This window comes from Cynocephalus volans, chromosome 18 (genome assembly GCF_027409185.1).
Source record: "Cynocephalus volans isolate mCynVol1 chromosome 18, mCynVol1.pri, whole genome shotgun sequence".
Taxonomy (NCBI): domain Eukaryota; kingdom Metazoa; phylum Chordata; class Mammalia; order Dermoptera; family Cynocephalidae; genus Cynocephalus; species Cynocephalus volans.
Genome location: NC_084477.1, coordinates 9,708,595 through 9,833,755, shown reverse-complemented (window position 1 = coordinate 9,833,755; position 125,161 = coordinate 9,708,595). Strand labels below are relative to the sequence as shown.

Genomic DNA, 125,161 nt, shown 5'->3' with positions numbered 1-125,161 from the left:
TACAAAGGCCACACTCTTGATTGCTTTTTGGAAACCACGTCTCTACAGCTGGAAAGAACCGAGTTTAAAGAATGAATCTGAGGGTAATTGGGGATATTTGAATGACTTTGACAGTTCCTCTAACTTCTTCCTTTTTTTTTTTTTTTTTTGGCAGCTGGCCATATGGGGATCTGAACCCATACCTTTGGTGTTATAAGGCTATACTCTAACCAACTGAGCTAACCAGCCAGACCCCTTTTTTTTTCTTTTACTTATTTATTTACTTTTTTTGTGGCTGGCCATAGGGATCGAACCCTGGACCTTGGTGTCATCAGCACCAACTCATCTTGATTTCTCTCCTTCTTTAGGGGCTGGGGCTGGGCTAAGCTCAGAGATGCTGGAACACACAGTGATGCGGACCCTCACAATGGAAATCAGTTCTTTACTGTCATCCTCCCTGTTGGGCTGTGAGCTTTGAAAGGCAGGGACTAGGTCTGTCTTGGTCACTGCTGGATCTCCAACATCTAAGCACAGCTCCTGGTGTTTGTGCAGTGTGGGCACTTGATTTATTCCTGCTGAGTTGAATTGAAGTGGGTCTCTTATGTTCCTTGTGGAGACAGAAAGCAAAGGTGGCATTGTCTTAGCTTCCATTGTTTTCATCTTCAGACAAAAACCATCCCACCCACCCCCCCAGAGGGTCTTTCTGCCAATTCTGCCCCCCTCTGTCTCTGCTCCCTTCTGTTCATTATGGTGCCCCTCAGCACAGACACCCCACCCCATTCTTGTCGACTGAGGATTTGGGTCCCCGGCTCATTGCCTTCTTTATCTTACCCACTTTCTTACTTACAAATGACTTTAATATTTGTGTGGAAAACCCAGCTAACAACCCAACCTCACCAGGAACTAGTGCTCCTCTGAAATGTTAAACCCCAATATCCAATCTGATTACAACTTCAGTTCCTCTATCATATTGACTTCAGATTTCCTTGAGGCCTGCTCCCTCAACCTCTCTCTTTTGACCTGAGTACCATCTATCTATCCTGGGTCCCATGATTTATCACTTCAACCACTCTCTTGCCAGTACATAGCTTTGACATTCTTGACCCTTTGTCCTTATGTACCCTACACATCCTTAACATCTGCCTTTTCCATTCTAAGACTCAGGCTTCTGGATCGTATTGGAGACAGACCCCAGTTGGGGCTATTCCCAGAGTATGATTTCCAGTTTCTGCTGGACTTTCTGCTCTGCTCAACAAACTGCTTTTGAGTCTTTGGTTGGTTTCCTTACTCACTTATCGCAACGCCTATTCCAAATCTTCTCCCCAAGGCTCCAAACCCACTTTTGCCCTCCTATCTTAGAAGATGGTCTTGCCTCTTAGGTGACAAAGAAAATTTACCTTCTTGGCCTCATATCTACATACACTCCTATACCCTCACTGACTTTTCCTCCAACCCGACCACCTCAAGGGCAATGTTGAACCTTCTGTTTTCATTCACCTGGGGCCTTTGGTCTTCCTCTTCATGTTTCTCCCGAGAACTTGCTTTCCTCTTTCTCCTGTATTTTTAATATCTCCATCTCTTAGGAGGCCTTCCCTGGAAGTTATAATCACGCACAAAATCTTTCCATCTCAAAACATAACACTCTTTACCTGCTGTCCCCTTCTGGCCATCTAATCTCTTCTTCTGTGCATGACTGAGCTCTTATAAAGAGAAGTACTGTACAAAACAGTTGCCTTTACTTTTCGACCACTTCAGCCTCTTGCAGTCAGCTCCACCCCGAACCCCAGCCTGACTAAGGGTCCTCTGGCCCAGCTCACAGTGACCTTCTAATGGCTACGGTCAGTGCACTCATGTCAGTTATCCTTGTACTTGTCCCCCATCTGTCATCTGATGCAACTGACTGCTCCTTCCTCAAAACACTTCCCCACACTCTCCAGACACTCCTGCTCTCCTTTGATCTCTCTGACAGTTTCTCCTCTGCCTGCTTTGTAGACTCCACTCTCTCTCTCTCTGTAACCATTTATACATGTGGCTGTTCCCCAGGGTTTGTCCTTAGCCTTCTCTTCTTATGCTATATCCTCTCCCTGAGAAACTCAGCTATGACCTATCTGCTGATGGCTCCTCTTTCATAGTAATCCTGGGGTTTTGGACTGAGACACCCCTGCTAAACTAGCAGACATCTCCGCCTGGGCATCCCAAAGACGCTTAATGCTCATCAAGTCCAGAACAGGACTCATTGTCCACCCTGATATCCCCTAAGCATGTTCTTCTTTTTCCCTGTGTCAGTCAATGGCACTCCCAACCCCACTGACCTGGGAGTTATCTTCTACTCTTTTCTCTCCTGCATACCCCACATCCAATCATTCACCAAATAAGTCTCAAATCTGTATCCTTCTCTCCATTCCTAAGCTACTGCAGTAATTCAGACCCATGGCTTCTCATGCCTGTATTACTGCAATAAGCATCTGAAGGGGTCTCCCTGCCTCCAGGCTTGCACCACTTCTGTTCAATCTTGGTATGCAGCCGGAGCCCTATAAAATGTGAATCTGCTTAAAGCCCCTCAATGGACAGAAAACGATTTATCTTTTGTAGCATAAAGCAGATTACTGATTGTCTGGGGTCAGGATGAGGTGGGGGGGGGATTGAATATAAACAGGCATGAGGGAACTTTTTTGGAGACAAAGAAATATTCTCTGTCTTGATTGTATTAAGTATGTGGGTATATAACTAATGAGTATGTACATTGGTCAAAATGCATCAAACTGTATGCTTAAAAATCGGTGTGTTTTATTGTACATAAAATATGCCTCAATAAAATTGATTAAGGAAAGATACCCTTCTCTGTCACCCACTGCCTGGGGACAAAGTTCAAATTTCTTATCCTGGCATAAGTGATGACAGGTTCTTCTCTTGCTTCGTCTCCTCCTGCATCCCCTAAACACCAATCTTATTAAATACACTGCAGACCTACAATGGGCCTAGACGTCCTGCCCCTGCTTGCCCACCTGGTCAGCTGCTGTCACCTCTATGAGCCTCCCTGCTGAACCGCAAGTGGTCATTCTTCCTTTGTGCTCCACTGACCTTTATCATATAGTTTTCGGTTGCGCTCTTGTGTTAGGGTCACTAGGCTGTGGGTGTGATGGCTGGACCCAGTCGCCTCCCCTCCTGTGTCTCCAGGGCTACCACAGAGCCGCTCAATCTTTGCTAAAGGGCCCTGCGTTCCCGCGCGGTGCAGCGGGACAAACGCCGCTCCTCCAGTCCTATAGGGGGCGCGGTGGTAGCCGCCGTCCGTCTCCCGGCTCTCGGCTTCTCTGGGCCAGCTCCCAGAGACCCACGCTCGGGGCTCCGCCCCCTCCCTGGTAACATCCCTGCTGCCCATTGGGCGAGCGCGATAGGGACTGTCCAATGGGGCGAGGCGTTGGTTCGCGGAGGCGCCGCCATCTTTGGGCGGCGGGGTCGCCGGCATCGGTCGGCGGCCGCGGGAGGCAGGCGGGTAGGTAGGTGGGCCGGTTCGCGCCGCCTCCGTCCCGCTGCCTTGTTTCTCTCGCCCGGGCCACGATGCCGCAGTACCAGACCTGGGAGGAGTTCAGCCGCGCGGCCGAGAAGCTCTACCTCGCCGACCCTATGAAGGTAAGTCGCTGGCGGGGTCGCTGCCTCCTTCCCCAGCCTCAGGTCAGGGTGTCTTCCCTGCCGTCCGCCCGGCCTCCGGAGCTTCCCCGGCACTACCGGGAGGTGCTTGGAGCGAACAGAGACGGATCCTGCCAAGTGTAATTGTTCCTGCTGTCTCCTCCCCTTCTTCCCTGATCCACCGGCTCAGTGAGGCTCCGAAACAGCTCTGCAGTCAGCCTCCCCCGCCCCCGATCCCTGGACTTCCCTTATGGCGTTGGTTTACGTGTCCCTAAGGCCAGGGCTCCGCCCCCTGCAGTTTGTGCTTTCTGTCCCTTAGTTGTCTTGGTGCCCTTTTTCCGCACCGCGGAGTTAGGGTATCTCATGTGTAAGTAGGTGATGATTTGCTAACACCCATTAGACGTTCTTGAAAGATCCCAGTTTGGAAGCATCTACACAGCCCGGAATAGTGATTCTTTTTTTTTTTTTTTTTTTTTTAAGATGACAGGTAAGGGGATCTTAACCCTTGACTTGGTGGTGTCAGCACCACGCTCACCCAGTGAGCAAACCGGTCATCCCTATATAGGGATCAGAGCCCGTGGCCTTGGTGTTATCAGCACCGCACTCTCCCATGAGAGCCACGGGCCGGGCCTGGAATACTGGTTCTTAATCTTTTGGGGATCAGTGGCCTTTTGAGAACACGAGAATGCTTGCACCCTTTTCTCACAAAAATGCACTTATGCATAAATGTTTGCACACAATTTTAGGGGGACTCATGGACCCCTGAAATCCATTCATGGCTCCCTCAAAAATTATAGGAAGTCTACTCCAGAAGTTGGCTCATTCTTAAAAAGCAGAGAAGTCCAAGTGATGAGAGTTTAGCATTTGGGTTCTGATTTTTCTTTTTCTCTTGAGTTTTTGATTATTTTATTGTCATGTCTAAAAATTACTTGAAGTGGTTCCTTCTTCGTTAAAATTTCTGCGTCTTTTTAAAGCTCAGCATCTTTGAAGGGATTTTATACTGGAAACCTCAGGCCTGGTTATGTACGATATCCTCGTGTTTTCTGTCTACTGTAACTCAGTCATCTTCTCCTTTGTGCTCCATTCATTACCACCCACCCCAAGTGAAATTAGGTTTTGTGGTAGACACAGAGGTGAGTAAGATTCAGCCCAACCCTCAAGAAGCTGGTATTATCGGAAGGCATTTATATATACAGTGTATCGTGAATATACTCCTTGGAGAAAAAAAGAAAATTAAAAGCAGTTAATAAGTCTCAGTAAACTGAGGTTCACGGTTTACTATGTGAGACTTTTAATGATCATTAAATAACATGAACTATGTTTTAAATGTATACAGTGGGCTAGTAACCTGTAACTCCAGTGCTACGTACTATTTACAGTGAGCATCAATTTAAACTGCACAGCAAAAAAATAAAAAAATTAAAAAAAATAAACTGCACAGCAAGATATGTTCGCATTATGATTAAAAATAGTATTAAACTCATAGAAAGACTTAGATAAATAACAAAAAGCTGTAAAACATTCTTAGTTCTATTCTTTACAATAAAATGATGCAGTAATAATGATAAGATGAATTACGTAATTTTGAAATTGAGAGCTTTGTTTATGACACTGGTGATTTCTGGCTGCTTCATTTGGTTGGCTCCCTGTTCACAGGGCCGTTTGTTTCTTCATTCAAGTAATGATCCGTGAGACCATACAGGATTTTTGTCCAGAAGTGCCCACATTGTAGACTAAAAATATTTGGAAAGACAACAAAGAATGTACAAGTTCACATCACGAGTGACTATATTTTAAGAATGTGGTGGTAGTGGTAGAGAAAATGAAAACAAAATCCTAATTACAGAGCATTGCTGTAAACAAAGCATGTTTAGAATATAGAAGAGAGGGAGAACCTTTCAGCTCTTGACCCTGTCAGAAGATCTGGTGGCCTAAATAATTCTTCGCCCTCAGGACAGCCTTCTACTGGTTTTTGACTAATTTTTTGATAGGAAAGGGGATGAGTAGGGACGGGGAGCTTCACTAACAGTTTTCTTGAGTGCCTTCTTTGTGACAGGCATTTTATGTACATTTATACATATAATTTATATGTAATAAGCATTTAACATATTTATACGTATAATTTATATGAACAGTCACAGCAACCTAAGTCCATTCTATTCGGCAAGGCTAAAGAAGAAATTTCGTCAAGACTGTTTTCCAAAATTTTGTCTTCTCTGTCCCCAACATTTAACCTGTTGATTATACCCATCATCTTTTACCTTTCCATTTGCAGTATTCTAATTGAAGATGGTATTGCGACCATATAATCACCTCTTCGTTGGTCTGTCTGCCTTTTTAGTCCCTCTTTCGCACTCTGCCACAGCTATCTAAACAAAAATTGAATTCTCTGTCTCCTATTTAAAAACTGGTTCTTTGTTGATAACTGCATGAAGTCCAGGTTGACCCTTTTTCCAGTCTTTCTGCCTTTGTCTCCCACCATTTCCACCATCCTCAGCTCAAGTCTCATGAAGCTACAGTATTCACCATGTCTTTGTTCAGAATACTTCCTCAGCCTTTCTCCTACCTTCTTCACCAAAGGGGGGGAAGCATTTTCGAAGTTGCCTCCTTTTTTATACTTTCCCTTCCCCAGTCTAAATTACTTGTTTTCTCTAACATTTTACTTGTATATGCTTTTATAGGACTAATTCATCCTGTCTTGTGTTTTGATTTTTTCGTGGGGCGTTTTGTTTGTGGTTGGCTGGGACGGGGATCCAAACCCTCGATCTTGGTGTTGTGACACCACTCCCTAACTGGCTGAGCCCAACCAGCCAGCCTTTGGTTGTTTTGGTTGCTTAAATTTACAGTTCCTAAGAAACTATAAATCAAAACTGAAATCAAGGCAAGAACCTTGATTTCTTTTCTTTCTTCATGGCATCTGACATGGTGGCTCAATAGCCCCCCCCCCAAGTTACAAAATGGACCCTCTTTTAGAACCATAGGCCTTTAACTCTCATTTCTCCTAAAGAAACCATTGAGTATGCTTTTTACTGAAAGCTGAAACTTTACATAGTTGTCATGTTTAGTGTATTCCTGTTTCAGTCTCTCTTCAGAAAAGAACTGAATTTTTTTAAAATATGTAAAACTGAATCTAGTAGATTAATAAATAGACTACAGCATTCTAAAGATAATTAACCTAGTTATTATTTATATCTACTTAAATGCTTGGTGAGTTCCCTTTTTTCCCTTACCAAGACAAATCTCAGGATCCCTGTACTGGCCAACCGCCAAAAAAAACCCTCAAAAAAAAAACAAAACAGAACTTCAGATCTCACAGAGTAGTGTAAACATGCTTTTGTTTGCATTCCCAGGAGTGCAAAGAGCATAATGGGAAAAGCGGTAGGTTACAGCTCTATTAACTCTTTTTATTTAATTCCCAGAGTTGTCTTGGGCATTGTAAAATTACGTTCCTGTTTTGGCTGTAGATATTTAGCAGTTTTCAAACCAGCTAGCTAAACAAGAATTACTAATATTGATTAGCAAACAATCTGACTGCTGCAATACACTATGCTTGCATCTATTGTTAAAAGAAAAAAAAATAATGTTCACGAAAGTTGGAAGCATTATTGAGAGATGTCGTCTTATAGGAGTATGCTAATATCTAAATGATGTCTTGGCTACTTAACTGCAGAATAGTGAACAACGAAAAAGTATTATGTAGCATGGCACTCAGTATAGAAGTTATTCTAGTTTTTGGAAAAGTTGTTGATGGAATCTTTTTTCAAGGCAGAATTCTGCTTTTATGTAGTAATGCATCATGTTGTGCCTTCATGATAAAGACGTGATTTTGCTGACTACTTTAGTCTGAATCCACCTCCTAAGAGCTGTGGAAAAGTGGAATTCTGAACTGGACTGCAGCACTGTTTCCTGAGGAATGGATTTGGACTTCTTAGCTAGTCATATCTGCTAATTTTTTTTCCATTCTTTTCCTGTCCTTCCTCTGTGGCTAGGTGTGTTGGGATATACTCTTACCTGCAAGAAATGCCAAACCACCTTTCAGGGTCACAGACATTCCCTGAATATGGATGTGTTTTGAGAATTTTCAGTACATCTGTCTTCAAACTGGCTGCAAATAAAATGTCCAACTTTTTAAAAAGTCTTTTTTAATAATTTATTAAAAAAATAAATTATTGCAATAGGATGAACTAAAATGGCTGTTTTGGAGGCTGGCCAGTTAGCTTAGTTGGTTAAAGCACATGGATCCCCATAATGGCCACCTGCCAAAAAAATAAATAAATAAAAATAGCTGTTTTTTTAACCTCATTTCAATAATGATAACGTTATAGTAAAGGTTTCTTTAAATGTTTTCAGTATTTATTCTGAAAGGATCCTTTTCAGTCCACCTGAAGACTAAATTATTTATGAAAAATGTCATCTGTCTTCACTGTTTCTAAATATGTATTTTTATTTCAGGCACGTGTGGTTCTCAAATATAGGCATTCTGATGGGAGTTTGTGTATTAAAGTAACAGATGATTTAGTTGTAAGTATACATTTTTATTTGTTGCATACTTTCAGATTTATTTGAGTTAATCGTTTGAAATTATTTACATATAATTTATGTAGATTACCCATTAGGATGCTTGTTTTGTATTTCATTTCAAAATGAAGAACCTTATTCTAGAAACTACTTTTATAGACCCTCAGAAAATAATTTAACTTGCTTTATTAATGCAATATGTCAAGTGTAGTTTAGTAATAGTTCTTAAGAGGAATGTAGGAACCAAAACTGGATGTAAGGGAGTAACCATTTCCTTTTCAGTGTGTGAGAAGTAAATGATGATATTTATTGTTGTATCTCTCTCCTACCTGATCTGCTCACTCTTGTTAATCCTCGCATGCCATTACTTCCTTAACCCTCTGTCATCTGGTTTCTGCATGCAGTGGTTCCACTGAAACTGCTCTTGGTGAGAGCTCATCAGCAGCTCCTTAATTTTCAAACCCAGAAGTGGTCTCTTATTTTACTGGACCTTCATGTTTTGCTTGACCTCCTTGCCGCTTTTGATACCAAAACTGCTTTCATATAAATTATTATTTCGGCATTTGTGGCTCCGTTTTATCTTGGCTTTCTTTTTCTGTGTTTGTTGTTTCATCCTTCCTTGCTAATTATTTCTTTGATGTGCCCCCATAAATATTTGTTTCCCCAGGATTCTGTCCTTGGTTGTCTTTTCATACCACTTCTTCTGGAGCTGTCCATTCATTCAGTCAAGTCCAGGACTGCCTGTATCCATGTCTACATTTTTGTACAGATTTGTGTGTTTGGCTCCTATTTTTCTTCTGATTTCCTGATTAAGTCAAGCATCCTTGCCTCGCATAGTCTTCAAAGTTAGCCTGTTTAGAGTGGAGCTTACCTCTTCTCAAGCTGGCTTGCTCTTCTGTTCCCACCTTTAGCTGCACTGTCATCCACCTGCTCAGAAACCTGGGGATTGTGTTTGGTCCCTTTTTCCCTCATTCTCATGTCCACTATTCCTTCATTTGAAAAACTCGTATTGATCCCTGATATACCGTGCATATACTTTGCTAGGCATTTGGTATTATCGATTCAAGCTTCATCTCATTTCCTGTCTTGAACGCTTTCTACATGTTCACTGTTACTCTCTTATGTTTAGAATTGCATCATTTGCCTGGACTGTTAGGATAGTCTCCTATGTCCCTGCTTTCAGTTCGTCCTATACTGCTGCCAGGGTGATTGCTAGAAATGTAAATTTGATTGTTACTCCCTCGCTTAAAAACCTTCACTGGCTCCTCATCACCCGTTACATGAACTCCACCTCACATCCCCGCTCCTCTCTGTCTCGCCTGCGTTATTTAAGAGCTCCTTTAATATACTGTGCTGTCTTCGGCCTCTGCTCTTTTGAACATTCTGTTTTCTCTGCAGTATTGAATCTCATCCCCACCTGCAAGGTGGTAAGACTGCTGCTTATCTTTCAAAACCCAGCTCAAGAGGGTTGCTTCATCTCTTGCTTTCTTCTTTTTGGCTCTTTTTGTTTTTGCTGTATCACAATTCTTTTATCATATGTATCTTAATAGACTGTGAGCTTTAAGATAATAGATACATCAGTAACATTCTCACCTATATTTCCAGTGTCTAGTATGATGTCTTGACCCAGAAAGAACTCAGTAACCATTTTTAAAATAGATTATTTAAAAAATTTTATAGTGTGTGACTTTAAAAATCACTTTTTGTCTTTGGTCATATATTATACTGTATTTGTGTTCAGGGTTCCATTGTGAGGTTGCATGAAGTCAGACCTTTTAAGGATAACCATGTCGCCTAAGAATAATTAAATTTGGTGAAGTAACTAAAAATGTGAAAAAGGATGAGTAAATTGGGGTGTAGTGTGCTAGACACAGACTCGAGATTTGACCACTAGTTTACCCATTTACTAGCATTTTGGCCTTGGAAGAGTTTAGGCCAAAAGTTTGTGCTTCTGGTCTCAACTTCTTCATCTGGAAAGTGCCATAGTGACTGTCTACTTATCTGATTGGGTTATTGTGAAAAGTCAGCGAAATACGTGGAAGTGCCTAGCATTAGTGCCTGCCGCTTGGTGGGTTCAGAAAATTTATTCTTGGGGCCGAGCCCATGGCGCACTCGGGAGAGTGCAGCGCTGGGAGCGCTGGGAGCGCAGCGACGCTCCCGCCGCGGGTTCGGATCCTATATAGGAATGGCCGGTGCACTCACTGCCTGAGTGCCGGTCACGAAAAAGACAAAAAAAAAAAAAAAAGAAAATTTATTCTTGTATTTTGAGCATTCCACATTGAGAAAAATTTGAAGTGTTTGTCACAGAGTGGTTAGCTATACCTGCTGCAAAGAAACAGGTATGTTTTGTTTTAAAAATAGGGGGGAAATGCAGAATTAATTTTAATACAAAGGGCTATATTTTCAAATAATGGCTTTTTGCCTCTGGTAATGATTAAACATATCTAAGGATCCATGTTAAGCAATATCAGAATTTTATTTAACATTGCTGATTCCTGTGACAAGATCTAAATATGAAAAACACAAGGGTACTTCAAAAAGTTTGTGGAAAAGTAGAATTAAAAGATAATACAAATCCTTCTATGAACTTTTTGAAGTACCTTGTACTTTTTGTTTCCTTTCTTGAAACTGCTGAGAATTAGTTTGTATCTAAAAGAGCCGAGAGATGTAATAAGATCATCTTCCTAAATAGGAAATTTATGAATCACCCCAACAGTAAAAAATCTGTGTTCTAATGGCACTTTGAAAAAGAAGTTTGTACATTTTCTTCACTAACTCATTTTAGTAGCTAATAATTCCTTCAGAAAATGCAGTCTTAGGCTTCATTTATTAATAAGCCCATGTATACATACATCATTTTTTCTAATCCCATGGCTGATTTTATAATATTGTCTTCTGTGGACCTAAAGTTTTTTTCTGTCAGAAATTGTAGTGAGAAGTTATGTACATTTTCTCCCAGCACATAAGGCTAAAATTTGAATGACAGAAATTAGTATAGCCTCTTTAGAAGATGTCACACAAATTTATACAGTATGTGGATAAAGGTTTTTAACAGGTAAGTGATATAAAGGCTTAATGAATTCAGATCAGTCGGGCATGATGAAGTTGAACTCCAAGTTATTTATGTTAATACCTGTTATTACAGGATTGTTAGTTCCTGTGTTTAAAACTCATGTGAACCTTTAAGATGGACTAAAGCTAAAGGAACCTACATTACAAAATGAGGAAAAGGGCTGCCAGCTGAAAGTTGATACTTTTGAAGATTTTAGAAGAAATGGTTTTATGGCCATAAGCAGATCTTAAGTATCTATCTAATGAAGAATTAAACTGCTAACAAGGAAGAATTTGGTTTGGTTTAAAAATTATAATAAATACCTTCAGAAAATCAAGATTAGACAGATTTACATGGTTTAATTTAGGTGTTGTCCAGCTATGGGCAGGGAATTCTGGATTTTTAAAAGAATTATCATCATTAAATCCCCAATTTCACAAGTAGAGAAAGGGATCCTAAGATTTCTATGCTGTTTTCCAGCATAATTCAATTACTTAGGACTGGGTCCCAGGGAGAAAATATGTCGTTCTAAGGCCCTAAGTTCTCATCAGACCAAAGCAGGATCTAACATGTTACTTAATTGGTCATTTTTGGGAAGCTTCTGATAGAGTTCACTTAGTTTTTCATCCACAGCAGTGTCGTTTAAAATACTGTACGTAAGGAATGCAATTGCCGGAGGCTTGGAGACTTCAGTGCGGTTTCCTTAGTGTGTCCTCCAGGAGAATAGAGCAAAGCAGCTGTGGGGGAGACAGATGTCTACCCAGTTATGTGTTTTCTATGTTGTCAATATCTAGTTTTGTATAGTTCAATGTGTACCTTTAAAATTCCTGACAGTGTTTGGTGTATAGAACAGACCAAGCGCAAGATGTAAAGAAGATCGAGAAGTTCCACAGTCAACTAATGCGACTGATGGTAGCCAAGGAAGCCCGCAGTGTTGCCATGGAAACGGACTGAAGGGTTGGAATGAAGACTGTCCTGTTGTCAGGAAGTAAATGCCTTTTGAATTTGAGACAGTATTGGGACAAAAAATACTTTATGAAACTAAGTGGGCTGTTCAAAAGCTGAGAGATCATTTGTTATACTTTCTTTTTACCGTTTACTTTAGGGAGCTAGGAATGTAAATGCTTTCATTTAGAAAGCCTTGATTTATTTTTGGAAATTGAACAAGGAATGCATCTATCTTAGAAACATTTGCAGATTATTTGATGTTGAGCAAAATATATAATTATTTCTCTGGTAAGTTTGTATCAGTAATTTGAAAACAAGCTATCGAGAAAAGCTAGTTCTTCCTTAAATTTAGTTCCTGTCTTTAAAAGAAAATTAAATGTAACCACTTTGCTGGATTGGAATATTTCTTTTAGAGCATAAAAGTTGTTCTGTGGATGTCCAATAAATATAAAATATGGTAACTGGAATTAACTATGCACAACAGTATACCTGATTACGTATAGTAGTATAGTCTCAATATCTAAAAGTAATGACAGATAACAAGTATGCTTTACCTTAAACTTTCCAGATTTAAGCTATATTTTCAAAGTAAGAGATTTGTAGTATCATCAGCTTTTTGAGCAGTGACTTACTTTGAATCCGGTTTTCAGTGACCAAAAACAATAGCGGTTATTCAGATGCATGAGTGGAATGATGATTGCTATAATGGACTAAAACCACCATATTACAGAAATATGGAGTACATATTTCCCATCATAGTTTTTCAGAAGGGCTAAGGATCATTCAAACTGTTAAATCTTCGCATACCTCTGTGACACCCTAGCCCATTTTCTCTCTTTACTTAACCAAGGTGTTAGACATGACTGTCACAAATGTCAATGTTTTCCAGTAAACCAGAAGTGTGAGATTATTTGATATTTATCTTATATTTGTAATGTCAGTTTTACCACCTAAATGTAACGTTCACATGCTAATTCCTCAAGAGTGAAATGAAGGCACTAGATTAAGATAGTTTTTGTAGAAATTTGTCATGTTGAGCAACATTTGAGCATGGGAAGTTCCACTAGCCATGTGAGTTTGTCATGTTTCAGAGAGGTCAGTGAATAAAGTGTTACATAAGCATAGTTTGCTTCTGTTGACGTCTTTGACTTCTTAAGAATTATTGATTTCTTGACTAGGATATACAGTTGTTCCTGGGTGTCTGTGGAGGATTGGTTCCAGGATCCCCCTCGGATACCAAAATTTTCAGATGCTCAAGTCCCATGGTGTAGTATTTGTATGTTGGATATGTACGTCCTCCTTTGTACTTTAAATCATGTCTAGAGGGCCGGCCCGTGGCTCACTTGGGAAAGTGCGGTGCTGATAACACCAAGGCCATGAGTTCAGATCCCATATAGGGATGGCCGCTCAGCTCACTTGGGAGAGCGTGGTGCTGACAACACCAAGTCAAGGGGTAAGATCCCCTTACCGGTCATGTTTTTAAAAATTTAAAAAAAAAAAAAAAAAAAAAAATTTTTTTTTGTTTATTTTTAATTGTGTTTATTATAAAATAAAATCATTAAGAGACCTAGTTGATGGTAAAAGTGTTGTCTCTTAAAGATTATATGCATAAAAAAACACCAAATCATAATGTATTCTGAGCAGTGCAGTGCTGAGTATTTTCTTTTATCAGGAAGTATTTCTGCACTCTATAATCGCAATTTTATGGATTGACTTTTAGCAAACTGAAATATTTGATGAAATGCTGCCGACTCCAAGGTAATCCAGTTAGACACTACAGTAATTGAGATTCTTGGTACAGTTAGGAGTTCAGATCATTTCATCTTGTTCTTCTCTTGCAAAGACCCACTGTTATTGGAGCACGGAGCCCATTAAACTTTGCTGTTAGGCTACACATGTTCTCCATTGTGAAGGGTTGGCTTTTTAGCTAACCTGTCAACTTCTTATCTTAAATATATAAAATCCTTCAGTCACAGATCCAAGTCACTGATAAGAGGCAGTGTTGGCAGCATTTTATAGTTGGTATTTTCTGTCAAGTCATAGAAAAATCTACCGTTAACTATATGATGGCAATAGGTTTGAAAGTATTTTAAAACTAATTCAAAATGAGTGAAATGTTAGAGAACTTAATCTCCCAAGAACAGTCAGTAGGAGGTACTATCCTATCTGCCTACTAAAAATGAAAAATAAAACCAAATCTCTATATGATGTCTGTTGCACCCCTATTATTTGCCTTTTTTACTAAATGCCTTGGGGCTGTAATGGCAACATGAATAGTATTTAGTGTTTTTTCTCTTAAAACACAGGGAATAAGTCCCTTTAGTCCTACAGTTAAGATTTATAAGGTGAGAAGTAAATACATTTTATTCCTCTTTCTTACACTAAAACTACTAGTTGGGCTGGTGCCAGAGAATGTGGATTAAGTGTGTTCCAGTGTAGCTTTCCACTGTGAATTCATGGAGTGGTCATTCAAGGACTCTGAAAAGAAAATACGGTAGGGGGTACCCCCTTATCCACCGATTCGCTTTTAGTGGTTTAAATTACCCACGGTCAACCATGATCCCAAAATACTAAGTTGCAAATTCTAGAAATAAACAATTCATAAGTTTTAAATTGCATAATGTCCTGAGTAGTGTGTTGAAATCTCACAGTGTCCCACTCTGTCCTGCCCAGGACATGAATCATTCCTTTGTGCACTGTGGAAACTGATAGTTCAGTCACCTGCCCGTTAGTTATTTAGTAGCCATCTCCATGATATAATAGACTGTTGTGATATGGCAGTACTTGTGTTCAAGCAACCCTTATTTTACTTAATAATGGCTCCAAGGTGCAAGTGTAATGGTGCTGACATATTGTTATAATTTTTCTGTTTTATTATTAGTTATTGTGGTTTATCTCACTGTGCCTAATTTATAAATTAAACTTTATCATAGGTATGTATATATAAGAAAAAACAGTACAGTATATATAGGGTTTGGTACTATCCATGGTTTCAGGATCCACTGGGGGTCTTTGAATGTGTCTCCTGCGAATTAGGGGGTTACCACTATAACCTGAAAAAAGTTTATTTTGGGCTCAAACTACAGCTGTGGTTGCAAAGTCCTGTTCCCACTCCAGAGTCTTTATTCCAGGATCCAGGATGAAAGAGAAGAACCTCGCAGCAGCTCTTAAAGCTTCTGCCCAGATCTCACATCAAATTCTGTTGATTAGAGCAAGTCACATGTCGAAGCCCAATGTCCTGGGGAATGGTATCCATCCCCAGGGAGGTATTGGAGGTCATGTGGCAAAGGGCAGGAATATGCAAGGGGAATTTTTAAAGTTTGTGGAAAAATAGAATTAAAAGATAAAAATATGTAAACTTTATTTGTCAATATAAGCTCTATAAAGTTAAGACACTTTTGTAGGTGATGATGCCAGCCATTTAGTTCATCCCTGAAGAACTGAGGGTCCTGGGAATTGAACCATGTCAGTGCAGTCTTTTTTACATTACTAATGGAAGAAAAATGGGTGCCCTTTAGATTTTTTAAGATGAGGCAACAAAAAGTCAGAAGGAGCCAAATCAGGACTATAAGGTGGGTGCCTAAGGATTTCCCATCAAAACTCTTATGAAATTGGGCTCACTTGGGAGAGTGTGGTGCTGATAGCACCAAGGCCACGGGTTCAGATCCCATATAGGGATGGCCGGTTAGCTCACTGGGGGGAGTGTGGTGCTGACAACACCAAGTCAAGGGTTAAGATCCTCTTACCGGTCATCTTAAAAAAAAAAAAAAAAAAAACCAAAAAACCCCCCACGAAATTGCCCTCATTTGATGAGAGGAATGAGCAGCAACATTGTGGTGGTGGAACCTCTGGTGACGCTTTTCCCCGAGCGTTTTTCTGCTAGAGCTTTGGCTAACTTTCTCAGAACACTCATAATAAGCAGATGTTATTCTTTGGCCCTCCAGAAAGTCAACAAGCAAAACGCCTTGAGCATCACCCCAAAATTGCCATGACCTTTGCTCTTGATCCTGTTCAGACATGTTATGACAAGTTAGTATGATTTTATTCTGGTGCCAAAAAATTTTGAAACCCATGCGTAGCTTTTTCGTAATAGCATTTCCTGTGAACTTTTTGAAGACCTCGTATAAGTAGTGAATCCCTGGGAACAGTAATCTACTCCACAACGTGTCAGGAAATTTACCACCCGCGTGTCCTTCAAGAAGCCACTCGGGGATGTGTTCCTCTGAAACCGAGTGAACCAAGAAGGAGGAAGACTTGGGGTATGGGAAGCAGGATACCTAGTGCTGGAGAGCAGAGGGATTCCCTGGGATAGTGGTGAGGGGAGAGCTCCCACGCACGGAGCAGTCAGACCAGACTGGAGGTGCGGCAGAAGGCTGCGACACACTGCATTAAGAACATTGCAGAAAATCGGGTGTCGGTGAATTTACTGTAAAGGGACTTAAGTAACTGCTGGAGAGGTTGGTGTTGGAGTAGTGATTGATGCATAGAGAACTAAGCAAAGTTTAAAAATATTAATTCTAGGGAAAACAAAGTGTTATACAGGAAAAGAAAATGAATCATAGTTTTACTGTGGACCATCCCCGATGCTGCCTTCGTAATGAAAACTTTGAATATTGGTATGACTAAAATGAACTATATTGAGAATATCGAGGAGGATGACAAACCCATGTAGTGAGGTCAGTTGCGGAGGGAGCTTATTTCCATATCTGTTGAGGTCTTCAGCAGATAGTGCCTAAAATGAGGTTTCAAAGAAAAGAAACTAAAAGAAATTACAAGCATGTTATTTAGGGAGGTGGGGATAAATAGCAAAAGAATCAGCTAAAAGGGTTAAGTATGGTTTTTGCTCTTCAAGAAGGGAAATGGGGGGCCTGCCCGTGGCTCACCTGGGAGAGTGGGGTGCTGATAACACCAAGTCAAGGGTTAAGATTCCCTTACCGGTCATCTTTTAAAAATAAATAAATAAATAAATAAAAATTAAAAAAGGGAAATGGGGATGGGGGAGCTGAGAATTGCTGTTGTCTTAAAAAGTGTAGAGCCAGTTGACACTTTGAACAATTGACTGAATGAAAATTCTCAAGTCATAGTCTTAGTGCAGTTCCAGTGCAGGCCCATAGAGGGCTCCAGAGGGCCTTTATTTATTGTGGCAAATTGCCACAGTTTGGTATTGTGTTTACAGGCCAGCTACTTTCTACTGTTGACCTTTGATCTTCACGCTGTCATGTTGACCATTGCCCTTGAAATCGTGGGAATGTAATAGAGTCAGAGATCTCAAGAAACCTGGGAGAAAGTGATTTGGGGAGTCAGTTTGAAGCCATTTAACAGGATTTTCAGGATTGAGTGAGTAATAATGGACCCTTCCTCCTTTCTGTGGATGTGGGAAAAGTGCTCTAAAGTTCCATGTTTTGAATCTTTCCTCTTGACTTGCATCTTTTTTATAAGATGAAATCTATATATAGAGTCTAAAATTATTTTCCATTTGTAGTGATTCAGTGCATAGGATATATTATTTTGTCATTTCTGATATATCCCAACAGATCTCTATGTAAATTATATTGCCCATTTTGCACAGGCAAGTTTCTAGATACTGGATATTCTGCTTAACTTGTGTTTTTTGTAGTTGGTGAGTTGGTAGCACCATATATGCAAACAGGTGATTGTTAAATATACTTGATTATAGAAGTGGTGAGAAGACAGACATAAGCAATTCTCCGTAATAGACCTTCTTATAAAATGCTCTCTCTTAAGGACATTTTGTAAAATAGCCATTTGGATCCCCACCCCACCCCTTTAATCTCCTAGTGGACTTTTAGGATCTTCTCTTTTTCTTTTGTATTCTGAAATTTCACAGCTTGTATTGGTGTGGATTTTCTGCCTTTGAGTGTGACTTTTCAATCTAGAGATTCCTCTTCTTTGGCTTGGGAAGTATTCTTGGATTATTTCTTTAGTAATTTCCTTCTTTCTGTATTCTTTTTCTTTCTTACAGAACTCATGTTAGTCTGGTGACTTCCTGGATTTTGATATTCTGTTTTCTTTTCCTTTTTTCTCTCCCACTGTCCATCTCTTTGACTTTTGTTTTGTTTTTCTGGGAGAATTCCTTAACTCTATCTTCTGACCTTTCTATTAAAACTTTTATTTCAGGGCCGAGCCCGTGGCGCACTTGGTAGAGTGCTGCGCTGGGAGCGCGGCGACGCTCCCGCCGCGGGTTCGGATCCTATATAAGACTGACCGGTGCACGAGTGCCGGTCACGAAAAAACGACAAAAAAAAAAAAAAAAAAAAAAAGTGCTTTATAATTCTCTGAAAATTTTTTTATTGTCTCGTTCCTGTTTCGTAGATAGAATTCATATCTTATCTCTTCAAGGATATTATAGTTTCTTTGAAGGTTTTTCAGCTTTTTGCTTTGTCTCTGTTGCCTGCAAGCACTTTTTCTCTATTTTGGGCTCTGCCGTTCATGTCAGGCTTTTTCCAAGTGTCTGGTAATCCTTAATTTTTTTAAGCGAGGCACTGAAACATCACTTGGAAGTTTCGTATGTGTAGTGGGCAGTAGCCTGATTGTCCTCGATGGAGGGTGGTCAGATGGGGAGCCAGCTGTTTCCTTATGAGGCCCCCACATGTCATTATCTGTGGATCTTTTCTCTGGGACTGCTCATTTACTCCAGAAACAGATCTCCACCTCCTGCCTGGGGATTCTTATCTGGAGGCAGCAGTTTCTGTGAACCCACAGTGGGAAGGTGCTGATGAGGAATTCAAAGTTCAGCGCGAAGACTTTCATTTGATTGCATTAAGTTGGGTGCCTCATCTTTGTACCTGGCCTGTTTGTGCCTAGTGCCCCTGGATTGGAAACTTCTACATTAAATTTCCAGAAAATAAATCCCTGGTCTGCCACGGTTAGGGAGGGCTTGTCACCAGCTTGGGGCAAGGATAAGGGACAGGGGTATAACTTCCCCTTATACAAACTTTGATTAATCCTCCTGTTCTCTTTTTCCATTTTTTAAAATTGTGGCAAAATATACATAAAATTTACCATCTAAACCTTTTTTTAAGTGTACAGTTCATAGTATTCACATTATTTTGCAGGCATGACCACTCTCCATTCGCAGAACTCTCTTCGTCTTCCCAGACTAAAACTCTGTACTCATTAAATGGTAACTCCTTTTTCTCCTCTCCCTTAGCCCCTGGCAGCCACCATTCTATTTTGTCTCTATGAATTTGAATACTCTAGGTACCGTGTATAACTGGAATCATACAGAATTTGCCTTCCTGTGTCTGGCTTATTGCATTTAGCATAATGTCTTCAAGATTCGTCCATGTTATAAGCATGTGTCGGAATTTCCTTTTTTAAGGCTGAGTAATATTTCATTGTAGGGATACATTTTGTTTATTCATTCATCCATTGATGGACATGGGTTGCGTCTTCCTTTTGGCTATGTGAATAATGCTGCTGTGAACATGGGTGTACAAATATCTCTTCGAGACCCTAGTTTCAATTCTCTTGGCTATCACCCAGAAGTGGAATTGCTGGATCTTATGGTAATTCTATGTTTAGTGTTTTTGAGGAACTGTCATGCTGTTTTCTGCATTGGCTGTACCCTTTCCCACTAAGTGCGTAAAGGTTACAGTTTCTTCACATCCTTGTCAACACTCAGTATTTTCTGTTGTTTTGATAGTAGCCATCCTAATGGGTGGGAAGTGTTATCTCATGGTGGCTTTGGTTTGCGTTTCCCTGATGATTAGTGATGTTGGGCATCTTTCTATGTGCTTATTAGCCGTTAGTATATCTTCTATGGAAAATGTCTATTCGAAGTCTTTTGCCCAGTTTTGAGTCAGGTTGTTTGTAATCCTCCTGATTTTAATTCCCTTGTCAAGAACAGTGCAGGGATTTTATTTTATTTACAAGCTAAAAGCTGGCCTGTTACTGTTTTTGAATGATGGCAGAAGACAGGAGACTCCTAGGTCAGAGACAAAGAACTTCATCACTCATGACGAAAGCAGTAGCCAAAGCTTCCTGTCCCTTTTTGTTCCCCTTGTCCCCCAAGTCCCACAGGGTAATGCCAAGGGCCCAAAATGTATACCTGCTCACACTGTAGATTGTGGTACAGGAAATGCCTACTTTTTTCAGTGGGTTGGGGGTGTCAGGCGGCATTGCCTCATTTCTTGAAGTTGCTTGCCACAAACACACCTCTAAGAAATGGCTTGGGTGAAGAGTCAGACAATGCAGGTCAGAACCTTGCATTCTTAGCATACCCAGCATGAATACGCAGGGACACTCAGGGGCCACGCAGATCACCACTTCCAACACCCCCTGCATCCTGCTTTCAGAGGCTCCTGATACCTCTAGCTTCTAAGGCTCTACAGGGCTTTAAAGCAGGGTTGGCAAACTTTTTCTGCAAAAGCCAGATAATAAATATTTACTGGCAACTACTCAACTCTGCTGTTGTAGTATAAAAGCAGCCATAGACCATATATAAATAAGTAAGTGTGACTGTGTTCAGTGAAATTTTATTTGCGAAAACAGGCTATGTGTGGGTCATATTTGGCCCAAGGGCTGTCATTTGCCAATTTTTTTTTTTTTTGTCTTTTTTGTGACCGGCACTCAGCCAGTGAGTGCACCGGCCATTCCTGTATGGGATCCGAACCCGCGGCAGGAGTGTCGCCGCGCTCCCAGCGCCGCACTCTCCCGAGTGCACCACGGGCTCAGCCCCATTTGCCAATTTTTGCAAGTGTAAGGCAAGAATCTGCTTGCTTCTGGCTATGGAAAGTTTTTAGTTTTAACTCTTCTGCCAAATGAATCACACTACCCTCCATCTTCCAAAAATTTGTTGACATCTTTCTCTACTGTTACCATTTCTCCTAATTACTTAGTAACTTGTGGAATTAATAGCGTTCCCTTCACCACGGTCTGTAGTTATTTTTATGGGGTTTTCAGTAGGGAACTGAGGTACCTATGTTTAACTTTCTTTTTATTTTATTTTTTTGGTGGCTGGCTGGTGCAGGGATCTGAAACTTTGACTTTGTGTTATCAACCAACTTTGGTGCTCTAACCAACTGAGCTAGCCAGCCAACCCTAACTTTCAATTTAAAAATAATTTCAAACTTACAGTAAAGTTGAGTTACTGATGGTTAATATTTTGCTGCATTTGCTATATAATTCTCTTTCTCTCTCTCTCTTTATATATATACTAAACAATTTCAAACATAATGCCTCTTTACTCCGTAAATACTTTGGTGTATATTTTCAGTATACAAAATCAAGGATAGTCACTTAGAAAGCAGTTCAGGTTTCAAAATCAAGATATTTAACATTAATATAACATAATACTATTATTTAATCTACAAACCTTCAAATTTCCCCAGATGTCCCAATAATAATCTTTATAGAACCTTTTTTTCTGGTCCAGGATCCAGTCTAGAATAGAGCATTGCAATTACGTTTCATGACTCTTTAGTCTCTTTTAATCAGGAATAGTTTATTTCCTTGTCTTTTATGACATTGATATTTTTTTCATATTGATATTTTTGAAGTGTAGGCCAAGGTTTTTTGTAGAATGTTACTTAATTTGGGGTTTATCTGATGCCTCCTTGTGGTTAGATTCATATTGTACATTTTTTTTTTTTTCCTTTGGTGGCTGGCTGGTGTAGGGATCAAACCCTTGACCTTGGTGTTATCAGTACCACGCTCTAACCAACTGAGCTAACCAGCTGGCCCCATATTGTGCACGTATGGAATAAAGAATGTTATTTCCTTTCTGGTGAATCAAGAATTAATCTATAGTTTTTATCCAAAATTATCGCCTATACATTATTTTTTATTCTACGTGATGTAACTGGACACTCTCCAGAAGTTTATACAGAGGAACAGCCTTTGTTCTGATTTTTTTAAATATATAATTTATTCTAGAGATCACACTATACACATTCTTTTGCTCCGTAAACCTTTCAACAGCTTTTGACCAAAAGCAGTGAAAATCTGTTTAAACTTTGCCTTCTGAGTTGGACTCTGACTTATTTGTTTATTGACTGCCTGTGGTAGATTGTACTTTGAAATACCTTGCACTGTATTAGATTTCATAATTTAATGCTAGATGGATGATTAATCAAAAAGGAATGAGGAGTGAGGTGGCCATCTCACTGCAGTGTTTTTGTTTTGTTTTGTTTTGAAATAAAATAACAGTTTTGAGATATAATTCACATACCATGAAATTCACCCTCTTAAATGTGTACAATTTAGTGTGCTTTTGTATTTTCACAGAGTTGTGGTGATGCAGGCATTGCTAGCACCTAATTTTAGAATATGTAGTTTCATCATCACTGCAGTTTCAAGAGTCACAAATTTGAGTCTTTTGGTGAAATGGCCAGAGGCAGAGCTCTTAATGATTTGGAGGGCTAGAGAGGGAACTCCCCCAGACAGCAAGTTTTGAAGGAGTATGGAGATGCCAGAGACTGCAGGTGTGAGAGAGACTTGTATAGTGACAACCTAAATAACAGAGAGGCTCTCTAAGAGGAATATTTGTCACCTCTTGCAGAGTGATGGATACAAAAGATTACTCAGAGCCCATGTATTCAGAGCAATGAGAAACCCAAAGGGACTGCACCGAGGAAAAGTCCTTCAAGAGAGGAGAGCCCAGGCACAGCCCCAAGTCAGTTTTTGCTTCAGTTTTTGCTTCAGTTTTTATTGTAAAGACAAGAAAGTTACAGAAGAAAAACAGATGGTTAATTAATCATAGTGAAAACATAAACAAACTGGCTATGTGACAATCTTCATCAAAGCAGGTATAACTTAAAATAGTTGAAGCAATTTACCATCAAAAGGAGTCATAAAACTAAGCTATGTGATGTACAGAAAGAAACAATGAGATAATCACCAAAGTGCCTAACTCCCCAAGAATCTCAAAGAAACAGCTTAGGGTGAGATGTGGAATGTCCTCCAAGCACTAACTAGCAGAATATCCTTGAAGAGTTTAGCTCATGTACTTTCCCATCATTTAGGTTTAGCTGCACCAAGGGCAATTGCCCCCAGAGCAATCACTTTTTCTGTGCTTCAATTCTCTTATCTACATCAAAGGCTTTAGTCTCGTGAAAGTTTTCTGTTCTTATTCAATCTTAGCATTTCTACATGTTTTCCTAAAGGGTTGGGCTTTGGCCCCCTAAACTAGAGGCTTTGTTTGGCCTCCTAAACTACAGGACTTTGGTCCTCTAATCTACAGGCTTTGGCCTAAACTAAGGACTTTGGTCTTCTAAACTACAGGCTTGGCCTTCTAAGCTACAGACTTCGGTCCAGTGAAATACGTGTGTTTTATTTCCATCTCATTAATGTTAATATCCTCCACAAATATATATTCAGGGATAGGGCATTGCAATGAGAATATACATGCCATAGTAAATGTGCATATTCAGGGAGATAAAGGAAGACAGAGAGTTTAAAGGAAAAGTGATGGAGGATTGCATAATCGTTTTGGGATAAATTACTCTTGGCTATAGGGATCAATAAAAAGGTTAACGCCAGTTCGAGGTTGGACAGGCATTTGCTGGGCAGATGTCCCTGCAAAAGTATTTTTTATTACAGTTGTGATGGCCTCTGTGCAAAGTAGTAGTTTTGCAGAGTCTTTTGTGATAGCTCTTGTGACTGGGTAAGAACTTGCTCCTTTCATGGCCTTTCCCTGGCTCTATTTGTCAGGGGTTTTTTTGTTTATTTGTTTTTGTTTAATACAGATGATCCATTTTGATTGTGAAAACTTCCACAGTATGAGGGTGTAGAATTAAAGGACAGGAGGATTCCATGTTTGGATAGAGGAAGGGTGTCCTGTCCAGAGGTACTACATGAGCAGAGGCTTGAAGGTGGGATTGGGTTGAGTGTGTTTTGCTGGCCAGAAACAGCCTCTCTTCAATAAAATGGAAAGTTCTTGAGCCAGGAGCAAGTATCAAGGTTGGGGGTTGGGGATGAACCTTATTCTGAAGTTGTGTTCAGGGTGACAGAAGGTTAGAACTCCTGCCACAGGCCCTGCAGGTGGCCTCCTAGCTGTGGTCCGTCAGCTGAGATCTTGAGGATGCCCATTGTTGAAACAACTACCTCTGAGCACAAAAGGGGTGTTGGCTGGAATGGAGGAGGTGCGGAGGGGTGATGACAGGGCAGGATTTCTAATGATGAGGGTCTGGGGATTAACCCTGTTGTAGAAGCCAAAAGAGCCCCCTGACAACCACTGGCTTGTGCCCTGAACACCTTCCCAGTTGGAGGGTGTATTGAGTAGTTACTCCTGACATTGTCCTCACCTTGAAGACCTCAAGGAGTGCTTTGGACCAGTGCTTCTCATGTTACGGAAAGGAGTTGCCAAGGAGACGTAGTCACTCAGAAAGAAGGAGAAGTCAGATTTATTATGCCGGCAGACCCAGATGGACTTGCATTCCAAATACTTGGGCCCAGAATGCAGGGTGAACTAAACTTAAATAGCAAAGCAAGCAAGCGTTTCTCTTGACTCTTCTGCCTGTATCCAGACAGAGTCTCCTAAATTGGGGGTCTTTAGCGGGTGGTTTGACTTTGGGTAGTGGGCTTCACAGAGACGATGGTTACTGCAATGCCAGCTAGAAAGCAAGTTAGTCTCTCACCTGTACAGGAAACTATTGGCAGGCTGTGGTTTTAGCTAAGTCCCTTCACTCACACAGGAAGACTGAGTGCTGAGCGCAGAGCTACAGACCTCAGAAGCTGCATTTTAAAACACAACTCTAGGTACTCTTTGCATACAGGCAAGTATTAACTGAGAAATTAAAATAAAAATTAAAACAAGGGAAGGACAGGGAATTCAACTTCACTCAGATTCTGCATTAAAACACAAATTTGTCTGTTTTTAAATTTCCCAGTCTGTCAAGGACCCATACGTTTATAAACTGCAATAACAGCAAATTGCTAGAAAGATGCAATTAAAAAGACATACACCATGCAAGCTTGGGATCTGGTTTTCAGATTGAGCTGACAAAGTTACGGGATCAGATGGCCGTGGGAGTCTCTAACCGCTTATCTCCACTCCCCGACTCCTTTGAGTAGCCAGTTTTTCCCCAAGGGGAGGAGGAGCCTTAGGGCAGTGGAGAGACGGAGAGACGTTCCCGGGTCGCCCAGGTAACGGAGGGGGGCCGGGGAACGCCCCCGTTGGAGGCTGGGCCTGGGCGGGGACAGCGCGGGGCGGCCAGAGCCAGTCCGAGCCGAGCCGAGGACGAGCGGGGGAGCCGAGGGGACCGCGCCGCCGGAGCCTGCGAGCCGAGACCGTGAGCCCCGGGGCCGGCCGCGCCGCGCTCCCTTCACGCAGGTGCGGATCGGGCTCCGCGGGGTGGGGGCCGCGCCGACCCGCCCGGGGGGCAGCAGGACCTCCGGGCAGGCCACCTCCAGCTGCGTCCCCTGCCGAGGGGCCTCTAGGGCTGCGTCTCGCTCCTGCGGTGAAATGCACTTGTCCATCCCCCAAGTCCTAGCGCTGATCGCGTCTTTTAGCTGAAATGCGCGTTCTTGGCTCCGACCGCTGCCCCTGTCCCGTCCCTCCCCCCGTCCCCTGTCGTCCTTCTCTCGGGCAAGGCCAGCCCGCTCAGCGTAGAGAAAGTTGGAAGCCTGGGCCCGGGCTTAAGAGTTCACTGTGGCAGAAGCCAGGGACTGGGACCAGTGTGCACGTGGCGTCCCGCCGCCCTCCCTGGCGGAGGCGGGTGCGCCCAGCAGCTGCCCCAGAGACCCTGCAGGCGGTGGGGTGTCTAGCAAAGTTGTAATCCTACCTTTTACTTCTTTTTCTTAAAGTTGCTCCCCACCCCTCGCCATGGCCACTCCCCACCTCCCATTGTTTAAGCTTCAAGCTCTGCAAAGTCAGGACCCCACCCCTGGTGCCTGGATAGGCGGGCACCCTCTCCCTGCGCAGCAGCTGTCTCGGGCTGGCATGGGGGTGGACATGGGGGCGGGGGGCAAGGAAGACCCCTGCATTTGGCAGGCCAGCTCCCAGTGCAGCGACTTGGCTGGGATTTATGCGCTGCTGCGGGAAGTTGTTGAGGACTTTGGGATTTATGCCCATTTCTCTGCCACTCTGCAACCTCCTCCGAATTCAGCATCATTGAAAATCAACATTTTCAGGAAACCACACTGCTCCAGAAAGTTAACATTGTGTTCTGCTGTGATGTTTCCTTCCTTCAGGGAGTTGAGCTTGGGGTGTTGTGGGGGCCTTTCATGGCCCCACTTGGTCTGATTCAGCAGCAAAAACTGGGAGTGTTCAGCAAACAGTTTTTCTTTCCCGAGTTTCCACACCCAGGAGGGCCATGTGGCGACTTGCTCATATCTCACCGAGGAAGTGCGGGCAGTGCTGAGGGACTGCCCGCTCCATGCAGGCTCTGCCACCCTGCCCTAGGCCCTGGGGCCCAGCAGCAACGCCTCATGGAGTTTGCATTGTGGAGGGGCAGGTGGACAATAAAATAAATTTGAAACAGGTAAAGTACGTTAGAAGGTGAAGTGTGCTATGGAGAAACATGGAGGCATTATAGAGGGATGGGGAGTGTCAGGTGGCAAGACAAAGCATCATTGAGACGTGACATTTAAACAGAACTGCTTAGTTAGAGTGGCCATGCTGCTCTCTGGGGTGATCGGGCACCAGGCTTAGAGAGAGCAAGTGCAAAGGCCCTGAGACAGGAGCATGCCTGGCATGGTGACCTTTATACCGTGTTTGTTGAGTGTGGGTGGGCCAAGCTGGTATAAATGACCTGCTGGATAAACTGGGCTGGCCCAGCCTGCAAGCAAGAGGACCCCGAGCTTTCTGCTGCCTCCCCCCAACTCCAGGAAAAGGGCTTTCCGCAGAAAATAACTGCTTATTAAGGCAGCCAGGGCAAACTTTAGCACCATCCGCTCGGCCCTCGTGCTCTCTGACTCCGCTGCCTCTCAGCGGTGCCTTAGCACAGGGCTACACGGACTTACGGAGGTGGGGGTGTCTGAGGGCGCACTGATGAGGGCTCTGTGGGCAGGGGTACCTGTAGAGGAAGGACAGCTCGACCACTGGAGGGGGTGGAGTCGCTTCCCTGTCTCCTCCTGTGCACCCTGGTTCCTGCCTGGTGTCCAAATCAAGCACAAACAACTAGAGCTCACAGGGAGCCCCGTGTCACCAGCGCACAGTGCCCTTCCTCCCATCCATGTAAGAGCAGCTTGCCCGGGCGTGATTGCTCACCCAGCACCTGGACTCTTCTGGCATCTTGGCCCAGGCCCAGACATGGGAAGGTGGGGGCTGCTCAGACTCCATTTCTCAATTTTCGTGCCAAGAGACTCCAAGCCTCAGACAAAGTTCAAGGGCCTGGGGATGAAGCAAGAGGGTCACTCCCCAGCCCCGCTGGCCTCCTGGAGTCACCTAGGGGTGGTTCTTGACCCGGACCTGGCAGGGGCTGTGTAGGTAAGGTGGGGAGGTTGCAGCAAGAAGGAGGCACCCCCCAGCAGTTCCCCCACAAGGGAACCAAAGCTTTGCTGAGAATCCAGCCACCCCCTCTCCCAAGCAGGGAGGAGTTTGTGGACGCCCCAGAAAGCGCCCCGTCTCGCCCAGGGGAGGACTGTTGCAATCCTGTCCTCGGTTATATAACTGAGCACACACATGACTGTGCAAACCAGGTTCGAGCTGTGCAGCCTCTCCCACCATCGGCCTTATTTACTTTCCTGGGGGAAGTCACAGTTTACCTTCCCCCAGAGGACTAAGAGCAGCTATTTTAACTCTCGGGCTCCGGCCTATAGTCTTCCTTCAGACGGGTCCAGAGACCTGGAGTGGAGCCTTCACACCACTGGCCGTTGTCTCTGTCTTGCCTGTCGTCGCCTGGCAGGTGGCCACTGCTCCCAGCAGGAGCACAGTAGGCTCCTCCACACCCGCAAGGCTCTCCAGGGCCTGAGAGGGCTCGCATGGGGGGAAAATGCTCTTCTCTCTGAGGAGTTCAGAAGACTTCCAGAAAATTCTCTAGTCAACTTGAACTGGGATCACCGGCCTTGTCCGTGGGTCAGGAGTAGAAGTTTCTGCTGCCTTTAGCATTTTGGGAAGATTGATAAACAGACTAAATTTGAATCTTCTTGGCACTTACTAGCTGGGTTAATGGAGGAAACTATCCTCTCTGATAGTTTTTAAATCTCTTTAAAACAGAAAAAGTACCCCTTACTTCTCAGGGTTATTGCATTACATGAGATAAAGAGTCTTCCCACCCCAGTGTCACAGTCCAGGGCTTCTCTGGGCTTCCCGTGGGAGGTTGTGGGTGCCCAGACACATACAGAAGCCCCGGAAGGGTCCCGCGCACCCCTGCATGGGACCCACCTGGCTGCGGCCTGCTCTGTGACCTGTGAAGGCTGGGAGAAGCCGGTGACCAGGAGCAGGAGGTCCCAGTGCCTCCGTGGAGTGTCAGAGAGCCATGTGGTGCTCCTCAGGCCACCGCTTCAGCTTGACCTCTGGCAGCCCAGCCTCGGACTCGGCTCTGCCTGTGGAATGAGTGACCTTGGCTGCATGGGCTGGTGACTTTCCGGTCACACAAGTTTGTACCCCTCCTCCTATTAGAACTGGAAAGACTTGACTCTTTTGGAAAGTAAGAGATGCTTTATTTCCAGTGCCAAGCCCCAGGGAGGCCTTTTTTAGACAAGATTTGTGCCTCTAGTGACAAGGACATCTGACTCTTCCAACTCCCTGGGGGAAAATGGAAATACTTTGCTACTTCCCAGTGTTTCTGCTTGTGGCAGGACCTACCTGCTAGACCAAATTGTCCCCGTGAGGAAGCAGGAACTAGCAAACAGCCACCAGGTAGGGGAAGGTGCCCCACAGAGACAGGACTTCCAGACCCTGTCAGAAAGGCTCTGCTCAGGATCACAGTGACACCTCGTCAACATGGAACATCTTAATTTCAGAGTCACCTCAGGACTTTTGATTGAGCTCCATAAGTATTTTTAGCCTTTTGGGACATTTCATTCCTTTTTGCAACCCAGACATTGCCACAAGCAAAGTCACCCCCTCCAGGATACCGACCACCCCAGGCAGCCCTCGGAGCTCTGGCCCTGGTGGCACGGCCACCTCACATGGAGCACACCCAGCCCTTTCACAAGAAGGTGGCTCCGGTTACTCCGCTGCGGCCCAGCTGCCAGGGCTATCCTGTTACTACTGAGGAAGCTTCCAGACCATGGGGCACATTGTGGAGGAGAAGCCAACTCGGGGAGGGGAGAGCGGTGGGAAAGAAATCAAATAGGTGTATTATGTGGCCCGCTCCTGTTGTCCTCTGACATTGAAGTTTCTCGACTCAAATAGAGAATGCCAAGGACTGAAATACCACAGAAGGCATTGCTTTTTCCTGATAGGCAATGAACCGTGTTCCGCTCGGGTTTTTTTCTCTGGTTATTTAGAGCCAATGGAAAACTCAACAGCTCTTATTTTAATTGGCAGAACATGAGCTGGAGCAGGACTTTGAATGAAACTCCAGAGTGTGAGCAGATGAACTCTACCATGGGGTCTGTGTTACGCAGACGAAAGCCTGCACGGGACGTTGTGGCAATGGGCTTGTGTGTCCTTCAGACACTGGAAGTAGCCATCCCCTCTAAGGGGGCCCGGGGCCAGCTAGCCCACCCACTGGTCCTCCCCTTCCTCCATGCAGACCCTCCGTGGCAGATGATGGAGATGAGCCTGGAGAAGTGGTGTCATTGAGGTTACATGGCCACCAAGTGGCAGGGCCGGGACTCAAGGCAGGCAGGAGTGCCTAACCACCAGCCGCACTGGCCCTGGCACCCTGAGTGTTTTTGTCACAGCACCAATCCCAAATTGTTTTCTTGCTTTCTCTCTCTGTCGATCATCTGTCTGTCTGTCCATCCATCCATCCATCCATCCATCCACAGAGATACAGTGGGGGCTGGGGGAAGACCCTCCAAAGGCAGATGGCCATTGACATGCCCTTCACTCACACCCCAGAGCTGAGAGCCCCAACCTCCGAGAAGGCTGTCCCCTTGCTGTTTTTGCTTTTCTTTCACTCTTCTTTGTTTTTGCCTACAAACGACATTTTTCCTTTCCCTGGGTTGCTGGCTCTGAGCTGTTCAGGGCTGGGCTCTGGCTCTTGCACGGAGATAAACAAGGTCCTTGGCTGGTGCAGGCGCTCTCTGCAGCCCAGCTGGCCCGCATTCGGCCTCAACCATCCTGAGTCCCCTGCAGGGTTTGCCCTGTCCCTCCTGGGCCTGCCTGCCATCCAGAGTGGTCTCTGCTGGAGTGCGCAGGGCTGGGAGCTTTGGGCATCACTGGTGGGCATCCTGGCAGGCTGGCCCTGGAATGGGAGGGAAGCCATCAGTTTTTCCCTTTGCAAAGTGTATGTGCCCTTTGCCTTCCCCCAGGGAGGAGTAGCAAGGCGGGTGGGTTGCTGGGGAGGATGGAAGGAGACAGGCTTGGGTCAGGCCTGAGGACGCTCACAGAGCCTCTGAGCCTCACCTTCTCTCTGGCCTGGCATCTGAGGGGTACACAGGATCATTGTCTTCCCCTTTCTCCTGCCCCCCGGTTTTGTGCCCAAAGTGGCAGACTTCCCCCAAGACGAGCATGAGGTTCCCACACAGCTGCACGTCTGAATCACTGTCAGGAGAATGTCACATCCTCATGTGCAGTTAGGTCTGCAACCATTGCGTCCTTATGCTCAGCCTTTGTTCTGGGGACATTCAGCCCCGTAATGCACTTAGCCAAGGCCAGGCGTGGGGTTAGTGCTGAGTCATAGTTAGCTGCCACCTGACGACGATTTTAGAGGCATTTTCTGACGGTGACGTTCTGACCACTTGCCTGATTGGAGGGCAGGCTGCTGGACCTGCCCCCTCGTCGTGTGCGGCTGCGTCCTGAGTCTGACCTCATCTTTTTATGTCCCAAACCCTGATACCTGAGTGCACCTCAGAAACTGGCTCTCCAGTCTTCTTTCTGGGGAAAGCTTGCCCTAGTGCCACATGCCACCTACTCAACAATTCTGCCTCTTATGGTCCGTCTCTACAAAGTAGGCTGAGAAACAGGTTATATATTATTCCTCAAGCAGAGTTCAGTCTCCTTTTGTTCAGAGTTCTGATAATTTTCTGTGCTGTCATTCAAAGGATTTTTTCTTTCACTTATTCAGTCAACAGATATGAGGGGTCTTCAAAAACTTCCTGGGAAGATTCGTGTTATCTTTTAATTCCATTTTTCCACACACTTTTTGAAGTTGCCTCGTATTTACTGAGCATCTCATAAATGCCAGGTCCTGGGGATCCAGAGGGGAGCCAAAGCTTGGTCTGTACCCTCCAGGAGCTTACGTCTAGTGGGGGACATAAGTCACATAATCACAGGGACAAGAGTCACATAATCACAGGGACAAGAGCTAGGAGTGGGACAAGTGCCATGCTGGAATAGGAGAGGAGGGACACTCGGTCTGAATGCTGACGGATGAGTGGGAGTTAAGGAGGTGAGAAGGGGAGGAAAGAGCCTTGCAGAGAGAGGGAACGGCCTTCATGAAGCCCTGCCTTAGGAGGAGTTGGGTGAGCAGAAAGAACTGGAAGAAGGTGGGGGACACGGAAGCCCAGTGGGAGGGAGAGGTGGGTATTCAGATCACACGGGCCTGGAAGCCACATTAAACAAACCAGTGTTTCTTTGTCCCAAGTGCAAAGAGGGTTTTAATGGGACGTGACCAAGTCAGATTTGCACTTCCAGAAGATCACTGTGGCTGCAGAGTGGAGCATGTGTTGGAGGGGCAGGGCAGAGGGGAACAGGCAGGTGCTTGGTGGTCCAGGGAAGCGACCACAGGAACCTGAGCTGGATTGTGGTGGTGGAAGTGGATTCAAGCTAAGTTTTGGAAGTAGAGCTGCTGATGTATGTGGGTGGGATGGTGGAGGGGGGTTCCAAGGACATCACCTGGGTTTTCGGCTTGGCAGTTGGAGGGTAGGTAGTGCCAGTTACTGAGAGAGACAACCTCAGAAGAAGACAGAGTTCTGGGGGACAGGATCACAGAGCAATTTCAGATGCACTGGAGAAGATTCGAGACATTCAGGAAGTCGGGTTGGCAAGTGGGTGTACGGGTCTGGTGCTTAGAGGTCTAGGTTAGAGACACACGTCTGTCATCTGCAGAGGCGCAGCGGGAGCCACATTCATGGATGGCCCACATGGACACCTGTTCTCTGGCAGCCCAGCCAGCTTCATTAACCCAGTTTCACATTTCTACCAGGCCTCTGGCTGTCACATGTCCACGGGTTTCCAGATTAACCTTTGTCCCATGGGCTTCCTGGGCAGAAGAGAGGCAACCTGCCTGAGTGTGTTGTTGTTTGTCTGTGAGGCTCTGATGTTGGGAAGACTCTGTTCAAGTAGAATCACAAGGAGAACTGTGTAACCTTATGACTGTTTATATTTTTAAAAACATAATTATCTTGTGTTTGAGAGGGTAGTGCATGCATTTGGTAAAAAATTATTTTTTTCAAGGTACAAAAAGCCTGTTCAGTATGATTTTGCTTTCAGCCTGGTTCCCTCCTTGCAGGTAGTGACTGTTACCAGGGTCTTGGGCGAAATCCCAGAGGTAGTTTTTGACATGGATGGAAGGGAGTGGGCAAAAGGTACATGCTTCCCAGCTGAGCCAGGGCCCTTGCCATAGTCTTCCAGGAAGTTCCATATACACGCAGGACCCATGTTCTGTTGTGCAGGTTGTGCACTGCACAACCTAAGAGGCTGCCATTCACATCATCAGCATCATGGGTTTGTTTTCATTTACAAGTTCTTTCTAGCAGATGGCAATATGGTATATTCTAACAAAAGCAATATATTTGGCTAATTTTCTGACACTTTTGAGAAATGACTGTGTTTTCCTAATTCACACAAAGACACTGTTTCCCAAACACTTATATAGCTCTTTGTCTGCGTCTAATCACTCTGTCATACTTAGCTGCAAGGAGAGCTAAGAAATGTAGTTGTAGGTGGGCTTCTCCAACTAAATACAAATTCCATGGCTAAGGAAGTAGGGGGGAACATTGCTGGCTCAAGCCAATGGCAGGTTCGCCAAGCCTCCAGCACACTAAGGGCAGCTGGAGTCAAGCGTTGAGTTCTGAGACATCTTCTGTCCAGACCACCTTTTCTTCAGGAAAACAAGAAATCCTTACATCCCTAGTGTATTTCCCAACCTCACTCTTCTCAACATGTAATTTACAGAAGGATCATCTGAACTGCAAACACGATTTCTAAGTTAAAACTCCTGGGTCCACTTCATCCTGATGAAGAGCAATTTATAAAAGAGATAAGCAGCTCTTAGAGCAATAATGAAACGACTGCACTCCGAGGTTTGGAATAGTCAGCTCTTACCTGAAATACCCAGGTGGATTCTTGCAGCTCCTCGACTGGCTGGTACAGGGATCGAACCCCAGACCTTGGGGTTATAGCACCACACTCTAACCAAGTGAGCTAGTGGTCAGTGAAATGGTCATCTTCCTTCCTTCCTTGCATTTGCACAGGCCCTCTTTTCTGCCTGGATTGTTCCCACCCCTCTGTTTTTTTCTGCCTATTCATCCTTAAAAACCCTACTCAGTGGTCACTTCTCTGTGAAACCTTTGTGGCAGACTTAACTGCTCCTACTTTTGTACATTTCTCTTCTATCTGTGTGCCAACATTATTGTATCTATCACTAGAAGGGTGTTTGTTACCTGTTTGTCCTGCTATGGCTTGAGCTCTTATAGGTACAGAACTGTGTGTCATTCCCTGTGCCTGTGCAGAACCCGGCTCAGAGTTACACTCATGTCTGCTGAGCCAACCTCTGGTCCAAAAGCATATTTATACTTACTTTTCCAAAGACACCAGTTCAGAGCTCTTATTTACCATTAAAAAAAAAAAAAAAAAAAAGACTTTTTGGTACTTTACAGACCAAATTTGAATTACAGAAAAGGACTTCACTTGAGCTTCAAGTATCTATGTTAAAATGAATTGTATGTTTTAAAACAATTGTTGCCGCTAGTATAATAGAAATAGTAAGTTCAGTTACATTATTCAACTGATTTACCTTTTAACTTACAGAGAACAAAGCACTTCCTTTATTTTACCTCCTAAATTGTCCTTTGTTAAGTCAGACCCATAGAAACAGAAGTAAATAACAAATTACTCCACCTGTTATCTGTCAAATAGTTTACATTGAATCGGTCTTTGAAGGGTGAAGGTCACCTGATTGCTCAACTAATTTCTTTCACTGCAACTCATTTCTGATTTTCTTGCAAGTTTCATGAATGCATGCCCAGGACTTGACTTCAGTATAGAATCTGAGGAATTAAAATGCATATAGTCTATTTCTTACCATAGGAGTCAATTTTTGTTCATCAGGTTTCCCTCTAAACTCAGTGTCTTATAACTAAATGATCCTCTAGTGATTGTGTTTTTTTTGTTTTTTTTTTTAAATCAGGCTGGTTTACAACCAAAAATTGCATTTTTCTTATTAGGCCAGCTAATGATTTTCTCGTGAAGGATACCAGGACTCCAAGAGAAAACTACTCTCATCTGAAACGCTTCACCTCAGCCCCCTCCACCTCCCAACTCTTCAGTACAGTATTTTGTCAGTTTTCTGGAAAAGTGCATTATAAAAAAAAAAAAAAAACCTAATCGGATAAGATGTATTTCTGGAACTTTTGGGGTGGATTAGTTAAATTCTAATTTCAGGTGCTGGTACAGTAAAGCAGGCATTCTCGTTTTGTATTTCTCATGTATCTTTCCTAAACCTTGATGATTTGAAGGGGTTAAAATGTTTTCTACACCAGCAAGAGCTGACCTTGGGGAAGCGATAAGGATAACTCTCTTTGGAAAGGTGAAGGCTTCGCAGCTGAAAATGTAACTTTTTAGAACTGATAGGAAAGAGCGGAGTCTACAGCAGGGAGATGTCTTGCTTGTTGTACTGATAGTTAAAGGTCTACATAGCCTTGTGATTTCTTCCGTCCTCCCAAGTCAAGTCCTTGGTGAGGGCACACGGGGAGGACAGATGCTGCCAGACCACAGGTGTCCCATGCCATGCAGTCTCTTACTTCCAGCCTGTTTATGTGCATGCAGCAAGGCTGCGACGGGACCCTGGAGTGTGGGCTACATGATTTAATAGGGAACAAGGGCTTCTCTGGAGTTTCCTCCAACACAGACATTCCGTGCAGTAATAAGAGATTTAGGGGAAAGGAAAGAAACACACGCAGGCTGAGCACCGGCTGGGAGCCAGGCAGTCTTCACAAACAGCCCATGGACGTCACTATCCCCATTTTACAAACAAGGCCACAGATACTCAGAGTTTTGGTAACTTGCTGAAAGCTCCTCAACTGGCAAATGGTGGAGCTGGGATCTGAACTACCCAAAGAGGAAGGCAAGCTAGGAGCCCCCTTATTGAAACTCCAAGATGTTCCAGGTCCTAAGGTCGAAGGTCATCAAAATTGCTATTTGGGGGTGCTATGGACTGGGGGCTCTCCAGGAATACCAGGCTGGCTCCTCAGATAGTACCACCATGACCCAAGTGGGCCACCATGCTTCCCCAAACTCACAAGGTGTTTGCATTTTATCTGATGTGGGACTGCGGGGTGACATCCTCCCAGGGGACCTGATGACTAGGTCTTCCCTCCAACACCCCACCCTCTTCCAGGAAGCAGGCTACCTATGGCTGAATTCTGAATCAGAAGGTCTCATGGAGTAAAGAACCAGAACCCAGGTGGGTTGCCACAGTTTAGGGGCACCATGCTGGCATGGGGAGGCCAGTGACTGTGGCCACCCCAAGGTCATAATGGAGCCTCCCTGCAGTGACGGCTCAGTGCACCCCCGAATTGCATCAAGGCACTTGCCTAAATCTTGCTCTTCGGGTCTCTGTTTTTTAGGCTACATACAGATCTATCTCCTTTCTGCACATTATAATCACTGGGGAACTTTAAAAAAATACAAGTTCCTCACACTGGCCAGCCACCAAAAAAATCCAAAACAAAACAAAACGAAAACAAGTACTTGGGCCGCCAGCCCCCATCATCAAAGGAAAACACAGTTTTGATGTCTGTCATCATAGATTAGTTTTGCCTTTGTCCAGAATCATTCAACTGTGTCATTGTATGTAGTTGTAGACTGTTTGTTCTAGTTGTATAGTATTCCACAGTGTGAATATATTACAGTCTGTTGTTGATGGGCATTTCGGTTGTTTCTAGTGCTGTTATGAACATTCTAGGTTGTGACTTTTGGTAAACATATGGTCACATTTCTGTTGGGTCTACACCTAGGAGCGGAATTGCTGAATCATAGAGGTGGTATACGTCCAGTTTTAGTAGATACTGCCAGGCAGTTTTCCAGAGTGATTGTATGAAAGGCTCTGGTTACATTGTGATTTATCCTGGTTTCTCTCCAAGAATACTACCTCACTTCCAGTTTTGATGGTACCCTCCACATACCCTCTTCCACCTTGAAGGTAAAATGTCTTGAGTCTCCCAGTGGCAGGACTGTGGCCCACCAGCCAGAGGTGGGACTGAACCCCCAGCCTCCCAGCACAAGTATGTGGCTGCACAGACACTGACACCTCAGTGTGCAGAGCACTGGGCTTGGGGTGATGAAGGAGAGAGGAGAAATAAGGTTGAATTGCAGCTGGAGGAGGGGGGGGATGGGGGAAATGCCTGCAGGGATGGTGACTTGAGAGGACAGCAGCGATGTCCCATCTTCTGGCTGAGCGCTCAGACATCGCCCTGCCCTGGGTGTCCTGCCACATGCCAGGCAGCAAGCAGCCCTCTGTGGGCTGGCAGAGGCCAGGGGAGTTGTGGGACGACCCTCAGGCTCAAGTTTAGCTGATCATCCCTGGTGACCTTGAGCAGACTCATTTAATCTCCCTAAGCCTCAGCCCACTCTCTGTCCCGAGGGGCTCGGCGATTCCAGTTTTCAGTGCCTGTGATTTGTCAAGCACCGTTTATGAACAAGACGTGGCGGGGATTTAGGGTGAAAAGGACATCATCTCCTTCTTCAAAGAGCTCTCAGTTTTCTCGCACAGAGAAATCTTTCCCAAGTAACAAAGCCTAATGAACAGGGGTGGTCTAGGGAAGGGTGCAGTGTGGATTGTTTCTGGATTCCAATCCTGCCTCCCCCCCACTTACTGTTTGACCTTGGACACGTGACTCAGCCTTAGTTTTCTCATCTGTAAAATGGGAATGTTATAAGGATTAAATGAATTAAACGATACAACGTGCTCAGAGCAGCTCCCCAAGGAAGCCCTCCCTAATAGTAAGTGTCCCCCACAGAGGAATAGCCCTTGGGAAGGTATGAATATTCGAGATTGGGGGGGGGGCAGGGGCAGCTCACAGAGGAGGGAATTTTCTGGCTTTTTAAGAGGAAAGAGCAGGGTTTTGATTAGAAGAAATGGAGAGTACCCTAGGACTTGGAAGTCTGATTTGGGGGGACAGTGAGGCTTCAGTCTGTGGAGTGGGGCACCTCGTGTGTCTGAGTTTAGACTGTAGCTCACAGGCTGTGAGGAGAGGTTGTGGGATTTCTGTGGGTGGCCCCCCTGGGAAAAGAGTTGGGCTGCCTGAGCTTTCCCCAGGCCAGGCTGGGGAGTCGCAGGCACCCCTGGCGCTGGAGCGTTTCCTTCACATTTCTGGGGGATCCTAGACACCATGGATCTGGAGCCATGAGGTCCGCCCCTCCCCAGGGGGTCCTAAGCAGGAGGGGGAGCACCCTGGGTGTCCAGCTTTCTGCATGAGACCAGCTCCACGGACTGTGGGCAGACAGAGGCTCTGGGATTCTCTGCCCACCTGTCACCTTGGAGATGGCGTTATCTCTGCTTTCCTCTCCATCCTGTAGAAAGCCACAGTCCTCCCCAACCCAGGCCTCCTGAATCAGATCCTCTGCGTTTCATAAGCTCCCCAGTGACTCCCACGCACCCTGAAGTTGAACCACGGATCTAGAGTATTGCTTCTCAGTGGAGGGCATTTGTCCTCCCAGGGGACATTTGGCCAGGTCTGGGGACGGTTTGGGTTGTCACCATTGGGGGACATGGAGGGTACTAGTGGGTAGAGGTCAGGGATACTGCTAAACGCCCTGCAATGCATGGGCCACAACAAAGAATCATCTGGTTCGGGCCAAGCCCGTGGCGCACTTGGTAGAGTGCTGCGCTGGCAGGGCGGCGACGCTCCCGCCGCGGGTTCGGATCCTATATAGGACTGACCGGTGCACTCACTGCACTCACTGGCTGAGTGCCGGTCACGAAAAAACGACAAAAAAAAAAAAAAAAAAAAAAAAAGAATCATCTGGTTCAAAGTGTCAGTCGTGCAGATGCTGAGACCCTGCCCTGGAGCAAGGGGTGGGACTCCAGGCCTCCAGCTTCAATGTCCAGTGGCTGTGGCCAATTGACTGTCCCACCCAGCGGAGGTAGGGCTGATGTAGCTCTTCTCTTCCTTTTACGCGCCACAGGCCATGAGAGGGAGGGGAGGGCTCTGTCATCCACCTAGTGCCACCCCTCCCCAGCCCAGGCGGGTTTCCCGCAATCAGCCCTGCCCCTCACTGTGGGCGAAGTTTGCTTTCCCCGGCCCAACCCCAAGGAGCCCACCCTGGGGAGGGAACAGGGCGCCTGCTGGCTGCACCCTTCTTGGCTTTGTCCAGGGATCGGGGCAGGCAGAGGGGCGCCCTCTTTACTGAGCCTCTAGCCTTCACGTTCCTCATTATCTAAATAAAGCAGCAGCCCGGGCAGCCTGCCGGGCACCTGCCCTGGTCCAGGCGGTGGCACCTAGCCGCTGTCCGCATGTGGCCGGGCCCAGGCCGGTGGCACAGCGGGCTCCTGAGCTCTGATTGGTTGGACTCCAAGACCCCACCCCTTCCCAGCTGACGACCCACCAGGAGGGGAGGGTCCTGTTTATTACTAGATCAGCTTCTAGAAAAAGGTGTAGGGCTGGGAGACACATTGGGGCAGATGGCCTGTGGCTCCAGTGGCTCATCTGTGCTCTAGCAAGGAAGGGGAAGGTCTCGGAGAGCTAGTGTGAAGGCTTGAGGCCGAAAGGCGCTGAGAGCGGACAAGATGGGGTGGGGGCACGTGACATGCCCACTGACAGACGGGGAGTGAATCATTGTAGCCACGAATTCTATTCCTTACAGCCATGGTGTGATTTGGAGCAAGGCCCTTGCCTACCTTAAATAAGTGAAAAAAGAAAAAAAAAAGTGATAAAAGAACGTGAAAAAGGGAAATGAAGTTGGATGAATGGGACCTCCTTAGTGGGTGGATTTGCATGTCCCATGAAAACCCACCTGCACGGTCAACGTCTGCTGTGACGCTGGGCTCATCTAGAACACCTGGCTTTGTGTGCATTTAGTACCTGCTGTTAAAAAAAAGGGCTGTTACTCGGTGATGGCACATTAACATACTGCAGTAAAGCCTGCTACAGCCAAGTACTGACATTCCTGTTATTTTCTTGGGAATGCAAGAGATAAGGTTTTTTAATTTCTCTGCAAACCTGTCACTTTGCCCTGTCTTTACCTTTGATGCCCTGGCTGGTGCTGGCACGTCCACGGTAAGGCCACCTGCCTGGATTCCTTCCATGTAGGAGGGACTTGAACACAGATCCTTTCAGCGCTGCGTCTGTGGGGTCAGCGTGGTTCGGTGTGCTCTCTGGAGTCCAGGGGAGATGACCACACTGCAGTGTCACACCAGCCACGTCAGCATGACTGTGCAATTGGAAAAAGGCAGGGGGATTGGGGCCAGCACCTGCCGCCAGCTTGCCCTGCCCACTGGCACCCAGAGTGTCGCTGTGTGCACCGCTGCAGATGGCAGGAGGTGACCACAGGGTGAGAACGCAGAGCCCTTGTGGACAGGTGAAAGTACTGGGATAACTCTGCCCAGAAGAGGGAACGCTGGGCATTCGTATCCCAGAGGGACAGGAGGACGGTGCTCTTGGCCTCTCTGTGCTGGAGTCAGGTAAGGGGTGCGGTTTGTAAAGAGCACTTGGGAGGTTATAATGCATTATGCCTGCAGCTCCCTTGACATCACTGTGAGAAGTTTGTCTTATATGCTTCCAGTGCATGTGCTGTTTGCACATATATTGCTTGGGTGCATGGCACAGCCAGGTCCTGATGGTCAGAGCAGTGACCGGGACAGACAGCCCCTGCCTTTCCGAGCTACAGTGTAGTGGTACAACTTGCCTGTCAGGTGAACGATGTCCCTCACTCCTGCTGCTGGGACAGCTCTGCTCTCTGCCTTCCGCCACCTCCCATGGGCTCCCCATGCCCCCCATGGTGCATAAGCCTAGTCCTGCCTTCCCTGCCACCAAAGCCATCTTCCCTGTCTTTGCAAAGGGTAGCATTCCTGGCAGGGACAGAGAGCTCTCTGGAAATGAAAGGAGTCTGTGCATGCGTTCTTTTCCACATTTCTTAAAAGTAGAGGGACCCAGCTCCAGCTATCCCTATCCTTGTTTTCATTGTGGGGGTGCTGGTGCCAGCCATCCGTCCAGTCAGCTGGCACATGCAGGGTACTTGGGGTCGGGCACTGTTGGTGCTTGGGATTGAAAGAGGAAAGCCATGGCCTGTCTTGGCTGGGGACAGAATCCGCACCAACACACCCAAGCTACATCTCCGGTTGGGACGGTGGAAGCCTGTTCCCTGGCATGTCGCAGACTTTCAGTCAATATTGAGTCAGTGAGACTTTGAGCCACTTCAAAGTTTCACAATCCCAAGAGGGAGATGTGCTGGAACTTCACAGTGGGCACCCAGGGACGGTTCCCAGCAAGAAGGCTGCAGTGGGTTCTAACAAGTGTCTTAGTGACCGAGACATGGGCTTGGGGCTTGCCTCTCAACAGCTGTTGAGATCATCTAAATGAAGGGTGACAGGGCTCTGGTCCAGGGGAGGGGGCTGGGCATGAGGGGGGACTGAATCTGAGTGACACCAGGACTTGGCAATGGACGGGTGTGAAGGAAGAATCAGAGATGGCTTCAGGGACTGGGTGTGGCATCTGTGTCACTGGGATCACTGGCAGAAATGGGGGGATTACCAAGCCAGTTTTCCTGATTGGATTTCCACTGTGCTATGGGTGGGGGGCAGGAGCCAATGCCCCGGCTGCATCTCTGCTGGGAGGCTGCACTGCTGGGCCTCTGTGGACAGGTACTTCCAGAACGGTCTCCCGTGGCCCAGTTCTTGGCTTAGAGGGCAGCCCTTGGCAGAAGCAAACCCCAGGGCCTCTGCAACCCCCCAGCAGAGTCCCGAACATCTAACGTGTAGCGAATGGGGGGCACATAAGTGGTGGGTTTCCTAGCAGGGACCCCGTCCTGCGCTGGGTTTCCCAGACAGTCCCGGGGTGGTGCCGGGGAGTGGTCTGCCGAGGCCTCATCGTAGACACGAAGCTTTCACTGCACCCAGCACAACCTCCTGTGACTCTGGCTGAGGACAGTGACCATTTTCCTGCAGGTTTCTCTGAGCACAAGCGTTCTGTGGGTTACTTCCCTGGGAATAAGGGTGACAGGGAGCTAGATGACACTGCTGGGCTGGGGTCTTCCTGAGAGAGGTTTGCTGAGACTGAGGTCTTCTTCCCTTTCTGAGAAAAAGCATGGGAGCCAGACAGATGGGGATTCAAACACAGCCAAGTTTATATGAAATGTAACAGGCAAGTCCAAGAGAGACCGTGGATTGGTGCTTGCTTAGGGCCCAGGCTGGGGCAAAAGAGGAGAGAGACCTAACAGGCAGGGGCTTTCTCTTTATGGAGATGAAAATGCTCTAAAATTGACTGTGGCTATGGTTGCAGGTATCTGTGAATAATCTAAAAATCAATGAATTTTCAGCGGGTGAGTTGTATGGTATAGGGATTATATTTTCATAAAGCTGTTAAACACACATACACAGCTAAGATGTGTGGCCAGGGATGGGCTTCCTAACAATGGCCCCAGCACCTCCGACCACCCTCTGACCCTCCATGTGTCCTGAGGACTGAGCGAGGGGCTGAGCCCCTGATCTCGTTCCTCCTCCAGGAGGGCTTGGAGAGGAGCCTTCTCAGAAGCATCTCGAGCAGAAGGCCCTTCAGAGAAACACCAGGCCTCAGAAATGCAGCCCCCAGCGCCCCCCACCCAGGGCTGTGCAGAAGCCAAGCCGGGTTTATATCTACCCAGTATGATGAACGATTCTAATAACTTAGTAGGATTATGGGTGATTTTGTCTCTTTTTCTATCATTTTCCAATTTGTTTTTGTTTTTTTTTTTAGGTCCAGTGTAAATAAAATCAGGAATGGGGTGGGAAAGAAGTGGGGAGGAGCTTGCTGGGAATTGGGGTCTCCAGCCGGGGTGTCAGGCCCTGGCTGGGTGGTCTCTTGCTGATGGCTTGTCCCTGGTCTTGCAGGAGTCATGTGGCTGGAAATTCTCTTGGCCTTGGTGCTGGGCTTTGTCATCTACTGGTTCGTCTCCCAGGACAAGGAGGAAACTTTGCCACTTGGAGATGGGTGGTGGGGGCCGGGGGCGATGCCTGAAGCTCAGGAGGACAAGACTATCCGCCCCTTCAAGGTGGAAACGTCCGACGAGGAGATCAGTGTAAGTCCCCTCTTTCCAGGCGACCAACGATGGGCAGAGGGGAGGGCGGGGAAGCCCCTCCTGTGGTTTCTCTGAGACTGGGGTGGGGTCTTTGGCTGGGACACAGGAGGGGATGGGGACTTGGGAAGTGGCCCCCCTTGGGAGTGGTTTTCAGTCTGCTCTTCTTCCACTGGGCAGGTGCAGGTTGCTCCAGAGAGCTGTGCCCAGCTCACCCACGCCATCCTTCCCCTCCCTAAGGCCCAGCAGTGCCCAGGAAGGAGAGAGGTGCCAGCTGCACCCAGTGCCTGTATCAAAGGTCACCGAAAGTAGCCCTGATCGCCTCCCTGTGCCCCACCTGAAACCTTGCAAGGGAGCTTATGGGAGAAAGTGACAGGTTCCTGCTGGGGCCCAGGAAGAGCCACTGGGCATAGCGCAAGCTGGTGCTGACCTGAAAACCTGTCACACTGAGAAGGCAGGACCAGCGTTACTTAAGCACCTGCTGTGTGTCAGCTGTTCACGGTCATGTTCAGTCACTGCAGTAATCCTGTAGGATGGGGACTGTTACCATCTTACAGATGCAGAAACTGAAGCCCAGAGAGGTAAAGCAATTTGTCCGAGGTGACCAAACTAACAGGCAGAAGGATATGAACTCGGGTCTAAGTCCAAAGTGCTGCCCTCTCCTCTGCACGGGGCTGGAGCCAGGAAGGAGGTGACCAGCGGGGTGGGTGACCTGAGAGTGCAGCTTCGTGGAGGAGCAAGGCCTGAGCAGGGTCAGGAGGGCAGGCAGACCTGGCCAGGCCCTGCCCATTTTTTCTTTCATTTCGTGGGTATTTGAGCACCTACTGTGTGCCAGCACTCTGCCAAGTGCTCACAAGAAGAGCGAGATCCTTCACTCAAATAGCTCCTTGTCTGGAGGCAAGAAAAGGAATATGCACAAAGAAAAGGTGACTGAAAGACGAATAGGGATAATTGCTCTGGGAAGCACCCATAGAAAGTCGTGAGAATTCCCAGGAGAAAGGATTTAACAGTAGAAGCTGAGCTAACCCCAAGAGAAACCAGGCTTTGGCTCCATTGGTGGGACTTGCTAGGACCTCGCTACGTAGGGTGGAGGCTGAGCCCTGAAGAAAACTCCTTTAGTGGAGTCTAAGACCTCCAAGATCTGTTTGGGGGTGACCAAAGCACGTGGGAGTCAACCCTGGGAATGGGGACACCTGAGAAGCTTCATGTCCAACTTGAGCCTTTCAGCCTAGCACCCACCCACCAGATTTGCACCCTCTCTCCTGGTCTGTAATTTTTGTCCCAACTCAGTTTAAAATGTATCATTCGATGCTGTATATCAGGGGTCCGCAAACCACAGCCCGCGGGCCAAATGTAGCCTGCCACGTGGTTGGTTTCTTTTTTTAATTCATTTATTTTTGGTCAAATCAATATTATTAGCATATATATTATTACAAATCATATTTATTATTTATGCCCCTTGTCCAGTCTCTCCCCACCCCTTCCGTCACCCCTCCCACCACTGATAACCCTAGATTTCTTCTCTCCTTCTGAAAGAGTAATGGTTACTCTGTTGGTTCGTTGCCTAGATGATCTGTCCAGTGCTGAGAGGTGTGTTCAGGTCCCCCAATATTATTGTAGCATAGCTGTTGCTTCTGTCTCTCTGGAATTGGCTTTGTGGAGAAAGACATCCTCTTCTTTTCTTTGGTCTCTACCAGTGACTTGTGTCAATGCACTTGAGTGGCTGGTGGGCCATCTGCACAGTGGCTGTGGCATCTAGCCACTTTTGTGGCAGCTGTGGCTATTGTGGTGGCCTCGATGGGCCACCCACATGAAAGTGGTGTTTTGGGTCTGCTCCTTGCCTGGTTGCGGGGGAGGGGTTGGTCTCCGGATCCATGCCTCAGGATCCAGGAGGGCCCCACTGCCACCTGTTTTTATACAGCCCCCATGCCAAGAATAGTTTTTACATTTTTAAGTGGTTGGGGGAAAAAATCAAAAGAGTAATAATATTTTGTGACATGTGAAAATTATATGGCATTCAGATTTAATGTCCCTAAATAAAGTTTCACTGGAACACAGTCATGTTCATTCATCTACATATTGTCTGTGGCTGCTTTTATGCCACAAAGACACAGTGAAGTAGTTACTACTTGCAAAGCCTGAAATGTTGGCAGTCTGGCCCTTTACAGAAAAAGTTTGCTGACTGCTGCTATGTAGAATCCTAGGTAAATTAAAGAGAAGTATTGCTCCTACATTTTAAAAATGAAAGATGAAAAAGGTAATAACCAAAAGAAAAAAGAAGTAAATCGTAAGTCACATGTGAAGTTGTATGTGCAGGACATGTATGCTTTGGGAGTAGCCAGTGATGTGGGGAACTTGGCTTTGCTGCTATCATGTAGCACGTGTCTTGTGGCTGCAAGGTTTGCTGTGTCATCTGGAAACAAACTTTCTCTTGTGTTCTGCCCCACCCACCCCACTCTCCTTGGGGTCCTGCATTTGGCTCCAGGACCTACATCAGAGGATCGATAGGTTCCGATTTACCCCACCATTGAAGGACAGTCGTTTCCACTACGGTTTCAACTCCAACTATCTGAAGAAAATCGTCTCCTACTGGCGGAATGAATTTGACTGGAAGAAGCAGGTGGAGATTCTCAACAGATACCCTCACTTCAAGACTAAGATTGAAGGTATGTTCACAGAACAGCAGCCAGAGCTGGGGAGACCCAGAATCCAATGACAGGTCACTGACATGTGTTTGTAAGTTGTAACCTTGCCAGAATGGAAAAATAACAACAGAATGCAAAGTCCCAACAAAGCCATTGGTCTTTAGAGCTAGACAGGAAAACATAAGTAATTTAAAAATTATGGGCCGAGCCCGTGGCGCACTCAGGAGAGTGCGGCGCTGGGAGCGCAGCAACGCTCCCGCCATGGGTTCGGATCCTATATAGGACTGGCCGGTGCACTCACTGGCTGAGTACCGGTCATGAAAAAGACAAAAAAAATAAATTAATTAAAAATTAAAAATTAAAATTAAAATTAAAGAAATGCAGAATTCCGTGATGTAGGAATCTTTGAGAGGGACGGAGAAAAGCTTTCGACCTGGGCATAGTCTCAGTCAGCCCCACCCCTTATAAAAGTTTTGGAGGCCATGACATTGTGACATTCAAAGGTGCTCAGCCTGTCAGTCGAGGTCCTATGCAAATAGTCCTGTCTGCAGCTTGAGACCTCCCGTCCCACCTGCGGCACAAGCTGTCACACAATCTTATGAGGAAGAGAAAGTATCTTTCCAGATGTTCTTGGAAAGGTTAACCCCAGGATCATTTGGGATGAGGTAATAATTTCCTTAGTGGAAAAACATTTTGAACCCCAGAAAGAATTAGAATCAAATATGAAAACGTTTAAGAAAATCAAACCCATATTATTAATTTTAAGATTTTTACTTATTTATTTTTAGTTGGCGTAAAATATCCATAACATAAAGTAACATCTTAACCTTTTTCAAGTGTGCAGTTGAATGGCATTAAGTACGTTCACCTTGTGAAATCACCACCACCATCTCCTGGACTTTTCCATCTTCCCAAACTGAAACTGTCCCCATAAAACACGACCTCTCCCTTTCCCCTCCCCCAGCCCCTGGCAGCCACCCTTCCACTTTCTGTCTCTGTCACTTTCTGTCTCTATGCTTTTGACGACCTCAGGTACCTCATAGAAGTGGAATCGTACAGTCTTTGTCATTTTGTGTCTGCCTTATTTCACTTAGCATAAGGTCCCCAAGGTTTATCTATATTGTTGCATGTGCCAGAATTTCTTTCCTTTTTAAGGCTGAGTAATATTCCATTCTGTGGATCCAGCAGTGCGTGATGCATTCATCCCTTGCTGGACGCTTGGGTGGCTTCTCCCTTTGGCTATTGTGAATCCTGCTGCTATGAACATGGGTGCACAGATATCTCTTCAAGTTTGAGGAACTGCCCTACTGGTTTCTATAGCGGTGACACCATTTTACCTCCCCACCAACAGTACACAAGAGTCCCGATATCTCCATATCCTTGTCAGCATTTGTTATTTTCTGGTTTTTTAAATAATAGCCACCCTAATGGGTATGAAGTGATATCTCATTATTGTTTTTATTGGCATTTTCCTAATGATTAGTGATGCTGAGTATCTTTTCATGTACTTATTGGCCATTGTATTTCTTTGGAGAAATGTCTATTCAAGTCCTTTGTCCATTTTTTAATCGGGTTTTTTTTTTTTTTTTTTTTTAAACATGACCAGTAAGGGGACCTTAACCCTTGGCTTGGTGTTGTCAGCACCACGCTCAGCCAGTGAGCGAACCGGCCATCCCTATATAGGATCCGAACCCAGGGCCTTGGTGTTATCAGCACCGCACTCTCCCGAGTGAGCCACGGGCCGGCCCTAATCAGGTTTTTTTGTTGTCGTTAAGTTTTAGAAGTTCTTTATATATTCTGGATATTAATCCCTTATCAGATATAATATTTGCAAATATTTTCTCCCATTTTGTGTGTTGCCACATTAGTTTCTTAAAAAATTAATTGACGCTTTGTAATTATACATACTTACGGGGTGCACTCTGATGTTTTGATACATTTGTGTTGTATATAATACTACTCATTTTTTATGTTGAGGAAATTGTGCGTATTTGGAATTTTAAATATTTAAAATGTTTAAGAGAATTTGGCCTTTTCAAGTAATATAAGTTTTTAATATACTAAAATTCTAGGAATTACTTAAAGTATGTGAAAGACGTATTGGTCAGTCATATCAACTAAATTTCTTAAAAAAGAAATTGAAATTATACAATGTTTAAAGGAGTGTCATGATGCAAGTTTATAAATGCAGCCACCCGTCAACCACCTTTGAAGGTCCCTGGAGAGTGACTGTCGACATTTGCTAGATTTATAAATACATAGCATAAGATTTGTAAGCTGAACTCAAATGCTTCCTAAGAACTAGGTTTTAAAATTTGTAAGTTTAGTAAGTTGAAAAATGATTTTCTTTTTTTCTTTCTTTCCTTCTTTTTTAAGAATAATTTGACAAATCAAAGTAATCTCTGAATATTCTCTTTTGCACATAAAACCACACTCAAGGTCACTAGGGGGCTCACGGGGACTCTCGAGATGGCAGAGCGCCCCCTGGTGGTTGGAGTTGGAATGCTGCCCTGAGCTCCATGAGAACCTGGGCTAGTGGGCTAGTGACCAGAGGCAGTGACCCTTCCCACTTCAGGGGTGGGAGGGAGGATCATATGAAAAGACAGAGGGAAATCCTGACCTGGAGAAGCCTGCTCGGCAAACGCCTTTGTCCTGCAGACTTAAGGAGCCTGGGCTCAATGGGGAACTGGCAAGAGGAAAGCTGGCTGGGACCCTGGTGGTGAGTGTCCTGGGCTGGAGCCCCTCCTGGAGCTGAGCCAGGAGCACGAACACAGAAAAAAGAAAAAATCTGAAGTGATTCTTTGGTCAGATTTGGACTCCTCAAGAGTGTTGCTGTGCCCTTTAAAGGATTTCGAAGTCTCCTGTCATGAGACTCCAAGCCACTTCATCAGGCCACATTACGTATAGGTCATTGTATGTCATTTCCAAAGGTTGCATTTGGATCCCTGGTGCCAAACTGCCTGACTTCCTTAGGTTTGGCCTGGATCCCTCGGTGGCCCCAGCTCTCCACTGTCTGTCCAGCAGATGGTGACAGGGCACTTCTGTATCCAGGCATTCTTCTGGGACTGGGGACACACAGAAAGGACAGGGTGACTAGAAGTTTGCTAGAGGGAGAAGCGTGTGGAAGACCCAGAGGCAGTAGGCGGTGACAGGTTGTTTCCCTCCTAGAGGTTGCAAGCTTGGAACCAGAGCCTTACCCCTCTGGCCATGTCCTCAGGACACAGGATGTTTACAGTACAAAACCTCCCTCAGGATACAAGTGCTCCAAAGAGGGCAACTTCTGGCATTGAGTTCATCACAGACAGTTGCCTGCTGTGACTTAACCCGGTTCTGGCGCACTTCCCAGGGCTGGGGGCCTGTTCTTGACACTAGTCCTTGCAGTATGGAATTCACCTGTTCTGCTGGGCCTGGGTTTACCTGCTCTTTGCCCAGTCCCCACAATGCCAAGCTGGGAGCCTCCGATCCCTGGGCCCAGCAAAGCTTCAACACGTCTCTTTTCCTGGGCTCCCCAGCCGGGGGGTTGGTCCCAGCCGGCCTCTGTCATCACTCTCTGGTTGCTATCCTGCTCCTCCGTCTTGCTGGACCTTTTCAGGGTCCTTTCTGCCCCCTGGATTCCTGGCTGCTCAGGCTCAACCTCTGGCCCCTACCCTCGTGTTCTGTACTCATACTGCTCATTCCGTGATGAGCCTCCAGATCTAATCCATGTCCTGGGCCCCCCACTGCAGGAGTGCGATCTTATTCCTGGAAGGTCTAAGAGCTTGCAGGGACTTCAGAGGGATGGGGTCAGTCCAGCCACATCACATCCAAGAGGAGGAGGGAGAAATTGCCTGAGGCGCCAGGGAGGGCAGGTGCAGGGCCAGAGTCCAGGTCTGTGTCCAGAAGGCTCAGGTCCTCAGCTGTGACACCCTCTACTCCACACCCTCCCCTCACCACCTGCCAGGCCCAGGGCTGCCTTCCTGAGCCACCTGGCCCCTGGATTCTGAGCCAGCAGCCGTGTCACAGGCGACCTAAGGGCCCCGCAGACCTGTAGAAAAACCCAGGAGAACATCTCCTTCCCCAGAGGGAAAGAGGGGCCCATAGGGTGAACTGTGAGGTGTGGGCTTTTAAAAAATGTCTGTACTTTAAAAATTCAAGTATTTAAAATTCAAAAAGTACAGAAGGGAATACAGTCGAAAGGAAATCTCCCTCTCACCCCTGCACCCAGCCCGGAAACAGCTTCTGCTTTCTTTATATATGCTCCAGGACAGCCCATGCATACGCCAGCATGTTCGTGTGTGTGTGTTTCTTCTTCTTATTTTAAACTCAAATGAAAATGTGGTAGAATTTGAATTAAAAATAATCTCACACCATGCAGTGTGTTCCAAAGGAGATAAGATTACGTACTAAAATAAACTTTTTAGAATAGGAGTAAATTTAGCAACGTGGAAGGACACTCAGGATATATTAAGTGAAAAAAAGTAAGGTTCCAAAATAGAATGTATGCAGGGTCCTATTTTTGTTAAAAGTTATGTTCTCTAAGTATTTTTTAAAAGTTTGGACTGTCACAGCGAAGAGGAGCCTAAGAAGTCAGGACAGCTAAGTATAATGTGGTATCCTTGATGGGATTCTGGAACAGAAAATGGACGTTAGGTAAAAACTAAGGAACGTTGAATAATATTGCGTTGTATCTATACGAGGGAGCTTCAGAAAGTAGGTGGAAAAGTAGAATCAAACGATCATATGAATCTTTCCATTGGCTTTTTGAAGTACCCTCGTATATCAATATTCCTCAGCCTTAAAAAAGGAGGAAGTCCTGTAATATGTGACAATGTGGATAGACCTTAAGGACATTAGGCTAAGTGAAATCAGCCAGTCACAAAAGGACATATACTGCATGATTCCACCTCTATGAGTAATCTAAAATAGTCAGACTCGTAGAACTCATGAACGTGTATAAAGTTTCATTCATGGGCCGGCCCGTGGCTCACTTGGGAGAGTGTGGTGCTGAGAACACCAAGGCCACGGGTTCAGATCCCTGTAGAAGGATGGCTGGTTCGCTCACTTGGGAGAACGTGGTGCTGACAATACCAAGTCAAGGGTTAGGATCCCCTTGCTGGTCATCTTTAAAAAAAAAGAAAAGTTTCAGTCATGCCAGGTGAGTAAATTGTAGAGATCTGTTCTGCAGCATTGGTCCTGGAGTTAACAATACTGTATTGTCCACTTCAAAATCCATTAAGGGGCCGGGCCTGTGGCTCACTCGGGAGAGTGTGGTGCTGATGACACCAAGGCCATGGGTTCGGATCCTATAGGGATGGCCAGTTGGCTCACTTGGGAGAGCGTGGTGCTGACAACATCAAGTCAAGGGTTAAGATCCCCTTACCGGTCATCTTTATTAAAAAAAAAGATAAAATCCATTAAGAGAGTAGATCTCATATTAAGTGTTCTTACCATAATAAAAAAATTTTAAAACTAAGGAAATCTGAATTAAAATATGAACTTTATAGTTAATAATGTATCAACATCAGTTCATTAATTGTAATGCACATACCATATGCATGACAAATGCTAATAAGAGAGGAAACTGGATGTGGTATTTTCTGTACGGTCTTTGTAGTTTTTCACTAAATCTAAAAGTGTTCCAAAATAAAAAGGTTTATTAAAAAAAAAAAGTCCAGACAGACAAAAGTGTTCTCCCCAAATAGTGGGATTACGTGTGATCTCCCTGCTTTGGATTATCTGTTCTCTAAGTTCCTACAGTAAACACTTACTATTTGTGTAATGAATGAGCAACAGACTGGAACATTTGCTAGACCACGCTGCTCACTCCAGTCCTCGTGGTGGAGAGTCCTAGGAGTGGCAGCAGCCTTCGCTGTGTGCTGTGAGCGCCCAGGCGCCATCGGGCCAGGCGCCTGGGAAGGGGCTGCCGTCTCTGGAGATGCAGAAGTTCCTAAAGACTCTGGAGGAGACCCTGCCCTGGGCTGGATGGTGTTCCAGGTTCCCAGCATTGGACTTAAAAAAATAAAAAACATTCCACGCCTAAAAAGTTATGTTTTATAATTGGAAAAAGATAATTAAAAATTATGTATTTAATATATGTTCATTGTAGAAAAATCAGAAAGTACAAAATGACACAAAGAAGAAAATAAAAGCACTTAGTTCTACCACTGAGGTAGAAGGACTTTTTACGTTTTTGGAGTTTATTTTCCCAGACTTCCTTTTTGGGGGGCATCTAGCTGATATGGGGATCCGAACCCTTAACCTTGGTGTTACCAACACAACTATTTTTATTTACATTGTGTTAGGTATTATAAGTAATCTAGAGATGATTTTTTTTGGGGGGGGGGGTGCCTGGCCAGTAAGGAGATCCTAACCCTTGACCTTGGTTGGTGTTATCAGTACCACACTAAGCAGCTGAGCTAACCAGCCAGAGCTGGAGAGGATTTAAAGTACACAGGAGGTGCTGGCCCTGGCCAGTTAGCTCAGTTGGTTAGAAAATGGCGTTGATAACACCAAGATCAAGGGTTGAGACCCTTTACCGACCAGCAGTCAAAATAAAATTTTTAAAAAATAAATAAGGATATGGGAGGATGTGCATAGGTTATATGTAAATACTGTGCCGTCCTATATCAGAGACTTGAGTATCCGGGGACTTTGGTGTCCTCAGGGGTTCTGGAACCAATTCCCTGCAGATACCGAGGGATAACTGTATACGCATACGTATGCCTGTTTACAAAACTCAGATCATACAGTGGATATGACTTGGTAACTTGCTTTTCCCACCCAGCAGTGTCTACTGAACTGTTTTCTATGTTAAATAAATGCACATCTGCACTGTCATTTTTTTATTTTTATTTTTTATTTTTTTAAAGATGACCGGTAAGGGGATCTTAACCCTTGACTTGGTGTTGTCAGCACCACGCTCTCCCAAGTAAGCGAACTGGCCATCCCTATATAGGGATCCGAACCCGTGGCCTTGGTGTTATCAGCACCACACTCTCCCGAGTGAGCCATGGGCTGGACCTTGCACTGTCATTTTAAATGACTGTATTGTATTTCCAGTGCATTGTTAAACTGTAACCTATTTGCTTAAACCTCTGTTGCTGGACATACATGGCTGTCACCGCACCCCTTGGTTTCACGTCATTGAACAAGTGCTGTTTGGGCCCCGCTGTGAGCCAGGACCTGTTCTGGGCTCTGGGAACCCAGCAGTGACACACACACACTGGCCCTGCCCTCAGGAGCACACATTCTCATGTGCCCGGGAGGTACACGGTTGCTCCCTTACAGGGAGGACATCCGTGTAGCTGGAGCACTTGACCCATGTTGGCTTTTACTACTGTGGTAAATACCAGGGTGGGCAGCAGCAGTGGGGGGCACTAAGGGTGGCAGCACCTACTGTCCATGCTCTGGAGGGTGCAGAACCTGGCTGGACACCCTCAGGGCCCTCTCCCCTAACCCTGACTGTGTTCCATCCCCCAGGGCTGGACATCCACTTCATCCACGTAAAGCCCCCCCAGCCGCCCTCAGGCCGTACCCCAAAGCCCTTGATGATGGTGCACGGCTGGCCTGGCTCCTTCTACGAGTTTTATAAGATCATTCCCCTCCTGACTGATCCCAAGAACCACGGCCTGAGCGACGAGCATGTTTTTGAAGTCATTTGTCCTTCCATTCCTGGCTATGGCTTCTCAGAGGCATCCTCCAAGAAGGGTAAGGGGCTGCTGGGGGTCACGTGGCCGTCCCGTCCTTGCCCAGCATGGCCTGGGGTCTCCCACCAGGCTCTCCTTCCAGGAGAATGAGGCAGGAGGCGGCTGAGGACGCGTTTTTATGATGCTAAAGAGCCAGCATGTCTTAGGGTCCGAGAAAGTGTTGGGCAAGGGGCTGGGTGTAGCAGTGGTCAGCACCGTGTGGTGGTGCTGGTCAAGGTCTGGACTCTTGTGTCCTCAAGAGCTCCCTGATCCAGCAGATCCACATCAGGGCCCTGGACTGTTCCAGGACAGAGAGAACGACCAAGCCCTGGGCAGTGAGGGTGCGCAGACATCTCACAGGGGCTGCGTGAGCCATCACTGCCCTCGTGGCCTGGCAGAGCAGTGGCTGGCCACTCATGGCCCCCCCAAGGTGGGCACCGGGCACCTGCCTTCCGGGGCTGGAGCCCCCTACCCCCACCTTTGGGCACCAGGGTTACTTCTCACCTCCTGTGAGCTGCTCTCACCTCAAAGAGAGACCTCCCTGTGACTCTGTTTTCTTTCCCTTTGCAACCAGGCTTCAACTCAGTGGCCACCGCCAGGATCTTTTATAAGCTGATGCTGCGTCTGGGCTTCCAGGAATTCTATATTCAAGGCGGGGACTGGGGGTCCCTGATCTGCACCAACATGGCCCAGCTGGTACCCAGGTGAGGTCACTTTCAGGTATGTGTGCGCCTGTACAGTCTCCAAGAAGTGGACCTCTGTGCCGGGCAGGCGTCTGTACAGGAGGCAGGGATGGTCAGGCCAGGCTGGCTGGGCAGTGTCTGAACCTCAGGGCTCCTTTTTGCCATGGACCACCCAGGGGAGATGGAGGGAGGGTCCCCGGTCGTTCAGCTGTTCCTGGGGCACGTTGCCTCACGTCCTTCTGTTTGGTGTTAACACAGGGTGGTGACTCTGGGTCAGGTGCCCGGGCAGAGAAGGCAGTGAGGAGATGAAGGTCAGGGATTAGACCTTTCTGATGGAAAAAGCTCTGCAAGAATCCTGACCGGAACTTTCTAGAAACTGTGTTTCCCCCCCAGTTGTCCTCCTACAACTCATGTGGCCACCTCAGAGGAGCAGGTGCTTAACGAGGCTTGAACCACGCCCCTCAGCCATTGTCCCTGCTCTGGAGGGTGCAGAGCCTGCCAGTGTACCCCAGCCATGGGGGGCCCTGTTCCCTCTCCCCCACCTCAACTGTGCTCTGTCCCCCAGGCTGGACATCCACTTCATCCACATGAAGCCCCTCCTCCCCCCGGCTGCCCTCAGGCCCCCCAAAGCCTCTACTCCTTCATCTCTTCTTTCCTCTCTCCCTTAACACCATCCCGGCCTCTCACCTGGGCCCTTCTCTCTGCCCTCAGCCACGTGAAAGGCCTACACTTGAACATGGCTTTGGTATTAAGAAATTTCCACACCCTGACCCTTTTCCTGGGACGGCGTTTTGGGGGGTTTTTTGGCTACACCGAGAGAGACATGGAGCTGCTCTACCCCATCAAGGAGAAGATTTTCTACAGCCTAATGAGGGAGAGTGGCTACATGCACATCCAATGCACCAAGCCGGACACCGTGGGTGAGCATTCGGGGGGCCCCACTCAGCATGCACCTGGGGGTGATTCTCCCAGCTCCCCAGGAACACTGCTCACAGGATGAAACCTCTTGCAAGGGACTCAGAGCCCTGCTGACCCTTAAATGGCATTTTCCCATAGAGGAGAGTTTATGCATGAATCCCAGTTCAACAACTCTGCTTAGCTGATTCAGTATTCATAGTGGCTTGGACCCCTGATCCCCCATCCCCGAGCCTAAGTCCTACGCTAAGAAGCCGGGGGACAGACGAGGGTGGGAGTAGGGGGACGCCTGGGGGTTTGGCAGCTCTGGGGCTGGGAGAAGCAGAGAGGGTGCCCCAGGGCCTGGGAGAAGTTCCCCATGACAGGGAAGGCCCAGCAGCCATTTCTGCCACCAGGGTCCTATTAAAGGATAATTAAAGAAAAAAGATAAAATCATGATTCTCATACACATATAAAACAAACATGTCAAAGATTTTATTTAACTCAGGGCTGGCCCGTGGCTCACTTGGGAGAGTGTGGTGCTGATAACACCAAGGCCACGGGTTCGGATCCCTATATAGGGATGGCCGGTTAGCTCACTTGAGAGAGTGTGGTGCTGACAACAGCAAGTCAAGGGTTAAGATCCTCTTACCAGTCATCTTTAAAAAAAAAAAATAAATAAATAAATAAATAATTTTATTTAACTCATTGAATCACAAAGGAACCAGTAACCTGTTAAAAAAAATAACAGTTCAGGGCCGAGCCCGTGGCGCACTTGGTAGAGTGCTGCGCTGGCAGCGCGGCGACGCTCCCGCCGCGGGTTCGGATCCTATATAGGACTGGCCGGTGCACTCACTGGCTGAGTGCCGGTCACGAAAAAGACAAAAAAAAAAAAAAAAAAAAATAACAGTTCAAAGGCAATTAGGAACACTGGTAATTTGTTAATAGATACGAAATTTGTCAAACTCCACAGAGTGCTCATCAATCATATTTCCACTGGACAATTCATTTGCTTCTCTATGAACAGGAATCATGTGCTTTACTATCGGTTTTCTGTAATTTACTGAGCTGTTAAGTAGCTCAAAAACAAGAGCGGGTGGGTCCCCTATAGAATCAGATAACTCCAGAAGTCTCTGCAGGATAACTTGCCCAGTCCCATTTGGAGGACACCCTGGAATCGTTTTGCCCATTTCATCGTTTTCATGGCCATCCCACACACAGCTCATGGTCATCATAATAGCACTTTATAAAACGAGTTTTTTTTCTCCGATTATAAAATATAGGATCATTGTCCAAAAATTGAAAAATGCAAAAAGCGCAAAACAGGAAAGACAGTCCCTGACAACCTCTCTTCCCTCTGCAGCCCCTCTCGCCTTCAAAAGAACTTGCCAAAGTTCTGGTTGATGAGTTTTCAGAAATGGGATACGCCCCTATAACCACGACCCCCAACATCCCAGATGCCCCTTTTGCTGTCTTCCAGGCACCATGTCCCCAAGGGTAACCACCCTCCCGAGCCTGACAGATGGTTTGGGTTTGCCTGTTTCTACTCCCATGAATGGGATCGTAGAGCTTGTACCCTTTTGGGTCTGGCTTCTTTTGCTCCGTATAATGTTTGTGAAATTGATCTATGCTGTTGTCCCATTCATTTTTAATGACTGCACCATATCTTAGCTTATGGGTGTATCTGTTTATTTGCAATGATCCCCTATCTTGGACTTGTAGGTTATTTCTCATTTTTCACGAATCAGAGCATATAGACTGAAAAACCACACCATTTTAACAAACAGCATCTAGTCTTCACCAAGCCCAGAGTTGCGGATCCTGCAGCTTGCAGGAAGCTGCACATAGAGTGAGTGAATCCCCATGAGACAGAGGGAAGGTATTATCCCATTTATCAGATGAGGATACTGAGGGTTGAGGGAATGAGGTGCGTGAACACCCCAAGAGGTAGGCCCGGGCTCTGCTCAAACAGGGCTTCTGCCCGTGGCGCTGCTCCACGCCTCAGCCCTGATGGCCAGTTCCCTGGTCCCCAGGCTGAGTCCCTCCTCTGCTCCTGCCCATGCCAGGCTGTGCTCTGAATGACTCTCCCGTGGGACTGGCCGCCTACATTCTAGAGAAGTTTTCCACCTGGACCAATCCGGAATTCCGTGACCTGGAGGATGGAGGCCTGGAGAGGTGAGGCCCCCACCTGCCCCTGCTGTCAGGACCCCGTCCAGCAGCCGCCTCCTTCATCTCCCTCTTCCTCCTCCCTGGGTGCTCTGCGTGGGGTGGTCAGCAAGTCCCATCTGTCATTGGCTTTCCCCCACATCCTCACATGGTGACGAGCGTAGCCCCGTGTTTGGCTGAGGAGGTGCAGTGACTTGCTCGCAGCCTCACAGTGGGGTGGTCGGGGACAGGGTGCAGGGCTCCACGGCCTCCATTCCCTATGCCAGACAGCCCCCTCCTGGCGTTGGGGAGGCCAGAGGGCAGCGAGCACCCGTTTATTGCCAAGAGCAGTCAGGCCTGTCCTCCTGAACTCCTGGAGAGCCTGGTGGCATCAGGGCCATGTGACTGTGTATTCCATGGAAGCCAGTCCCAGAGGGTGGCTGCAGCAAGGCTGGGGAGGCTGTCCCATCCTCGGAGCCTTAGAGGCTGCAGCCTGTGCACTGCGTGACTCCCAGCTCCCTGGCCTGACCTGGCTTCTTTGAGGTCCACACTGACCCACCGTCTCCAGGGCCCACCCTTTATCCCTTCAGTGACACACAGAGCACCAGACATGGTGTGTGTGTGTGGGGGGGGGGGTGGCCCTGGGGGGAGGGCAAGGAATGGACAGTGGAGTGAAACAGGATCCCACCTTGGGGTAGGGGCTCTGTCTTGGCCGTGCTGTAGCCCCAGCACGTAGAACAGTGCCAGGCTATCCCAGGCGCTCAGTAAATAGATGCTGGATGAATGAGCTCTAAATATACATGCAAAGGACTGGGAGACCAGAGAAAGGAGGATTCACTTTGTCCAAGGGGCAGAGAGGGCAGATGACTGGGAGTTGTGTCTGATCTGGGCCCTGAAGGATGAGGAGGAATTTGCCAGGTGGAGAAGGGAATTTAGGGCAAAGAGAAAAGTAAAAACGTAAGGAGTGCTTGAAAAGGGTGACTATCCAGAGGCTGGAGCAGGTACCTCGGGCCAGACCGCGAACTCACCCTTCTAGGCGGGTGCTCCAAGAGCCCCAGCAAGCCCCTACCTGGGACTGTCCCCCACCCCATGGTCGGCAGGACTCCAGGGTTAATGGAGCTTCATCAGGACCGCCTTGGCAAGGAGCCTGGAGCCAGACAGGAGGTCCCAACAGACTGCCTCACTGGGCTGTGCCTGTAGCTCCTGCCCTGGGGACAGGGAGCACCAAAGCTGTGAGCAGGGACAGACAGGACCAGATCTATGTTCTAGAAAGAACACTAACACAGAAGGGTAGCATGGTGGTTGTGGTGGTTTTCACACCGTGCTTGGAACCTAAGGGGAGATGGAAATGCTTGGCCAGCTTGCCAAAAGCCAGTTCAGAGTTGACACGTTTATTGTAACTATTTAGCGTTCATTGACCGGTTTTCATTTTGTCATCAAAATCACATTTCAAAGGATGTTTGCTTTGTCTGTGTCCCTGCTCCGTCATGCTGTTGCTAGAGATTCAGCATTCCAGAGTGGAGGGACTAAGGACTAAGACCACATTCCAGAATATGAAGATGTCTAATGAATACTTTCTGCATTTCCAGGAAGCCCCTTTTGCACACAATCTTCGTATTTCAGATTAACATGAATACCCTCCTTGGTGCCTCCTCCCTGTTTCTGTCTCCTGCATTAGTTGGGCACAGGGCAGAGGTGAATTAAACATTCCTTAAAACGTAGTTCTGGGGATAAAAATATAGCTAACCAGCTGCATCTAAGTAGCTGACGTGAACAAGTAAATTCAGCAAATTGGCCATTTTTGGTGAGTTGGCTTCTGATGAATCGACAAAGTCACTACCCCAGAGCTGAGGGGACAGGCAGGAGGGCCGAGCACATGCTCTCTAATTCAGGCGACAGTAACAGGTGCAAGACGTCGCTTGGACAGGAGGGTGGGAGTGGAGAAGCCAAGGCAGCCAGGGCTTGGTGAGGACAGGGACAGGGAAGCCTCCACGATGACTCAGGTTCCTAGCTCGGTTGCCAGGGTGTGGAGATGCCATGGGTCAAGCGGGAAATGGAGGGTGGGTAGCCTCCATGCATGCGTGTGTGCACGTGTGCGTGCATGCACGTGTGTGTGTGCACATACGTGTGCACATGGTGTCAGGGGAGGGGTTTGGCGGAGATGCCCTGCTCATCTGTCATGCTCATGTTGAGTGGGAGATGCTGGCATGTCCAGGTGGAGATGCGCACTTGGTAACTGGACCGCAGACCTAGCGCTCAGGTGAGGGGTTGGATTGAAGGACGTGATGCACGCTGAGTTAGAGCCGTGGGGTAGGCCTGAGAAATGGAACAGCAGCCCAGTGCTCCTTAGTGACGACACTGAGACCGGGTCCCTCCACTCCTGGCCTCTTGGTTCACTGCCTCCTGGAGCTTATGCGCTGGCTTCTGCGGAAGCCCCAGAGGCCAGGGCTCGTTCCTGCCTCCAGGAGCTCCCAGTCCAGGCAGCCTCTGCAGAAAGAGTGCCCAGAGGGCCGAGCCCGTGGCGCAGTCGGGAGAGTGCGGCGCTGGGAGTGCGGCGACGCTCCCGCCGCGGGTTCGGATCCTATATAGGACTGGCCGGTGCGCTCACTGGCTGAGTGCCGGCCACAAAAAGGAAAAAAAAAAAAAAAAAAAAAAAAGTGCCCAGAGTCCCTGAGGATTCCGGGCAGTGGGAAATTCATTGCTCTAAAGAAACTGGGCCTCCCTGAGGGTGGGGCTGGGAGTGTGCACCCCTGACCCAAGTCGCCTGGGTTTGGATTCTCCACTCTCCAGTAAAATGGAGATGATATTAGTACCTATGTCCCAGAGGTTGAGAGGAACGAAAGCACATGAGGAGCTCAGAACACTCTGCCTCATACGTGCACAGCACTCTGTTACTGTCATTGTAGGAGCTGGTGACCCTGGGCCCAGTCTACCTGTGGCACAGGGATAATACCACCCACCCTGCAGCAAGGGCCAAGGAGGGGAGCCAGGCGGGCAGGGGCCTGGCACGTGTGCATAGGCCGAAATGGCAGCTCTGGTTCTCGTAGAGCTGCACCTGGCACTGAGTAAGGCTTCGTCTTCTGCTTTCCCAGGAAGTTCTCCCTGGATAGCCTGCTGACCAACATCATGCTCTACTGGACAACAGGTTCCATCGTGTCTTCTCAGCGCTTCTACAAGGAGAACCTGGGGCAGGGCTTCACCCAAAAGCACGAGCGGTGAGCCTGGCTGAGCGCTGTAGAGGCGTCTGAGACTGGGAGTGGGGGGACTGGCCGGTCTTGAACTCAAGGGAGGGCATTTGGTGACCACATAGATACAGCCTTGCCTGCGTGTGCACAGGACACCTTTGGATGAGACCACCAAAGGCCAGCAGTGTTTGGAGAAATCCCTTTGCCTTTAGAATTTGCTCATGGAAGGAGCAGCAGGCCTGGCCCTCAGATGTCCCTCAGGGCCTCCCCCTAGCCCAGGATGCTGGCCTGGTGTGGCACTGATGGTGCTGGGATTTCCAAAGCCCCCATGGAGACCCTCAGGAGTGAGCGAAGGGAAAGGTGGGTTGTTAGAGGCTGTTGCATGCGCCCCGCCTGGGCGGCGCTCCCAGGAAAGAGAAAGCCCTCAGTGGGCTGGAGCTCAGGGGCTGGAGCAGAAGGGCAGTTAAACCCTGGTTCTGTCCTTTTCTTTATGGCCCAGGGCAGTTGGGCTGGCTGACCCCTCCCCCCAGGCTGGTGAATCCCCCCGCTGTGGGGGACCCAGGGGCGCAGGGCCATAGGCTCCCCCTTCAGTGGGATCTCTGTCCCCTCCAGGATGAAGGTCTACGTGCCCACGGGCTTTGCTGCCTTCCCTTGTGAGCTCATACACGTGCCCCAGAAGTGGCTCAAGTTCAAGTACCCGAAACTCATCTCCTATTCCTACATGGCCCGTGGGGGCCACTTCGCCGCCTTTGAGGAACCGGAGCTGATGGCCCAGGACATCCGCAAGTTCGTGGGGCAGGTGGAGCAGCAGTGAGGCCCAGGGACTGACCTCCTCCTGAGGAAGATGCCCCTTTTCTGCAATGCGTTTGCTTCCCGCCCCCGCCCATGCTGGGAGCCCACGCTCACCGCGCCCCCTCCACACACCCTCCTCCCGTGTTCAGCGACATGGCTTCAATAAATGATCTTCCTTCTAAGAGTGGCCGGACCAGGCGACATGCTCGTGCCCTGACGCCACGTGAGGCTCCCCTTCCAGAGCTGAGCTGGCAGGTCTGTCCCGTGCTGGGGAGGGACCGGCGCTCTGCTGTCCTTCCTCCCAGGCCAGGGCAGAAGGGACCACGCTGCACCCCCACGGGATTGATGGCGCCGCCTGTCCCCGCCCCCGCCACGCCGACCCGCGCCGCTGGCGCCCCCTGGAGGCAGCGGGAGGAGGCTTCTCGGGCTAAAGTCCTAGTTGCGCCCCAGCTCCGGGAGGGAACGGCGGGGGCTGCCCGCCCTCCTGCCGGGGTCATAGGTCAAGGGCGGCGGACAGCCCTGCACCCAGCCCCGACCCTTCCTGTCCTCGGTGCCGGCCACACTCTCCCCACTGGGAGGGGGCCCTGAGCACGGTGTGTCCCACCGGAGAGGGCGCGGGCAGATGGGGTGAGTGCTGGATGGGCATCTGCCTGGAGGTGGCGCCCCACACCCTGGACCCTCAAGAGGCGGGAGAGGCTGGATCTCACCAATCATCTGGTCCAACAGGCACTTTATTAGTGGCCCTCGTTCCCCCTCCCACCGCTGCGGGGTGACCAGGGCCCAGCCGCAGCGTCCCTGGCCACGCCATGCAGAACATAGATCCAAGGCAGTATGCTGGGGCGCGTGCACAGCTGGCGGGAGCTGCTGCAGCGACACCAGCCACTTGCCCTCCGGCTCCTGCAGCCACTCCTGGGGCAGCTTGGAGGGGCTGTCTGCTGGGGGCGGGCTGGGTGAAGGCGCTGGACCCCCACCTAGACCCCATCTCAGAGCTGGGCCGGCCACAGGCTCTTTGGTCAGGCGGTGGTGTCTGGGAACGCAGAGAGATGACTTCCCCTGTTCCATTCCTGCCTATTACACCATACGGTCTCCAGGACCAGTCTGGGGGGCAAAATTCCAACATATGAACTTGGCTACAAATCACCGGGGACATCATCCAGCTGCAGAGCTAGAAGCTTGTTGCAGGAGGGGGGACCTGGAAATGTACAGAGCCCCAAGTAAGCAAGAGAGGGTAGGGGGCTGCATGTGTCCCCTTCTCTGCTGCTGTGACCGGAAAGGAAGACCACCGCCCAATGGCTCTCAGCTGGCAGGCCCAGCCCTTCCCCCTCAGCCAAGGGCCTCAGCTCCAGGCCTTTCTGGCTCCATCTTTTCAGAGCAACGGGGCTTAAAACAAATGGAAGGAGGTCATGAACTTGGTTGGGGTCAGAGTCCAGCCACTTCTCCACCTGTGTCGTCCACCTTCAGGCCTCCTGGTAGGCAGCAGCCACGCTGTCTGAAGGGTTCTGGGCCACGTGCTGCCAAGGGAGAGTCCCACTGATGTTGTGGATGGACCCGTAGGTCTGCTGCTGCTCCGGGGACAGGGCTGTCCTCTCTGAGGACAAGCTGTTCAGAATCCGGGGCACGTAGGGCTGTCAGCAAATGAGGGAATTAGTGCTTGGGTGAGGGTGGGCACCTGTCCGTCCCCTCCTGCCCCTTCTTCCAGCAGGAGGACACATACAGTGCTCATAAAGGACAACACAAATCACTGCATCAATTTAGGATGTCAGGACCCAAAACATACCAACTACAGAATTTCCCAGCAGCCAGGGCAAAACAGAAAACACAATCAATTATGCAGTTTCTCATGATCATACAGAATGATGCACGACAGAGACGTTTCCTCTATTTCTTAGAGGACAGCAAACTTCCTAGCACTGGATTCTAGAAGAATTTCTCACCTTATGTAAGAAACAAGTCTACCTACACAGGCAGGCTTAGAATGCCGTCAGCGGGGCTTCTGGGATGCTGAATGAATCTGTGTAAGTTATGTTTTCATCCCATCCCAGGTGCCCGCTGCTGACCCCAGGCACAGAGCCTTGCTCCTCTGCTCCCCAGACCCAGGCTGAGAATGGGGGATTTACATCACCCACCTGTCCCACCCCTTCCCCTGCCTGCCGACAGCCCCAGGTGTGTCACTGGGTAATGAATCTTTCTAAGGACACTGATTAACGTGCCTGACACCTGGGAGGCAGCCACTGGAAAGAACACTGCTGATGAGACTGGCCTGTCAGGAAGGCCAGAGGTCACAGCTCTGGGATCCTGGGGCTCTGTTTTCCTTTCCCAGCCCCACCCCAGGAGCAGGACCCTGGAGGCTGGATGCAGAGAGAACCAGGACGGAAAGGAGTCCTGGGGTCTTTCTCCCATGGTGCCTTCCTCTGGGGCAGGTGCGATGTTCATTTGTGAATTCAAAGGGGAGTGTACCTGCCACCTCTTGGCACCTGGAGGAGGCCTTCACCCAGGCAGGTGCACCACTGGTGATAAAGCTTCACCAAACCGTGAAGCCTTTCGATGTGGCTTTACTAAGGCCCCAAACTCACCCGGCATTAAATATGCAGAAAAGGAAAGTGAGGAGGAAGCTGAAACCAAGGGGGATGGGCATGCATCGTGGCAAGATTAATTATCTTCTCAGTGACTGATGGGGCTTCAAATATGCAGGTTAAAACCTCCAGAAGGAAAGGGTTCCCTTCTGGATTGACAGAATTTAATTCATAAATTTGCCTGCCACGTGATCAAGGGATTTCTATCTTCGCAAGAGATGATCAAGCTCTATTTGCCAGGGCCCCTCTGGTTGGGACCATCACACAGAGCAACAGGGCCACACGCCCTGGGGGTAAGCAGCTTACTGTGAACGGTGGAGGCGCGTGGGCCTCTGCCTCGCTTCCTTTGTCACTTGCCGATTCTTCTGTCTGCAGATAACAGCCAAAACTTGCAACGATAAACAAAACTGATCTCCCTGAACTCACACCCTCCAAACAGACAGGCTATTAACACCCAGAATAAAAGTACCAGCTGGCATCAAGTATCAGAGGCAGCCCGAGAGAGGGTGGGGTGGGTGCAGGGAGCAAGGACAGGATGGGGACCTACACATCGCACCCAACTACCCACACCTTTCCCATGGATAACTACAATCTGGAGAAGGCTGTTGCTGGGCTGATATGAGAAGGGGTGGGGGAGGGGTGGGGAATGAACCCACCATCTCCTCCCAGGGCCTGGCTGGGCATGGCGGAGCAAGGGTCTTTACCTTGTAGTTCAGAGGGCTGAGGTGCTTGAAGCATCCAAAGCACGTGTAGGCAAGGCAGACCAGGATGGTAAGCAGCACGACCAGGAAGGTGAACAGGGTGGGGGGGGCCTTCAGACCTGGAGACAGAGGGATGCCAGCCTTGGGGTGGAGGGAGGGGCTGCCACCCACCCTCCCCCTGCTGAGGAAGGGGGTCTCCCCTGATGCAGGAACTGTGCGTGACTTCTCCCACCCAGCAGCTGGGATGGTGACTTCACAGCCAGCAGCATAGAGAGTGACCCACTGAATGGCTAGCAGTATCCCTGGTCAGATTTCAGGCACTGGGCCACCAAGTCAATGGCAATCTGCCAGAATCCTTGCTGGGTCAGTTCCCTCCAGTCTCTGGTGCCCCAGACTAGGTAGGATGGAGGCTCCCCCAGCCTGACTGGGGCAGAGTCACACGTGCCTTCTGCCTTTTGCTTTTTCCCAAGGGTGTCAGTTTCCCCTCCTGCACCTCCCACTTCCTCCACACTATGGAGTGTGGGGACCTGGGCCCATCCACCACCCCCAAAGAGCAATCTGAATTAGCTTCCTCCTCTCCTCTGGGTCAGTCCCCCCAGAGCTGATAGAGACAGTCTTCTCTCTAGGGAAGTCTGGGGAGGTCAACCAGGCCCTCACGAGGGTTACACCTGAGCGCAGGTTAGCTCACCAGCTGGTGGTCAACTGGCACCCAACCAGCCCTCACCCTAGGGCACCACATTCTGATTGGACACTCAACCAGCCTTCACCCTCAAGTACCACATTCTGATTAGACACTCAACCAGCCTTCATCCTAGGGCACCATATTCTGATTGGACACTCAACCAGCCTTCATCCTAGGGCACCATATTCTGATTGGACACTCAACCAGCCTTCATCCTAGGGCACCATATTCTGATTGGACACTCAACCAGCCTTCATCCTAGGGCACCATATTCTGATTGGACACTCAACCAGCCTTCATCCTAGGGCACCATATTCTGATTGGACACTCAACCAGCCTTCATCCTAGGGCACCATATTCTGATTGGACACTCAACCAGCCTTCATCCTAGGGCACCATATTCTGATTGGACACTCAACCAGCCTTCATCCTAGGGCACCATATTCTGATTGGACACTCAACCAGCCTTCATCCTAGGGCACCATATTCTGATTGGACACTCAACCAGCCTTCATCCTAGGGCACCATATTCTGATTGGACACTCAACGAGCCTTCATCCTAGGGCACCATATTCTGATTGGACACTCAACCAGCCTTCATCCTAGGGCACCATATTCTGATTGGACACTCAACCAGCCTTCATCCTAGGGCACCATATTCTGATTGGACACTCAACCAGCCTTCATCCTAGGGCACCATATTCTGATTGGACACTCAACCAGCCTTCATCCTAGGGCACCATATTCTGATTGGACACTCAACGAGCCTTCATCCTAGGGCACCATATTCCGATTGGACACTCAACGAGCCTTCATCCTAGGGCACCATATTCCGATTGGACACTCAACGAGCCTTCATCCTAGGGCACCATATTCCGATTGGACACTCAACCAGCCTTCATCCTAGGGCACCATATTCCGATTGGACACTCAACCAGCCTTCATCCTAGGGCACCATATTCCGATTGGACACTCAACCAGCCTTCATCCTAGGGCACCATATTCCGATTGGACACTCAACGAGCCTTCATCCTAGGGCACCATATTCCGATTAGACACTCAACCAGCCTTCATCCTAGGGCACCATATTCCAATTAGACACTCAACGAGCCTTCATCCTAGGGCACCATATTCTCTAGGGCACCATATTCTGATTGGACACTCAACCAACCTTCATCCTAGGGCATCATATTCTTTTTTTTTTTTTTTGTCTTTTTTCGTGACCGGCACTCAGCCAGTGAGTGCACGGGCCAGTTCTATATAGGATCCGAACCCGTGGTGGGAACGTCGCTGCGCTCCCAATGCCGCACTCTCCCGAGTGCGCCACGGGCTCGGCCCTAGGGCATCATATTCTGATTAGACACTCAACCAACCTTCATCCTAGGGCACCATATTCTGATTGGACACTCAACCAGCCTTCATCCTAGGGCACCATATTCTGATTGGACACTCAACCAGCCTTCACCTTGGGGTACCGTATTCTGATTGGCCACTCAACCAACCGTTACCCTAGAGCACCATATTCTGATTGGACACTCAACCAGCCCTCACCCTGGGGTACCACGTTCTGATTGGACACCCAACCAGCCTCACCTTGGGGCCCCGGTTCTGATTGGACACCAAGTCGATGCTATGACAGCAGTGCAGGATCTGAGCGGCTGGTGTGGACAGGGGGCTGTGAGGCCGGGGGCTGGCCCCCAGGGCCGAAGGGCCCCTTACCCAGGCGCAGGAAAGAGAAGAAGTAGAGCCAGAAGAGGCACAGGATAGGAGCGGCCAAGGCCTGGTTCACGGCGGCGAAGTGGATCCTCTTCTCCAGCTTGGCCGGGAGGTAGGCGAAGTAGAGGTTGTGCCGGTCCACCATGTGCTTGAGCAGGATGTAGATGAGGCCTGCGGACGTGGGGCCATGAGCTGCTGACCCCGCTGGGCCGCAGGGCGCCTCTGCCCGCTTCCGCTCAGGAGTGGCCATGTGTGCGGGGAGCTGGGCCTGGGGCTGCGGCTGTACTGCACGAACCCCAGATGAGGCAAAATGCACGTCCTGGCTGCTGGTGTTCTCTCTGTCTCCTCTCCATCCCCCAACGCCTTCCTCACTTCTTTCTGACCCCAACGGGGTCGTGGTGTCTGGGACGGTGTCCCCGTGGAACACTGACATTCAAGGATTGTCTTGGGCAGGAGGCCGTTTCACACTCAGACGCCCGGCCCCGTTCTCCCCGCGCCCCCCATGCTGGGTCCCCGGCCCTCGACTCTCCCCACGCCGTCCCTCTCCCACCCAGGCGGACCTCCTGCCCTCATCACGGTCAGCAGATGCTCGGGGGTCTCACCCCAGTGGTGGCACAGAAGGTGGGTGCTGCCTTTTCTATTATGCCAGGTTGTTTTTTTTAATTTATTTTTTTATTTTGAAAGAGTAATGCTGTAGATTTTAAAAATCGTTCAAGAGAGGGTACAGGGAGGACTAAACCTTCCTTCCATCCCTAAACCTCAGCTACCACTGCTGACAGTCTCTTAGGTGTTCTGTTTCCTTCCAGAGTCTGCCATTTGTCTGCCACTTCCTGATGTTTTCTTTTAGTGGCCAAGACCTTGGCCTTTAAAGTCAGACAGTCCTAAGTTCAAATCCTGGCTGTCCTCCTTGCTAACAACGTGTGACATTCTTCATCTGTGAGAATGGGGGGACTGGGTGAGGACGGAACGTGCTAGGCCACCAGGAGGGCCGTGGCGTCTGGCCAGAGCGAGTGCACCCGTGGAGGAGTGTTGATCGTTATTACGCACCGTCTCACGTGTGGCTAAAGAGTCAGCCAAGGGTGACATCGTCAGCGGGCAGAGGACCTCCAACCAGGAAAAGAACTAAGAGAGGTCATAGCTGGGGGCTGGCCAGTTAGCTCAGTTGGTTAGAGTGTCCCCTTGTAACACCAAGGTCAAGGGTTTGGATATCCTTACCAGCCAACCACCAGGAAAAAAAAAAAGCCATTCTGATCAGAGAGGGCACAGCTGGGGTGGCCAGTGGAAGGGATTCATTTGGAAGTGAACGGAATGTGGTGTCACGTGTGCTGCCTGGCAGCTGTGGTTCTGTGGCTGCAAGAGGTCTGCTGTTTCTGGGGCTCCCTAATGCCCGGGTGGTGGCCGTCCCTGGGAGGCTTGATGGAATCCACGTACCCCAAGGCCACTCACCGAATGGCGCAATGATGGGGCAGGTGATGCTGTAAGCCATGATGACGGTGAAGACGCACAGCATCCATGCGTACATGGCTCCAAATTCGTATTCGAAGGCCTGGTTCTGCAAGGAAGAGTTGGTGAGGAGCTCCTGGGCTTGCTCCACCCCAAACACCCACACTTGTGCACCCCAAGTGGTGAGGGGAGAGCGGGGTGGAGACCAGGGCCAGGCGGCCTCCGGAGGTCTTTGCTGTCCCTCCCCCACCTCTCCAGCTTCACTTGGCGCACACCCAGACCTCCCAAAGGCACAGTGATTTATGTCTTCCTAGTGTCCCCTGTTCTAGTGTCCGTCTGGCAGCCCCTGGAGGGCAGAGATGCTGTGAGGACAGACTGAGGAGCACCCCCCACAGGCTTTGGTGTGGGATCTGCCTCTTCCAGCTGTGGCTCCTGGGCCAGCTTAGTTTGTGCATCTGTAAAATGGGGATATTAGCAGTACCTGACTCATCGGGGGGCGAAATAATAGAATGCAATGCTTCTCCCACCTTCCTCTCACAGTACCCACCCGACAGAGGAGAAGCAAAGAGAACCCCACACCCCTAATCTGGGGAATCTTGGAGCAAATGCCACAAGCCCCAAATGCCTTTGACATGTATGGTACTAAGAATTTATGCAAATGAGCACCCACGGAAAAGGACAGTGTGGATTTTAGTTGTGTGCACATATGTGTGCGACTGGTTAAAATGCAGAAATTCCAAGCTCTCTCCTGCAGCCTGGGAGTTACAGTGGAGGCTGGGGGAAGACCTGCCACATTCAGAGGTGGCTCTGCAGAAGTGGCCCTGGGCCCAGGTTTGAGATGCACTTGGGACAGTGCCTGGCACTAGTGGGGATGCTGATCTAAGCGAGCCAAGAGGCCCGCAGGCGGGGGGAGCACTGGGGAGGGTGTCAGAGACACTGTCCTGCGCCCAGTGGGTGCCCCCCCTGCCCCCCGCCCTGGTGGCACCTGCTTGACGTTCCTGCGGTCGGCGGCCGTCTTGGCCATGATCATGCGGAAGGTGTAGAGGATGAGGCCTGGCAGGCGCAGCAGCTCCATGCCATTGCCGATGAAGGCCGAGGCGATGACGTAGTTCACGAAGAACGCGCCCTGGTCGGGCAGGAAGACGCACCTGGGGGATGGCGCTCCGTGAGCAGAGCCGGGAGCCTGCCACCGCCACAGCTTGACGATCCTCCGCATCCAGTGCACCCCTGTGGGGCACACCTACCTGCCAGCTCCGAGAACGAAGCCAGGCCCGACCCTGCTCTCCTGGCATTTATGTTCTAGCTGGGGACACAGGCCAGAGGTGACGAGCGCTCCAGGGGGAAGCAAGCAGGGTGGGGGGTGTCTGTGTCATGCGTGGGGTCAGAGAAGCTTGGTGATGAGTGATGTTTGTGCAGAGATGTGAAGGAGGGGGAAGAGCGAGTCCAGACACGCGGGGAGAGGACAGTTGAGGCAAAGGGGACAAGGGACAGGGGCTCTGAGTGGGTGCGGGCCTGGTGTCCCCAGGGCCCAGCAGGGGCGGGGGGCTGGGGAGCGGCGGGCGGGCAGAGTAGCCTGTGAGGCTGGAGGTGCGAGGGCTGGCTGCAGCAGGACAGCTGGGGGGACTAGGGGGCTGGGGGACCACGCGGATGGCTACCTCTGTCACCAGTGTGCAGATGAGGGTTTCATGGTGAGACAGGATTAGATTCCAGATCAATCTCAGAGATAGAGCTGTTGGGCTTTGCTGATAGACCGGGTGTGGCATAGGAGAGAAAGAAAGGTGACAAGGAGACAGCAACTGCAAAAACACTGGAATGGGGACAGCTGTGGGAGTAGCAGATCTGGGGAGGAAAGTCAGGAGTTTGGTTTGGGGCAGGGAAAGTCTGAGATGCCCGGCAGACTCCACGTGGAGCTGAGACAAGCAGCTGGATGCACGCGTCTGGGTGCGCAGGCTGAGGTCACCGAGGGCTGAGCCCTCAGGGGGCCGGGAAGGAGGCGCCATGGGATAGCAGAGCCGGGAGATGGAGTCCCCGAGCCGAGTAAAGACAGTGTTCAAGGAGCACGGCTCGATTCACGGTGTCAGATGCTGCTGACAGGTAACATGAGATGAGGACTGAGAGCCGGCCACTGGATTTGGTAACCTGGAAGTCACTGTCAACCTAGACAACAGCTGGTTGGGTGTCTGTGTCTGTCTGTGGCTTCCAGCTCCCGAGTCAGCTTACCCAGCAAGAACTCACTTCAAATCCTTCACCCCCTCCTTACAGGTGAGCCCAGCTCGCCTGCCCTATAAACATTCCTTTGGAAAAGTCAATCCTGAGGCTTTGGGCTTTCTTAAGACTGAAGTATAGTGCAATGTGGGCTGGGGTTGAATCTCAGCTCTGGCTCTTAACCAGCTGGGTAATCTCTGAGCCTCAGTCTCCCCATGTGTAAAATGGAGATGATAATACTATCTGGCTCACAGCTTGCTGCAAAGATTAAATATGAAAAAGATATATAAAGCATTAGCATAGTGTCTTCTTAAATAATAGCTATTACTATAATAGTGGGTGTGGAATAAGCATCAAATACTAGCAAGAACACACATCGGCAGTAAGTTTAACTCCAGTCTCCCGGCAAAACTGATAATCCCCAGACCACACGGTCATTCTGGTCACCACGTTTAATTCTTCTCCTTTCCCTCTCCCTGGCACCACTGAGCCCAGCAGTCCCTTCTCCCTGAGCAGCTCTGGGCTCAGTGAGGAAGTTGCAGAAAATGGAGACTCCACTCATTGAGTTTTGGCCTAGAAGATGAATCACATTTCTGCAAACATAGCACAAAATGGGTGCGCTCCCGCAGTGGGTGCCAGGAATCAGTGGGGCTGGGGGGTGTGAAGGCCCAGGCCCTGCAGTCTCGGAGAGGAAGATGCCTGTTCTGAAGCACAGACACCACCCCACACCCTCCCGCTGCAGCCCCAGCTCCTGCCCCGTGGGACTTCAGCCCAGGCCTGGGGCTCCAGAGCTCCACGTGGCTGATACTTACTCCAACCTGATAGAGGCCTCCGAGAAAGTTTTGTCAAAGAGCCACCGGAAGAAAAAGTCCAGACTGGAAAACAAATGAATCCTGTGAGGGTTTATTTGCAATGCTCCACGTGATCGCTCCACATTTTCATCTTGTTCACGCTAAAAACAGGCCGAATCTCAGGTCTCCGTTGGTTCTCTAGATGCCCCTGGCTACGGTGCGACTGCTCAGGGCCTGCTTTACAGAAACTTCCTTCCTTGAGATAAACAAAGACGTGACTGGACCCTCCCTGAGTGGAAGGTCCTTGGTTTTGCTTTCAAGTTCTGTGGTTTTTTTAAGGAAGCAAGATCCTATTTCCTGATGAATCCATGGATGAGCGCGACAGCACTCCAAACGGTTGCGACAAGCTTAACTACTGTTAGGGATCAGCATCTGCTCCCAAACCACATCCTGGGGACAATGCTCTCCAGATGTGACCCTGATTCTGAATTTACAGCAGGAGGCGGTGGTGTGTACCTGGTGAGGCCAAGAGAGGGCAGGATGAGCACCATGAAGATCAAGAATGTGTAGACCTTGGTCACCATGCTCCGGTTTTCTCCTGACCTGCAGGAAGTCAGCGGTGAGCACTTGCAGTCCCCCAAATGCTGCAGGTGCCCCCAGGAAGGCCCCCGCTGTGCACCCACTGCCTGGGATGGGGGAGGCTGGTGTCAGAGACATCCTTCTCAGAGGAGCTCCGAGAGGCTCCGGCACTCACTTGGTCCAGTGAGACTCCAGCAGCGTGGAGTAGTAGACAACGGATGGAAGCAGGGCCGAGAAGGACCACAGCAGCAGGGTGGGGAAGAATTGGCTGACGATCGGGTCCTAGAAGACAAGGTCCGGGCACAGAGTCGGAGGGGTCATGGGCTCCCAGGGTGGGTCCGGCCATCCTTGAGCCCCAGAACCAATGCTGCTCGGGGTCCAGGGCAGGTGGTCCATCAGTGCTGCGTAAATAAACAATCGCAGCACCTTGCACAGCTCTTTACAGCGAAGGAAGCGATTCCACATACGACTGAACTCCACTTATCTAACTGGCCAGATTAGACAGCCGTCTCTGTTCCCTACAGAAAACCAGTCACTGATGACAAAGGAAGACCGAACATCTAGAGCCATGGCTCGTCACCAGCCGGCCTGCCCACTCGACCCCCACTGGGCCAGCTGTCACTCACCAGGACCCTGTCATGTTTGCTCCCAATCCTGCTTATGCCGGTTGTACTTGTTATTATAATCGTGTGACCTGATTAGCTCACTACTTTCATTGATTCAATGAACATGAAGACAAGGCCGGCTGATTAGCTCAGTTGGTTAGAGCACAGCCTTGTAACGCTGAGGTGGTGGGGTTCAGATCCCAGCACCAGCCAGCGGCCAAAAAAAATTGAGAAATTTTCTTTGAAAACTAAGTTGGATCCTTTGGAAAGAGCTGATGAAGCCCAATTTCTAAAAAAATGTTGAATATGAGAATAAATTAATTGTAAAAGGCCAAGGGATATGAAATCTAGGGGTTTCTATGTACAAAATGGCTTTGCAAGTATCTTTAAAGTTTTGCTTTAAAGAAACAAAAACAAGGACTCACAAACAGTGAAAAAATGTTGTGGTTTACATAAAACAGGCAAAGGGCAACTCTCCTCCACAGATCCATTCTCAAAAGAACAGGCCTTGTCCCTACATTAAAAGATTGGCAAAGGAACAAACGTTTACCTGCTCTAAGTCTAAACAAAATTGCTTAATGTGTACTTGGGTATTTTTTATTATACACCAAATCAGATAAAAGCATCAGCCGCACATTAGCCCATTCGATCACCACCACCACAAGCTCATGAGTACACGATGGCAGGTGATTTAACTCCAGTGCTAGCATGAAAATCTGAGGCTCTGAATCCATCAGCTAGGGAGCAGCAAAGCAAGGACCAGGACCCCAGGTCGTCCAGCCCAGCTGCTCTCCCGGAGGATGATTAACCGGATGCCAAGTGGAAATGAAAAAAAAAATGGGGAAAGATTTAGGGTGACATTTCAGCAAAGTGAACTACAAGAAACCAATACCTTTTTAAGCAGATGCCAATTTAGGGAGCGTTTAGCTGTTCTCTCATTGATTCATCTAAGATCTTTGAAAATCATTCCTTACCTATATAGAATAAATGACTTTATAACAAGATTATCAGAAACTAAAATGTTTAAAAAGAAAATCATTTGCGATCCTGCCACCCCGATCAATAAATCTCTTTTCATTCTTTCCTGTCCCCTCCCCATTGTGTCCACCATATACACACCTCAGTGGCCCATCACTCTGACCATTGCTTAGGGATGATTTTACATTCTGCTTTTTTCATAAATTCCCCAAGTCTGCCACAAAGTCTATACAATTTTTTGTGTGTGTGACCGGTAAGGGGATCGTAACCCTTGGCTTGGTGTCGCCCGCACCACACTCAGCCAGTGAGCGCACCGGCCATCCCTATATAGGATCCGAACCCGCGGCCTCGGCGCTCCTGGCGCCTCACTCTCCCGAGTGAGCCATGGGCCTGGCCCAAGTCTCTACAATTTTTAATGAATGCTTAACATTCTATCAGACCGAATATACTTCATTCAACTCAAATGCCTCCTCCTTCCGAGGAGCATTTAGACTGGTTTCGTTAAAAAAATGTTTTGTTTGCATTACCCTAAAAACGGTGTAATAAATATGGCCGTGCCTGCTCCGGGCTGCAAAGCACAGGCATGAGCCGAGTGGCAGGGCCTCCTTCTTCACTGCCCCCCCACATCTCTCAGCCCCCATTCCTCCCCCACCCACCGCACCCTCTTCTCGCCAGCCCTCCTGGGATGAGCCTTGCAGAACGGTCACTCACGTTCAGCGCATGGATAGGCTTGGTGACGTTGAACTTGTCCATGGTGGACAGGATGATGGAGGGTGTGGTCAGGAAAAACAGCACCACGGAGAGACTGAAGTTGATGCCTAGCCACTGGAGCCACCAGCGGAGGCCCTGGATAGACAGGTTCTTCCTGCAGAGGGGGGACAGAGGCCCGGAGGCTTATCGCCCAGTGCCCACGGCTCAGGTGGGTCAGAAGCTCAAGATTTAGGCAGGCCGAGAGCCCGGGGGCCCTGGCAGAGGGCGCATCTGGACCTCAAGTTCTCCGCACTGACCCTCAGCCACAGGAAGCTCCCTGTGAGCTCAGAGGGAAATCGGGTTATTCACCGTGGGTGTGGTTTCCCGGCTAGAGTCAGAATTTACCCAGAGAGATGTCACGAGCACCCAAGCAACGAAACAAGGCTCCAGCATGGCATTTGTTAGACATGTCTGCAAGGCTTTGTGATGAATGACACATTCTTCCCAGTGGGGCCCCAGGCTGGGGTGCAGGGAGGAAAGAAGTGGGGACAGAGGAGCAAAAGCCTCAGCTGGAACCTACCCTGGTCCCTCACGCCCACCAAGAACAGACCCACAAACCCATCCCAAGTTTCGGAAGCCCTGTGAACCCAACAGCAGGACAGTTGAGGCTGAACTGGAACCCAGTGGGGACCGGTACCCAAAGCTGATCCCGTGCATGGAACTGAGGCGGGGGGGGGCTTCTGCTGGGGGTGCCCCCACCCTTGGCATGGTGCTGAATCCCCATGAACACAGCTCAGCTCCCCAGTGTGTCCCCCAGGCTGGCGCTTAACCTCAGGCTGCACTGCCCAATGGGGAAGCCACCAAGCCACCCCTGGCTACCGAGCACTTGAAATCTGAAACACTTGAAGTTTGGCTGGTCTGCATTAAGAGGGCTAGAAGCGTAAAACATGCACCAGATTTCAAAGACTAAGTATGAAAAGAGAATGGGCAGCATCTCACATTTTTAAAACACTGATTACATGTTGAAGTGATAAAATTCTGGATATACTGGGAGAGATAAATTATTAAAATTAATTTCAACTGTTTTTTCACTTTTTAAAAAAAAACTTTGGTGGCTGACCGGCACAGGTATCGAACACTGGAGCTTGCTGTTATCAGCACCACGCTCTGACCAGCTGAGCTAACTGGCCAGCCCTCTTTTTACTTTATTAACACGTCTACTAGGAGACTTACAATTACATACATATGGCTGGCTGGGTAGCTCGGTTGGTTAGAGTGCAGGGTTGTAACACCAAGGTCAAGGGTTTGGAACCCCATACTGGCCAGCCGCCAACAAACAAACAAAAAAACCATACAATTACATACGTAGCTGGCATTATATTCCTGCTCGAATGCCAGAGAGAACCACTGGACGTAAGCACTGGGTGTGAACACCCCTGTCAGGCTGCATCACACACATGACCCGGGCCCCGAGTTGCAGGAGATGTGTGTAGATCTCCACTGAGTGCCAGCTCACACCTGTGCCCCGGGTGACTGGGCAGCGCCCCCCAGGAGCCCAGGCCTCTCTCCTGCCCCTTCCCAGGCCTGGGAGCTCACCAGCAGATGTCCTCAGGGTAGGTGGCGAAGGTGACCGTCCACTTGGAGGTGCAGAGCTCTTTGCTGTGGGAGGAAGGCTGGGGCTCACCTTTGCACCGAAGGCCCTGACACTTGCAGGCGTTGAAGTCTTTCAGGATGCTGCCGGGAGAAGCAGAAGCAGTCAGGGCCCAGCCCAGCTGGGGTGACACACACACACGGAGGACAGGGACCGAGGGAGAGCGGGAGCCTTGTGACACAGGATCTCTGCCATATTGTTATTATTTTATTATAATTAATGCTAGGAAAGAAATACATGCTCAGTGCACTAGGTGGAGGATTTTGCTGAAATCAAACACGACAGCCCTGCAAGCAAGAGATCACTGTCCCCAAGGTAGGTTTTGTGCTCCCGTCCATCTGACCCCACGGTTGGCACTACCCCAGCTCATGCTCCTCTGCGGGGCCACCCTCCACCCTGCCCATGCTAGACCCCGACCTGCCGCTGCCCAGGGCTCACCTCTGTCACCCCAGGCCCAAGAGCAGCATGAGACGACGTTGCACATGGCCTGTTCTCAAATTTCCTCCCAGGACTCCCACCTCCACCTGCATCATCCCCATGGGTCACAGACTGTCCCCCTCTAGCCTCCCACAAGGAACCCCGGCCCCTCCACTCCTGTCTCGGAACACCTTTCCCCTTGCCCCTGGCCTCCTCCGCTTCAGGGTCTGAAGTGAGGCAGGAAGTCCTGTGGGGAACAGCCAGGGCGGTTCCCAGGGTCACAGTGCCCGAGGCAGATGGCAGGGGAAGGGGCATTGGCTTGGCCACCTCCTTGCTGCATCCCTCCCCGACCCTACCCCCTGCTGCTCCCAAGGCCAGATGACACTGCGAGCCGGGCATAAGAGACTTTGTGAGCTCAGAGCTTCATGCCAAGGGGCATATGAGAACCCACTCCCCAGATCCAGGCTCCCTGTAGCAGTGAGCGCCCCAGAGTACCCGGGGGTCTTCCCCACAGCTCTGCATGTGTGGGAAGATGGGGAGCCCAGGGGCAGAAGAAGGACCAGTGGTTCCAGAGCTGCTGATACCTAAAGGAGGGGGTGTGTACCCATCCCGCCTGGCAGAATGGTGGCACACACAGCCAACAGGACGGATCGCTGGGCCAGCTGCGGAGAGCCCGGCTGTGGGGCCAGGCCACATGAGCCCAAGAGGGGATCAGCCAGAATCACCCCACGCCCAGCCCCCACCAGCTGTCACACAAACATGGCTGGGCTCACCAGAGTGATGTCCACACCATCTCTACCAACAGGGACAACAAGTTACCTGGAAGGGGACAGGGATTCGGCCAAGAGAGGGCCTGGGGTGTGCCCACACTCACAAGGTGGCCATGGACTTCTCCTGGAAGGTGACAAAGGCCATTCCCAAGGGCTGGTACTGGACCCGGCGTCCCTCCTCTGCGATCCTCTCCAGCAGCCTGTCCTTCATGCGCGTGTAGTAAGAAATGGCATTTTCCTGCCGGGAGACACATCCCCTGGGGATGACGCGGCCCCGCACAGGTGCAAGGGCACCCCGGTCCCGGCCGGGTATGGGGCTCACCCGCTCACAGCCTGGCACTTCGCAGCAGCAGAACTGGCCGCAGGGCTTGGGGTTGATGAGGGTCGGCTGGCCTGTCTTCACCTGCAGGTTTGTGTAATAGGTCAGGCTCCGCTCAGTCTTCTTTCTGCAGCGGGGGAGCAGGGCGGGGGTGCAAACTTCACGCACGTCCTGTGGCATGGATGCCACACCCACGGTTCAAGCATCCGTCACCAGAAGGGGAGGAGGAGCCCAGCAGTTCTGAACAAGAAGGGGGCAGGGCCACCCGCCTCCCTTCCCAGCAGGGGAATCCCTGGGCCACCCAGGAAAGAGGTGGCACCTCGTGGAAGAAGGGCTCAGAGAGCTCCAGGCCAGCTGATCCGAGGCCCACCCACCCACCGCCCCCTCTCACCTCTCCTCGCACAGGTAGATCAGCTTGGCCACGTCGCAGCACAGCCGGACATCTGCCACCTTGCACGTGGGATACGCATCCCTGCAGCAAAAGATGGTCATTGGCAAGAAAAACCCCAGGCAGGGGACAAGCCACGTCTCCAAGGAAAGGACCACAGAGCAATGATGCTGCTGTCCTTTGTGCCAGCAGAGCTTTTCACTTTGTCTTTTACCCCCCAAGAGGGGGAAATTTTGAAATTCAATACAAAGAGGCCTTTTTTTAGTAGCACGAAGGTAACTACCTGGAACTGACAAGTTTACACCCACCTGACTTCCAATCAGCTGGCACCCCTCATGGGAAAAACGAACCTCTCTGTTGTCCCCTCTAACCGTCCATTTATTGTTTGCTTCAGGTCAGTATCTACCTTGGACTGTCACTGAAATCCTATTTGGTTCATAACGTTTTTTAAAGGTCACAGACTTTTTAGAGCGTCCAATGAACACAAAAGACCCTCAGCCCAGAAAAATGTCTACTCATATGTTAACGTTCAGCAACATGCTTACATACTCACTGCCGGCCAGGTACGGTTCCATATATTAACTTATTTAATCCTCATCATAATCTGTGAGGTTTCTGTCCCCATTTTACAGCTGAGTAAACCGAGGCCCACAGAGGTCAAGTGTTTCATGCCCAAGGTCACACAGCTAGCAAGCGTCTGAGCCAGAAGTTGAACCCAGGCAGCCGGCTCCAAGGTCAGTATCTGCAGCCACCATGAGATGCCCCCTCAACATATACACAAAATTGTGCATCCGACTCCTGGGGATTCCAGGACCATGTAAATTCCCACCTACTATGTGCCAGGCTACTGTTCCAGGTGCTGGGAACAGAGACTGGATAAACTCACATTTCAGTGAGAGAGAAAGCCTGGAGACACATCAGTCACCAATTAATCAGTGGACAATTTCAGGTCCCAGTAAGAACTTAGGGGAAGAGATGCCCAGTGTAAACCTCGCTGCTACAAGACAAATTCACACATCCACACGTCGAGCCCCAGACGGCAGCAGTGTTTACTAAGAAGGTGTCCTAAGGTGGGGCAAAGGATGAGACACACCATGTTTGGATGGGAACGAGGCTAGACCTCAAGTGGAACTGCTGTTTCCAAATGTTGCCCAACAGGCAACTTTTCAAGGAACAGAGAAAAATGACTCCACTGCGGAGTGCTTGTACACTCATATAAACAAGTATTTCTAAAAGACTTGTAGTTTCTGAAGAAGAGGTCAGTTGGTAAATTTTAAACACACATTTTACGATTCTGTTTATATTAGTAATGTATGTAGCACGTGCTTTCTTCATAAATATTGCAAAGTCAAACTGTAGCCAACTCCTGGTGCTTGTGACAGATCAGTGAGGCTGAATTGACAAGGCATGAACAGAGAATAAAGCCTCTGGTCCTGAGCCCGGCCTTCAAGTCCCGAAGCACAAGTCCTGGGGGCCTCCCTGGCCTGCTCGCCCCCACCTGCCCTGCAGATGCCCCTGCAAGGCCCCTGGCCTTTCTCTGCTCACGGCTTGCACATGCAAACGACTCCTCCTGCAGGGATTGCTGCTGCCGATGCTCAGTAGGGGCTGCTGGGAAGGAGGTTCTCAGACACACGCGCAGACCAGAGCAATCACTCAGATGCCTCCGAGTGGCTGGAGGAACCAGCAAGTGCCAACGGCCGAGTCCCTCCACCTCGGAGACTCTAGCTCCATGCATCAGAGCGAAAGCTTAGCTCACCCGTCTTATTCTGCAAAGTTGATGTTGACAACCCCGGGGGAACCATGTTCTTTTCTCACATACTCCCAAGATGTTTATCTGCACCACCACCCTGGCCCATACCCAGACACCGTGGCCACATGGACAGCTGTGGCTGCTTGCAGAGGACAGGCCACTCTGCTCGGGCTCTTGCATGGCACCAGCAGGGCTGTCACACGGGAGCCATTCCATCCTTCTTGGACCTCACCTGGGTACTCAAGTGGAAGCTGTAAGGCGCTCCCCTAAGGCACCTGCCCCGTGGGACTGTGCTGGTCCCCTTGGAGGGGACTCAGCTCCCTTTATGTCCTGCAGGGCCTGCTTACCGGAAATGGCTCTCCAAGGTCTCATTCTTGGCACCTCTGGGGAGTCCTGTAATGAACAGGGTCCGTCTCTCCTGTCGGAGGCACACACCAGGGAGAAAAGTCACCATGGCAAACCGGTTTGCGGGCGAGCCCAGGTTTTCTACCCCACTCAGGCCTCCCGAGAGGAAACCATGGGAAATCAGAAGGCCACACTTTCTCCTTCTGTGGCCTGGGAGAGCCCGAAGCCTGCTGTCTACACAGCATCCTCTTCCAGGTTGTACAGAGAATCCATTTCCTAAGCAACTCTACGGGTCTCCTTTGCATGGCAGCAGACTGAGAAGGAACCCAGAGCGGGGAAGGGACTCCAGTGGGACCATGCGGCACACCAGAGGGGGACCCGGGCCTAGAACCAAGTCACAGGAGCTCCCCTCCCCCGTCAAGCTGTGGGCCACCAAGAGAGAAAGGGCCACTCTCAACCGAAACCCCCTACACATGACTTAGCATCGGTAACTACAAAGCCAAATCCCACAACTTGAGGGCAAGTTGGCAGAATAGGGAAAAAAAATGTCCAAATCTTAAAACAATCCACCCGGAAATTTTTTAGAAATAATAATGCCAAGTGTGAGCACGAATATGTGAGCCAGACTCTAGAGGCCACTCCTTGAGCTCACTGCTGTCGTGGTCCTGCAGCAAAATCCCGGGAGGCCCTTCCAGCAGGGTCCCGTCCCCAGCCTCACTCACCAGACTCTCCTCTTTGTACTTGATGGACTGGGTGTGGTGCCGCATGAAGCCCACGGTGAGGAGGAGATAGATGACAGCAAAGATGGTGTGCAGCCAGAGGAGGCCATTGCTGAGGGGGACACCAGCTGCCATCAGGGCTGGGCTCCCGGGCAGGGGCTCAGGGCTGTGGCCAATGCCCTCGGCCCACCGTGCATGCTTTGGAGAGGTCCCTGTCCCTGTCCTGACGAAGGAACTCAGGTCCACGGGGCCCCCCGTGTTTCATAAACCCCCTGTAAGATGGCAGCTGCCTGTGGTGCATTCAGCCCATGGCTCCACAGGACACTAGCCGCGGGGGCTTTCGGACATTAGCCCGCCTGCTTCAGACATGTCTGGCCTCCCCAGCTCCGGAATCTGCTTTCTCCTCGGTGTCACCCATCGGCACCCACCCACCACCTGCCCCATACTCACTCGGTCTGCAGGTTTGCTATTGTTGTCCTCCCAAAACTGTAAGGGTCTTTGTCTGCAGAGAAGAACAGAGACTTAGTGCCAGGGCTATGGTGGGGATGCAGGAGGGGGCATAACCAGGGTCACAGTGGGGACACAGGAGGGGACATGATCATGCTCGGGTTATGGAGCTCTGGGAGGAAGAGCAGCCAGATGCCTGGGCCAGTGGCAAGACAACGACACTGTCCAGTTTTTTCAGAGCTACGCCAACCAAGGCCTCGGCTTGATTCAACGTGCTCCCGACAACCTCTCAACCTACATGCAAGCAAAGTTGAAATTTGAATTCATCTTGCTTTGAGATTTTTTTTTTTTTTTTGAGATGCTTTGAGAAGAAAACTAGGAATATCCCAAGCTATTACCAAAACCAAGGCTGGGAATCACGGGGCTTCCTAAGGGGGTCTGTGATGGCATTTTGGCAGCTGGGAAGACGTAACTCTGATTGTGACTAAGTATCACAGACATCTTTCAGGTCTACCTAAAGTGGCCTCCTGATCTGGGTGAAGGCGAGAAAATATAAAACACTCCCTGAAAGCTCTGATTCTATAAATCTTGGGGATTTTTCCCCCTCCTATTTAGACAGAACCAGAAATTGACATTAGGGGCCCCAACTCTTGGCCCAGGGTGGACTCTTCTCTGGATATTTAATCAGACGGAAAAGTTCAGAAAGTCCCCCTGAGACCTTCTTACTTCTGAATCGGAGCATGACTCCTGGAGTTCTGGTCAACCACGAGGAGGCCCCTTCCCTAGACCTGTCGCTCTGCCCCATCCCAGCAAACCCAAGGTTGAGAAAGGTCCTTACCCAGCAAGTCTCCCGAGAGGTTGACGGGTAGGATGATGCACAGAGACAAGAAGCTGACCACCACCAGCAGGAAGATGACGTGCCTCTGGAAGGACAGGTAGTGGATAGCGTCCTCCCCACACCACTCCAGGATCTGGTCATCGCTGGCCAAGACACACACGGAATCTTAACGAGCAGTGGCCACAGGCGGGGCCCTCAGAGCCTGGCACGGGTTATCTCATTTAATCCATGACAACCCCATCAGGTGCCCTGTTATTATCCCCCCACCTTTTTTTTTTTTCTTCACATACAGGGAAATAAAGGCACAAACTACATAACTCTCAGGACCACCCAGCCCGTGACAGCACAGCTATGATGTCAGTTCCAGAGCCCGCCTCCACAGAGCCCCCACACCGTGCTCTGGGCAAAGGAGCTGCCACCACTACTTTACGTCACAAGGTACATCTGTGCCACTTTACACACGCGGGCGAGCCACGTAAACACAATGGTCCCCCAGCCCTTGCCTGCTTCTGTGACGAGAAGCCTGCCAGGAGATGCATTCTGCATGAAGGTGGCCGTGGTCCAGGCCCCCCCCATTTCTTAGGTCCCCCCACCCCACCCTTGGCCACGCTGGGAGGAGGTGCAGCCAGTGTTTTAAATGCTCAAAGTCTCAGTCCATCCCCCTGCCTCCACCTCCTCCCTGTGTCCCTGCCACAGCCCCGGAGATGGGGAGGTGACCTGCTCCGCCCTTTTCCACCCTCTGAGTGCTGCATGTAGAGGCTCTGGGTCAACTGGGGACCCAGAAAATTCCAGGTTCAGCCACATGTCCGTGCTACAGAGCAAAAAGGGCAAGGTCTCCGCTGCATGAGAGCACAGCCCGGTAACACCAAGGTCAAGGGTTCGGATCCCCTCACTGGCCAGCCCATGACTCCTGTTTACTATTTATCCAGAGGTCAAAGCTTTGCAATTAACTACACTGTTTTCACGTCTAAATAAACTGCCCCTCCTCCTGCTCCAGACCAGAGTTCACCAGCTTCTTCCACAAGACTCTGCCTCCTGCCAGTTCCCCTGGGAACAACTCCCGCCAAACGCAGCCGTTTCCAATACACTCTCACACATAGTAGTTCATTTGAATTAGGCTGAGCATGTGTTATCGTCAATCTCCTTTGACAGCTGGGGAAACTGAGGCCTAGAGAGAGGGATTTACTCAATGTCTTACATCCACCCTATTTCACCAATTCTAAAATGTTCTTTTCATATTTCAATATATCTGACATGGGGTGCACCCTACAGTTATAGCAGGTTCTCTTGTTCTCATCGCTGTGTAAAATAATGTGCACCTCACAACGATGCCTTCTTAGTTTCAATGGAATATGGCGGCAGGTGGCAGAGCCAAGACACATCTGGTCCCCAAACCCTGGCTCCTTCCACCATTTGAGAGGTAACTAACCAATTCTTATATCACCAAGAGCCTCTTTTAGATTTCTCTCCATGGGCCCCAAGTTTTGGAAACAAGAAAACTTTTAGCCAAATGAGCTTAATGTGTTTTATTTCTCCATCCACATCTAATCAGTGTTAAATTGTAAGTAGAGTAATTCCTGCCTAAAGCAAAAAAATAGCTCTATCTTGTGCAGCACAATGTAAGACGAATGTATGATTTCCATGGAATATTTTGAACTTAATAAAGTTCATTGCCACCTTCAACGACCCCTGGAATCTGACTGCAGCTTGGGAAGCTCTGAGCTCCAGCAGGCACCGTGTACGCTTTCGCATCAGGGCTGCCATCCTAGAGGCCTTCTTCCCTTCCCAAGCCCCACCCCCACCTGTGCCCCCAACCCCAGGGGCTGCCCGGGCCCCCTTTACTCTCAGCCCCACAGACTGCTTTGAACCTGAACTGAAAAGTATCTAAGAGGCCCCATCTCAGGATCAAACATCTTGGCTCTTTGCTCCTGACTAGCCAAACACCCAAACCAACCAGCCCCACCAAAGACCCCTGGTGCACTCACTGCAGACGGAAGATTGCAGTCAGCCAGGGGCAGCATCCCTGGAAACAGAGAGAACAGGAATTAGCTCCCAACATCTGGGTCTTGGGAGGCAGATGTAATCACTGTCTTGGACATTAAATAACCATAGAACCTCCTGTTGTATAGAAACAGTGTTTTCGTCCCATATTCAGCAAGCCCTGCCTTGCTCCCAATCCTTTGCAACATGCACCCCATGCCTGGAATTCTTGCTAAAACGTCTCAGGTTTTGAAAATTTGTAGAATTGCATAAGCTCCAGGATCAAATCATGAAATTTGGATCAAGAGCTCATGGATGAAAGCTCAGGAAAGCTCCAGAGAAAGTGCTGCAAGCTTGTGTCTGATTCCAGAGTGACTGAGAGGAGGGACAGAGGAAAGGAAACCAGCCTGTCAACCGGACAGTCCCCAGGAGTGGGATTTAGAGAGGGAACAGGGTGTCTGTAGGTTTTATTGACTTTCACATCTCTTAAACTTAACACTCCCTAAAGCTGGGCTGTTCCCTGGCTGGGAAAGCCAAATATTTGTTCAGCATTCACTCAGCCATGACTAGGACCTCCCAGATTATCAGGTGCTGGGGACAGGCCTGGATAAGGCGGGGTCCCTGCCCACATCTGGCTCATAATCTAGCTGGCAAGTCAATAATTAACTGTCATACAAAGCCATAAGTGTAAGCGAGACAGGTGTCGGGGAAGCCAAGGGGATTCTGTAGCCCTTTCTGCCAGCAAGTTCCTCAAGTCTCCTGATCCCAGGTGACCCAAGTGCCATCTCCCCTGTGATATTCCCCAAGTTGAGGTGCCTCTGCTGATGCAGAAAAGAGCTTTCCCCAGCACTTGCCACTCAAGAACCACAGTCCTAAGTTAGCCGCCCAACTGGGGGTACAAATGCCCGCCTGCCCGCCCCCCATCACCCCTGCCGGTCCCACCCTCCGGCCACAACCACAACTGTCCCTTAGATACCAACCAGCTCGTTTTCAAAGTCTTGTTGCCCTGAGGAGGAAGTCGATGACAGTCTCTGGAATCTGGACTCACTAGAGACACAAAAGGAAAAAACAACAGATAATTCGAAAAAAGTCAAAAATGATGTCCAGTATTTGGCTGCCTCTTAGAGCTTCAGGACCAAAGCTACCAGCCTTCAATGGCTGGGACAAAATAGAGACAAGGACAATGACTGTTCCCAGGGACGGTGTGAAACCCCATGTTCCACGGGCTGAATAACACGGGCGAGGGCCTCGTAGACCACCCCTGTGTGCCACACCCTCGAACCCAGCACCGCGACTGGTATGACTCGAGTAACTTCAAAGCATTGACTGTTTGCAACAAATCTCCTAATACATCAAATAAACCTGGACTAAACATCGCACCTCATCAAATCTAAGACAGCGCTGTTTGGAAGGTGCATGATTATTTTATGAACCACTAAGAAAAAATGCTTCCAATTAAACCGTGACCACCATTGATAACGAGACGCGCCCCAATTGCAGAGACGAGAAAATGTCATAATGTGCATTTTAGAATAATGAACTATGGCATTTTAGATTGTGACATTTTAATCAGATACTTCCTCCTGAGTAGCCCATAAAAACACCCTGTACAAAAAAATAAAAAAATAAAAAAACCTGTGCACTGTGGACCTGAGGCATTTTCAGGATGTGAATTTTTGCTTTTCTCTGTTCTGGGGCTCCTGAGCTAGCTGGTTACAGTGCGGTGCTGTAACACCAAGGTCAAGGGTTCGGATGGCCGCACTGGCCAGCTGCCAAAACCCCCCAAACTTCTGCTCTCCTACACATCCTGCTTCTAATGGCATAAAACGTGATGAAACTTAACCTTCAAAGCCTTTACAGAGACACTGTCTCATTTGACTTTCGCAGTAACCCCGTGGGGAAGAGAGGGCAGGAGGAGACAGACCCCAGGACATTTGGGGACTTGATCAAGATCACACAGCCAGGGAAGTGGCAAGGCCTCCTGCTCCCCAAGTGCCCCTCTCTATTGTCGTACGTGGCCCTGCTTCGGGCTGAATGTGCCGTAAAGGTATCAGATGTCCCAAAAGATTCTCCCTGAACAGTCCAAGGGCATCACCTTGGGCTTTCACAAATGCCAGCGTGGAGACTGTGGGGAAGCGGGGTGCATGTCCAGGTACACCTCCTCCTCCTGCCCAGGCCACATGTCACCACAGGCTGCAAGGGTGGAGGGTCTGACTGGGTGGCACTGGGCGGCAGTGTGGGGCTCACTTCCTGCTGCCACATCTGACACGAGCCCCTGGGTGTGCAGCAGCCAGCTGGAGCTGGGGTGTCTGGCTGTGCAGATCTAGAACTCAATTTCGCCCTTCAGGTGACGCGAACAGGGAGTCGTCAGGGCCCAGGGTGGGACTGGAGGGACCCAAGTTCTGGCCAAGGGAGCCTGTGCTTTGTAACGGACTCATCCAAGGCTGGCACCGACCACAAGGAGGACAGGCAGCTTGTGGGCCACCCTGTGTCCTTCAATCTTCTTGCCCAGCCCCGGCCACAACTGATGAATTTCAAAGATGACACTCTTAAAAATATGCAAGGTGAGAAAGAAAAGAGCGTCTTCCTCAGCTGAGGACAAAAGCCCTGAGTATCTACAACAACTAGGTTTCCTCCACAGCCTAAAGGCAGCCAGAGCCCTAAGAGGGAGTGGCGGCTGCGCCTCGGTTTCCTCATGAGCACCACGATGGTGACGAGGTGACCTTACGGTCTGTGTGAAGAGCAGAGAGCACGCTTCCTGCTACAGGCCTGGCAGGGGCACTCAGCAAACATGATCTGCATGTCAGCATCGTGTGTGGGCCCTGCCACACGGTGGGCTTTACAAGCCCCCAGCCCAATCCAGTGACACACACACACTCTCATATACACACATATATAGATACACATGCATATATACACACATATATACATATGCACACTCATATACACACATATATACATACACAGTCACATACACACATATAAACATACACACACACTCTCATATACACACATATATACATACACACACTGTCACATACTCACATATATACATACACACACTGTCACATACACACATATATACATACACACTCTCATATACACACATATATACATACAGTCACATACACACATATAAACATACACACACATGTATACATACACTCTCATACACACACATATATACATACACACACTGTCACATACACACATATATACATACACACTCTTATATACACACATATATACATATACACACACAGTCACATACACACATATAAACATACACACACATGTATACATACACACTCTCATATACACACATATATACATACACACACTGTCACATACACACATATATACATACACACTCTCATATACACACATATATACATACACACACTGTCACATACACACATATATACATACACACTCTCATATACACACATATATACATACACACACAGTCACATACACACATATAAACATACACACACATGTATACATACACACTCTCATATACACACATATATACATACACACAGTCACATACACACATATATACATACACACACAGTCACATACACACATATAAACATACACACACTCATATACACATATAGATACACATGCATATATACACACATATACATACGCACACTCATATACATACATATACACACACACACTCTCATATACACACACATACATACACATGCACACATATACACACATATATACATATACACTCATATACAAATATATACATACACACATATACATATACACACTCTCATATACACACACATACATATACACATATATACACACACTCATACACACTTATATATATATACATGCACACTCTCATATACACACATATACATACATACACATACATATACACACATATACATACATACACACTCATATACACACATGTATACATACACACACTCATATACACACATATATACATACACACGCACTCATATACACACATACATACATACACACAGTCTCATATACACACATATACATACACACGCATACATATACACATATATACACACACACTCACACACACATATACATACATGCACTCTCATATACATACATACACATACATATACACACGCATACATTCATACACACATGTATACATACACATGCATACATATACACATATGTATACACACATATACATGCATATGTGTACATATACATGCATATACCATATACACTCTCATATACACACACACACGTATACATACGCATATGTACACACTTTTACACAGATGTGCACACGTGCTCACATTCTGGGTAATGTGTCTTTTTTACCTGTCTGCTTCTGACACCAAGGCGATGCGGCCATAATCCCAGAATCTTCTTCTTATGATGGAAAACACCAAGATTAAAACCTAAAAGTAGAAAAGAAACCAAGTAAAAGCATATTGGATGGCTTCCAGCTAGAACAGACGACTGTCTCAGGGGCAAAGCCCACCTGCCCTGACTCAGCAGAGCTAGAAGGAAATCATCCAGGCCCAGAGAGGGCACTGAGCTGCCTAAGGCCGGCCACACAGCTCAGTGGCCCAGTGCTCTGCTCACCCCCTTCACCAGCTCCCAAGTCACCACAGCTGTCAGCCCTGACCCAAGCTTGCCCAGGGCCTTCCTGGTAAGCACGGCAGCCCTGACCTTTCTCTCAAAGCGGCATGGATGCCACCACCCTGATCTTAGCTCTGATCTGCCTTCTGCAGCCCCTGAGCAGGAAGGCAAGTTCTGGCCTCACAGCAGCCCAGGAACCAGGTCCCTTCCTCAGTTTACACGGAATTCCATTTCCAATTACAGAACTGAGGTAGCAGAGCCTCCCCAGGTGGAGCCAGAAATGGCCAGATTTTTGCTTTGAGAGTGGTTCTCCTGCACGCAAGGCCTGCGGATCCCGGGTACAGAGGACTGGGAATGATGCCCCACCAGGACCTGGGGCTCGGGGCTGCTTGGCCTCTGCAAGCTGGGACAGCTCAGGGGCCTGTGTCCAGTGGCGACACAAGGGGTTGGACTAAAGGTCTCTCTAAACCCCGGCCAGCTCTCGAAATCTGTAAATTCTCTTCTGGCTCTTCACTCCCCACGTCCACCATGGCCGGTTCTCTGATCCATTCCTGCTTCTCTCCCTGTCCCTCAAGATTCGGGGAGGTAGAGAGATACCTTAACTAGCCTGTGCCTGCCTGCTCAGATCAGAAACTGGGGTTTTAAAGTCGGGTTTTGTTTTCCTGAAGGGAAGTCAGAGGCCTGAACCCCAGAGGCACTGAGTTCCCGTGGATCTTCTCAAAGTGAGTCAGAAGCTGGTGACACATTTTCAAAGGCTAGTGAGTCATGATGAAGGGTACACAGGAAGGCTGCTTGGCAGCTGCCTGCCCTCTGGCCGCGCCTGCTGCCATCTTGGCGTGCGTAGTGTGGGCATTTCCACACTTCCATGTTCTCCAGGCCCCTCTGGCTCTTATATGCCACCCCCCACCCGCTGCCATAACTTCTGCAATACAAATCCAGCCGCACCAGCACCCGCCAGTGGAGAACGCTCTTCTCAACCTGTCCTGCTGCAGCCACACCCACCTAGCACACCTGGGGCCCCTGCCCAGCCCACCGCCCCACACTCCTCCCCACCCTGAAGACCCAGGGCCACCCCTCCTCTGTTAATGCCACCGACTCTCAGACCTGCCACCACACCCCTGCCGACTCCTCCCCCTCAACCAAGGCTGGTGTACATGACAATGCACTTGAACTACAAATGGGTTTCACTTCCAAGAAATGAGTTATTTGGTACCTAGGAAGCCCTTTTTCGTGGTAGCAAAGTGGGCTGTGTACAGGTTCCCACCTCGGCCCACCTCGGCCCACCAAGGACCAATAGGGAAGCAAAACTCTAATGCAACAATCGGGACCTTAATCCTAGGGACAAAAAACTCAGAAGAGAAGGGAACACCCTCCCCTCTTCCTAGGAACACTCTCAAAGCCAGCAAACTTGTGTTTGGCACCCTTCCTTCCTACCTCCCAGGGCCTCTTTCCACCAGGGACTGGTGCCCTCGTGCTACCCCAGCTACCCCTTAGGGTCCCCACCCAAGCCTAACCCCTGGCCCCGGGAAGTCCAAGTGTGTCTGCTCCATCCACCCCCATCTGACCCCATTTATTCGGACGGTCTCCGCCACATTAGGAGATGGCATTGAGAGGGACCCACCATCCTATGAAAAGAAGGCGCACTTTTACCCCCCAAAATCTCAGCGAGCCAATGCTGAGTCAGTGTAAGAAAGAACAGTGACATTTCAAATCGGGGGGATCTTTGTGAACAAGGGGGTCTACACTAAAGAAAGGCCACCCGCCAAGGGTCAGGTCTGAGAATTGACTTCTGGTTCTCTAAAAGCCCTGGGGATCGCAGAGGGGAACAGGAGGTGACACACAGAGGTTGGGAACTGCAACTGACCCAATCCTAGTCCATTTGCTCCACTCACATGTCTCATCCCCGTAAGACTGACCCTTCCCAAGGGCCTTAAAGACATGCTGGCTGATGGCTCTGCAATAACAGTAGCGGTAGTGGAGCCTTCACCTGCACGGCCTTATCTAATCTCCAAAATTCCCCAAGGCGGGAATGATTATCTCCACTTTCCTGAGCAGAAACCTGAGGCCCAAACAGGTGACAGGACACACCCAGGGTCACAGAGCCGGTAAGTGGCGGAGTTGGGATTCAAGCCCAGGTGTGTATCCTGGCTCCTCATCTGAGTTTCCAGGCAGGCCCTGGGGGACAGGGGTGGGGACAGACAAACAAATCACTGAGGAGGGGACATGATTCACCAGGGCTCTCACCAGGAAGCAGCTGACGTCTATGAGCAGGACGGTGGGGATACCACCAAAGGTGACCCCCTGAAGCACGGTGCTGTTTTGGGCCGAGTTGTAGCAGTACGAGTCATTGGGCCGGTCCCCGAAGCCCAGCTGCTCACGGATGGACACCGCCTTGGACTGCCGCAGCTCCAGGAAAGGGGAGTGGGTCATCGTGCCTGTCCCCCCTGGAGAACAGAACGAGCCAGATGGTCAGGGCTCAAACTCTCCCGCAGTGTCCCTAGCCAGCGCTGGCAGAGCCAAAGATGGGTGTCACCTCCAGAGGCTGGTGGGGCACAGAGACCCAGCAGCCAGGAATTGGGGAAAGCGGGACACCAGACCTCTGTGTGCCTGGCAGTGCCACAGAGAATAGCTCCATTGTGGGAACAGTCCCCAAGGGTCAGATGGTCAGGGTGGATGGCTCATTCAGGACATAGAAGGGGGCGGGGGTGACCGGGAAGGAAGGCAGGGACAGAAGCCACGAAGGAAGGCAGGGACAGAAGGCGCTGCGGCTGCTTGGCTTAAGAGGTGCTAAAGTTCCTCTAGCCTCAAGGACTCCTGCGGGGAGCCACTGGAGGATCTGGAGTACAGGCAGGGGACGCAGGAAGGACACAAATGCAGGGAATGGGAAAACACTGGGATAAACGAACCAGGAAGAAGGGGACATCCCAGTATGCATGAGGGTCCCCCATGGGAGCCACAGACATGACCTCGCGCCCACCCTTCACAGAATGTCAGAGCTGTGACCTCCCTCAGACATGGGCCCATTTGATACACTTGGAAACTGAGACTCAGAGAGTTTAATGACCTGCTCCAAGATTCAGGAGCTGGTCGGTGCAGAAGTGTCCCAAAGCCAGTCTCGGATGGCAGATGCCAGCTGCCTCTTCTCTACACCTCGCCCCCTCTCCTGCCCACCAATGACATGTGCTAGCTCACTGGGGGACTGAGGACAGGGCCAGGGGTGGCTGGAGAGGAGGAGAAGGCAAAGGGGCTGTCTAGAGTGGGGAGAGGGAAGGAGTCTCAGAACCTGCTCAGGGCCCCCGGGGTCCCCCAGCTCCGCCCTCTGCCCCCTCCGCTCCAGCTACCATCAGGCTGACTGGAAGGCCCTGCATTGCCAAAGCAAACATCAGTCTGGGGTGTATGGTTGGCCTTTCCCTGCTGAAACTTCTGGCAGCCCTGGTGACACCAGTGGAAATCGCCAGTGTCTGTCCCCTGACACCGAAGTCCCGGGAGTTAGGGCCCACATTCTGGCTGCTTTCACACTGTCTGCGGCTGAGGGCCCGGAGCAATGCTCAGAGCCCCCTGCCTTCACGCCCGCCTCCCCAGGTCTGCTGACACTAGAATCCCAGGGGGCTCCTGCTACGTCTGGTCTACCTGTTGGAAGGATGAAGATCTTTTGGATCTCTGTGCCAGCCAGCTGCCAAAAAAAAAAAAGGACAAAAATCTTGGGGACAAGAAGAAAAGGTGTGGCGAGCCCAAACAGATGTTTGGACTACCTGGGAGTGCTGGTGGGGTGTTGGTGTTGGGGGATGACTCCCAGTTCCGACTCCTGGGACTGCAGTGCAGGGGACAGTCACGTGCGCACACGTGCACACACAGGAAGTGCAGGAAGGGTGGGTGGGTGGCAGGCCCAGGATCAGGGCGTGGGAGCATTCCCCAGAAGGCTAAGTCACTTTCTCACCCCTGCAGGAGACTCGGCCCTGGCTGAAGATAGTGGGGGTTGTGACACCAGAGTTTTGGTGGCTCTGAACAGAGGCCATAAATCTACCTCTGGGGCACAGATGTTCTTGGCTTCCCTCCTTAAAAGCCACCCAGTGGCACCACCTCAACAGAACACTTCAGAGCGACACTGCGAGGACAACACCTGGCCCTCCTTCCTGTCCCCACACTTACCACCTGCCAGGGGATGGGCCTGCTGGAGAGGTCCTCAGTGGGAGCTGGCTCTGGTGATGGCCCAGGCAGCCCCAGCCACCTGCCACGCTGCGGGGGGCCAGGCCTCAGGCCCACCACTCATTTCCCACAGGGCTTTCCTGACCGCTGGGTCCTGGGACACCAGCCTTTCCAGACTTCCCTGAAGGAACACAGAAGACACCTGGTGTCATATGGGAGTCCCCCTTTTCCATTTCAGGGGTTCTGGATGGAAACTTGAGCCCCCTCCCCCTGCACTCACACCTGCCCACGTCTCTGAACTTGGACGCCCAGACGGAGAGGCCGGCTCTGCCCCTCCAGCCGGGCCCTGACCCCGAACTCCCAGAGCTGGCTCCTGTACCCCCCCCATCACCTGCGGCTCCAGCCTCTCCCCTCTTTTCCAGTGGCTCCAGGCCCCGCATCCTGTCCCCACAGCAGCACTGGTGGCTGTGGGCTCTCCACAGGACCCCAAGCCGAGGACCTCACACAGGCCCCAAGGGCTGCTGCTGCTGCTGGGGAAGCTCCCCAAGGTCTCCCAAGGGCTGAAATCGGGTAAAGGAACACGGCAGGATAACAAGGAAGGCTTCAAAGTGACGTGGGAGGGAAAAAATCCCTATAAAATGCTCACAGAGGGAGCATTGTCCCCACAAAGGCAAGGTGGGGGTGGGGGCCTCGCCAACACTGCTTAATGCTGGAGGTGGAAGGAGGGAAGGAGGGTCCCGGGGCTGCTCCTCCTGCACTTGTCAGCTTGTCACACCTCTGTGTCATTTTCCTCTAGCCAAACAGGCTCCCCCAGGGGGTTTCACAAAGTTTTGATAAGAACTTAGGGAGGTGAGCCAGCAAATACCACCAGCCTGGGACAGAGGTCAGGCCTGGCCTCGGGGCTCCCTGGCCTGGTGGCCTGCCCCTCCTGCCCCCTCCAGATGAGGCACTCAGGTGAGGGCACAGCTGTGGGGATCACGATCTCTCTCAGACCTTCCAGCTGAGTCACCACCTGTCCCTGCCCATCAGACAAGTGAAGTCCAGATCCTGTTGAAAAATCCCTGCCCCTCTGGCTCTCAGTGGGCCAGCCCCTCTGTGTCTCCCCAAACAGGAATACAGCCATGCAGTGCCAAACAATGTCTCGGTCAATGATGGACCACGTATATGACATTAGTCCCATAAGATCACAATACTGTACTCATATTTCTACTGTCCCTTTTCTCTGTTTAGCTGTGTTTGAATACACAAATGCTTATTACGACTGTGTTACAACTGCCTGCAGTATTCAGTATAGTAACATGCTGCACAGGTGCATAGCTCAGGAGAAAAGGGCTATACCCTATAGCCTAGGTGTGCACTAGCTGCACCATCTAGGTTTGTGTGAGTACACCCTGTGATGTTCAACAATGACAAAGTCGCCTACCGACGCATTTCTCACAAGGTATCCCAGTTGTTAAGTGATGCATGACTGTACTCGAGAGGGCATCTGGGGACACACCCACCATGGGGCAGCCCTGCCAGGCTGAGGAGAAGGCTGGGGGCAGAGAGGTGGCCAGCAGTGATGGCGAGAAAGCCAGATCAGTAAACTAGGCACTGCAGCCACAGGGTGTGCCTGGCTAGGTGTCCTTGGCAATATTCAGTCATCCCATATTTGTTGATACATAAATGCCAATGTTTAGCACTTATCCATGCCTCCCAGAAAGTTCTCCATTCATCCCCTCATTCCTACCCAGTACCCTTAGGGTAGGAAAGCCAAGAATTACTGCTGAGGCCCAGAAGCCAGGCAAGCAGCAGCTGACCTCAGGCCCCCAACCCAAAGGTCAGCCCATGAGCTCCCAAGAGTCTGGTTGTGGCCAATGGGACAGGGCTGAATCCAACAGCTGGTCTCAAATTTGCCAAAGCAGTAAACTACCAATGCTAACCCGCTGCCCACCTGAGCTGGCAGCAAGGACTAGCCCCTGTAACAGACATGACAATCTCTGTGCCTCCCTTCCAGAAATGCTACCAGAGTGCCGCAGGACGTGTGTGAACGTGGTTGGTTCTTGCAAGAAGGCCCCACGTAAATTCAGTGTCCTTTGATCATGTCCAATTTTGTCACCATGACAGCAAGACTAACAGCAGCTCCAGCCCTTCTGTCTCAAGGAGAGTTATCCGATCTTCCAGATGTAGAAGCAGGTTGCAAAGTACACCAAACTTCTCCTTATGGCACCCCCAAACAGTGCCCAGGAACCTGGACAACTGTTTACCTCCTCAGACATCCAAGGGGACAGCACAGCCGCTGGCTGAAACAGGAGGGAGTGTGGCCCAGCACTGTGTGAGCAGGCTCTGGAGTGAGGGCTCATCTTAGACAAGTGGTCACCCACTCTGTGCCGTGGCTTCCTTCTCCATAAAATGGGGGTGAGGACCTAGGGCTCTTGGAGGCACATCCCCAAGACGATGCCTGTAAAGCACTTAGGCCGGGGCTTGGCCCTAGTGAGCACTGGAAAGCTGTCAGCTTTTAAGTCACCCCTCCAGCTAATGGGAAACACACTGGCAGGACCCCGTCTGATGTCTTCCCTGTGAGAGTCCCATGAACAGCCAGGAGAGATGGGTTGTGTCTCCGGTAAGGGACGACCTGCCTTTCCTTACCCCTGGTGAGTGTCTACACCCTGCAGGAGCCAGGACGCAGAGAGGCCCCAGCCTGCCTCCCCCAGCAGCCTGGCACCCACCGGCCTGCACTGATGACCACGTCCGCGGCTCACCCTCAGACCCTGACAACGTAGCAGCTGGGACACAGCCCCGGCTGCAGGGCTGGACAGCGTGGGACCCAAAGACGCAGGCCACCCCCGGGTCTCAGGTGGCCAGTCTTATCGGGTACTGGAACCTCTGCAGATCTGGTTTCTTAGCAGAGCTCCTCACCTTCCCCGCTCCCCTTCCCCCAAGTCCCCAAGTCCCAAGTCTCCTGGGGACTCTGCCAGGGCTGCCAGGTGTGTGGTCACGGAAGGACAGCCGGAAGGTGGCTTCCGCCTTCCCGGCGTCGGGGGACTCGGACGCCAGGCCCTTTCCCAGTCGTGCCTCTCCCGGGGAGGCTCAAAGGCAGGCGGGATCGGCCTTAAAAGCGAAACGTGGGGCCCTGGCCGGGGACGGACGTCCTGAAACGCTGTCCGGAAGTCCCGAGGAGCGCGGGGTCCCCTCGCCCGACCCTCTCCTCGCACCCCTGCCCCGCAGTCACCCCGGCCTGGGTCCCCGCGTGGACCCCCCCACGTCCCGGGAAAGGCGGAGGGCGACATCCCCTGCCCTCAACGCCCCCTTCCCACTGTACCTGCGGCGGTGGCGCGGCGGTGGCGCGGCCCGGGGAGCAATCGGGTCCCACCTGGCCGGGCGGGGCGACGTCCCGACCACTAAAAAGTTACAAAGTGAAACTCGGGCGCCGCCTGCACATGCGCAGAGCGGCCCCCGGCGCTTGCCCAATTTGGAGCCTCTGCCCGCGCCGGCGCCTGCACCGGGAGGTGCACCGGGGGACCCGGGCCCGGCGCGGGGTGGTGGTGGCGCGGGGACAGCCTCTGCAGACGTTCCCGATCGTCCCTGTATCGCACTGAATTTCCGCCCAGGGGCGTGGGGGTGGCGGGTGGGGGGATGGGGAGCTCGGCCCCAGGCTGCGGCCACCCCGAGTCCCCTGCGAGGAGCCGGACACCGTGAAAGCCCCGAGGGTCTCCGTTCAGCCCCCAACGGGGGTCGCAGCGTTTCCTGCGCTCTCTGGGGACAAGCCCGGGGCTGGCCGTGCCCGAGGCCGCCAGGGGCGCCACCGACACACTCTGAGCGCCGCGTGTCCCCTGGCTGGTAGCCAGGGGTTCCCGGTGAGCCGCTGGCGTCCGCAGGGGACTGCGAGCTCGCCCAGGGCGGGGCCACCACCTCGCGGGCGCTGGGTCCCCGGAGAGCGCCTGGCGCCGCCAGCTGGGCCCTTCGCGGGCCAAGGTTTCCGCATCTGCAAGAAGGGGAGGGGGCACCCAAAGCTTCCTCGGGGTCCTTTCCAGCACCGGACACCTCTGAGTCCTGAGGAGCACCTCCCTCCCCGCAGGTGCAGCTCTGCAGCCCCTCCGACCTCTCTTCCAGCTCTGGACTCTCATCTTTATTGTAACGATGAAAATCTGTCCCTGATTCTACACCAGCCTGTGGCTCGCTGGGGGTGCGGGTGGGGGTGGCCTCTCTTCCCGCCTCTCTCACTTCTTTTCTGTCCCATCTGGCTCCCTCCTCCTTTCTCCATCCCTCTAGCCACGAGGTACTTCCCAGAGATTTTCCTCTGCCCCCTGAGCTCTGTCCTTGTCCCTCCATAGCTGTGCCTGGCCATCTCCCTCTCCTGCTGCCAAGATCCCTGCACCTGACCTCCTGCAGGCTCCTGGGTGTGGCCCCCTGGCCTTCTCCTTGACCTAAGACTGACCCTGTCCAGTCTCCTTCCCACACGTCCTCACCCCCTCCCTGCCACATTTAATGGTACCACCACCTGCCTGGTGTGTGCCATGGGTCCAGGGAAGTGCAAGGTCTGGCCCCAGTAATTAGAATGATGGAGGTACTTCACACACACACACACACACACACACACACACACACACACACACACACACACACACACACACACACACACACACACACACACACACACACACACACACACACACACACACACACACACACACACACACACACACACACACACACACACACACACACACAGAAAAAAGTTAGGATCCTTGATTTTGGAGAGGGAAAGGATTTCTAAGTTTGTTCTTTTTTTTTTTTTTTTTTAAAGATGACCGGTAAGGGGATCTCAACCCTTGCCTTGGTGTTGTCAGCACCACGCTCAGCCAGTGAGCAAACCGGCCATCCCTATATAGGATCCGAACCTGTGGCCTTGGTGTTATCAGCACCGCACTCTACCGAGTGAGCCATGGGCCGGCCCTAAGTTTGTTCTTCAGTAGGACAATGTGATTTGAAAATCAAGAGAAGGCTTTGATGTGTCGGAATGTGAGTTGGAATAGCAATAGTCCCTGTTAGTCAGTCACTGTGTGGAATGCCTGTAAAATCACTATTAAATCCCCAGTAAAAGTATGGAAGTCAGGGATCGTTCCTATTTGTTTTTTTTGTTTTTTTTTAATTTTTTTTTTTGCAGCCGGCCTTTACAGGGATCATGATCCTGTGAACTTGGGGTTATACGGCTACACTCTAACCAACTGAGCTAACCAGCCAGCCCCTCTATTTCATGAAGGAAATGAAGGTTTAGAGAATATCAAGGTCACAGCTGAAAAGCCCCTGTAATCTTGGCATTCTAAAATGTTATATCCAACATTGTGAACATTTGCTCCCTTGTTTGCCCAAAATCTAAGGGACTAACCCACATTCTTGTAGTATGAGTGATTTTAATAACAGATTTTTTTTTTTTTGATGCAAGTAAAATTGAAATAGGACTGGCCCTATTAGCTCAGTTGGTTAGAGTGTGGTGATGATAACACCAAAGTCCAGGGTTTTTGATTCCTGTATCAGTCAGCTGCCCCTCCAAAAAATCCAATTACTGTGCTCAGAAAAGTCAAAATGTAACAACAACAAAGACAAGATTTCTGTCTCAATTCTAAGAGGACAGACACCGCAGATACTAGAATCCGAATGCATTTCAATCGTGGCCTCCTGTGTTACTTAACCAAGACCTTGACCAAGTCTTGGCCAAGTCAAACTCTTTCCTTAGTTTTTCAATCAGGTTGCAGAACTTTCCATTTCCTTCACAATTTGCAGAGCATTGGTTAAAATAGAAAAATACAAAGTTAAAAAATAAAATGTGTTTTATTCATGCCTTGCAAAGCCCTTCTTAACTGGGTTGGGGATGCACGACCCACACTTGTCCCCAGGTCTTAGGCCCAGAGTGGCGGTCGGAATGCAGCCCAGATCCAGTGACAGGACAAGGCAACAGTGACAAATTGGGGTTTCCGCTCTTAGGTTACAGTATCTACATAGGTAAGTGCTTAGTAAATCATTGCAGTACATGATATGAAGAATCGAGGAGACTGGGCAGGGGCTACCCAGTGGCCAAGGAGTCTCATTCCTGGGAAGCAAAAATTAGGAGGTGAGCTAATTTGTCCCAGGAAGCAAATTCAGAGTTCAGTAGAGCGCACGGGCCATTTGCTCATCAGCGGTTCAGTAATTCCTGCCTCCCCTGGTGCCCCAGAACATTTGGGACACACGTGGAAGCCAAGTCCTCGGTACTTGGGACTTGGGCGCCTACGGCTCGAGCCTCCTTGGCACGAGCGCCCCGTCTGAGGCACAGCTGCACTTCTGCACCCTCATGTCGGGCAGACTGACCACCCGGGCCCTGGTCCTGCCTCCCTCCTTGACGCTGACGATCACGGGCAGCGAGGCCATCTCTGAGGCGATGCACTGCCGCGGCCCCAGAAACGGCCACTTGAGGGTCAGGGGCTCTGGGGGCTGCAGGCAGCTTCCCACACACTCGTAGGCCAGGAAGCCCGGGGGCTCCAGGACCCAGTTTTGTGCCCACTCCAGCCCCTGCAGGTCGATGTACGTCTCCTGGCGACAGCAGCGGGTGCCCTCGGTCGCTGGTGCCTCAGGGTCACAATTGCCCTGAGCTCTGCGGAGGCAAGGACAGGCAAGGTCAGAGGTCAGCTGGGAGGGGAAGGTCAGGAGCATTTGGGAGGGAGATTTATGATCCATCTGTCGCTATGTTGCAAGAGCTGGATAGTTGTCACGAAGAATGGACAGCAAGAAATAACTAAAAAATAAATAACTGGCATCTGCTGAGGACCTAAGAGTAGCAGGAAGATTTTTATGCATGTTGTCTCGTTCATTCCCGCAGCTCTCTGAAAAGCTGCTCATTTCTTTTCTTTTTTTTTTTTTTTAAAGATGACCGGTAAGGGGATCTTAACCCTTGACTTGGTGTTGTCAGCACCACGCTCACCCAGTGAGCGAACCGGCCATCCCTATACGGGATCCGAACCTGGGGCCTTGGTGTTATCAGTACCACACTCTCCCAAGTGAGCCACCGGGCCGGGCCTAAAGCTGCTCATTTCAAAAGAAGTTGAATTCCCTGCTGCTGTCTTTGTTCGGGCTCATCAGGGTGACCCACAGCGCCTACCCGTAGTGGGTGAGGTCCAGAGTGTGCAGCTCCAGCTGCGGCTCCCCGTGCCCGGCGCCCGGCGCCCCCTGCGCGGCGAAGCGGACCAGCCTGTGGGCGCCCGAGGCCCGCGGGCCCAGCTGCTCCCGCTGCACCGACACCTGCAGCAGCAGCGGCTGCCGGGGCCGGCTCAGCTGCTGCCAGAAGTTCACGGCCTCGGTCACGTCGAAGGCCTTCCAGCCGCTGTCGTGCAGGGACACCAGCCTGCGACAGAGCCCCGCATGAGGGAGCGGGAGCGGTGGGGACAGGGACTGGAGGAGCCCCTCCCCCGCTCCCCTCCCCCTCCGCCCCTCCCCCCACCCCACCACGCCCCACCCCCCCACCTGGAGTCGATGAGGGAGGTGCGGTTGGAGCCGTCGTCGCGGACGCGCAGCCACTCGATGGTGACTCGGGCCTGGGCGCTGCGCGGGGACAGCCCCTCGTGCCTGCGGAGCGCGGCCTTGGGGACCGGCTCCTGGAAGAGCCGCAGCACGGCCTGCACCAGCTCGCTGTTGGGCGGCAGCCGCTGCTCCATGCCGAACACCAGCAGGTGCGTGTCGGCCTCGGACACCAGGAACCTGCTGGCCACCTCTGGGGACACGAGCAGGGTCAGCGAGGCCCTCCCTGCACCAGAGGAGCTCTGAGGGTGGCAGGGCCCAGGTCCGATGACCATGATTTCCCCAGTAATCCACAGGGAGAACTGGAGGGCTGGGAGACGGTGGGGCAGGAGGGGACAGCATCTCCAACCCCTGGTCAATAAACTTGCAGTCAGGCCAGTGTCCCCAAACAATCACAGGGCTTGGGGCTCATTCGCTAGCAACTTCCACCCTCAGTTGGTTGGGGCAGCTTTGGGTCCCTGTGCAAAGGACTGGGGCTTCGGGTGTACAGAAATGCAGCCCTCTTTAGGCAGAGGGGACAGGACTAAGATGGGAGGGGAATGAGGACAGCGGCAGACAACCCAGCAAATGGAAATCTGTGCTCACCAGCTGAGCTGGGCTTTTCTTAGGGGACAGAGGAGCCACCCTGAATTGACTCTCATTACCCTTGCTGATGAGGGAGCTCTGTGCAGTGAAGTGTCCCCCAAAGGAGGAACAGGAGCCAGATCCCTGTAAACCAGTTTTTCAGGGCTACTGAGCCCTGCACTAAATGATGGGGACATGTGTCACACCCTCTTCAGAGGCACCAGCCCATGGCACCTCACACCTGAAGCTCCAGGTTGGCCGTGGGATCACCTGACCAGCCAGCCACATTGCCACCAGCAGTCACGTCTGCTGCTTGTTCAGGACCAGCATGTTCCAGGCACCCTGCATGGCTGGAGCCCAGGATGAGTGTGGGTGGAGCTCTGGGCACCGGGGAGGTGATTCCCAGCCCCGGGGAGGTGAGAGGCTGCAATAGGAGCCAGGCCCACTCACATCCCTGAAGGATGAGTAACTCAGGTGTTGCTTCGGAACTTTTGTCACCAAACACGTTTCTATCCACAATAATTCACTTTAATGTCCACAACACTGGGAGGTGGATAACACGTAGTCACACCACTGTTCCAGGTGACCAAGAGGTTGAGAGGTGATGATACGGTCATTGCTCAGGGTCAGGCTCAGACCAGGGTGGCCGTGTGAAAATGACCCCGACACGCCCCGACTGCCCCCGGCACTCTGAGGCTGAGCCGGGTTCTGCCACCCTCCCATTGGCTCTGCCCTCCCGCCTCTGCCCTCCTCTTCTCTGGTGCCCGGGCCTGGCACCTGGGGGGTGGGAACCTCAGTGCACAGCCCGAGACCAGGGGCCCAGGCCCAGCCCTCCTCCCAGGCCATGGTGCCTCCTCAGTGACTGTGGCCCGTGCACCCCCTTGTGGCCTCCCCACAGAGCCCCACCAAGCCGGGGGCCCTTTGACCCCACCAGAGTGGGCACACCGGTCTGCCGCCACAGCCCCCCAGGACCAAGTACCCAGGGAGGAGGCCTCACCTCGGAAGTTCTGGCTGAACCTCTTCCCGCGGGAGCGGTCCCCGTGGCTGCGCTGCAGCAGGGCCACGTACTGGGCCCTCACGTGGGCGGGGATGACCAGTTCCCCCACTTCGGCCTTGTCCAGGACGGGCGCCTGGCTGAGGCGCAGCTGCTGCAGCAGACTGCCCAGGACCTGCCTCTCGGTGAGGGCCATCCCAGGGCCAGCCAGGGACAGTGCCCAGAGTGCCCAGCAGAGCCACAGGGGCCACATGAAGCTGCTCGGGAGGAGGGTGAAGCACAGCGATGTGTCCCCGAGGTGGGGCTCCAGGAGGGTCTCGGGCCCAGCTGGGTTTGCTGAGAGCCAGGGTCGGGCCAGCTTTATAGCCGGCCCTGGGCTGGTCTGGGGTGGTGGGGGGGAGGGAAGGAGGGAGGTCACACCCCTCGGACCTCCTGGGAGCTCAGCAGCAGACAGGCCCACGAGCCCTGGGGAGGGGCCGTCTAGGAAGGACACAAAGGGCTGTCTGGACCGTGGAAGTGACTGCTGCCCTCTGAACAATGGTCATGAGCTTCTGCCTCAGCTGGGGGTGCCTGACCCGTTCAATGGAAAAGTGCGTTCCCTGGAGCAGACGTGGGGATCTCACTGTCTGCTAGATGCCCAGGCCCCCAGCTGCTGGTTTCAGAGCTAGACTTCTGTTCCTTGCTGTGACCAAACCCTCGGCAGGAACTAGAACTGCCCAGTTAACTCCAGGACTGATCCTGCCTGCAGGGATGAGCACCTGGGCCAGTGCTGAGGGTTCCTGGGGGTCGATGAGACCCTGGGCTGGTGGACTATGCTTGGGAGGCCCGCTGTTTCCCACCATTCTGGGGGGATCGTCTAGACATGGGAACCTGGGAGCATTTAGCGCCTAATGGGATTTTGTCCAATAACAGCCCCATCCACCCCCTCTTCCCTGCCATCTGAAGACTAGAGTTTAGAGTTGAAAGGACCATCTAGTTTACCCTCTCCCCCAATTTTTGAGCCAACAAATCTAAGGCTCAGAGAGGTGACAACTTCCCCAAGCTCACACAGTTAATAATCAACGTCCACAGAAAGTCAGGTCAATGCCCAGCCCAGAGTTCTTTCAACACCCTCAAACCATTTACAGCTGAGTCCTCCCCTGGCACCCCACTTCCCGCAGAGAGTCAGGTGTACTCAGTCCAGTTGATCAGGTCTAGGTGGGGCCAGGGGACAATCCCCCAGTCTCCTGAGGCTTTCCCAAGACACAGGCCCTCCAACCGGAATGTGGATTTATGAGCCGGTTGAAGAGTGTTGCTGGGGAAATAAAATAATTGGGCAATTGGTCAGGATTAGGGTTGCCAAATAAAACACAAGATGCCATTTGAGACGTACTAAAAAGTTATTCATTGTTTATGTGAAATTTGCATTTCACCAGAGTCCTATATTTAGATTTGCTAAACCTGGCAACCCCACCCGGAGGCCAAAAGAAAAAGGCCAGTGTGGACTAGGAGACTTTTTACAATGGGCTCAATTGCAGAATTGCAGACAGGCAGGAGGGCAGCCCGGCCCTTTATTATGCAGAAGGAGTCCGGCTTCCCCTGCCACTCCCACCTGCGTCTGGCCCAGGTTGGGCCTGAAAAGGTAAAGTGGCCCCAGAACCAGATCTTCTGTCCTGAGGGGGGCAAGGGAATGAGGGGTCAGTAGCCCAGAACTAAGGGCACCATGGAGGGCACCTGGGGAGGTGGGTGATGGGGCTGAGGAGAGGCTGTGTGCTCATGACCACCCTTCTGCCCCAGGATTTGACCCCAACCAGAGGCCAGGAGGCTAGGGGCGGGCCACAGGAAAACACGGGGTCAGAGGCCATGCTGGGGCCTCCATGGGTGGGGATGAGCTGGACCCAGGCCTGGGCTCAGAACCAAAGGGGGCAAGGTTGAGGAGTGGAGGCACTTGCAGGTTAGAAGCCAGCATCTGGGGTCTGCAGGGTGGCTGCCATCCCCACCCTGGGCTGGAACTGACACTTCTATGAATGCACCCTGGACTGCCCCACCCCGCACCATCAACCTCCCTGACCCAGGCCTAGGGACCCGTGTGATTCCTTAATGTTCCCAGACACGCCCCTGGGTGGGCCCTCCCTGTCTTCCCAGAGCAGCCCCAGCCTTCCCTGGGGCTGAGGAGGGTGGGGGACAGGGCAGGAAAAAGGACCCCCGATTCAGTCCATCCAGCCCCTTTCTGCAAGTTGAGTCCTTTGTGTGCCACTTGCGAGCTGTTTGGCCTTGGACAAGTCATTGAAACTCCCTCAGATAGGCCATCTGCTAGTCAGTTGGGTGAGGCCAGAAGAGCAGGGACTCTGCAGAGGGACAGGAAGGAAGTCTTTGCAGCCAGACCACAGCAGCTGGTGCTGATTGCATGTTTGCTCTGTGCCTCTGCCTGGCTGTCCTTTAATCCTCACTATGAGCTCCTGGCGTAGATATTATTAATGCCCCCATCCTACAGATAAGGAAACTCACAGGCAGGTGATGGACCTGTCCAAGGTCACCCGGCCAGGATTGGTCCCCCGCAGTGCTTTCATTAACTATCTGCGACCTCCAGTGAGGGTCTTACCTGCTCTGAGCTGCCTCTGCGAAATGTCAACAAGGCCTTCCCCCCAGGGCACGGGGACAGGGAGGGGAGGTTGGGAAGCCACCAGGAGTGTCTCCCTTCTGGGGACACTGTGGAACCAGCCCCGCAGGGCATTTCAGACACCCCTGGGCTCCAGAAGGCAGCTTTGCAGAGCGCCTCCCCCCCACCCCTGGGTCCCCACACTGCACCTGCGCTTCCTGTCTTGACAACTGCCTTTTTGTCTCCTCTGGTGCCTCCAGGACACCAAGAAGGGGCAAAATGATCAACAAATATTTGCTTCATTAATTGAGAAAAAGAGAGGCAGGAAGAGGAGCTTATAGAGATGGTTGGCTTCTAGAAGTTCCTTCTTCAGAGCAAGATTTGGGGAAGGAGACTGGTTTATGTGGGTGTTTTCCTTTTTGAACATTTTTTTTTTAATTTGGGGGGCAAATAAGAGAATATTGCCAATAAACCCTCCCCCCCAAATCTAACACGGAAATTTCTGGTTTGTGATTTTCTGAATCCTGGAGTCTTTAAAATGGGAAGGGAGGTGTTTGGACCCAGCTGCTGGGAAGTAACAGCTCTCAGTAGGTAAGGAACACGGAGAAGTTAGAGGCTGGGGTCTGGGGGACAGAGAGCAGCAGCCCCCCTACCAGTGGGATCGTGTTTCCTGTGGACAAAAGGCCTGCATGCACCACAGAGATGTAGTGGAAATCAAGAGCTCCCCTCCCAGTTCACCTTCTAGGTGTTGTCCTCAAGAGGACGTGGTTCAATAACAGGTGGAGCCCAAGTGTGACTTAAGCCATAAAGATAACCAACCAACCTGGGCCTCGGCAGCTGTGGTCAGCTCCCCACACACTGGTGGGCCTGAACCCAGGGGGGCCAGCAGTGGTTAGAGCCAGGGGTGGGGCTGAGGTCACTCAGGCAGGGGACAGATGGTCAGTCAACATGAGGCCCTGGGGCCAGAAGAGCAGTGTTGGTGGGGCAGGCCAAGGACAGGGACTGCAGCCACCCCAGGACTCTGTCCAGCCCTGAATATGGGGGACACTTCTGTAAACTTGATGGTATGTCCTAAAAAATTCATGCACAATGACTGCACATACTCAAAGTGAATAACTAGAAAGAAATCAGAGGTGAAAGTGTTAGAAACAAGGAGGAAAATTATCACTATTAGCAAATGATTTTTTTCTTTCCTAAGAAAACAAAGGCATATATTTCTAAACACCATAGTCTCCTTCTGCGTGGTTTTGAAGTTTATTTTATTTTTCTATTTTTTTTAAAGGATTTTTTTTTTAAATTTTTATTTATTTATTTATTTATTTTGTGACCGGAAAGGGGAGTGTAACCCTTGGCTTGGTGTCGCCCACACCACGCTCAGCCAGTGAGTGCACCGGCCATCCCTGTATAGGACCCGAAACCGCGGCCTCGGCGCTCCCAGCACTGCACTCGGCTGAGTGAGCCACAGGGTCGGCCCTGGTTTTGAATTTCAAATAAAGGAATCATGCATCTTTCGTGCCTGGTCTCTTCTGTTCCATGTTCTGTTTGTGAAACTTGACAATGTTGTGTACAGCTTTGGTTCATTTTTTTTTGCTGCAGAGTATTCCATGGCAGGACCATATTATACCTTATTTTATTTATTTTTTACACCATTGATGGGTATTTTGGGTGGGTTGCTTCAGTCTGGACTCTTATAAACAATGCTATTATAATCGTTCTTGCACACACATTTCTGTCCAACCGTATGCACTTGCTGTATCTTAGGGTAATGCTTGTCTCGAACTGTAGTGAATACTGCCAACGGGTTCTCTAGTGTGGTACAGCAATTTACACTTTCACCAACAATGTCTGAGAGTTTTCACTGCACCAGATGTTCGATCAATTGGAGAGGAGAGATCATGTGAGGACACAGGGAGAAGGTGGCCATCTCAAGCCAAGAGAGAGGCCTCAGAAGGAGCCAACCCTGCCAACACCCTGAACTTGGACTTCCAGTCTCCAGAACTGTAAGAAAATAAATCTGTCCTTTAAGCCGCCCAGTCTGTGGTGCTGTGTAGGGCGGTCCTAGCAGACTAGTACACCAGGTGTCCTCAGAAGATTCTCACACATTGGGCTGGCCAGTTAGTTCAGTTGGTTAGAGCACAGTCTTGCAACTAGGTCAAGGGTTCGGATCCCCATACTGGCCAGCTGACAAAAAAGATTTTATAAGTTTGAAAGGCAAGGTAAAGGTATAGATCTTGTTGATAAATTAGTAATATTTGCGTGGTGGGAAAAACATGAATGACATTTGCTGTATTCCTTTTGTATCTTTTGAATGTTGTACTATTTGTATTAATTATGAAAAATTAAGAAACAATGTTACCCTACTTTATTTATTTATTTACTTATTATTTTATTTTTTATTTTTTTAAAAGATGACCGGCAAGGGGATCCTAACCCTTGACTTGGTGTTGTCAGCACCACGCTCACCACCCAGTGAGCGAACCGGCCATCCCTATACAGGATCCGAACCCGTGGCCTTGGTGTTATCAGCACCACACTCTCCCAAGTGAGCCACGGGCTGGCCCTTACCCTACTTTTTTTAAAGTTCAACATTTTGAAAATTAATAACAATGTGAAAAACCCCTACCATTATTGAGCACCTACTGTATACTAGGAGGCTGTGCTAGGCACTCTGTGGACATCTCGATTAATATGGACAAGTTTCCTGCAAAAAAAAAGTCCATTTTCTCCATTTATAGGAGACTCACATTAAATAGCAGAGTCTAGAAAACTAGCCAGAGGACACACAGCTAGTGAGTGCATGTGGCACAGCAAGGTTTGAACTCACTGTTGGAAAAAGCTGGATGGGCTGAATCGTGGGAGCTTATCCCTGCCATGTCCCCCCCCCCTGGGGAGCCCAGGGAAGGCTGGGGCTGCTCTGGGAGAACAGGGAGGGTCCCCCAGGGGTGTATCTGGGGACCCCGAAGAAGCACATGGGTCCCCCAGGCCTGGGTTGGGGAGGCTGCTGGTGTGGGGTTGGGACAGCCCAGGGGGTCTGGGGCCGGCCTTGGGGTGTTTCCTGGGCACTCACAGCAGCATCTGTCCCTGCCTGGAAGGGGACAGCAGCCACCCTCAGACCTCAGATGCTGAGCCCTAACCTGAAAGTGCCACCACTCCTGGACTCTTAAGAGTCCCCTGGGTTCTGAGTCCAGGCTCTGGTTCAGTTTGGAGGTCCTAGATGACCTCTGTGTTTTCCTGCAGCCCCAACCTGGCAGTCTGGTCTCAAATCCTGGGTCAAATCCCACCTATCAGGGGCAAGAGGGTGGCCGTGGGCACACAGTCCCATTGTCACAACCCCCGTCACCCATCCCCCCACCATGTCCTCCAGTCCAGGCCCGGGCCTGGTGCTCAGTCTGGGGCATTCATTCCCCTGCCGCCTTCCATCCTCCAAGAAAGCAGATCCAGCTTCTGAACAATGGCTTCATCTCTCTGGACCTTTCAGTCCCATGTGCCCCTGCAGACCAGCCAGATCCCCCCACCCCCACCCCCATCTGCAGGCCCAGGAAGCCAGCTTCCTTCTTCTGCATGACAAAGGGTGGGGGCCGCCCTCCCTCCTGTCCCCTAATCAGCCCATTGTAAAAAGTCTCCTAATCCACATTCGCTTTCTGCTAGCTGATTGCCCAATTTCCCAGGCAAACTCTTGAACCCATCTGGAATCCACATTGGGGAAAGAGGCCTGTATTTGCAGAGGGTTAATAGGTCTGGGGGATTTGCCCTCTGCTTGCTTGGCTGATCCCCAGCCCCGACCCCTGTGCTGAGCGATGTCTTCGTGGGCCACCTGTTCACGGTGCATCCCCGACTGCCCTCTAGTCTCCTCTCCACTGGGAACCAGAACCATGTATCCCAGTGCCCCGCCACCCCCACTGTGTCCCACCAGCCAGGCCACCAGACCCGGGGTCATTCTTGATTCCTTCCTATCCCACAGCCTTCAGAGTCAATCCCCAGCAAGTCCTGTTGTCTCAGCTCCAAAATACATCCTGTGTCCATCTGTGACCCCCCCATCACTGCCGGGTCCACTGAAACACCTCCCACTCCCCACACCTGTAGTCAACAGTAGTCTTGACAAACTTCCATCAGAATCTGTTCTGTATCAATCAAAACCCTCCAAAAATTAACTCCACACAGATCATAGATCTAACTGTAAAACACAAAATTATGAAACTCCTAAAAGAGAGCATAGGAGAAAATCTAGATTACCTTGGGTTTAGCGATGACTCTTTAGATAGAACATGTCCAAAGGCATGTTCTATCCATTAAAGGAATAATTGATAAGCAGGACTTCATTAATATCAACTTCTGCTCTGTGAAAGACAATGTCCAGAAAATGAGAAGATAAGCTACAGACTAGGAGAAGATGTTTACAAAAGATTCTTTTTTTTTTTTTTTTTTTAAAGATGACCGGTAAGGGGATCTTAACCCTTGACTTGGTGTTGTTAGCACCACGCTCAGCCAGTGAGCGAACCGGCCATCCGTATATGGGATCCGAACCCGTGGCCTTGGTGTTATCAGCACCGCACTCTCCCGAGTGAGCCACGGGCCGGCCCCCAAAAGATTCTTGATAAAGGACTGTTATTCAAAATATATGGAAAACTCTTAAAATTCAATAGTAAGAAAACAAGCAACCTGAATTAAAAATGGGCAAAAGACCTGAACAGACACCTCACTGAAGAAAACAGACAGATGACAGGAAAGCATATGAAAAGATACTCCATGTCACATGTCATTAGGGATTATGGTAGGTTTTTCACCAAAATTCGTTGAATAAATGAACTAATTAAAAGATGGGAGTTGTCACAGTGCAAGCTTGGCGAACTTCTCTGGATCTCGATTTCTTTGTAAAATGAGGGAGAAAGACTAGACGGTTCCTTCCAGCTTTAAACCACTTAGAAGTGAAAAGAGGGTGGTTTGGGCTTCTCTCTGGGCAAACCCCCACTGGTGTTAAATGCTGCCAGGTTCCTGCCAAAGGACTGAGAAGGTTGTCACTTTCCCATCTGTGGGCCCACTGCCCAGGAGCCCTAGGGCACGCCTGCAGGCAGGACTGTTCCCAGGCAGCGAGCCCTGGTGGGGACTGGGGAACTTCTGTACCTGTCCAGAGCTCAGTTCCAGCAAGGAACAAGTTTCCAGGTCCACCCAGTGGCCCCAGCTGGTTTTGCCCTGGGGGGCTGACCAGCACCTGTGGGGTGGGTCTTGGTGAGGAGCAGACCCAGCTTCATCTCTCCTCTGGAAAGTGAGCTTTTAATTTCAGAGTTTGGTCTCCCCAGAACAGTGGTCCTGCAGTTTCAAAAATAAGTCTCTCTCCCTATGCTTTCCGAGCAAGAAAGCTTCACAGTGTGGCACAGAGAGGAGGTGGGTCAGGCTGTTCATAGACAGTGAGGAAGAGGGTTCTTCCCTGCCCTAAGTCCAGGCCCATCAGAACCTGGGCCCATGGCACAGACCAGGCAGGTGTGGCACCATTAAGTGGCAGGGAGGGGTGAGGACATGCAGGTGGGGGAAAGGGGGAGTGGAAAGACTGGACAGGGTCAGTCTTAGGGCAAGGAGAAGGCCAGGGGGCCACACCCAGGAGCCTGCAGTTGGTCAGGTGCAGGGGTCTTGGCAGCAGGAGAGGGAGATGGCCAGGCACAGCTATGGAGGGACAAGGACAGAGCTCAGGGGGCAGAGGAAAATCTCTGGGAAGTACCTCGTGGCTAGAAGGATGGAGAAAGGAGGAGGGAGCCAGATGGGACAGAAAAGAAGTGAGAGAGGCGGGAAGAGAGGCCACCCCCACCCGCACCCCCAGCGAGCCACAGGCTGGTGTAGAATCAGGGACAGATTTTCATTGTTACAATAAAGATGAGAGTCCAGAGCTGGAAGAGAGGTCGGAGGGGCTGCAGAGCTGCACCTGCGGGGAGGGAGGTGCTCCTCAGGACTCGGAGGTGTCTGGTGCTGGAAAGGACCCCGAGGAAGCTTCGGTCCAAACCCTCATTCCACAGATGGGGAAACTGAGGCCTGCCGAGGTCTCCCCACTGTTGATGGAGCCAGGCTGGAGTCCAGCGTCCAGGTCACAGGGTCCACTCCCATCTCCAGGGCCGGGCCTCATCCAGCCCCTGGCCCCCTCATGCCTGCTCCATGCCATGGGCCCACAAGGCTTTCCTTTGGGACAACAAAAATCAAATTAAAAAGCTGACTATTTCTTGTTCAGCCTGGGAGGCTCTGCTACCTTAATCTGTAATTAAAAATGAAATAACATGTAAAGGGGAGAAGGCAGCTGGTCCCCAGGGCTGCTGGAGGAGCAGCCTCTCATTTTCCCATATTGGGCTTCAGCTTCCCTCCCAGGGGCCCCTGAAGTGGATCGGGGCCGTGGGGGGCAGGTGGGAGGCTGGCCTCGGTCACCTTTCAGGCAGGGAAGGCCCCAGCTTGGATCAAAGCACCAGGCTGCTGTGCTGGGGAGCATCACTTGAGCCTGTTTGTGGGTCAGCAAAGGAGGCCCAGGCTGGCCTCCGGGGCTCAGCGAGGCTGCGGGGGACAGGCTGTGTGACCTTGGGGAGCCCATGGCCCTCTCTGGACCATGAGGGAGGGATCAGATCTAATTTCTGCTTAAGAAAAAAAAACCCTGGGAGTGTTGGAAACCAGAAACTTGACTCTTGCAGCCGTCTGGGTGAAAGGTGAGGGTTGCCAGTTCAAGAGGAAAATCCACAGGGTTTAAGGTTTGAGGCTTCCTCCAATGCATTTCCTACATTAATTAACTGAAAACTAATTAGCTTAATGGGCAGATAAGCTGAAACCTTGTCTACAGGGCTCACCATGTATGCTTGGCAGGGGCAGATGGTGCATCGTTCAGTAGGTGCTTAATGGGGATTGTGGAGCCCTGGGTAGGCAGGTGAGAAACAGGTGGAAAACCCCCTTATCTCTCCAGATCTGTGTCCAGCACCACTTCCTCTGCCAGGTGTTCCCAGATGCCTCCTCCCTGCACCCAGCGCTCTTCACGGCCTGCAGTTACCGCCCCGCAGCGTGGAGTCTCCAATGACTTTTTTTTGTTTTTTTTTTTTAAAGATGACCAGTAAGGGGATCTTAACCCTTGACTTGGTGTTGTCAGCACCACGCTCACCCAGTGAGCTAACCGGCCATCCCTATATGGGATCCGAACCCATGGCCTTGGTGTTATCAGCACCACACTCTCCTGAGTGAGCCACGGGCTGGCCCTTCAATGACTTCATGTCCCTGCTTTTCCCACCAGATCAGGATCCAGCTTCTCTCGGCCGTCCTCATCCCCCTGACTCCCGTGGTGTCCTGGGACCTCTCTTTACCTGTGCCTGCATTTCCCAGGGCTGGCACTGAAAGTCTCAGGATATTGACACCATAACATCAGGGGTTCTGGTATGGAGTAATTTGCATTTCATGTGCCCATAGTAAGATCTACATAAACATGTATTGAGTGGTAAGTGTACATACAGTCCTTCCTGTCTGGTCTTCACGTTCTTTCGGGTCTAACTCCCCAAAGGACAGTGGGAATGTTGGCTGCGGCCAGGGTCGGCTCGGTTCAAACTCATGAGCATTTGTCAAGCTCCAAGGGCAGTGCAGGGCAGGGGCTCCCACACTTGGCTAAAGGACGGGATCCCCTGTGGAGCCTCCTGAAGTTTGAGGTGGGGAGATGAGGGTCTGCTACGTTTTGACAGGCAGCAAAGACAAGGAGAAGGCATTTCTGGTGCAGAAGATGGGGTGATCCCAAACAGTGGGGTGCACAGGTAAGGACGGGTCTGAGGTTCAGACAGAGGGAGCATTTTGGAGAGTTGAGGGTAATAAGGCTGGAAAGAAAAACTCAATAAATGCTAATTTTCTTTCTATTTTCCTTACTTAAAAAAGGCAGGTGATTGATTCGGTTTGGGAACCAGATCTGGGAACTGGGTCTGGAGCCAGTGGTGCCACAGGGACCAGGGGCCGTGGACCCCCAGACCAGAGCCTGACTGTGCTGCCATCAGTCCCTGGCTCTAGGTCCTGTCCTAGTTGACCTCTCTAAGCTTCGGGGTCCTTAACAATTGTAATAAACATGACAGCAGCCTCCTGCCAGACACCAAGCCTGGCGCTTTATCTCATTAAATCCTCATCTCAGCCCTGGGAGGTGGGGGCTACGCTCTTCCCCATTTTACAGATAAGGGCCTGGAGGTTAAGTACCTCGCCCAAGGTCACTGTCAGTAACGTGATCTGACTCTCAAGGCCTTGTCTTGAGGAAGACTGGGGTGTACTGATTCAGATGACTGATGCGAGGCCTAGACACAGCAGGCACGTAACGATGCGTGTGTCCCTCAGCCTGGGCGCCCAGGGAAAGGAGCCCAGGTCCTGGGCAGCCAGGAGGCGGCCGTCCTGCTTTCCCAGTCCTGGGCCAAGGCAAAGGCTGCTGCAGGAAGCAGAGAATGTGCTCAAGTACCTTCCTGTCAACCAACACTGACCTGCTTTTTTATGTGAATGCTTGAAATTACCTGCCACTCTGGCAGGCAGAGTATCGAGTGTGTCTTTGGTCGCGTTACTCCCCAGTCGGTACCTGATCGGGCAGAGCCCCAGAGGTTTGGGGCCTAGCAAACTCAGCAGCTGGCGCCTGGCACCCTCTAGTGGTGCAGGAGCCTTTCCTCTGTCGCTGGGCCGTGGGGACAGATCAGGGCTGGGCAGTCAGACAAGCGTTGCTCTGCACCTGCCAGCCGGGTAAGGGGCTTTTGTAGGAGCCACTGGTGCTGTCCTCGAGGGTCATGAGAACTGAGTGTGTTGAGTGGGGAAAACTGGAAAGAGGACTGACTTGGACCTGGAGGCTGGGATTTTGGTGCCAGCTCTCCCCGTGCCTTGCGGGGGGGCTGGCCAGTTAGTTCAGTGGTTAGAGCACGGTGTTGTAACACCAAGGTTATGGGTTCGGATCCCTGTGCCTTGGGTTCCTCACTGTGAGGTGGGGGTAGCCACACCCTCGCTCCCTGCCTCCCAAGACCCTTGTGGGACTCCTATTGGACACGATGGGTGACATCGCCTTGCTGGCTTGAAAACATAGCTATAGCAAAGCATGGTGTTCACGAGAGAATAACTAACGGTCCAGGGCGCTGAGGATTGAGGGCGGCTGGGGCAGAAAAGACGGGGAGAAGGCAGCCAGGGCACGGGGGAGGTGGGGGTGCAGCAGAGAGATGTGTCTGTTTAGGGCAGAGGGAGCATTTTGGGGGGATACAGGCAATGGCATTGGAAGGAATTCCATAAATGCTCATTTCTTGTTCTTTTTCCCTTATTTCCAAAGGAAGGTAGGAATGATGGTTATGTTTGTTTCTATAAAGCAGAAAGATTTTAAGTATCTGCTTCTTTGAGTTGGTTTCCCAGTGACTTGGTACCCTCAGAAACAAGGTCCCAGAAACAGACCCCCTGAAGGCTGTATTGAGGCCAGTCCCAACCCCAGTCTATTTCCTGGGTCTTCTGCTTGGGGACCCCCACAGCATTACCCTCTGCCTACACCCCTCAACTTCTTACCCAGCCTAGTTTTCTAGTTGGTGGCTCCTTATGATCCAGCCAGAGGGCCCCCAGTTACAGCAGTGAGGACGGACAGTTCAGTGCTTCAGAAAACGGGTCCTGGTTTTAGCCATATCTGGATCGGCACCCAGGCCTTTCCTTTCACTGGCTGTGTTCCTAACTTCTCCAAGCCTCAGTTTTCCCATCAGTGAAATGGGGAGATAATAACTACACCACAATTATTAAGTTAAAGCTTAAACAAGATCATGGATTTTGCATGCCTAGAACTGTGCCCAGCACATAGGAAGAACACACGTGTTCATTTATTAAGGAAGTTTCTACATGTGGAGCCATATAGGAGAAGTTGTTTGACAGGGAACACCAGCGGGGCTTCCCATCTTAGGAAAGAGGAACCTTGCAGAGTAGGGGGTGCAGAAAGGGGAAGGATTGTGTTAGAGTGACAAGGTTGCCTGTCAAGTTACCTCCAGGCTGCACAGTGACCCAGGCTACACAAAGGCTTTACCCAAAGCAACTGACCACCCTGAGAGAAGGACAGGCAATTATTATTTCTTTCTTTCCCATTTTAATGGAATAATAACAAACAAACCAAAACCGACTTGCCGGAGGTCACCTGACCAGTGAGGATTGAAATCCAGGCCTTTGCTGTTTCTGTTACCAGAAATTTATTAGCACTAGAAAAGCAATCTTTACTGTCATTTAACTGAAAAGATATTACAAACGAAATTCCATTTCATATTCACATATCTTAGAATTCAGGGTGGGACAGTAACTGAGGGGCAGTCCCTGTGATTTCTCAGCCTCTCTTGGTCACCCAAGATTGCAGTACCTCGACTGATAAGAAAAGTCTCTGATGTGTAACAAAACCTCACATTGCTGCTCCAGCCCACCAAAGTGCATTTTTAGTCGCTTTTATGTTCAAGGAGGAGAGAACATTTATCCACATAATCCCTGCTAACACTGAAAACTGTTGTGAAATTGATTTCTGTCCCAATCCCTTTTTACTTTAGACATTGCTGAGGTGCTTTCCTCTTATGTGAAGAAGCCCAGAGCTGTATGAATTGGCAGATGCCTTCAAGGTGTCCACATATTGAGAAAGCTTCCAGGCAACCTGCGGGGACAGAGGTGGACTGCACTAGTAGAGGTTCTGCTGAGACAGTGGCCAGACAGACCTCCCCACATCCCAGCCCACTGGGTACAAGCATAGTCCTTCAGGGCTCAATCAACACTTGCTGATTGAATAAAAGAAAGTCCAGATCAAACCCTGGATGGCCAGGTCCAAGCACAAGCTGGGAGATGCACGGGGTTTTCATCTCAGTAGACCAGAGACCTCCCCAGGCACATCTGGAAGCAGCCCAACCTGGCACTCAAGCAGAGAGCTGGCATTCATCCCCCTGTGTTTACCGGGTGTCATGCACCAGGACCAGAGGATGGCCTACAACCCAGCCCATTCCCTCCTGGAGCGCCCAGGCTGGTGGCGGAGACAGGTAAACAGATGATTATCACAGGATGTGTCACTGGAGAGGAGGCACAAGTGCCACAGAAGCCCAGAGCGAGGCTCCCTGCCCATCTTGGGAGCCAACTGCACAGAAGGTGGGCTTTAGGGAGAGGAGAGTCAGACACAAAGGACCCTTCTGACCACCTTTGCCAAGGAAGGGTTTCTGGAGTGTTCCTGGTCAGAGGCCTAGACCAAGGCAGGGCACACAGAAAAAACTGTGCTTCAGCCCTGAGTGGCCACCTCGGGGCCATGCATCCTGCATGGGACAGGACAGCCTGGCAGCTCCCCAAAGGTTGTCCAAGTGCAAGTTGTGACTAGATAACACCCTCACAGAACTCCTACATCAGCACAGTACAGAAGGGTTTCTAGTGGCACGTCCTGCTCCTGTCCTGCCCTCATCTGCCACATTGCCCCAGTCCCCCCAAACCAGGTACCCCTTTTATTGGTTTCCTGTGTATCCTTTGAGAGGTTCTTTATCTGATTTTGTACTTTCTCCCTTTCTTACCTAAAGGTAGAATATTCCCCACACTGGCTTGGACCTTGAAAAAAGGTGCATTTCATTTTCAGAAGGCCACCGATTCCAGAGTCACAACACCCACCCTGTCTGTGTTCTGTCTGGCTTATTGGCAAAAGGGGAGACAGGCATTTGGATCAGATACGCAGAAAGGCCTGTCGCTACTGCCTTGAATAGTGAGGGAAAGCGCCAGGGGCTCAGGCCCACTCCAGTGCCTCTCTGGAGACTGTTGCTTAGTAACAGTTACAGGGGACAACGGTGTGTCTGTGCTCCCGCACGGCCTGCGACGAGTGGGGAGCAGTGGAAAAAACTGTTGTATCTTTTCACTACCAAAACCATGCCTGCTTGTTGTCATCCACAAATGATCTAAAGTAAAATCAAGAAATCAAGTGCAAAGTCAAGTTCAGTCCCACTTCCCCAAAGTCACTATTGTTGAAGTTTTTGCCCCATTTTATAGGGGAGCAAAACAGAGGTAACAGACAAGGAGGTGTCTTTCTGGGGTGCTCAGAGAAGTGTAAGGTGACATCGGGATGGGGAGCTGCTCTAGGCCTGAGAGGAGAGCGGTGGGGGGGCTGGGCAGGGAGCAGCAAGTTGCAGCTGTCCTCTGTTCTCAGGAGCAGAGATCCTGGCACTTCTGCTCACTGACCCTTGTCACCAGAGTCCCAAGGCAAACACGCACTCACATCCCAGTGGGACAACACTTTACTCTCACAGAGAGGAGACCGAGCAAGATTGGCATCAGTGGTGGGCCTGAGTCCCCCATGGCCACTGGCCTGCACACACCCCTCTGTGCTGTGGCAGAAGAACCCGTCCCCTCCGCACAAAGGACAGATTAGAGCAGTGGGGTTGGCCAGGTGCCACATGAGCACCCATGCATGCACTTAAGCAGAACAAAAGAATCAGGGAAGAGATTCCCATGCAGGTGACAAAGGTCAGCCCAGGCTATGAGGATGCCTTACCTCCTGGTGAGGAAGTGTCCCGGGCTGCCTTCCCCAACAGCACACGTCCCCTCTCTTAGCCCTCTCCATGCCACCATCTCCTCTGTCTTCCTGTGTTTGCCACATCTCCTTTGTGTGCACATCTGTCCTCAGACCCTGCACAACTCACAAGGACAGTCTTACTGACTAGGTACACCCAGGCCTCTCAGGCCACTTGGCACAAATCACCTGCTGGCACTGGAACTTAAGCTCCAGAACCTCTGTCCAGGGCCTGACACGCTGGGGGCTCCCCCGACCACCTCAGGTAGTTGCCAGCCCTGGCTCTGGTTGCCTGTAGCTGCGGTCCAGAGCCCTGTGGGAAGGTGGGCACCTGGAGAGGAAGGGCACCTAGGTGCTTGTTGTCACCTCTACCCCAGTCCGCAACAGGTCCAAAGGCCTGGAGAGGGGTGACCAGAAATGTTCTCCAATGACCCTCTCCTGGAGAAGGACTAGGGCCCCAGCCATCAGTCAAATCTGGCTGGCCCTGACCACACATGGTCAGCCCAGAAATGAAGGGCAGCAGTCCTTGACAGGTGAGGACTCACCTGAGCCAGGTTGACCCCATGCACCCAGGTACAGCTGGGGCCTGGCAGTTAGCAAGGCCTCAGTAAGTGTGTGTTGATGGGTCCAGGCCTGGGAAGAGGGTGGTCTTGCAGGAGGTGGAGGTGAGGAAGGTGAGGGGACAGTCCCTGTCATCTAGGACAACTTGCCAGCAGGTCTAGTATACAGAGGGCAGGATTTGGTATGACATGTGGATCTGAATCCTGACATCTCTTCCTTGCAATTAAAACATGGGCAGTTTATTTCATTTTTTAAGGCTTTATTGAGTATAATTTACGTACCATAAAATGCACCCACTTAAAGCGTACAATTCAATGACTATAAATGTACAGAGTTGTGCGACCATCACTGTAATCCTATTTTTAATCCCTCCTGTCGCTCCAAACAGAAGCCCGTGCATCTCCCATTCCCACCGCAGCCCCCACCAAGAACTGTTTCTTTCTCTTAGATTTGCATTTGACATTTCATCTAAATGGAATCATACCTGTGGCCTTTTGAGGCTGGCTTCTTTCACTCGGCATGTTTCTCAGGCCCATCATGAAAACATGACTTTTCATTGCTAATGTAACACATCTGTTTATCCACTCACCAGCTGACGGGCATCTGGTTCCACCTTTTGGCGACTGTTAATAATGCTGCCGTGAACATTCACATACAAGGTTTTCAGTGCACATGTTTTTATTTCTCTTGGGTCAGTACCTTCGAGTGGAATTGCTGGGTCATATGGTAACTGTTTAATTTCCTGAGGAACTTCCAGACTTTTCCATAATGGCTGTACCATTTTATACCCTCACCAGTGATACATGAGGGCTTTAATTTCTAGCCAACATGTTTCTTTCTTTCTTCCTTTTTAAACAAAGAATAGTCATACTAGTGAGTGTGAAGTGATATCTCATTGTTTTCTTGTCTTTTTCTTTTTGGCAGCTGGCTGGTACAGAGATCGAACCTTGGACCTTGGTGTTGCTGGGTTTTGACTTGTATTTCCCTAATAAATAATATTGAGCATCCTTTCATGTGCTTCTTTGCCATTTGCATATCTTATTTGGTGAAATGTCTATTCAAATCTTTTTTGGGTAAACCAGTCTCTTTGAGCCTCTCTTTATTCTTCTGGGGGAGAAAATAATTATACCCAGCTCCTAAGGCCATGATGAGATTGTCTGCAAAGTGTTTACCAGGGGCCTGCCACATACTGGGGACTTAGAAATGAGTTTTTAGTATTGCACTTGTGTTGGCCGGTAGGAATGAACCTTCCCTGTGAGCTCTCAGATTTGGAGCTGGAGCCAAGGCCGTCCCAACTCGGTGGGACAGAACAAGGCTCTCTGCCCTCCTTGGTAGGAGATTAAGGAGCAACATTGCGCAAAGGGGTTCACTGTGTTCCAGATGTTCTGCTGAGCAATTCTGCATGTTCTCATTCAATACCCACCAGAACCTTCTGATGAAGTGTGACCTTCATATTCATAGGGGATGACACCTTGGGGTCAGAGACATCCAGTAACTTCTGCAAGGCTGTGTAATGGATGGCGGTGGGATCTAATGCCAATGCCCATGCCCACACCTTTACAAAAACAGCCCTGCTGCCTGGCACAGGCATCGAGCTCCAGGGGACAAGTGCCAGGCACACACCAGCCTACATGGGGAAACCGCAGGCTCAGTCTGGTTGTGCACACCCGGCCCTGGCTTCCAGGAGGCTGGAGAGTTGGTGGCTAAGAACACAGACAGCCCCAGCCCTGACCAGCAGCCGGGCTGGGGCAAAGCTGCTTATCGCCTCTAGGCCTTGGCATCTTTTTTTTTTTTTTTTTTTTCTTAAAAGATGACCGGTAAGGGGATCTTAACCCTTGGCTTGGTGTTGTCAGCACCACGCTCAGCCACTGAGCAAACCGGCCCCATCCCTACATAGGATCTGAACCTATGGCCTTGGTGCTATCAGCATCGCACTTTTCTGAGTGAGCCATGGGCCGGCCCTGGCCTCAGCCTCTTCTACAAGGTGAGGAAAAGATCAGTTCCTCCGAGAGAGGGCAGCTGAGGATAAGGTGCTTGGCATGGTGTGTGGCCCACAATGGAGAGGATGGTTTTCTCTTTCGCATCTGAGCTGCTGCCCTGCATGCCACCCAGGCCACCTGGCTTGTCTCTGCCATTAGCTTTTGCCCATCCTAGAACACAACCTCTTGACCTTGACCCTGGCCTTGGGGGCAGGGCTGGAGGCGAGTCACTCCAGTTCTCAGGGCCTGGCCCCTCCTTTCCCCTCTTTCTTACTTCTTGCGCTTGGACAGTGCTCCCTGCAGGTGCAGGCAGGACCTGGTAAGTAGGGGCCTCGAGTTTTCTAGAATAATTTAAGATGAAACACAAGAAAAGCACAATAATTTTTTTAAAAAACTTTATGAAAGAAGCTAACAGCACTGAATAACACTTTTTAAAGGCACACCTATGAAGCAAGAGTAAATATAAGTGTAGTCTAATTCTGTGCACTACTTCTTGAAAAAACATTTTTTTTTGGCCACTGGCTGGTACTGGGAACCAAACCTGTGACCTTGGAGTTACAAGGCCGTGCTCTAACCAAGTGAGCTAACCGGCCAGTCCCGTACACTTCTGATTGTGACAATTCTAAGTTGCTCCCCTCTTTTCTATTTATCATATCTCCTCTCTTCCCCTTGCCTTGGCCCCAGTGGGAGGACCCCAGTTGAAGGTCCTCTGCAGACCTTCCTACCGAGCGGCTCCCAGCCCCTCTCTCGCCAGCAGTGGGAGGTATGCAGGGTTGTGTCTGGCCTCCAGCACGGGCCATCCCCTCAGAGCATCTTCCAACATGGGACAGGAGAGGAAATTGGTGCTGCGTGCTCCGAACAGACATAAGGAGGTTTTATCACATGGACCTGAAAACTACCCGGGCCTGCCCTCTCCCTGCACTGCTGAGCTGAGGCCCCTGAACCACAGACAGCAGGGGAGAGGCTGCCTCAGTCCTTCCTGCCTCCTGGAGCTGGGCTTCTTGTGAGGAGCTTCCCTGGGCTGGAGGGGGCCAGCGTGGACACTGAGGGAGATTCCAGCTTCACCCTATCCAGGAGGGTCTTCTTAAGGGCAGCAGGGGAGATCTTTTCTTGGTCAGCCATGGATTGCAGCTCTCTGCAAAGCCCCGAAAGAAGGCAATAAACCTGAGAGCCAGAGCTTCGAGTCTTCCCCACCGACACAACCCCTACCCTCATGGATCTGACACCACCAAAGATTAAAACCCTAAACCAAACACTTCTAAGAAATACTAGTTAACTAAGTACAGGTTTATCTGATTTGTCTCATTTGGTCCCAGCCAGACATAAAGCTCCAAGCAATATCCATGATCATGTGGGGAGACAGAATGTGGAAAATCACCGGGTTTGGAGTCACAGACTTGAAGTGGAATCCTGCCTCCATCACTTATGAGCAGTCTGACCTTGGGAAAATTGTCTCTGAGGCTCAGCTCCCCTGTCTATATCATATTCTTTTTTTGGTTTTTGGCAGCTGGCCAGTATGGGGATCCAAATCCTTGACCCTGGTGTTGCCAGGCGGTGCTCTAACCAACTGAGCCAACCAGCCAGCCTATCCCTTACTTGCCAAAGTTAACCTCTGCTCTCAGAACTGTGGTGAAAATCAGCGAAGTAAGGCCAGCAAACCCTTAGCTAAACACGGTCTAACAAATCGTGCTGATCACCAGAGCACAAACTCCGGCACTACTAACAGGACCCAAGACAGCAGGTGCCACAAGATGGTGCTCAGCCCAGCCCAGGGCCTGGCTGGGAGTAGAGGACCTAGAGCAGAGGAGGAGAGAGATGGACCTACCGTGTTCGGATGCAGGAGGCCTCAACTGCATTGATGAGCAGAGAGCGGAAGCCTCCACTCTCTAGGAAGTGCAGGGCATGGATGGTGGCCCCCCCGGGGGAGCAGACATTGTCCTTGAGCTGGCCGGGATGCTGCTCCGAGTCTAGCAGCATCTTGGCCGCTCCCTAGGGCAGGAAGGGAGCATTAGAGGAGAAAGCTGCTAGTGCACCATGGGGCAGGCTTCCCATGCCCACTGCTCCTGCCCAATCCCTATGCCAGCTTCCCAACCAATCCCTGCACCCAGCTCACTGACCCCCCCCCCCCCAGAATTCCCATCCCGCACCCTGGTCCCAAACACGCAGGGGGAAGACACTGACCAGCAAGGCCTGGGCTCCCAACCGGACTGCCAGGCGCCGCGGCAAGCCCATCTTCACCCCACCGTCAGCCAGTGCGTCCAGGGCCATGAATGCCTGTGGAGACATTCGCTGAGCCCTGGGCAGCAGGCACTCGAGGGCCCTCCCCAGGGGCTGGTTTTTCTGAGGCCTGGAACTGGCTCCAGGGGTCAGCCTCCTCCACAAGCCAGCCACACCCAAGAGGTGGGTTCCACCTCCCTGCCAACCCAAGCCTCCCCACCACCCCATCTAGCCGCCTGGGTTCCCAGAAGGCTGCATGAGCAGACGAGGGTCTCACGTAGGCAGGCCCGCTGCCGCTGAGCCCCGTGACAGCATCGATCAGGTCCTCCTCCACCTCCGTGCAGAAGCCCACGCTGCTCATGAGCTGCTCCAGGAGCTGCCCGTCCTCCACCAGGGCGTGGGTGCCTGTGGCGTACACCGTGGCACCCTCCCGCACCACCACAGGAGTGTTGGTCATGCAGCGAATCACTTTGGGGGTCGGCTGGAACGCCATCAGCTTCTGGGGCAAGGCAGAGGGCTGAGTGAGTGGCCGGGACGCAGTCCCACCCATCAGCTGCCACTCCCAGGCCACCCTGAGCCCCTCCCCCCAAGGGGCACCAGGGCTGAGATGGGCACCTTCTCCACAGAGCTGATAGTGACCCCAGCTGCGCAGGAGACCACGATATGCCTGGCCTGCACGTCGGCCCCAATCTCATCCAGGATGAAGGGGATGATGTGCGGCTTCACGGCCAGGAAGAGGACGTCACTGTGTCTCACTGTCTCCTTGTTGCTGCGGGTCAGGTTCACACCCATCTTCTGCAGGAGGAAGGGACCAGCTCACAGTGCTGGGGCACCCTGGCTAAGCCCAGGCCTCCCAGGGAGCTGCTGAGCCCCTGCCAAGCCCACTCTGCCAACTACAGCCTGGAAATCCTTGCCCTGTACTCTCAGGATTCCCAGTCCTCTGGCACTCAAGGCACCCCTCTGCCAGGTAAGAAGTCTCCACAGTGGGAAGCAGCACAGGCCAAGGGAAAGGTGAAATGCTAGCGACGAGTGATTGGAGGCAGAGCTGGGTCAGGCCCCATCCCAACCCGGCCGCTTGTTCATCAGACCGAACGGTCTCCCCATCCCTCTGGGACTCTAAACTGAGAAGCAGGGCCTCCAGCACCAGGAGCATCAGCCCATCCTAGGCAGACACTGCCTGTCACCTGCCTCATTGGCCACCCTCTCCCACACTGCCCAGGTTTTGGGTGAAGATGAGATATTATCTTTTTGGAGAGAGGATTCTTAACCAACACGCTCATTCATGCCTCAGAATAACAGCAAAGTGGCTACTGTTATAAATAAGGAAAGTGAGCCTCAGAGTAACTGAGTACTTTAAGGTCATACAACTCGTCGATGAAGAAAAATGAATGTTTATTGGGTTTCTACTAAGTGCTAAGTGCTTTCCATATGTAATTACCTGTTAATCCTCTAATCACCCCAGTGCCTGGATTTGACCCCCAGTTTGTCAACCTGGGTGCCCCAAAGAAGGTGGAAGGATGTGCTGTTCCTGGTGAGGAGGTCAGTGCCGGTCCAAGACTAGCACAGGCAACACAGCCAGACTCTGGTTATCCTTTTCCTGGGCCTCCACCCTCTTTCCCACACCCCCTCTGCCCCACATACCCTGAGCGCGGACACCGTGGGCAGGTCCATTTCCGGGGAGCTGGCTATTATCTTGTGAGCCGACAGGACACCTGTAGCAGACAGGGCTTTTCAACGCAGGACCATAGCCCGCCCTGTTCCCACGTTTTCCCCGGGAAAGCAGAATCAAAACCATGACTGCTCTAACACTGCCGGTGTCTCCCTCACCCCTTCGATCTCTTACACGGACACAAGACACACCTGCTGCCAAGCAAGAGTCTCAGATACCCACCAAACGCAAATCCTTCACTCATGCATGCACGCATTCATTCATCCATGCATGCATTCATTCATCCACGCATACATTCATTCATTCATCCATGCATGCATTCTTTCATTCATCCATGCATGCGTTCATTCATTCATCCATGCATACATTCATTCATGCATACATGCATGCATTCATCCATCCATGCATGCATGCATGCATGCACGCTGGTGGGGTGGAGGGCTGTTCACACACCAGGCCTGGGGCCCATCCACGAACCGCCCCCCGCGCCTCCACGCGCTCACCTGCGGCCGTGAAGCCCCGCGCAAGTGCACAGGCCAGCTGGCCGGCGCCGATGAAGCCGACACTCATGGTCCTCGGCTCCCGACCCCCGGCAGCCGCACGAACCCGCTCGGCGTCACCCCGAGGTGCCGCTAGGGGAAGGCGGCGCCTGCGGGGCCAGCGTGCGGCTCACCGAGTAAGCGGATCCGGCGAGTCCGGGGGAGCTTCCGGGCCGCGGCTGGGCGGGACTCACCCCGGGGCGGGATCATGGGGCCCCTCTAGCCCACAGGGCCTTGCGCAAGGCGTCGGGCCGGCCAATCCGCGGCCGGGAGCTCGGAGCGGACCAATCGTGGCCGGGACTCAGGGCACGTGGCCCCGCCCCGTCAGGCTAACCAATCCGCGGCCTGGAACTCGGGGTTGGCCAATTGCGGCCGGGCTGGGACCGTGCGCCCGCCTCCCCCGCTCGTGACTGACAGGCGGGACGTCGGGCACAGACCGCGAAAGTCCGGCCCTCGTCCCCTCAGGACCCCCGTCCCCCACCGGACAGCCGAGGTCGCCGTCTGGACCCCGCCTAGGGTTCAGGGTTGGGGTCCGGCCGAGGCCTGGCTTGTCTTCCTGGCGCTGGTCACCCGGGTTACCGACTGAAGGGGGTGAATGGGACCCCCCTGGCTGGAGATGAGACGGGGGTCGCGCAGACACGTGCGCCCCGGGATTAGCGGGGTCGGAGCCGCGGGGAGGCGGCGGGGGCAGCCGCGGCTGATCCCCCTGAACTTGCATGGTTCCCGCGGACGTGTCTTAGCCTGCAGGTAGGACCGGCTCCTCTGCCCCGTAAGGACATCATCGGCTCGCTAAGAACCGACTCCTCTTCCACAAGCCTGGCCCACCCGGCCCCTGCCGCCACTTGCTTGGAAACGCCACACACACGTGATGTTTCCTTTTTCATCAATAGTAATAAGTAAGGGGCCGCGGGGAACAGGTGACGGAGGAAAGTACAGAGGAAGGAGGTGGCGTCCTGTTGGGAAAATAGAAGAAATACGGCCAGGGCCCCTCCGGTGTGCAGGGTCTTGCCGAGCAGCTGAGGTGCGTGTGCGCGTGCGCGTGCGCACGGGGGTTCCTTGTTATTGCGCATGTGCATCCGGGTTTTTTTGGGGGGGGATTATGGTCTTGCGCATAAAGGACTAACTGCGCAGGTGCGGGATTCTCCTAGAGGATTCTCCAGGAGTTCCTATTAGGCCCAGTGCTCATAGCTCTGAATAAAGTCTATTATTTCTTCACCCACGGCTCCCAGGACCTTTTCCTATTACCTGGCTCGTAGACTTGAAGGGTTTGTGACCCAATCTGGAGAACGGGCTCGAGGGGTCTGTGAGCCCGAGCCCTACCTCTACACGTCCCCAGAGGATTCAGAAGAGCCAGGGACCTTTATTTTTCCAGGTCTCTTCTACCATCTTTTCTACAGTCCTTTCCATACAATGTACATCCCCACCCCCAAGCAGGGGACCACCTTCTGCGAGTTTAGTTGATGCTAAGAATCACATTCCTGAGCAAAATGGTCTGTTTACACACCCTTAAAAATGAGGACCCAGAATTTACCATTAAGCAAAATAGTCTATAACTATTTCTGATCAGAAAAATAAGACATGCATATGGGGGGGAAAGTTGCGAAATACAAAGTGAAAATAAGGAAGCCAAAATCATCTTCAATCATATTTCCTAAAGATAGTTTCTTGCAAACATTTTTGGTGTATTTCCTTACATTATTATTTTCTATGCATATATACTTTACCTGTCATTGGAAATAAATGAAATACATGTAATTTTGAAATTTCTATACCAGATGTATCATAAGCATTTTCCAATGTCACTGAAAGGCTATTTAAAACAAGATTTTAATGACTGCTTAGCATTGCATTATATGGAGGTACCGTACTATTTTAACCATTCTCCCAAAGATCAACATCAGGTTTATTAATTCATTCAATAGATACTTACTGAGACAGATTCTGGGGATACAGCCATGAACAAAACAGACTTAAAGTCTCTGTCCTCCTGAAACTTACATCAATTTAAAAGATTATTATCCCGGGCCGGCCTTTGGCTCACTTGAGAGAGTGTGGTGCTGATAACACCAAGGCCACGGGTTCAGATCCCTATATAGGGATAGCTTGTTGGCTCGCT

The 125,161-nt window shown here is 50.4% G+C and overlaps 5 protein-coding genes across 9 annotated transcripts; 2 read left to right on the top strand and 3 right to left on the bottom strand.

Moving 5' to 3' along the window:
• Positions 1–3,525: 3,525 nt before the first annotated feature.
• Positions 3,526–13,248, top strand: SRP9 (signal recognition particle 9). Its single transcript, XM_063082687.1, has 3 exons — positions 3,526–3,609; positions 8,059–8,127; positions 12,011–13,248. Exons 1-3 carry the CDS (start codon positions 3,538–3,540, stop codon positions 12,128–12,130), a joined length of 261 nt encoding a protein of 86 aa, XP_062938757.1. The 5' UTR covers positions 3,526–3,537; the 3' UTR covers positions 12,131–13,248.
• On the top strand, positions 12,076–60,765 carry EPHX1 (epoxide hydrolase 1). Its single transcript, XM_063082686.1, has 9 exons — positions 12,076–12,164; positions 42,391–42,578; positions 45,061–45,241; positions 52,679–52,906; positions 53,459–53,588; positions 54,279–54,487; positions 56,528–56,636; positions 59,699–59,821; positions 60,404–60,765. The coding sequence occupies exons 1-9, from the start codon at positions 12,140–12,142 to the stop codon at positions 60,603–60,605; spliced, it is 1,395 nt and encodes a 464-aa protein (XP_062938756.1). The 5' UTR covers positions 12,076–12,139; the 3' UTR covers positions 60,606–60,765.
• A 531-nt stretch (positions 60,766–61,296) lies between these two features.
• TMEM63A (transmembrane protein 63A) lies at positions 61,297–95,298 on the bottom strand. Of its 3 annotated transcripts, none has more exons than XM_063082696.1 (25): positions 95,223–95,298; positions 91,925–92,102; positions 91,406–91,448; positions 90,020–90,219; positions 87,512–87,591; positions 84,151–84,217; positions 83,176–83,213; positions 81,191–81,333; positions 80,356–80,407; positions 79,909–80,017; positions 79,189–79,259; positions 77,095–77,175; positions 76,707–76,830; positions 76,489–76,622; positions 75,143–75,280; positions 73,568–73,721; positions 71,449–71,555; positions 71,211–71,297; positions 70,716–70,778; positions 68,684–68,846; positions 67,702–67,807; positions 66,259–66,426; positions 63,861–63,976; positions 63,463–63,525; positions 61,297–62,208 (listed from the first exon to the last, which is right to left on the bottom strand). In XM_063082696.1, exons 4-25 carry the CDS (start codon positions 90,203–90,205, stop codon positions 62,041–62,043), a joined length of 2,418 nt encoding a protein of 805 aa, XP_062938766.1. In that variant the 5' UTR covers positions 90,206–90,219; positions 91,406–91,448; positions 91,925–92,102; positions 95,223–95,298; the 3' UTR covers positions 61,297–62,040. The 3 variants fall into 3 exon arrangements, with proteins under 3 accessions (XP_062938766.1, XP_062938765.1, XP_062938767.1); XM_063082697.1 differs by lacking the exon at positions 91,406–91,448 and adding an exon at positions 69,354–69,537 and having other exon boundaries at positions 62,119–62,208; XM_063082695.1 differs by lacking the exon at positions 91,406–91,448.
• A 2,869-nt stretch (positions 95,299–98,167) lies between these two features.
• Positions 98,168–101,262, bottom strand: LOC134366477 (left-right determination factor 2). Of its 2 annotated transcripts, XM_063082879.1 has the most exons (5): positions 101,013–101,262; positions 99,616–99,644; positions 99,398–99,513; positions 99,036–99,278; positions 98,168–98,531 (listed from the first exon to the last, which is right to left on the bottom strand). In XM_063082879.1, the coding sequence occupies exons 1-5, from the start codon at positions 101,260–101,262 to the stop codon at positions 98,168–98,170; spliced, it is 1,002 nt and encodes a 333-aa protein (XP_062938949.1). The 2 variants fall into 2 exon arrangements, with proteins under 2 accessions (XP_062938949.1, XP_062938948.1); XM_063082878.1 differs by having other exon boundaries at positions 99,398–99,644.
• Positions 101,263–119,040: 17,778 nt separating this feature from the next.
• On the bottom strand, positions 119,041–123,198 carry PYCR2 (pyrroline-5-carboxylate reductase 2). 2 transcript variants are annotated; one of them, XM_063082796.1, is made up of 7 exons: positions 123,010–123,198; positions 122,479–122,549; positions 121,453–121,632; positions 121,115–121,336; positions 120,802–120,894; positions 120,446–120,609; positions 119,041–119,755 (listed from the first exon to the last, which is right to left on the bottom strand). In XM_063082796.1, exons 1-7 carry the CDS (start codon positions 123,074–123,076, stop codon positions 119,590–119,592), a joined length of 963 nt encoding a protein of 320 aa, XP_062938866.1. In that variant the 5' UTR covers positions 123,077–123,198; the 3' UTR covers positions 119,041–119,589. The 2 variants fall into 2 exon arrangements, with proteins under 2 accessions (XP_062938866.1, XP_062938867.1); XM_063082797.1 differs by having other exon boundaries at positions 121,115–121,333.
• Positions 123,199–125,161: the final 1,963 nt, after the last annotated feature.

Coding starts and splice junctions, on each gene's coding strand:
- SRP9 (XM_063082687.1), top strand. CDS start 3,538: ATGCCGCAGTACCAGACCTGGGAGGAGTTCAGCCGCGCGGCCGAGAAG. Junction 3,610..8,058: donor ACCTCGCCGACCCTATGAAG/GTAAGTCGCTGG, acceptor TTTTTATTTCAG/GCACGTGTGGTTCTCAAATA. Junction 8,128..12,010: donor AAGTAACAGATGATTTAGTT/GTAAGTATACAT, acceptor AATTCCTGACAG/TGTTTGGTGTATAGAACAGA.
- EPHX1 (XM_063082686.1), top strand. CDS start 12,140: ATGAAGACTGTCCTGTTGTCAGGAA. Junction 52,907..53,458: donor AGAGGCATCCTCCAAGAAGG/GTAAGGGGCTGC, acceptor CTTTGCAACCAG/GCTTCAACTCAGTGGCCACC. Junction 54,488..56,527: donor CACCAAGCCGGACACCGTGG/GTGAGCATTCGG, acceptor TGCCCATGCCAG/GCTGTGCTCTGAATGACTCT.
- TMEM63A (XM_063082696.1), bottom strand. CDS start 90,205: ATGACCCACTCCCCTTTCCTGGAGCTGCGGCAGTCCAAGGCGGTGTCC. Junction 83,214..84,150: donor AAGACTTTGAAAACGAGCTG/GTTGGTATCTAA, acceptor CTCTGTTTCCAG/GGATGCTGCCCCTGGCTGAC. Junction 63,977..66,258: donor CTTCTCTTTCCTGCGCCTGG/GTAAGGGGCCCT, acceptor CTCTGTCTCCAG/GTCTGAAGGCCCCCCCCACC.
- LOC134366477 (XM_063082878.1), bottom strand. CDS start 101,262: ATGTGGCCCCTGTGGCTCTGCTGGGCACTCTGGGCACTGTCCCTGGCT. Junction 99,279..99,397: donor ACCTCCCTCATCGACTCCAG/GTGGGGGGGTGG, acceptor GCTCTGTCGCAG/GCTGGTGTCCCTGCACGACA. Junction 98,532..99,035: donor CTGGACCTCACCCACTACGG/GTAGGCGCTGTG, acceptor TTGCCTCCGCAG/AGCTCAGGGCAATTGTGACC.
- PYCR2 (XM_063082796.1), bottom strand. CDS start 123,076: ATGAGTGTCGGCTTCATCGGCGCCGGCCAGCTGGCCTGTGCACTTGCG. Junction 120,895..121,114: donor GCGGCAGCGGGCCTGCCTAC/GTGAGACCCTCG, acceptor ATGTCTCCACAG/GCATTCATGGCCCTGGACGC. Junction 119,756..120,445: donor GCCTCCTGCATCCGAACACG/GTAGGTCCATCT, acceptor GGGGCTTTGCAG/AGAGCTGCAATCCATGGCTG.